This window comes from Cricetulus griseus, chromosome X, assembly GCF_003668045.3.
Source record: "Cricetulus griseus strain 17A/GY chromosome X, alternate assembly CriGri-PICRH-1.0, whole genome shotgun sequence".
Lineage (NCBI taxonomy): Eukaryota > Metazoa > Chordata > Mammalia > Rodentia > Cricetidae > Cricetulus > Cricetulus griseus.
The window spans coordinates 73,665,622-73,809,800 of NC_048604.1; the positions used below are offsets into that span (position 1 = coordinate 73,665,622).

The 144,179-nt window shown below is 38.2% G+C and overlaps 1 protein-coding gene and 1 pseudogene across 1 annotated transcript; both read right to left on the reverse strand.

Moving 5' to 3' along the window:
* Nucleotides 1-13,085: 13,085 nt before the first annotated feature.
* On the reverse strand, nt 13,086-13,917 carry LOC100753740 (annotated as a pseudogene).
* Nucleotides 13,918-19,595: 5,678 nt separating this feature from the next.
* On the reverse strand, nt 19,596-93,219 carry Heph (hephaestin). The gene is made up of 20 exons (XM_035450257.1): nt 93,053-93,219; nt 90,838-91,082; nt 87,894-88,106; nt 87,101-87,283; nt 85,662-85,916; nt 83,638-83,806; nt 75,267-75,403; nt 73,677-73,808; nt 68,937-69,148; nt 67,837-67,987; nt 64,708-64,920; nt 48,430-48,643; nt 46,887-47,026; nt 45,997-46,128; nt 33,919-34,025; nt 32,788-33,013; nt 30,238-30,377; nt 29,339-29,501; nt 24,701-24,745; nt 19,596-22,314 (listed from the first exon to the last, which is right to left on the reverse strand). The coding sequence occupies exons 1-20, from the start codon at nt 93,217-93,219 to the stop codon at nt 22,082-22,084; spliced, it is 3,477 nt and encodes a 1,158-aa protein (XP_035306148.1). The 3' UTR covers nt 19,596-22,081.
* Between the last annotated feature and the right edge of the window lie 50,960 nt (nt 93,220-144,179).

A 144,179-nucleotide genomic window follows, 5' to 3' on the forward strand; every position in this document is an offset into this window, starting at 1 on the left:
TCACTTTCATATCGTGTGCATATATGATTATGTACCTATCTACTTATGTAAGATCTATAATAACCACAAATAAGAGAAAACTTGATCATTGTCTTTATGAGTCTAACTTAATTCATTTAACATGATTATCTCCAGTTGCATCATTTTCCTGCAAGTGATAAACTTCAGTTCTTTTATGGCTGACAATTCCATTGCTCATATATGTCTCATTTTCTATATCCATTCCACTACTGATGGACAACTAGGTGGTCACACAACTTGGCTACTACTAATAGTGCTGCAAAAATATTGATGTCCAATTATCTCTGTGATATGTTGACCAGGAATCCTTTGAGCAAATACCCAGGGGTGAAATTGTTGAATCATATGATAGATTTGTTTTTAGTAGTTTTTTTTTTGTTCAGGAACCCCATACTGATTTTCATAATGACTGAACAAGGTTACATTCCATCAGAAGTGTATAATGGTTATTTTTTGTCCACATTCTTGTTGCTATTTATTTTCTTCAAGACTGCCATTCTGAGTAGACTGATACAGAATTTCAATATACTGAGAATTTGTATTTGTCTGATTGCTAGTAAGGTTGAACATGCATGTCTTTTGAGAACTATACATTTTATTAGCCTATTTATTACTTGGGTAGTTTTGTTTCTTGCTTAGTTTTTTGTTATTTTTAAAATTCTAAATGTCAATTAATCATCTGTCAAATTGTACAGCTATCAAATATTTAACAATCTGTAATTTTTGTCTTCAAATGATTATTTCCTATTAATTTCATGAGATCTCATATGACAATTTTTAGCATTGTATCTCAAGCAACTGTAATTCTATCCAGAAAGAAAATATCTGTGCCTATCATCTAGTGTATCCCCTGGTATTTCTTCTAACAGTTTCAGAACCTCAAGTCTTACAGTAAGGTCTTTTAATCAATTTGGAGTAAATTTTTGTTCAGGGTGAGACAGATTCTAGTTTGAATATTCTTGTGTATGTATCTTGTGAGATACCTGCAACATTTGTTTAAGACTGTCTTTTCTCCAATGTATTTTTGGTCACTTAAAAAAATTCATGTGGCTGTAACTTGGTGAGCTAATATCTGGGTCCTGTACTTGCGTCCATTGGCATACATGCATATTGTGCCAATACTACATTGCTTTGGCAACTATGTCTCTGGCTCTGTAGTATAACTTGAAAGTAGTTATGATAATATCTCCAGAATTATTCTTTATATGAAGGATTACATGGATTGATTTTACAAAGTCGTTTTGGGTTTCTATATGAATTTTATAATCTATTTCTGTTTGTAGTGTCATTGGAATGTGATTGCATCGAATTTGTAGACTTATTTTACTATATCATAATATTATTTTCCTTACAATCTATAAACACAGAATGTTTCCATATTCTAGTGTATTCTTCTATTTCTTCTCTGTTTTAAAATTTTCAACTGCAAAATCTTTTACTTATTTGATTAAGTTTATTATGGGGTATTTTGTAGGAAATTGTGTGTCAGTTGTTTCCCTTATTTTTTCTTCAGCATGTTGTTGTTGGTGTATAGGAAATCCATTGATCTTGTACATGAATTTTGTAACCTTCTACTTGGATAGAAAAGTACTCATTGAATCTAAAAGTTTTATGGTGCAGTCTTTGTTGTGTCTTATGTATAAAAATATCATCTGGTATTAAGAACACTTGAATATGTTTTTCTTTTTGTATCCCCTTTATTTCCTCTCTTGTCATATTTTTCTAGCTTTCTAGTATTATGTTGAGTAAGAGTGGAGAACGTGGACACCTTTTTCTTATTCCTTAAATCTCATGTGTTTTGGAATATTTCCTATTCATTATATTCTAAAACTTAAAAAAATAGAATGCTTTGATAATCCATTTGCCAATTAACAATGTATTTTCAAACCTAGTAAGTTTCTACATGCTTTATAATTTTTCTCCTTACTTTTATTCCATTGCTGTCATATCAGTATAAAGAAATTATTTAAATTTTCCTGTATTTGTCAAAAATTTCCATGAGCTGCTAAAATGAATGTGTATTCTGCAGTGTTTTGGTGGAGTGTTCTGTAGGTATCTCTTATGCCCACTTGTTCTATGAAGTCATTTAACTCAGACATTTCTGTGGTATTTTTTTCAGAATAATATGTCTATTGGTGAGAGTAGGGTATTGAAATAACCCATTATTATTGTTTGGGGTTAACTGTGCCCTTACCCACTAGTAATGTTAGTTTTCTGAAATTGAACACACCATTGTTTGGAGTATATGTTTAGAATTGTATTGTCCTCTTGATGAATTGTTTCCTTAATCAGTATTTCTTATAGAATCAAGTATTTCCAAGTAACTAGGCTGTGATGGATAGTATAATGCCAACTTAACACAAGCTAAAGTTATTTGAGAGGCAGGAACATCGATTAAGAAAATGCCTCCATGGCTGTCTTGCCAACTGGGTCCATGATGATGGCAGTGAAGAGTAGACTGAGGTGGGAGGTCTGCTTGCCACTGAGGACCATGGTGATGTCCACGTAAGGGTGCTGCCAAGGGCCATGTGTGAGTCTCTGGTCCTATAGTAGCCGGGCCTGTGTTAGTATCCATGGCTTCTGTTGCCATTGAGTGCCATGCTGACTCCAGTCAGCTGGTCTGCCTGGTGGGACTGTGTTCACATCCATAAGCCATGCTGCCACTGGGCCAGTACTGATCTGGGTGGCCTTTACTGTCACCTGAGCCCATGGTAGCAGCCAGGCTTACACGGCTGCCAAGGACAATGTCTGTGTCCATGTTCCTACTTCAGCTGATGTCTTAGCTGATGCCCATGTCTCCATGGTTCCACCAGAGGACACATGAAGCCTGGGGCCTGTTCTGCATCCTGCAGTTTTGTTGGTGTCCAGGGGCCATGCTGCCATCGGAGCCATCCTGATATGAGTGCCTAGAGCTACCACTTGGAGCAAGGATGTCTACCAGCCTGAGCTCTGCCTGAGGCCATGTCTAGGACTGTGGCCCACCTGCAGCTAGGGCCTGTGTTGCACAGGTTGCCACTGGAGCCCAGTAGAGGCCAGGGATCTGGGCCAGAGCCTGCAGCTTGGGAGGAGTCAGAAAGCCATACCACAGCAGGGGTAATACAGATATGGGTGGCCTGTGCTACCACCCAGGGCCAGGGTGACTTCTGGGCCCAGGCTGCTGCCAAGGGCCATGTTCCAGAATGACATATGTGGTTCTAGTTACCACGGAGTGCCATGAAGAAGCCCAGGGTCAGACCAGCCACCTGAATCCAGGTTGGTGTCAGAAGAACAGAATGCATCTAGACCTGAGTGGCCAGAACTGCCATGCAATAACATGATGATGTCTGGGCCTGAGCTGCAACTGAGGTCCATGTCAGGGTCCATGGCACTACTGCAGCCAGGGTCTGTGCTGATGCCTGATGCACCTGCTACCATTGAAGGCCATACAGCCACCCAAGATCAAGGGCCAAGTTAGTGTCTCAGGGCCTTTCTGCCGGTGGGGCAGTGGTGACATTCAGACTCAGCTGCTGCCAAGGCCCATGTTGGGGTCCATGGTCCTTGTGCTGCTGGATCTGAGCTGAAGTCTTGGTCCTGTATTGCCACCAATAACATAGAAGCCCAGGGTTGGGGCAGAAACCTGAGGCCTTAGTGGTGGCTGCCAGAACCATTCCCACCTGAGTGGCCATTCCTTCCACCCAGAGCCAGGATGTTATCTGGGCCCAACCTGCTGCCAAGGGCTATGTCTGGCTAAGTCTGTGGCCCAGCCGAAGCTGGGGTCTAGGTTAATGTTTGTGGCCAGGATCACCTGAGGAGGCCTTAGCAACCATGCAAGATGAAATCAGAGGGCTATGCTGAGACGGCCTGGCCCTTCGCTGCTCTGGGATAGCTGGCCTTATCTCTCACTAGTCACTACAGTAAGAGAGCTGGCCCCTGCACTGGGGAGAGAGGGGCCACCCAACCTTCACCACAGGCTAGGATGAACCTACCCTGAGGGCATGCATGTAGGGGAGCTGACTCCATCCCCATACCCGAGGTGGGTGGCTCCAGTGGCTCAATATAAACTGCCTGACTAACACCCAGGCCCACAACTGGGCCTTAGGTTGACCCACGAAAGCATATAAGCAATCTGGGTCCTGCTGGAGTTCAGGAAGGGACTGGTCCTCTGGAATGATACCCACAATATCTCTAAGACTCGGGACAGCCACAAGATGCCCCAGAGGAGCTCTTGTGAGGATCCAGTGAGTATGGTATAATGAATATTTGACTGGCAATGAACATTTGCCAGTCAAGCTGATGGGACAAAGGAGTATACTATATGACACACTGAAGTCTCAAATGCTGTCAGGGAGAATGAAGAAGTGATAAAGAGGCAGGAGAGAAGGGGAAACAGATTTTTCTGCTCCTGGTGTGGTTTTTGTTCTGCTTTGGTTACTTGGGGAGATTGTTCTTATTTTTGTTTGCTTGCTTGCCTGCCTGCCTACTTGCTTGCTTGCTTACATTGTTTTGTTTTCTTTCAGGGGACACAGCAGGGATGGGGGGTTGGGGGCCTAGGAAATGAGCAGAATTGAGGTACATGATACAAAACCTCCAAAGGTTCAATAAAGAAATTACAAAAATGCCTCCATAAGATAAGGTTGTAGGCAATCCTGTAGGTCAGTGGTTCTCAACCTTCTTAATGCTGTGACACCCAACCATAAAATTATTTCATTGCTACTTTGTAATTGTAATTTTGCTATTCTTATGTATCGTAACATAAATATCTTTTTTTTTTTTTGGTTTTTTGAGACAGGGTTTCTCTGTGTAGCTTTGGAGCCTATCCTGGCACTCCCTCTGGAGACCAGGCTGGCCTCGAACTCACAGAGATCCACCTGCCTCTGCCTCCCGAGTGCTGGGATTAAAGGTATGCACCACCAATGCCAGGGCGTAACATAAATATCTTATACATTATCCCTAGAGAGGTCATGATCCACAGGTTGAGAACTACTGCTATGGGGCATTTCCTTAATTAGTGATTGATGGGGAAGGGCACTGTCCACTGTGGGTGGGGCCACCCCTGGGCTAGTGGTCCAGGATTCTATAAGAAAACATACTCAGCAAGCCATGGAGAATAAACCAGTAAGCAGTACTCCTTCATGGCCTCTGCATCAGATCCTGCCCCTAGCTTCTTGCCCTGTTTAAGTTCCTTTTATTAATTCCTTCCGTGATGAATAGTGCTGTGTAAGTTCAAGCCAAATAAACTGTTTCCTCCCCAAGTTGCTCTGGTCATTGTGTTTCATCACAGCAATAGTAACCCTAACTAGGACACAGGTCTTCAGCCATGGTGGCTTAGATCAGGGCAGGAGCATTTTCGGGCCCCTATCCCTGTGAGCAATGTGGCAGCACACTAAGCTATTACCCAAGATCATAGACAGCATGACTATTGTCATGTCCTATGGGTTTCACAATAACCAGGTTTCACTTCTCTGTCACGTAGCATAAGTCATATGTGCCCTCATTCCCTACCTTGTTCACCTAGTACAGATCACATAGTAACTAAGCCTGTTTCCTTGTAGTGAAACATCTTTTTCTCCAAGAAACCTTGAAAGTACATAGTTCTTCTTCTACCTCAGGTCTGAAACTCTCTAATTTAAACATTTACTCTAGAGCCTGGCATTTTTGAAGGATGGCTGAACTCGGCAGCTATATCAAGCCCTACAACCTAACAATATCAAGTAATCTTGTTTATCACTCAAGATTAATTTTTGTCTGAGGTCATTTTTTTATGTATGAGAAGATGACTTACTAGCTTTCAGGGTTCATTTGTTTGGAACAACTTTTCCCATCCTTTTACCATATTACATTTATACTTAATGGTGAGGCATGTATGTTTCTTAGAGGCAAGAAATGGATTCATCCTCTTTAAAACTCCAATCTGTGTCCTTTTTGTCTTGTTTGCATGTGTATGTGGCGTATGTGTGCGCGTGGGTGAGTGCACAAGGTTAATATAGGAAATACACCCTATTTATTTTGTAGTGCGATCTCTCAGAAAACTCAGATTGCTGACATGGCAAGTCTTACTAGCCAGCTTGCTCTAGGACTTCTCTGTTTCTACCTTGCGAAACTGGCAAAGCAGATTTATTTAGTATTCATGTGGTTCCTGAGGATCTGAATTAGTGGTTGTTTATACAGGAAGTAATATAACAGATGAGCTATCTCCCCAGCCATATCTGTGTTATTTCATTGGGAGTTCAGTCCACCAATATTCAAAGTTGTCATTGAGTAGTATGTCATAATTCTCATTGTTTTGTTGATTTTGTAGTGTTTGGTGTTTCACTGTTGTTCGTTTGCTTAACTAACATGGTTTCTTCTTTCCTGTAGCCATATAGCTGTGTTTATCTTTCTCTTCTGAGTGTAGGATTCTTTCAAGTGGCTTCTGTAGTGCTATCTTAGTGATCATGAATATCATGAATTCCTTTAGCCTGTTTGTATCATAGAGAATTTTACTTTCTCCCTCAGTTACAACTGACAGTTTTGCCTAATATATAGTCTTCTGGGTTAGCAATTGTTGTCATTCAGTGGAGTTGGTAACATCATTCCAAGCTTTCCTGGCTGTTAGATATTTTTGAGAATCAGTTCTAATTTTAATGAGTTTACCTATAAATGTGACTTAGTACTTGTCTTTTGCAGCTTTCAGTATATTAATTTATGTTTAGTAGTTTAACTATAATATAGCAAGTTGAAATTCTTTTCTGGTCTTGTCTGTTTGGTGGCACAAATACTTCTTTTTCATTTTGCTTTTATTCACTTATTTATTTATTGAGACAGGATCTCACTATGTATCTCAGCTATCTTGGAACTTACTGTGTAAACTGCACTGGCCTTGAACTCACAGATATCTGCCTGCTTCTGCCTCCCAAGAACTGGGATTAAAGTAATAAATACTTCTTGAATATTGATGATCATCTCTTTCCTTATAGTGATTTTGAGTAATCTCATGCTATTATTTTATTGAGTATGTTATGTATGACCTTAGCCTGAGATTCTTCTATCACCATTGCCTGTAAATTTTGTCTTTTCATAATGTCTTATAGATCTTTTAGGTTTTGATCATATTTTATGATTATTTTCCCTTTGTCTATGTCCCAACGTTCTGATTCACCTACCTTGTATTCCATCCCTGTTATTCTTTCTTTCACTTGATGCTCAATTCCATTGGTGATACATTTTACTGAGATAAATTTTTTACTTGACTTCTGAACTTTTCATTTCTAGAATTATAATTTTTCAGTATTTATCACTTTACTGAATTCTAACTTCATATCTTATAGTGAAAAATTCATTCAGCTGTTTATCTGTATACTCTTTCCAGTCAGTTTAAAGTTTACTTGCAACTACTTTCACGTCATACAATATTCTTATAATTATTATATTGAAATCTTTGGAATGTCATTGAATTAATTCCAAATGGAGTCCCTTATTTTGAAATAGATATTTTCCACAGGGGTCATATTGCCTTGTGGTTCTTTTTTATGTTTTACAGTGAGATACTTGTGTATCTGATGTTGTTTAATTGATAGGATTTTTAAAATAGCTGTATGCTTTCAGTCGAAGTATTTTCAACATTCAAGTGTGTTCATAAGATGCAAATATTATCAGCTGAACACATTTCATTGGCTAAGCCACAAACACATGCTCAGGACCCAATCATATTATCCCTATTTGGATAAAGTTCCTGGCACAAATGCTCTGAGACTACCAGTGATTTTCACTCAGTGTTCCCTTCTAGTATCTAAACCTTTCTTGCATTCATCCAATTCCTCTCTGGTTAGAAAGTATTTCACCCATGGAGATGTGATTTTGTTTCCTGAGGACCTCAACAAGAGCTATGACAGAATAAATGCTTCAGGCTTACAGTATAACCAAAAACACTACCTCTTCCAGAACAAAAGGAAAGAAATTAAGAATGTGAATTTCTCTTTGTTTACTTTACCTCTTCAAATCACAAGCAGGTATCTCTGCCTGAAGTCACCTAAGAATGTTATTTCTTTCTGTAGAACTGATCTTTTAGAGAAGTGCTAGATTCACAACAAAATTCAGCACAAAGTAAAGATGGTGTTCGTGTTCTTCTATTTTCACACATGCAAAGTCTCCTCTATTATCAATATTCCATGGTGACAATGGTATATTTGTTAATTAATGAGCCTACATCCATAATAATTTTTACCTGAAGTCCATAACATTATTAGGGAACATCATTGAACTTATTCTATCTGTCGGTCTTCACATTTGGCATGTATCTATATCTACAGCATATTGCAGAATAGTTTTTAATGACTTAATATTTCCCTGTACTCTTCCTATTTCTCTTCTTCCCCAACAACCCTTGGTAAGCACTAATCTTTTCATCAACTCTATAGATTTAACTTTTATTAGAATAGCTATAAAGATATAATACATAGCATTTTCAGATAGGTTTCTGTCACTTAATACACATTTAAGATTTTTCACTTTTTATGGCTGTACTTATTTCTACTAATGTTGAATAATATTCCATTTCTGAACAGTGCTTCAAGTACACATTCACCTACTGAAAAAAACATTTTTGCTCCAATGTTTTAACAATTATGAATAAAGAGATAGCAAATATATGTGTATTTTAATAGAGATAAAATTTTCAGCGTATTCTTGGTAAATACCAAGAAGCATAGTTGATGTATCATATAGGGAGTGTGTGCCAAGACACATGGGAGAGGGCCTAGGCCCTATCCCAAAGGATATGATAGACTCTGATGATGTCGTATGGAAGGCCTCACCTTCCTTGGGGAGCAGAAAGGATATGTGATAAGTAGGATTTTAGTTGGTGTGGGTGGTAGGGGAGGCAGGGAGGGAGAGGGAACTGGGATTGATGTGTAAAACAATCTTGTTTCTAATTCAAATAAAAATCTGCAAAATAAAAGAAAGAAACGATGAAAGTGTCTAGTGGCTATTCCATTTTGCAGTGAGTATTTCTACTTCTCTACTTCCTTATAGCCCTTCCTAAACTTGGTGCTTTGGATTTGGGCCATTAAAAAGAGTGTATACTGCCACCATGTCAGAACATATTCCAAGACTAGAGTTGTATGAGAATTCTGAGTGCTTGTGAGAAAACTTCAAGAAAACATGACAAGAGTCTTGTGACCTCAGTTTCTTCAAAACAAAGATTTGTTCTTGGAATGTGTTTTTGTGCTCCTCCCAGGTGCAGCAGATAAGAGTGAATTTACTTCAGCTGTTGTTATTCATATACTTCTATGGAAAAACATGTTTTTGCCATGCCTGGATTATCCTTGTGGTTGTATACTTTACGATACTTTAAATAAGAGTAGAAACATACATATAGTATGCTATGACAAAAAATCTAAAATATGTATTAATATGCAAAATTCCTTTAACAGTATGCTGTAACAAAAAATAATCTTAATTTTGCATCAAAATACAAAAATCCATACCAATGTAAAATATTTAAGATTAATAGTTACTTTTTAGTTTAAATTAGATTCAGTAATCTACCCTTTTATTCTATCACTAATATAATGCCCTATTTATCTTCAGAAAAAGATCCTTGAACTTAACATCCTTTGCTTAGTTTCATTCCTTACCATGACCAAGAACAGTTTGCAATCAATCCCCCTAAATGATGACAAACATCCATAACCAACTGAATGACCAAATACCATTTACCCCACCTCTTGTGAATATGGATGTTGTGTTCTTAAAATTACTTCCTGTTGTCTGAGGGTGATGGTATGTTTAGGGAAGCCTAGGAGAATTTTAAGGACTGGTTGATTCTTCAATATATTGAGCATTTAACTTCTCTGGTACCAGTTGTTCTAGTGCCTGTGATTTTTTGATGTCAAAGGTTATTGTTTCACCCACACAGGTTTTTAAGTCAACTATTTTAAAGGTAAGGCTATTGGTATCATTGAAAGACCAATAGCTCTTGTGCCCTGCTCATGCACAATTTCAACAGTCTTTGACCATCCTCAATAATACCCTTTAATATTTCTCTCAGGAGCATTCCTTATTTTTAAGTTGTTTCTGAGATTTAAGGAATATTAATGTGTGTTTTCCATTGCTGCAATAAATCATGTCCCCATAAATTCATTGGTATGTTAACTACATATGGTTTTAATTTTCCTGTATTTCTGGCCCTACACAATTAACCCATCTTGCACTCTGTTTTACCTGAGATAAAGTTCCAATTCCCAGAAGCTGAATATTTACCTCCTGAAGAGGCCAACCTGGATGCCAAGATTTTGGTGAAATTATTGTTACCTCTGTACCTGTGTCTATAAACTCTCAATTTCTATGTCATTTATTCATGTTTTTAGGTTTGGTATTTGATCATTTATAGAAGTTTACCAAAATACTTGCTTTATCGTTTCTCCCCAAATACTGTTTTATCTATTGATTCTGTTCTGTCATCCATAGCAGTATGATTTTTATCAACAGGCAGGAAATCTTTTAATTGCTCTGTGGAGGGGCTTACCCAATCCTGGCAGGAAATGTTTGAACCAAATTTGATATTGGAGCCTGAAGGATGCCCTTCAGAGAGTTTCCTGATGGCAAAGCATTTCCTTGCCTGTCCCTTGTTCACCTGCATTCATTAATCCAATGCCAGGATTTGTCACACCTTCTGCATACTGCAGAAGGCTGGGGCCTTCTGTTCTGATTATTTCTAGAATAAATATTGTTTCTAGGAGCACCTTGCCAATAATCCCTTTTCAGATGACCTTATATACCACAATTAAAACACCTAACATTTTCATTTTTCTTGGTATTTTTAGAAATCAGTGCTCCTATCCTAGTATCATTAGAAATGAGGAGTCCAATACCAACATATTCCAGTCTTTTGGAATAGTTCTGTTTCTAGTTGCCCATGAATTTAATATCTTTTTTACAAAGGGTGAACACATATCATTTGAAATGAATGCTTCCTTAAATCACAAATTTCTACAGGATTCCAATTAATTTCTGTATATCCATGGGGGGGTCATTCTTGTATGGTAACTGTACATATAAATGTTGGTGGTCTAATAACCTTAGGTTGCTCCTCTCCTGTTTCATTATGCAATGGTGCAGTAGGTTCTACTCTAAATTCCTCTGTCTTCATGTGAATAGGCCTTTCTAAGGTTTGTATTTTATCAATAGTCAGTCTCTCTAAAGCTAGTATCTTATCAATCAAATTATAATATTTGGCACAGTTATCAAACCACTTTTTAAGGGGAAATATTAATTACCAAACCGATAACAATTACTACTGACATTGTGTTAATCTCAGATAGGTTATTATTTATCCCCTTATTTATATTTTCCATCAAACTATCCATAGAAACACTATACAGTGTCATCGTACCCTGCTATGTGTATTACCCCATTCTTGACCTAGGAAAAATATCTCCTAAAGGATTTCCCAGGGATATCACAAAATCTGCTTAACTATCCAGTTGGTGGTGGTGTCAGCAGCAAAGTTAAGCCCTCCTGTACTTTCCAAATGTGAGCCTACTTTTTGGAGTCCCAATAAGTGGCAGCCACCTACTGTGAATGCTCACACAGAGGCCCAGATGGCAACTGCAGCAAAGCCAGCTGGTATGACCATTTTATCCCTGTGGTCATGCCACACATTGGAGCATCAAAATGCTGTTTTACCTTTGTCACAGTACTTGCACTTTAAACTACTGTTAGCCAGGCTGCTCACCCCATAGCTTGGGGGAAAGTCTGTTACCCCAGACTGTAAAGATAACTCTTTCCACCAAGCTGCATGAGCCCCACAGCCACGTGGACACCCAAAATAACATACCGAGATTAATATTAGGTACAATGCTGATAGCCAATGACTAGGATTTCTTACTTGCTATCTCAGTCTTAATTATCAACCATAACTACTAATCTATATATTTTATAAGAACTTATCTTATCGGACACCAACAGCAGGCATCTTCTCTTGCTGGGATCACATGGCAGCTCCTCAAAGAAGAGAGGAGGAGGAAGAGAGCGATTTCCTGCTTGTCCCTGCTTATATTCTGAGTCTGCCTGCTATATCACTTCCTGCCTGGATCACAAGACTTCTCTTTACAACATTTCCCAGAATTCTGCTCGACTCCTAGTCCCACTTATCTTATTCCCCTATTGGCCAACAGTGCTTTATTCAACAACCAATAAAATAAACATACACAGAAGGACTTTCCCCATCACCAGATAATGACTCTGTTGCTGCCACTAGAGGTAGCTTTAATAAAATCTCTATAATTCTAACAAAACTTAAAATTCAAAGGCTATGGTAAAAAAAAAACTGTGAGCTCACAAAGTTAGAGTAGCAACTGGCTAACTTTCTCTCTTTGTTGGCACCCCTGGACACCTCTCTCCTTCCACACTTCCCCAACTAAAAAAAAGCACACCTTGCTCCTCCCTCCTGTTTCCTGTCAACTAGTTGCAAACCCTGCCTTTCTGAGCCTGGGGTTAATTTTATTTAATTAAGACAAATGGAACACATCTTTACATAGTTAAACAAATGCAGCATAAACAAATGCAACACATCTTTCCCTAGTTAAACAAATATTCCACAAGGTGCTTATTTAAGTCTTTTTGCTCACTTTCATATTTCTACCTTGTTGTGAATTTTTCAGAATTTTTTTTACATAATTTAGTGAGTTTTTCATGTCTACCTTTAACCTCTAATTCCTTGACTGTTCTTTATTTTGGGTGGAGGGTCAATGAACTTTATTGATGGTATTCAAGAGACTAGGGGTCCCTAAGCCCCTCCTATTCTTCTGGGGATCTGGAATGGAAACTGTGAAGGAGATGCTCAGTGTTGGGGGCTGAGTTGGATAAGAACTCCTCAGCAGGCTAGGGTCTCTCTCTTGCTATCATGTTCTTGATGGGGTGAGTGGTCCAGTGCTTCTTAATCCTTGGAGGCCATATACACTATAATGTCCACCAACCTGTTGCTGTAGCTATACTCATTGTCATGCCAAGAAATGAACTTTTCAAAGCTGTTATTAAGAGCAATGTCAGCCTTAGCATTAATGGCACAAGGATGGCTGTCACTGTTTAAAGTCACAGGAGACAACCTAGTCCTCAGTGTAGCCAAGGATGTCCTTCAGTGGGCCCTTGAATGCCTGCTTCACCACTTTCTTGATGCTATCATACTTAGCAGATTTCACCAGGCAACAAGTCAGATCCATGACAGACACATTGTTGGTAGGAACACAGAAGGCCATGCCAGTGAGCTTCCAGTTCAGCTCTGGGATGACCTTGCCCCCAGCCTTGGCAGCACCAATGGATGGAGAGACTATGTTCTGAGCAGCCCCACAGCCAACATGCCACAGCTTTCTGGAAGGGCCATCCACAGTCTTCTGGGTAGCAGTGATGGCATGAACAATGGTCATATGTCCTTCCACAATGCCAAAGTTGTCATGAATGACCTTGGCCTGGGCTAAGCAGGTGGTGGTACAGAAAACATCACTGACAACCTTGATTGAGTTGACATAATTCTCATGGTTCACACCAATCACAAACATGGGTTCATCAGCTCTGGGCAGAGATGATGACCCTTTTGGCCCCACCCTTCAAGTCGGCCTGAGCCTTCTCCATGGTGATGAAGACATCATTAGACTCCACAAAATACTTAGCATCAGCATCACCCCATTTGATGTTGGCAGGATCTCGCTCTTGGAGGATAGTGATGGCCTTCCCATTAATGACAAGTTTCACATTCTCAGGCTTGACTGTGCCATTCAGCAAATCATGGGTAGAGTCATATTGGAACAGGTAGTCCATGTAGTTGAGGTCAAGTAAAGGGTCATTGGCTGCAGCAATATCCACCTTGCCAGATTTGAAGGAAGCCCTGTTAATCAGGCACCCAATATGCACAAATCTGTTCACTCTGATCTTCACCAGCATGTCTTAGGGAGGAATCTGGTACTGCATAGTCAGATACTGTTGTCTCTAGAATAGGAAGAAGTAGAGTCAATTGTTCTTTTTTAACTACTTGAGAGTCAGTGTTTATTTCAGTAACAAATAGAAAACTTCAGAAATACATTAAAGTTCTTTTTGTCAAAGTATGCGAATCCCAGTTTTTTCTTTCCTTTTGACATTAATTTAAAAGAAAATACTTAGTCTCTAATTCTCTAGTCATATAAAATTCAAGGAGGACTTGGAAATTATTTTGTGAGATGTCCTTCAGTATCATGAACCTGAACAAATTGCTCAGGCAGTTACTCAGAGCTCCAAGGACTTACTTAGAGACTGGACATAGTTTCAAAAAAATGTAGCAACAACAGCCTCTGAAGTTGACATTTTTACGTATAACATTTGCAAGGACCATTTTTCTTACCCATAATAACAACTCTTTCTTTTACAAATTAGAGGCAGAAAAAAATATTTTCTACTTATCTTGAAGAGGCTTTTCCTAGCAACCAATTAAGACTTGGACTATTTCAAAGTTAAACTATGTAATTCTGCCAGCACTTAGTGTAAAAACAACTTGTGAACATCCAAATATACAGCGTGGGAAAAATAAGCCAAAGGTTCATTCCTTAGGCGGTGATTAAAATCATGCAACACTTTACTTCCTTAATCACCTGTACTTGACCCTTGACTTTAGATCTGAATACTCTGGAAAGCCTTATTCCTGATGGTAACATTCCTTCTTTGCTGGCTTTGTTTCTAATCAAAGAGTTTTTATGCAGCATTTAAGGCTACAATTGGACCTCATTCGATTTGTACATCTCCTGCCTTTGAACTAGAATACCCAGCATCCATGAAACTCTGGTACAAATGATTTAACTCTGAAATGCACAGAAAGATTCCAGCTTCTTGGTCAGGCACATGATCCCCAATTATTCTTTATTGGAACTAAGAAATAGTAGATGAACACCAGCCTAAGAGGATAAAGGTATTAGTACAATCTGTGAAATATCAAAAATATTTTCTTACAGTCACCAAGGTGAAATTTAAAGTCATGTGCTTCTGAAGTTCAAAGTCTTAATCAATCAACAATCTACAAACACAGTAGGGTTAATACTGACTTTTCCCAATGATAGGTAAACCTTAGATCTCCCAGGTTCCTGGGATATCTGAGGTCTTTACCCCAGTCTGTATGTACTTCATTTACTTTGAGGTCGTGGTGGAGTTTGAATCTTTCATAAAGGAATATTGAAAGAAGTAGCATGCATAAGGGTAGAGAATGGAAAGCCACCAAGACTGTAAATCAACAAGCATATCTTTGCCAATTAAATATTGAAATATTTCCAATTTGAGCAGTAAATAAGCACTGCCTCAAGAACAACAAAATAAACTCATTTGGATATCCTATGACTAAGTGCTTAATTCTTGGCTTGGTAGAGATTCTCCTTGTCCAGAATTTTAACACCATCCATTGAATATGGAGTATAAAGGCAAGAGCCAGTTGAACTTCACAGTGACTCTAAGTTATTTAATTCCTCCACAAGACTACAAATATTACACATAACTCTTCAATGGAGAATTTTCCCATGACGTTTAGGAGCCAGATCCTGAAAACCCTGTCAAAACATCCATGCATTTTTTATGAATGTCAAGCCTGTATTATTTGACTTTTGCCCAGTGAAAGAGCGATATGTCTGGTCTCTAGGCTAACCCTGAGACAAAAAGAAGACATGGGGGTCTTTTGGGTTTCTCCTGTGTGGACATGATATTTCTAAGACTAGACACAGCAGGTAGAAAAGTTATTAAGTTGTGTGTATATCAAGAAGGCAGAAAAAGAAGCACATAAATACATTCTTGTAATTCCCCTGAATAAGGCTGGAAGAGCAGAGGCACAGAAGAAATCTTCACTGTAACAAGGGCTCATCTTCCTCAGACTTTGGAAGGGAATCTCTCCCTCTTTTAAAGTTTTCTTTCTGTACTTTCAGATTTTTTAGATAACCACGCAAAGAGTGAAAGGAGTTTTATTTCTTATTTCCTGATCTGTATATTTTCCCTTTTCTGTTTTATTCCATTGCCTAGGAAGACCAGTATCAGGTAAAAGGGAGTAGTCAGGGGAGAAATACTTTCCTTATTGCTGCTCTTGCTGGAGAAACCTGGAGCTTCTTATCATTATTTTATTAGCTGTAAGATTTTGTAGATGATCTTTATTTAATAAAGTAAGAAAGAAGCCCTTTGTTTCTGGCTTGTTTATTTTTATATGAATGGGTATATAGATATTTCATGTAACTCTTCTGCAACGATTGACATTATCATGTGATTGTTTTTCCTTAGGCCATTAATGGACTAAATTACATTAATTGATTATAGAATGATGAGTCAGCCCTGTATATCTAGAATACAGCCCAATTGTACTTTGTGTAACTTAATATTTCCTAAGAAACATTTTTAATAAATCCTTTATTGTACCATTTTTTCACCTCAGTTTCTCCTGAGTAATTCTGTTGACTTAGAATAAACTGGGCAGTAGTTTCTCTAATGGAAGAGACTGTAAATGAACTGACACACTGCTTCCTTAAATGATTGCTGGAATTCACCAGGGCACCCATCTGTAGCCATTACTCTCTGTTTGGAACATTAATAACATTAAGCACCATTCCCACAAAAAAGAAGAAGGCCCTTACTAACAGCCAGCCATTAAGCCCTGATTCACATCTGCAAGGACATACCTCTAAAGGGCATCTCCTGGGGTGTAGCATAGGTCCACAACAATTGTTAAATTCTGGTCTACTAAGTCTCTTGTGTCCAAAGACCTCAACTTAAAAGTCATTATTTCAAATCATAATTCCAGGGGTCAGTGAGACTTTTTGTTTTATCCATGAAATACTTTAAATTATATTTTAAAGTTTTTAAGTGTTAAATGTGATTTCTTAATTTTTTCAGTTACTGATTTCTAGTTTGGGTCCACTGTGATAAAAAAAACACAAACTGTATTGTCTCTCTTTAATGATGTTTATTGTATGTTCCAGGATATCATCTGTTTTGTACATGAATGTTCAATGCAAATTTCTGTGATAAGCGTAACTAAAATGCCCACAATAAGTAAACTGAAAAAATAATCACATTATTTAATACAATAGAATATCTCATAAATTATTTTAAAAATTAAATGTCAATTTTATACAACAAATAAGATAGATCATATAGTACATACAGCACAAATTGTATTTATACACAATTTCAGAAATTGCAGACTCTTCACTAGATACAGAATTTTGAATAATAGGGTGAGTCAGTTTCTCCATATATAGCTCAGGCTAGCTTCAAACTTTCAGTGAAGTCTAAGCTGACCATGGACTTCAGTCTTCCCTAGTCTGTACACCAAGCATTAAAACTCTAGGTGTGTGTACCACAATAGTTGGCTTTGGCAAACTTTTTCTTTCTTCATTAGGAAAATATGATGCTATTTCCTTCCAGCTTCCGGGGTTTCTAAAAGGTACCTACTGTCACTCAATTTGCTATTGCTCTTTGGTTATTTCCATGATTATGTTTGTCTTAGTTAGGATTTCTACTGCTGTGAAGAGACTTCAAGACCATGACAACTCTTCTAAAGGAAGTCCTTTAATTGGGCTGGATTACAATTTCAGAGATTTAGTCTATTATCATCATGTCTGGAAGCATGGCAGTGTCCAGGTAGATGTGGTGCTAGAAAAAGAGCTGAGAGACTTACATCTTGATCTGCAGGCAGCAGAAGCAGCTGTGTGTCACAGTGGACATAGCTTGCATATAGGACCACAAAGCCCACCTCTATACTGACACACTTCCTCTAACAAGGTCACACCTCCTAATCTTGCCACACCCTTTGGGCATTCAAAAATATAAGTCTATGGGGGCCACATTCATTCAAACCACCACAATGCTGTACCTTGTTTTTCTGAGTGTCAATATTATGTGATTTTGCTGTTCTGGGTAGAGAGTCATATGATACAAAGCTAAAACATTATGTTTTCAGTCCTGCTGTCCCTATTTACTGATTTTCTCTTTCTTCTTCTGTTGTTGCCTCTTTAATTATCTCCAGGGTCTACTTATCTTCAGGGAGATCTAAATGTACAATATGTTGTTCAAACTAGAGGCTTAATTATATTTTTGAAACCTCACTTTTGTGTCTGGAAAATCAATTGTAAGTCTACAGAGAATCTGAGAAAAACAGCAGGAAAAGAATACAATAGTCCAGGAAACAAATGGTTGTGATTTTTTTGTTCTCTTTGTTTTGAGAAACTGTTTCATTCCATGCTGGTCTGGAACTCAGTATGCACTCTAGGCTGACCTTGACCTTGTGGCCCTTATGTCTCGATGCTGGTATTATACACATAAGCGAACATGCCCAACCTAACAATTGATTAAGCTTTTAACTGAAGTGGAAACCAACAAATATATAAACAAATGCAGATATTTTGGGTCCAGCAAGATGGCTCACTGAGTAAAGATGCTTGTCATACAAGCCTGATAATATGAGTTCAATCCCCAAAGCTCACAGTTGGGAAGAAAACCCATTTCTGAAAGTTGTTTTCTTACCACCACATACATGCTTTCATATGTGCTCCACAATAATAATAAACAAAATAGTTGAAAATAAAATATTTTAATGATGTCTTGGGGAGAAAGCAAATAAGACAATACTATTGTGTTGATGTTAGGAACTTCTGGCTTGAGAAATGAACAGGATGAGAGTACTGTTTAACTATTTTTGCATACCTTATATCCATAGTACCTGCTTATATCGATATTTGGAAGAACTTCAGGAAAAAAATCCTCTTCTAAAATACAAAGGTTCTAAGATTCCATTGTTTGAAAGACGAATTATGTATGGCTCCAGAAATGGCTCGTTGCTTAAGAGCAAGTACTGCTCATGTAGAGGACCTGAGTTTGGTTCCCAAGCCTACATTCAATGTCTTGCCACCATTTAATTCCAGCTGGTGGGTGGGGAGGGGGAATTAGGATCTGATGTCTCTGATCTTTCTCCAACCCACATACTCATAATTAAAAAATAATTTTAAAAATAAATCTTTTAAAAAACATCATGCCATACCTATATCTCCCAGTCTCACATATAAAAACTAAGGACTTCCCAGTTATATGTAACTTATCAACATTAATTGATTGGGTTCCTCAAAATATAGCCAATTTTCATTAATCTCCACATAAACAACAGGCCAAAGGGGAGTTGTCTGCTGCTGCTAAAGCTAATACTTGAACTGTGGAAAACGTAAAAGAAACCCAAAGTGATAAAAACTGACATTATACAGGATTTACTAATAGATTTGTTTAGGAGAGATTAAGTCACACAAATGAAACTTAGCCTAAGGAGTACTACCTATAAAATATATCAAAGATAATTAGCATCCTCACCAGGCCTGTTACAGATAAGTAAAATTAATGATGCTAGAATGTGAATGTTTATTCACCAGGACTGACACATCATTGGGCCCTGATTACTATACAAAAGATATATTTTTATGGGGCAGCTGGAGTTGGAGCAGCATAGGGTCATAGCCATAACTAAGCTCTGGTCTGCTACTAACTCTATGTTCCTATCAGGAAAAACAAATTATGTTGCAGGGAGTCCTACAGAAGACTACAGAAGACTACTCAGACACAGTTTATATCCAATTGAAAGTCTTTATTCCAGCCAGCTGGGACTACACTCAGGTATTCAGGACTCAAGTACAGCACTGCAAATTTAGAGTAAGGGGTTTTTAAAGGCAAAACCATATCCTGCTATCTTGTTCAGCAGCTGCAGTGAGAGGTTTCACACAAGCAAGCAGTTTAACAGAAGCTAAGATTATCAATTAGCTGGAGGGGCAGGCTTACACAAGCAGGCAGATGAAGAGAAGCCAAGATAAATTAGCTGGGGCATCTTGAATTCAGGTTTCTAGAACAGAGTTGGGTAATTTTCCACAGAGCTTTCCATCAAGGAGATCAAATTCTAAGCAAACCTAAAACAGCTTTGCCAAAGATATAAGATAGAGGAACTTCAGTACCATCTTGCTCTGTTACAATTTTGCCATGTAGTAACAACTATTAAAAAAAGAATAACACTGGTATACTTAAAAACAATTATGGCAATACCTTTGCTTTGTGAATCTCCTACCTGCTTAAGTGGCCAGACCTGTAGTCTCCTGACTGTTTAAATTGTTCAAAGTATAATCTTGGGCCAGGAGAGAACAAGATTTTAGGATGGCAGTGTTTGTGGGATGCATAACCCTGAGGTATATTTAAGTTAGTAAAATCTTCCATTCATTCTGACTCTTATTTGGGGATTAGCCACAGTCAGACTTGTGCACTTTGGTTAAGAGCCTTTATTTTATCTCTAAGTGTGCAGTGTGATTTCTCACTAAGAAGGCATATTATTTCTATAACAGGATAATGGGTAATTAATATGTTCCTCCACATCTATGTTCCCTATATTTTCAGAAAATTTTCAGAAAGCCACTGACCGTGGATGAATAAAATACATTATTTTAGCCTTTGTTAGCTTCTCTGGCCTCTGACCTGCAGCATTTTATGGCAACTGGAAACCAACTCTGTGGGTTGCTAACTAAGTAAACAAGTTGCTAGGCAACCTCACAATTTGAAATCAAGTGGGTAAGAAAGACAAAGAATAGAAGAAGTTTCCATGACAAAGGGAAAACAGAACCTTTTTGGAATCAAAGAGATGAAAATTTGAGTCTCCACTTAATTTGCAGCTGAGTCACCCTAAGCAAAATCATTGAATATACTCCACTATAATGAATCCAGGGGAGTCCAATCCAATCAGTAATTAGAATTATTTGCTATGTGTAAGAAGATCACTATGCACCTTTGTTATTACCTTATTTTCTGTGTGCTCTTTTTTTTTCCAACCCAGGGACTCTCTTTTATGAGGCAATCACTTAACCACTCAGCTGTATCCCCATCCCATTGCTATTATCATTACTGTCCATGATGCCCCGTCTGTTCTCCATTTGCCATGTGGAAACTGTAGTGGGAATGGACTGTCTTAGCCCATTCCTATTTTCACAATTGTGTGTGCTTTCTGATGAAAGTTTCTGAGAGGATTGAACATGCTGGCAACAAAGGTATATTGCTGTAAGGTATAGGAAGGAATGGATCTGTTCTATAAAGAGGTTTACAAATTGCAAACATGCTTCTCTTTCCTCCATAGGCACCCCCATCTACCAAATCACCATGCATGCACCTTCCTCTTTTTGTCCAGTGGACAGGTATGGGTAATGTCTCAGGACCTTCTCTAGCCACTTTTCTTGACATTCCAAAAATGATTAGTACTTATAGAACTCTAAGATGTTACCACTTGACATGGAGGCTTACTTTGCAAAAGCACACAAATCTCTAGGATCCACAAAGGGTATGGCGATCTATAATTTGCCCCCCAGTTGCCATGGGAATCACCAAAATCACCACACTCAGTATTCCAATCTTTTAATAAGTACATTAATGGACAAAATTTGCTACTTCGAACATGGAGAGAACATTCAAAATTCCCTTCAGTACCACTGAAGGACTGTTTTACAGGTGTTTCTGGTTCCATAGGTTGTAGATACTCAGGACAACCACAACCCTTTCATTTACTTCTCCTCAATAGTCCATTGCCAAATATAATTAAAGTGTAATTTGAATTCCCACTCCCCACTCTATCTCTCATTTTCCATCATGCCTATACTCTTGGTCCTTTATTTAGTTAGGGGTCATCTTTGTGGCTCATCATTTGCCCTCAATTATGCGTATACTCTTCTAGCTAGGTCCTGGAAATAGAAACCAAATTAGATACCTTTTTCTTGGTATATATTCTGTGAGAACAATTATGTTCTAGGAATTTCCTTACGTTCCAGGATTGAAGGGTGGCATAGCCTAGCTGCTGAAATCTGTATACAAAACAGTTTACCTAATCCTAACTGCCTCAGGTTGCAAGGAAAATAAAGAAAAAGTGAGAGCATATGATTACCATGTAAATAAATAAACAGCCAGATAATTTTGATTCCATCCTCTGCCCCTCCACTACCCCTACCCCTTGACAAAAGAGTTTGCTGCTAGTACATTGCTTCCTGGGAGCATGGGATACATTCCAGATATGTTTTCTGAAGACATCTTCTGGCTTCAGCTATTACTGCTTCAGAGACAGAAGCTTGAAGCTATCATCAAGAATGGACCTCCTGTTGCGCCGAAGCTTTCTTTGTCGATGCTGGTACCAGACTACACCACCAAGAGCCAGAGCAACAAGAAGCAGAATTACACATACGGCAATCAAAACAGAAGACAGAATTTCAGCATCCTTTATGGGGATCGTCATGCCCAGCATCTTCACATTGTCTCCGCCAATGTCTCTTAGGATCACTGCTGAAATGGAGGAAGAGGAAAGGGACACCCATCCATAAGATTACCTTTTGTAGACATCTCCTAGAAAAATAAGTCCATGAAAATAGGACAGACAACCTGTCCCCATTCTTCAAACCAGCTGACGAAGATTGATTTCAAATTTATGATCAGATAATTATAATATCATAGCTGGAAGCTCTCCTTGACAACCAGTGATGCACCTATTCTGTTTAGCCATGGGAAGACCTAAGAGTCACAGGAAAATACTTAAAACCTTATGCTATAGAAAAAAATAAATAATTAGACTTAGTCTGCCTGGACTCAGAGAGTAGAACTAGGAGAAATAAGTGAAACTTCATGAAGAACATTGAGTCAATCCAACTTATCAATGTTCATTTTAGCCATTAGTATGTGACAGCTCACCACCAGGTTGCCTGGACTCCCACCTTTGTAGAGCATGTTAATAGTATTTTCAGGGAGATCTTTTATGATGATTGTGACAGTTTCTGTCATATAAACATTCCACTGTCTTCAACTGATTTACAGGGCAGAGCTCAGAATTTTAAGTCACACACTCCAACCCTCTCAGTCAGGCTCTAAACTACCTTTTTAGTTGTATTTGCTATTATTCAACTACAGAAACTCAATCTTTATTTCCCATAAAATTTAGCATAGGTTCTGTCTTTGTTCATACTTCTTACTTTGCCTGAATACTTTCCTCCTTTTCCTCTCCTTTGTAGCTCCATGTTAAATATCACATGCCGTCTGCAATTCATTTAGACAATTAATGGAGCCTTCCTCTAGGGTTCCAAATTTATCTAATCTGTGACCTAGGACTAAGTGACTGCATCCCGAATGAATCTTAGTTTACTCCTTTTGTAAAATGTAGATAATGATGACCATGGCTAACAAAAGGGATTATTATCGGATTTAAATGCATTAATAATACGCATAGAATATTTAGCATGCCACCTGGCAAACAGAAAATATACAATAATTATAAGATACTATTGCTGTTTACCCTTTCTGTGCACAGCATCTAGCATTACAATTATTGTTTCTGTGTATCATTCCATTTTTAGGCAATGGAAAGTAGCAATTACGTCTTATTTGTTTTTGTGCCCCTGGTAATTGACAGTTGTTTGATGAATGCATAATTGGATGAATGAATGTTCTCACAGAACTGAAAGAAGATGCCAAATAATGAGTTCAAATATAAACTGAAGCACATTCTGGGTCTGAGTTTACATTCTGGCATTTATTCTTCTTGTGACCCTGAACAAACTTCTAATTTAGAAAATTAGTAAGTGTTATTAGACCAATAATTTTGACAGTTTTTCCTCAATTGAGGGTTTATGAATAATACACACACAATATTTATGTATATATAAATATGCACATATTACAATATATATATATATATATATATATATTTACTTGAGTTGAAGGAAGTGTGATCTGATGATTGACCTTTCAACCTTACCTTAACTTTCTCTAACCTGTCCAGGATACATCCTAATCCATGGTTAATAATTCATGGGACACTTAGGTAGATCATAGGGACTTTAGCAAGAGAAGTTGGTTTTCAGTAGAGCTGAAAATCTCCAGAGTAAATTCATATTCCTTAGTGTCCCTTTTATTGGGACTTTTAATCTTTTTGGACATGGTCTCACTATGAGTCTAAGTTTGTCTGGAACTTATGATTCTCCTACTCTACTTTCCAAGTGTGGGGATATAAGGCATGGGAGCACACATGGGTCTAATAGTTCTTGCACTTCACACAACTTTCTGAATCTTTCCTCACAAAAGGCACAAAATGGAGTAAAGAATGAAAGAATAATTTTGACCTAGGCATCATAGGAAAATAATTTTTATTTTCTCAAAGGGAAAAAAAGAATGGTCCCCAAGCTACAATTCCTTGTTATTCTATAGATAAAAGAGAAAAAGAATAAAAGTAGTTGTTAAAGGATGTCTGGTATTTTTCTAGTCTCATATTGTCCATGTAGGAATCCTTGTTTTTGCTGCAAATCTTTCATATCTAACCTAGTAGGATTTGGAATTTTATTCTCCCTCATAAATAGTTTTTGAGCTAAGAATAGAGCTTTATATGTGGCTGTTTCCCCAAATTCCAAAAGTTATGGGAAAGGTGAATAAACATGTTGAGGGTAACTAAATCCTAGTCAATTAAACATGTTGAGGGTAACTAAATCCTAGTCAATGGTTTCTGATATTTTACAAAACTCTTAAGGCATTATATTATGGTGCCCAAATTTAGTCATGCTAGAAGTATCACATATTACATACATACATACAAACACACACACACACACACACACACACACACACACACACACACACACACACATTCCACATTAACTTGTTAGTGTATATACATCATCCTACATACCTTTTCCAATCTCTTTGGTGATGGTAGTCATAGTACTTAAATGTTCTGTAGAAAAAGAAAAGAGGTTGATCCTATTATTCTTTGTATCAATCTGTGGGATTTCTATGGGAAATTTACAATATTTGAAGCAATTTCTTTATGGAATTTACTACTTTATTAAGGTCTCTTTGATTGGATTTGAGAACTTCTCTAAGAGAACAAGGACATCCATGCCTAGTACTTTAAACTAGTCAAAAACCCATGATAGGACAGAACATAGGTCTTGTATGGTGGGGGGTATGGAATACTGTTGTTTGGCAAATTAACATAGAATCAAGTCACCTCCTAAATAGTTACATCTATCCTTTTAGACATATGATACTCTCTCAGCTTTAATGAAAGAAGACTGTTTCCTGTGAATAATGATGAAAGCAGAGGCCTATTGCTGCACAGGTGCTCAGCCCTAAACAACACATTTATACTATCCACTGTAAACTTTGAGGAACACTGTGGAAGAAGTGTCACAAAGAATGTAAGAGCTGGAAGATACGGAGAAGCACTGCAAAATATCATCTCCTAAGCAAGACAAAGCCCCTGTAATCACAAACACAAAGCAGGTATGGATGCCTGTAGTGGATTTACACAAGAATGGCACTGTCAACAGTCAAGCACAGATGGAGGAGGGGCTCAGAGCACTCCTCCCCTCATGGCTGGACATTGCTAGAGATCAATTCAGGGAAAGTGATGACCATTGCCCTTAGTTAAGTACCCACTCATGATCTCACTAGGCTCCAACAAATAGTTCCAATCCAATGGTCATGCAGATGGCTGTGATTAAACTGAATGTCACAAAGCCAACCAAAATGTCATGAAATAGAAAGGGACTGGTTGAGGGAAAGGGGTCGTTAAAGGGAGAGAGAGTAAGCAGAATATATTAACAGACATGCATGAAATTGTCAGATAAGAAATGTCATCAGTAAAAATGAATATTAAAATGTTAATTTGATTTTGAGTGTTCATAGGAAACAAGGGCAAGTGCATAGACCTACAAAGCCAAAATATAGCTTACTCTTATGCCTTTATTTCTGTGTTTCTTGTCACTTTCTCTATCTCCATTGAATATTATACTATTTCTTTTCCACCATTTCCCACTATCCCCTCAGAAAGCCCATGCTCTCTGTCAAATGTATTTCTGTACACATGCAATGCTGTCTCAAAATAATTCTTCCTTTCTTTCTTCAGTGAAGCTGAACTATTTTCTGAGGTATGTGCTATTCAAATATTGATTCTCCCATTCTAGTAAAGATTGATTTATTTTGAAGATCACATTGACTATGTAGAAAAATTAAACATTTCTTGTTACTGTGATCTAGTATTTCTCTTTATCCATGGAAGTCGTTGATTGTTAGTGTAGTCTTTCTCAATTCCCCTTCCAGGAATAGACTGTTTCATTCAAGTTACATGTATGTTCACTCCAGGTTTACCACTCATGATCAATTATGGTCATATTGGATTGCTCCTCCAGGTCTTCAGCACCTCAGAAATCCCAAACCTAACAAAAAATCTCTCATTTTAATGCTTATTTTTTGTTAGCAAAAATCCTGTTATTCTCCCATCATTAAACATTTTATTCCTAAACCACAGGACTTCTGACCTACCAATTCATCCATGTCTTCTTTTCCACTAAGAACCACATTAGATTCCATGGTCTATAGCTTCAAACACTGACATACAGAATCACAGTAACTGTTCTTGCCTTGTATTTTACCCAATATGCTGAATGTCACCAGAAAAATATCATCCGCATGTAAAGACTTGATTCTCTGTGTCTAATTTTAACTAAGCCCTCAATGCTATAAGGCAACAGTGACTTTATTCTCCACCCCAAAGTATCTATCCTAACATTTCTCTCAATTTCCTCAAGTAGTTCCCCCTCAGCATATGATGCTATAAGCTACACCCCAGAAGAATCAAGAGAACAAAAGGCAAAAAGTTTGCTTGTCATGACCTTCCTTTAAACCTACACACTCATCCTCTTTTATTCTGTCTTCTCTCTGATCACAACAGAAGGATTATCTTCCTCCAGCATTGTATTAATCTTTCATCTTAGATGTGGTTCATATACCTCATAGCTTCATCAGGAACTTTATCCAAGAAATATTTTTTTTAGAAATTGGAGACAACCTAGAGGTCTCTCAACAGAATAATGGGTAAAGAAAATATAGTACATTCACAGAATGGAGTATTACTCATCTTTTTAAAAAATGACATCATGAAATTTGAAAGCAAATGAATGGAACTAGAAAAAAATCATCCTGAGTAAGGTAACCGAGACACAGCATGACGAACATGGCAAAATCCATTTATATGTGGATATTAGCTGTTAAGTCAATAGCTAAGTTACAATCCACAGACCCACATAGGGTAGGCATAAAAAGATAGATCTTATAAGGAAAGGAAAGTAGAACAGATAATTATCAATTGACAGAGATAGGGGGCTGGAACAGCAGGATCAAGTGGAGATGGGGTTGTAGGAGGGAATACAGGGGGAAACATAAAAGTAGTGACATTTAAGGGGTAGTATAAAAGCCTAATACAGTAGAAACTTCCTAAGTACATATATGAAGGTGATCTAAATGAAATATCTAAATGACAAGGGAGTAAGAGTCCCAACTGTAAATCTCTTGTCACCAATCAAAGTTTCCTGTACCAGGATTGGGGTATATCTATCTAATTGAGTTGTCGGCCAAAGTGGCCCAAACAACTCAGACTGTTGCTAAGCCAATAGGATGCTCTCTACAAACTGAGAGCAAGCCCCCAATGCTGAAGACAAAAACTACACAACTCATTGAACATGGAGAAATTAAGCTGGTGCCTACATAGAGCCTTTACCTTTAAGTTCTAGCTTCTTTTAGTACAAAAATGTACTCTGCATTCTCTCAAAAGAAAAATGTAAACACCAACCAGCCATAAACCCTTTGATCTACAATAGTGTCCTGTCTGCAAGGTGTGCTAGCACAATGGTGGCACAAAACTTGTGGGAGTAACCAACCAAAAACTGAGTTGACATAAGGCACACACCATGAGATAGAACCCATACCCAATGCTACCTGGGTGACAAAGAACCAAAGACAAGATAGCCCAGTGACCTAGGGAAAAACTAAATAATACTTGTCTAAAAGAGCAAAACAAAACAAAACAAAAAACATAGTGATTAAATAAATTCTAATAATATTCTGCTATATTCATCGATCAATGCCTACTCAGTCATTGTCAGAGAAATTTCTGCCTACAGCATGTGAACAAATATAGAGAACTACAGACAGACATTGTGCAAAGTGTGAGAGACTTTGGACCACTCAGCCCTAAGTGGAAAATCTCCATCAAATCCCTTCCTGCTCAGAGCTCAGGGAACCCCAAGGAAGAAGAAGCAGAAAGAGTATAAGCGCCAGAGGGGAAGGAGGACACCAAGACAACAAGACCATCTAAATCAATATGAGCAAAGCTTATATGAACTCCCAAAGACTAAGGCAACATGTACAGGTACTGCATGGGTCTGTAACATGTCCTCTAGTTTATTTATGGCTATTATGGCTTCTAGTTTAGTGATTTCATAGGATTCTTGATGGTATTAATGAGTCAGTTTCTAGTTCTTGTGCCTTCTCTTGAGTTCATTTCCTTCTGTTGCTTTTTCTTGCATGATTTTGTTGTGACAGTTTGTTTTATCTTATTAAATTTTATTTTGTTGTATCTTTTAAAAATGAATGAAGGAATGAATTATGAACCCAGCCACTAGGTTAAAGGTTAATAACTTAACACTCATGTCTGCTGGGAGAGGGAAAATCAATTTTCTCCAATGGAGTGGCACTGGGTATATCAATCAGTCCAGGGTAGGCCTCATGTTCAGGAGAAGCTGACCACCATGCAATGTACTTCACAGTGTGTGTGTGTGTGTGTGTGTGTGTGTGTGTGTGTGTGTGTGTGTGTGTGTGTGTGTGTGTGTGTGTGTATCAGAGAGAGAGAGAGAGAGAGAGAGAGAGAGAGAGAGGTGTTCTATATATGCTCACATGTGTTTGTTCAGGTATGTGTGCTTATGCCCCTTCAAAGGCTAGAGGAGGGCACTGGATGTCTTTCTCCACTGCTTTCCCCCTTTGTTTCAGTGACAGTCTTTCACTGAACCCAGAACTTGTGTTTGGCTTAGGTGACTATACTTTGGTCTTTAAAGTGGCTGCAAACTTAGGTTCACATGCTCATTTGTAAACATTGTTGCCCACTCTGTCATCTTCCCAGCCCTATGTATTTGTCTTTGACAATGAACACATCAAAGAAAGATTCACTAGCAATTTCCTTGAAACAGTACTTTTATTGGACTTTAAATGATGAATTTGTAAATTAATTTTTTGTCAAAGGGGAGTAAATCTACACTAGCAAAGAGCCCTCCCAGTTGCAGTCTAGGCAAACTCACCCATGTGAGCTTACTACATTTGCAAGGGAGGATGATAAATGCAGCTTGGGGAAATGTCTAAACAAGGGTCCTGATCTGTGATAAAACCTGGATCTTATGGGACAGTAAGGGAAGTTCAAGTGGTTCCTTACTATCACTTCGTTTCTACAGACTAAATATTAGAAAATAACATACTTGGGAGGTTTGAGTCTTACCTTCATGAGTCAAGACAGTAAAGATGGTCTCCATGCCAGCATGAACATGGTCAGTCACGTGGCAGTGCATCAGCCATGTCCCAGGGTTGCTGGCTACCATTTCTACAACCTCAAATGTCCCTGGGAAGAGATCCACAACATCTGCCCGGTAACTGTGCCCATTCTGCAAGAAAGTTGATGGGGAGAAAAACTGAAAATTATATGAACGGATTTATAGCTTATAGGAACTAAAAGTCTATGATGTCCATTTTAGATTCTTAATAGTCTAAAATAGATATAGCAATGAGAAACCTCAAAGGTCCATTTTATTTATCTCTCCTAGAATTCAATCATGCAAACTAAAACAACACAGCTCTTTTCTCCTCCTACTTTTTCATAAAGCGCCACAGATGAACGGTGATATCAGTTCTTGTAAAGGGTTCAAACCTAGTTTCTCTGAAATTTTCTATAAGCTAAAATCTGGAGAGTCTGGATTAAGTTCTGACCTCTAAGAAGGATCTACATGTTTTCTTTAGAAGTAAATGAATTCAGCTACGTTTCTCATTCTTGGCAAAACCCTGATCAAAATAGGTCTAGATCTCTAAGTCTACAATGTTGCTTCTAATTCCGTGCTATTCTCCTATAATTAAAACATTTTCAGAATACATATTGTTCTATGCAGCTCCTGAATTTAAATTCTTGCAATGATATATTAAAGACTTTCAAGGATGTTGAGTATATTTGAAATTCCTTGCTCTTCAAATCATTGCTCATTGAGTCTAAAGTCTTTGGCTCAGATACAGTGACACAGGTTCCTTCTGTCAACTTGCCTTTTCAATGAGACAAACACTTACTTATCAGGAAAAAAAGCTAAAGCATAGAAGTGACTACCTGTGGAGATCAATCATATTTTAGCTCACCTGATAGAGAAAACTCTCTGCATGGAAGTGCACAGTGTGAATGTCAGTATCTTGGCCCATGGCTAGCATGTACCAGGCTACCCGTTCTCCTTGGTATACAGTAAGACCCCTGAGATTAGCGTAGAGTTTCCCATTGATGGCTGTAAAAGAAGAAAATGCCTCATATATTTTCTTTTGTTTATGTCTTATCACTGCCCTGTGTCTATTTCCCATCATTTCTGATGATAGCAATAGGCTACTATTTTGCTACATCTCTCTCTTCAATGTATCTTCCACAATAATAATATCAGAGTTATCTCTAAGCAATTATTCTCACCATGTAATTCTGAAGTTAAAAAAAGTTAAGGGCTCCTCCCTTTCCCAAAGAAAAACTGCATGACTCTGTAGCTCAGCTAATAGGCTCATTTAAAATATATCTCCACACGAACCTTCCCAGATTCACCTCCAACTGCCAATAGCATTGATTCCAATGAGTGGGATGTTTTTTTCTTTCACCATCATCCACCCGGTCTGTATGTTATGTGATTCTTTACGTTTCTGAGTTTCCCTCTCATAAATACTGCTTCCTTATTTTTTCTCTTTAAAATTTCGCCTCCTTAAGAAATCTTTTCTGATTTCCTAAGCTCCTCTATGTAACCTCAATTTCTCATATCACCTTCCCTCTTTGAACTCCTCCAATACTCCTCAGCATGATTCATTAGAGCTCTCCAAAATCTGTCTTCTAAGTTTATTTATCTTTTAAGGTGTGAAAGCCAATGTTGCCAACTTGTCTTAGGTTACTAATAAGCAGGGAATAAATTTATATACTACAGTGCTATAGCTTTCTTGCACATTTGCAGAACCACAAGCAGATAACTCAGACTACAATGTACATTGTTTTAATTAACACATTCTCTTCCAAAGTCACATCTTATGCTACAACGACACTGAACTGTTCATTGTTACATTAACTCATATTGGTAGGATTTTACCCAAAATAATTTCCTCCCATATCTCATTTTCTCACAGATGAGAGGTAATTTCTACTCTCCTCTTCAAGAGGAAAAATAATGGAAGGAACAGGTACAGTATTTCTCTATGTCTACCAACATCAAATTGTGGATTTGGTAAAAAAGAACCAAAGTTGCTCAGCTCATCCACTTCTAGATATTTTATCTCTTTGATCATAGAAAAAAAGGTGCAAATTGGTTCACTAATTGGTTCTGGTAAGATCCTGCCTCTCCTAATACAGAGAAATTTTCTTGTCCATTGATGTCAATGACAATTTAGAAAACCTATCCATTGCAAGGAAAGTATCAGCAATCATATTTACTTATAAAATGACATCCAGTTTTCCAATTAGCATTCTCAGTAATAAGGCTCATATTTTATCTTAACCATTTATTTTTCTCAGTTTGTTCAGAAATGTAGAAGAGGAGTTAAAATACTATTTACTTGTCCTCATGGACTGCAACATTATTTTTCTTGGTATTTATAACACTAGTGCTCAGAATATGCTTAAAAATGCCTGCTATCTAGCTAGCTAGGTAGAGTGATATCTGAAGTTTGGAAAAATGGGCACCTGAGTAGATGAAAGCTGGTATTAGCCAAATCCTGAATTGGGAGGACCTAACCATGCCCTCATTTCCTCTTTGTTCTAGCCCATTTTATTTCCTTGATTTGACAGAAACTAAAAAAGTTCACTTTGTAAAGTTGTGAATCATCTGTTCTAGTGTGAATCACTCATCTTTCCATCAAGGGGAAATAGATAAAATCTGTAGGACAATGGGATACTACTTTTGAGTTCCATTAGAGTCATTATCAAAGCTGCACCTCACTCTCAGATCAAAGAAATCTTGGGTAAGAAGTGGTAGGGAGAGATCACTTCATACATTCCACTGCACTTAAGCCCTCCCTCTTATTCGTGACTTTCTCTTTTTTTGTGAAAAGCTACCAGACATATAGAGCAAAGGAAGGCTTTGATGATACAATTCTCCCACCCCAGATCCATTCAAGAATCAAAAAGTTTTTTATTGTATGGGACATAATCTCAGTGTGCTATTCTCTGTGGCTATCTTCTCCAACTACTCCATGTAAATTTAAATTTTGCTTTAAACATAGTAAAAAAAATGATAAGTTGTCCTTCATTTGTCTATATTGACAGAACAGATCCAGAATTAAAAATGGTGATTAAATATCATGCTTTTGAGAAGAAAACAAACTTAGAATTTTGAAACAGAGGGGCACTTACCAGGTGGCTAATTATGTATATAGAGGGCCATAAATGTCCATGTTCCCTTATCTAGCTTGTTAAAATTTGCTTGTGCCATCATAATAACTTTAAAGAGTTAGGTTCCTTCTTTTTGGGCTCCTCACCTAATCTGGGATATGTATCTGTTCTGCAAATATGTGTGGAATAATAAGAAAGTTTTTTTCTAAGTCATTCCCATTCCACTGTCCAATTTTCTCATCTTTTCCAGAATTATGTACCAATAGAGATGAACCTAGAAGATCATGGCATGAAAGTAGTGTGGACTACTATTAAATATGAGTAGCTTCTTTTCTACAGACCATGCATTTTATTGCTCTCCAAGAAGGTCTCATCCTGCAGGTTAACATGGTTTGTCTCTTGGGGCCCATAAATTGCAACATTCTCCTCCAGATACCAAGATTGGTTCTCATCAAAGATCAAAAACAACAAGGCAAATTCCCGGTCCATATCATTCCGACCTCCATGGGGTCCCAAGATGCCCTTTCGACAGATGACTAAGGGTCCCACCAGACCACTATACATATCCTGATGAAGGGGAGAAAAACATGAGGTTATTCCTGGATGGCAGTACTCTATAGAGAGTTGAGTTACAAATCAGCATACTAAGCCCCTTAGAATGTATGCTACTCTGATATCGAAATTCATTCTAACAACCATTTAATACATAGTTGAGAGATGATGTATAATTATGTATAATTTATGCTTTAGCTACATTGAACTATTCATCTATCAACCTAATACCTTTTTCCTTACAATGTACTCCTTATCTATGGCATATTCTCATTTAGATTTCAAAGTCCAGATTACAGGTAGACTCCCTTTCTGACAGCTTCTCTAATTCCCTTTTGCTCTATTGGACCATGCCCTTTGAAAGTGGGGCAGATACATTTGTATCATCCACAACACTAAGAAAAATACCCATAATAGAGTAGACACAATATGTTGCTGATGACTTTTCATGATTAACTGGCTAGATAGACAAAATTCATTTTCCAGATTAGGAAACAGAGGCAGTATGACTTAATGATAGTTATTCCAAAGTCACTCTAGTGCCAAATTTGTGACTAGGTCCCTAATTTCCTGACAACTATCTGCATTTTTAAAAAGTATTCAAACATACTGCTTTATAGGATCTAAAAAAGATGAGGAAAAAAAGAAAATCCTCATGACAAGTATCTTGTGTCACACACTACCTCCATTCTTCTTCCTGACAATTAAAATAAGGGAAGCATCTGTGGAAATTTCCTCAAACCCCAGGTATTACACAGCTGTTTTTTTGTTGGTTGGTTAGTTGGTTGGTTGGTTGGTCGGTTGCTTGGTTTATGAGTGTTTGTTTGTCTGTTTGTTTTAGCTCCACCCTTTGCCATAGTTTTGAGTGATAGTTTGACAATTTCTAGGATCCTCCTTTAAATACTCAATTTTTTCTTTACCTTGATGGGATCCACTGCAGAATAATAAATCCAGGAAACACAAGCAGAGTCACTGGGTCCAGGACCAGCTCTTTCTGGGATGTTCCACTGGTAAGTAAGTACTTCACCTAAGAAGGGTAGTAAGGGATGTCTCATTGGAGCAATTACAACATTTCTCTCAATTTCTAAAGGCTACAGTAGTTGAGTCTCAGCACCCTTAGGATCCCTTTCCATCATTCTCATACCAGGCACCATTTTATTTTTGTCACATTTTTCTCCCTTCTTGGAAATTACCCAGTATTGCACTTCTAGCCTCTCCATACACAAAAGCTCAGTCCTAATCCTGTGGCAATATAGTCCTGCTGCTATTTTCACTAGCTATGATATTGTATAATTTGGGTTCTGTGTTCATCTTGATTTCCTGCTGCTGCCCCCTTAATGAAACTGTTTCCATAAACTCTGTCCTCATCTCCCTCCTTTCTTTCAATACTCTATGGAAGATTTCAGTCTCATATTATGATCTATGTCTTGAAAAATCTTAACTACTTCAAGATAGACCTACTTTGTTACTAAGCTCTCACAACAAAAAGTAATGAAATATTAGGTATCATTTTAATATTGTCCTATTAGCAGATAAAAATAGAAATTTTCTATTGGGAGTTATATTTCAATAGCACAGCATCTTAGTATATATGAAGCCCTAGCTTCCGTCTTCAGGACCAAACACAACCTAAAATTGCTATCAATTTAATTCTCTCTTTTGAAAAAATAAGACTTTTTCTTCAAATTGTGCCCCTAATGTTTAGAAATAACATTCCTTATTTTCTAGTTACTTAGACTCAAAACTTGAGTTTTCTTTGCCACTTTGACATTCATCTATTCAACATCCAATGAAATACCAAGTCTTATGAGTCTATCTCTATGATATATCTTAGTTTTTTAAGATTTATTTTATTTCAAATTCATGTATATTGGGAATATGTCCACATAGTGGTGATGGCTATTTAGACAAGAAAGCACCATGATATCCTTTGGAGCTGGAGCCAGTGATGGTTGCAAGCTGCCTGGTATGCCTTTTGGGAACTGAATTCATGTCCTCTGGAAGAGCAATATTTTCTATTAACAATTGACTCATATCTCTACTCCAAATACTTTCAAGATTCACAAGTAGTTGCCATTAGAGATTATAACAACTGCTAAAAAAGAGGAATGTGCTGGAAGCTCCAAGAATGTAAATTTGATGAGTCAGCACCTATTATAGGGTGAGGTTTTCAATTATTTTTTGAATTATCCAAGTTCCTTTAAGTATCCCCTGAACCATTACTGCTGCTTTAAGTATCCCCAATAAATTCACCAGTTCATGAAGGTAGATTTGGATAGATTGCTTCACTCAACCAATTCTCACTGCTCTATCTGTGGAGAATAGGCTTCTGTTCCTATTTCTATAGGAAAAGTGATCTAACTTCTAAGAAGTCCCTCAGCTTCTAACCTTACCTTTTTCAAACAACTTCCAATTATTCTCATATTGACCTTCTATAGCAACTTTTTAAGATATGGGTTACAAGCCCTGCAATTCACTCATACCAAACTATCCCAGTTTGATCATTTTATACTTATATACATACCTAGGATTATCATATAGGTCATAAATATATTTAACTAAAATAACAGCAAACCAATAAAATATTGCACTCACAAATAATATAATTTCACATGGTTTTCTAACTACTACCATGATGTATTTTAGAACAATTCGTTACTAGAATCAACAAATCCTTATAATCTTGTCACCCTCTAATCTACCCACCACTCCAATGCAACCACAAATTTGTTTTCTATATCATTCTGAACATTTCACACAAATTGAATCATTTTATTGCCTTTCTCTTATTAATTTCATTTTTATAATATTGTAATGGTCTACACATGCTGCCACATAAACAGTTGCTTTTTATTGCCAAAGTACATGACATTTTATTCATCTACTCATCAATTAATAGATATTTGGTTATTTCTGCTTTGAGTGTAATATGAATGACACTGACATTAAGGACTACAGTTGTAGTTGAGTGGTAAAGTACTTTCCTAGCATGTGTGAAACCCTTGGTTTAATTCACAACACCATAAAATTGCCACTATTAATTATCATACAGGGTTTTGTATGAAGTTATGCTTTCATTCATCTTGGATATATAACTTGGGATGGACTTATTGAACTATACAGGGATGCCAATTTTTAACAATTGGAAGAATTGGCAAACTGATTTGTAAAGCCATGGAATCATCAAACATCACTATGTAGATCCTACTTCCTCAATATTCTCATAAAAACTAGTTATCTTTTTTCTTAATTTGCTTTAATGAAGGAGATAGGCTATTCTAATGAAATTCTGATATGTTGTTCTCTCAGTCTAATGGAGTTAAGAATTTTCTCTGGCATTTACTGTTATTTTAAATACTTTTTGAGAGAAATATTTATTTAAATAATTTGCTCATTTATTTTACAAAATAAAATAAACAATTTAACAAAAAGAAAAACAAGCTACCCAATTAAAATAAGCAAACCTTTGAACACACAATTCAATAAATATGATATGAAAATATAAATAAGAATATAAAAGACCTGGTGAAACCCACAGAAACAGCTGACCTGAACAAAGGGGAGCACATGGACCCCAGATTGCTGTCTAGGAAGCCAGTATGGACTGATCCAGACCCCTGAACCTGGATGTCAATGAGGAAGCCTCAGAATTCTATGGGACCCCTGATAGTGGATTAGTATTTTTCCCTGGTATAAGAAAGGACTTTCAGAGCCCATCCCACATGAAGGGATGCTGTCTCTACCTGGACACATGGGGGAGGGCCCAGGCCCAGCCCAGGATGATGTGGTGGACTTTGTGGAAACCCCATGGAGGGCTCTACCCTCCCTGGCGAGCAGAGGGGGTTGGGGGTCTGGTGGGGGTTGCGGAGAGGGTAGGGAGAGGGAGAAGTGATTGACATGTGAAGCAAGCTTTTTCCTAATTTGAACTAATAAAAAAAAGAATATAAAACATCATTAGCTATCCTGGGACTTTTGTTTCTCCATATTAAGTTGACAATTGTTCTTTCAAGGTCAGTGAAGAATTGTGTTGGGATTTTGATGGGGATTGCATTGAATCTGTAGATTGCTTTTGGCAAGATTGCCATTTTTACTATGTTGATCCTGCCTATCCAAGAGCATGGGAGATCTTTCCATTTTCTGGTACCCTCTTTAATTTCTTTAAAGGCTCAAAATTCTTATGGTACAGGACTTTCGCTTTTTTGGTTAGTGTTACCCCAAGGTATTTTATGTTGTTTGTGGCAATTATAAAGGGTAATGTTTTTCTGATTTCTTTCTCCACCAATATGTCATCCGTATATAGTAGGGCTACAGATTTTTTTGAGTTAATCTTGTATCCTGCCACTCTTCTGGAGGCATCGTCATCCCTGACTTCAAACTCTATTACAGAGCTATAGTCCTGAAAGCAGCTTGGTATTGGCACAAAAACAGACAGGTAGACCAATGGCATAGAGTTGAAAACCCTGATATTAACCCACACACCTACGAACACCTGATTTTTGATAAACAATCCAAATATATATGCTGGAACAAAGAGAATATCTTCAACAAATGGTGCTGGCATAACTGGATGCAAACATGTAGATGACTACAGATAGACCCAAGCCTTTCGCCCTGCACAAAACTTAAGTCAAAATGGATAAAAGACCTCAACATAAACCCAGCCATACTGTACCTATTAGAAGATAAAGTGGGAAATACCCTTGAATTAATTGGTACAGGAGACTGCTTCCTGAACATAACACCAGTAGCACAGACACTGAGATCAATAATTAATAAATGGGACCTCCTGAAACTGAGAAGCTTCTGTAAGGCAAAGGACACAGTCAGCAAGACAAAAATGGCAGCTCACAGACTGGGAAAAGATATTCACCAACCCCACACCTCACAGAGGGATGATCTCCAAAATATACAAAGAACTCAAGAAGCTAGTCTCCAAAACACCAAATAATCCAATTAAAAAGTGGGGTACAGAACTAAATAGACAATTCTCAATAGAGGAATCTAAAATGGCTGAAAGACACATAAGAAAGTGATCAACATCCTTAGCCATCAGGGAAATGCAAATCAAAACAACTCTGAGATACCATCTTACACTGTCAGAATGGCTAAAATAAAAAACACCAATGACAGTTTATGCTGGAGAGGATGTGGAGAAAGGGGAACACTTCTCCACTGCTGGTGGGAGTGCCAACTTGCACAGCCACTTTGGAAATCAGTATGGCAACTCCTCAAGAAAATGGGAATCAGTCTACAACAAGATCCAGCAATTCCACTCTTAGGCATATACCCTAAAGAAACACATTCATACAACAAAGACATCTGTTCAATGATGTTCATAGCAATACTATTTGTAATAGCCAGAAACTGGAAGCAGCCTACATGCCCCTCAACTGAAGAATGGATAGAGAAATTGTGGTACATTTACACAATGGAGTACTACTCAGCAGAAAATAACAATGGAATCTTGATATTTGCAGGAAAATGGAACTCGAAGAAACCATTCTGAGCGAGGTAACCCAATCACAAAGAGACAAACATGATATGTACTCACTCATATGTGGATTTTAAACATAGAGTAAGGGATTACCAGCCTACAATCCACACAGCCAGAGAAACTAGTAACCAAGGATGACCCTAAAAGAGACAAACTTTGTCCCCTGGAGAAGGGGAAAGGGTCACCATCCCCTGAGTAAGCTGAGAAAATGGGAAGGGGGGGGAGCTACGAGATTGAGAAGGGAAGAAAAGGAAGAATGCAGAGGTCATGAGGGAGCAGAAAGGTTGAGTCAGGTGTAGATTAGAAGAAAGGATATGTGATATGTAGGGTTTTAGTTGGGGGGTGTGGTAGGGGAGGAAGGGAGGGAGAAGGGAACTGGGATTGTCATGTAATTCAATCTTGCTTGTAATTCAAATAAAAAATATTTAAATAATGCAATTTTTTTAAAAAAAAAACATCATTAGCTCTCAGGAAAAGGAAAACAAAAATTGAAAATCTCAGTGATCTTGTTTTGCTTTAGCTTAATGGTTGAATTTTCTCTAACATGCACAAGGACATGGCTTTGCCTCCACCATTGCTAAGTAAGCCCAATATTATATCACTGGTCACATATGATTTAATAACTTCAAGTAATTCTCATGTTCACTAAAGCTAAATGCTTCTAAACTATATATAATCTTGGAATCCATGTCCTCTGGTATTAGACCAGCAGATGAAAGCTGCTTGGTCCTTTGTATTGTAGCTTTTAAAAATGGATTCAGTCTCAGTTATGACCCAAGTGCTATTTAATTTTGTAGCTCCATATCCTGTTCTCCTTGGTGATGCCAATGTTTACCACATTTTTTCAGGTCTCACCTGTTTTGTACCTCACTCTCCAAAACTCATTTTCACTCTGACTTTACATAATAATAATGACATTGCCAAATTCTTGTATAGCACCTTTAGCAAATTGAAATCCCGGATTTTCAAAAGAAACCTTTGTAGATAGGAAGAGAAGGTCACAGACAGATGTTAAAGTAGCTGTCTAAATGCCACACATAGGACTGAAATTTGAACGTATGAAACCTAACTCTAGAATTCTATTCCTACAATCTAGATTAATAACTTGTCTTGTCATTGTGACAAAATATCTAATATAAACACCTTAAAGAAAGAGTTATCATGAGTCACGTTTTTGGTACATCATGAGTAGCAGGGAATAGCAGAGCAAGCAGCTTCCAATAGAGTGGTGGGGAGTAGAGTGAGGGAATGCCTATACATTTGCCTCTTTACTCAGAACAGCAGTATATAGGATGTTGCTATCTATATACAGAATTGGCCGTCCTGCCTTAATTTTTTTCTGGAAATGCCATCACAGACACACCCAGATAAGTATTCTACAAATTCCTACCAACTCTGCAGTTCAATTAAAGTGAGAATCAAAATTAACCTTCAATATTATTCTGAAGACTCTCATCTCTTGTACTGTCATTACCAAGTCTAGTGCCATATTTGCATTTATATTCACTAGTCAAGTCACTCCAGTCTCAGACGAGGAAGTTCTCTTTTTATGACATAAGATTACTACTTTAATCAGAGTTCCCAATGCCATTTCTTCTTGTGTATTGTCAGATTTACATTCACCATCCCACCTGGATCTTTAACTTCTTTGCTCATCCTTCTTCCCATATACACCATGCTCAATTCTCTCCTTGCTTCTGTGGTTCCCCTACACTGCTGCTTCTCTCAACCTAATCATGCTTCCTTTATAATTAAGAATTTTACAGTTCTGCCAACATTTACTATCTCGATTTCCTCATTTCCTTTTCACTACTTAATCCTCTATCTGTTGTTGGTCCAAATGTGTCCCTTCCAAAATATTATATATTGAAGTCTTAACCCCTATTAGCTCAGAATCTGACCTCATTTAGAAACATGGTCAAATTAGAAACAAGAGGAAATCGGTTTTAAATGAGGTTAGTAGGGCAGGCCTCCAGTATTATCCAGTATCCTTATAAAATGGAGAATTTTAGGTGTAGAGCCACACATAAAAAGAAAATGACCAGAAAGTAGAGTGCTCTGGTTGGTTGGTTGGTTGGTTGGTTGTTTTTGTCAACTTGATACCAGCCAGAGTTATCTGGGGGGAACAGCAGTTGAGAAACTGCTTCCATCAGATATAGGCAAGTCTATAGGCATTTTCTTTCTTTTGTTTGTTTGTTTGTTTTTTTGAGACAGGGTTTCTCTGTGGCTTTGGAAGCTGTCCTGGAACTAGCTCTTGTAGACCAGGCTGGTCTCGAACTCACAGAGATCCACCTGCCTCTGCCTCCCAAGAGTGCTGGGATTAAAGGCATTGTGCCACCCTACCCACCCACCCCTGGTATAGGGAATTTTCTTAATGATTTGTACCACCCCTGGGCAGGTGGTCCTGGGTTCTATAAGAAAACATGCTAAGCAAGCCATGATGAGCAAGCCATAAGCAGCCTTCTTACATGGTCTCTACTTCAGTTCTTGCCTCCAGGTTCCTAACTTGAATTCCTGCCCTAACTTCCTTTGATGATAGAACGTGATATGGAACTGTAAGCCTTTGCTCCTCAAGTTTATTTGGCCATGGTCTTTATTAAGTCCATAGAAACCATAGAACAGACATTGGTATCAGGTTCATGAGATATTGCTGTGACAGACCTAATCATACTGTTTTGGAAGTGGAAGTACTTTGGAACTTTGATCTAGGAAAGTCATTGAGTGCCCAAAGCTTAATGGGAGCTTGAAAGGTAAAAATGCTGAAAGAGATGCAGATGATGGAAGAATGGCTTTGTGCAGTTTCAGAAGGAAACAAAGACTCTCCAAGGGCTATTTGTGTGATGTTTTGTATTAAGAATCCTTGATTCTGGTCAGCTAGAGCTGAAGACTCATACGTGGTTAACAAGAGACTAGCCCTACTAAAGTAAAACCTTTGCTATACTGAAGCAAATGATGCTGGTTCTGTTGGGCTGAGAAATAGGCTTCAGGTTAAGAAGAGACCAGCATCATTTAAGAGAAATCTCCTGGTACTATTTCCTCAGGATTAAAACATACAAACTGTGGTCCAGGTTGGCCAACACTGTATCTCATGCTGGCAGCCAAAATTGGTAATGAGCTAGAGTCAGGTGGTACTGGTTTTGAGGATCTGAAGAGGTAATGGGGAGCATCTGAGGGTTGGCAATATGCGGCAGGGATAGGAGTCCCTGAAGAGAAGACAGGAGAGACCACTGGTGAAGATTCATAGTTAGTTGCAGTGGAGACTCCAAAATTTTGGAGATACCAGTACTACGGGATGACCACCAAGGACGGCAGCAACTATTGCTTGGAGCTGGCCTGAGCTTATGAGACAAACTGATTATGCTGCAAAAGACAGAGATAGATAAGGAAAAGTGCACAGGCCTTTGGAGCCCAAAAGATTTTGATCCTGTCCCAGACATCAGGCACCGAACTATTTACAGTGTTGTATCGTGAATTGGTTTTGTTCTGATTGTTACTGTGCACTTGTTCTTCCCTCTTAGAGTACAAAAATATGCAACTCATATTTTATTTTTAGGAGCCCACAGTTGAGCAGTTTTAGACTTTTACCCTTAGGTAGGTAATCCTATATGTGAGCAAACCACAATGAGCAAGCCAGTACACAGTATTCCTGTATCAGTTGCTGCCTCTGTATTTCTGCCCCGATTTTATTCACTGGGGGTTGTGACTTGAGAGACCTGAGATGAAATACACCCCTTTATTCCCAGGTTGCTTTGGGCCATGGTGTTTAATACAGAAATGGAAAATTAAGGCAGAAAACAAGGGAAAGATGGCTATCTACAATTCAAAAAAGACTGAGGTCTGAAAAATGCCTTCCCTCACAGACATGAAAAAAATAGGCAATCTTTCCCTGTACCTTAGTGTAGACCTCTAGTCTCTAGCAATTTGAGACAATAAAATGCCTGTTGTTCATATCATTCAATTTGTAATATTTCCTTGGGCCACCCCTAGAAAATTAGCGCAACTTCCATATGACAAAAATCAGCAGTTAATTTGGATTCAGGTCTGTCCATCGCATGACCCACAGGCTGGAGAGGTTAGCAAGTAGAATCCTTCCACAATATCTTTTCCCCAGAAAGAAGATAGGGTAGCCTAAAAAGAATCATAGTTTTCAGGGCTTAGGACAAGGGTGTTTGATGTGGTGGTTTGAATGAGAATGGCCCCAGAGGCTCAAGTATTTGAATACTTGGACCGCAGGTGGTAGAATTGTTTGGGAAGATTAGGAGGTATGGCCTTGTTGGAGGAGGTGTGTCATCTGGAACTAGCTTTGAGGTTTCAAAAGCCTATACTGTACCCAGTTCTCTCTCTGTCTCTCTGTCTCTGTCTCTCTGTCTCTGTCTCTGTCTCTGTCTCTCTGTCTCTCTCTCTCTCTCTCTGTCTCTCTCTCTCTGTCTCTCTCTCTCTCTCTCTCTCTCTCTCTCTCTCTCTCTCTCTCTCTCTCTCTCTCTCTCTCTCTGCTTCCTACTTGCAGATGAGGATGTAAGCTCTCAGTTACTGATGCCTTAGAATCATGCCTGCCTCCCAACACTGGAGAAGAAGAAATAGGTGGGTCTCAAAGTTTGAAATCAACTTGCTTTACACGGCAAGTTCTAGGCAAGCCATGGTTACATAGTGAGACTCTCAAAAAAAAAAAAAAAAAAAAAACAGTCAAAATGAATACCTTGGAATACATCTAACCAAAGAAGTAAAAATTGTCTATATTAAAAACTTTGTAACACTAAAGGAATAAAGCAAGACAATACAAGATAAAAATGCCTCCCATAATTATGGACTGGAAAAAAATAATATTGTGAAAATGGTTGCAGTACTCAAGGCAATCTACAGACACAATGCAATCCCCATTTAATTCCAATGCTTTCTTCAAAATTTTTTTTTTAAAAATCTTAAAATTCATGTGGAGGCACACCCACAAAATACCAACAATAAATACTTTGGATAGCAAAGGAAATCTGAGCAAAAAAATAATTATCCTTGGTTGCATGTCAAACTGCACAGGTAAAATTAGAAAACATCATAGAGCTGTCACAAAGCAGAAACACAAATCAGCAGAATAGAGAAGCCAAATATAAGCCCATGTAACCATAGCCACCAGATACCTGACAATAATTTCAAAAACATACATTTTAGAAAAGTCTCTTCAAAAAATGTTGCTAGTAAAACAGAATAGCCACATGTAGAAGAATGAAATTGTATCCCTATCATCTCTTACCTAGCACAAAAACAACCAAATTAACCTAAGTCCTAAACCTAAACTGCTGGAACTGTCAGTTCGAATAGTATGGAAAACACCTGAAGGCATAGGTATATGGGAGGACTTTCTAAAATTAGATTGCGGTTGCTCAGTAAATAATACCAACAATTGGCAAATAAGACCTCATGAAATTCCAAAGCACTGAACAGAAAGGAAACAGTTGAATGAGTGAAACGACAGGGTACAGAATGGAAGAAGATTTCTATTAGTTGGATATCTGACAAGATTAAAGTTTAGAATATAAAAGAACTTATAAAAGAACTAAACCATGAGAAATCAAACAATTCAATTAATGAACGAATGAACAGTTCTCAACAAATGAAATATAGTTAATAAACAAATACAAACTCGCTAGTCATCAAAGAACTACAAATTAAAACTACATTGAGATTCCTTCTCATCCCAGTCCCAAAAGCAGTCATTAAGAAAACAGAAAAAGAACCAAAGAACCAGGAAATCTTGGTGCATGCCTTTAATTCCAGCACTCTGGATGGCAGAGGCAGCGAGGTATCTGTGAGTTCTAGGCCACTCTGGTCTACAGAGTGAGTTCCAGCACAGTAAGGGCCATTACACAGAGAAACCCTGTCTGAAAACAAAACCAGAAAGAGAGAGAGAGAGAGAGATGGAGAGAGAGAGAGACGGAGAGAGAGATGGAAGGAGGGAGGGAAGGAGGGCGGGAGGGAGGGAGGAAGGAAAGAAGGAAGGAAGGTAGGAAGGAAGGAAGGAAGGAAGGAAGGAAGGAAGGAAGGAAGGAAGGAAGGAAAAGTAAACAAAAAAAGAAAGAAACCCTTACACACTTCTGGTTAAAAAGTAAACTTGTCACTATGGAAATCAGTATGGGGGTTCTTCAAGAAAAACAATCCTGAGTATTTATTGAAACAACTCCAAGTCAACCTATTACAAACATTCCTCCATATCTATGTTTTATCACAGCATTACTCTTAGGAGCTAAGTTGTGGAACTAACCTGTGTTCAAGAGAGTGTTACATAAGGAAAACCTTATTTATATAAAGAAGGAATTCTTTTCTGCCATAAAGAAGAACAAGCTTGTGGCATTTGCAGGAAAATACATAAAACTGGAGATAATCACATTAATCAAACTAAGCCAGAAATGCAAATATCACACGCTTTCATCCATTTATCATTCTTAAATTTGTATAGAAATATATAAAATCGTGTGTGTGTGTGTGTGTGTGTGTGTGTGTGTGTGTGTGTGTGTGTGTGTATGTGTGTATGTGTGCATGTGTATGACCTGAAAATATAAGTAAAAGTGTCCTGGAGAATAAATGAGAAAGGCAGAATAAGAAAGAAGAGAGTAAGGGAATATGGGGCAAATATTCTCAATGTACAACAGTATATACTTACATGAAATCATCTTTACAAAATACTGTGCCACATGTAATGTATACATACAAGAATTTGAAAAAAATGAAAAATAAATTTTAAAAGGAAAAAACTTATAAAGACAACTAGAGAACACCCTAAAATGAATTTTAAAATATATTCAAATTGATGAGATGCTATAGACACATTTATCGCTATAGATATCCACATTAAGCTCAAAGAAAGATATAAAGGAATAGTTCAGGTCTGATTTGACTATCACCTAACACTTCATACATGCTTACTTATGAATTTACTTCATATTGTAAAGTAGTAAAATTATACAGATTTGATCCAGCTATATTTAGAGATATGGCTTTGAGGAAGTTATTAGGGTCGAACACTAGAAAAATGAGTCCTCTGGTTTTATGAGCATACACATACACACACACACACACACACACACACACACATTCATTTTCTGTCTGTGATGGTTTCTCAAAATTCAAAGTCCTTGCTGAATGGGGTTCTCAAATCTTATACTTGTAGAACTGTGAGCCAAACAAACCTCTCTTATTTATTAAAGTAGACTATCTCTGGTATTTCCTTATAGTAATCAAAAGTTACATATTGGTACACACAAACAACCTAACTTACACTCTAAGGTATTTGGAAAGTTACATTAGTCATGTTGTATACAAGGTATTTTTAACTGAACTACAGGAACTACTCAAAAGGAAAACCTGTCTTCCACTCCAATTCACCAGTTAATTCCCTCTACCTTTCATTGAACCACACTCCCAGACCAAGAATATAAGGTGTTTAAAGCAATAAACTAGAAGAGTAAAGTAGGACTGAAAAGCCTTTGTCCCTTCACTAAGTGTTCCAACTCACCAGGCTCAGCAGCCTGTGGCCAGCCAGTACTAGATTCTAGAACTCCATGGGCATGTATGGAATAAGGTCGACTGGCATTATTCTTGAACACCACAGTTAAGATATCACCAACCTCTCCTCTGATAAGTGGACCTGATAAATGAAAAAAAAAAACACGAGTTTCATTAGCAGGGGAGTGAAATGGGAGACATTAAAGAATAAGGCACAACTGCAAGATCCATAGAATTGGGAATTAATCTTCCCAAGACTAAAAGACATGCCAAGTACCATTTTCAGATTCAGAAGTCCTAAAATTGGTATTGTTGCTCACAACATGGGGGTTCCTCAAAAATGGAAATATGCTTCCTATTATCCCTACTTTCCTCATCCTGTTTTTCTCTACATAATAACCAAGAGCTCTAGACATACTGAATTTTGTAGACTCGTTGATAGGAAGGACTGAAATATTGCCATATATAGCACATAGAATAGCTGTATTCTCTTTAGAGGCCAGTGGGTTCTGTTTGGTCTAGGATGAGAATAAAGAAACCCATTATACAAAAATAGCATATAGCCTTGATTAAACTGAAGTATGGGGGTAATTGTGGCTTTGTGTATACTTTTTCTTTTTTCTTGCTAGAATCCCTAAATTCTCTTGCCTCTGGAGTCTTTTAAAATCTACTACCTTCAGAGGATCCATATCTCAAAGGTGTAGAAAATCGAAACAATTTGGTCCATGTTATTGCAGAATTCATGTTTCTGCTTTCCCTTAAGTGCTTATATTCATGTCTACTTCATAAAATAGGACCATACTTTTAATAGCCCACATGGAATATCTGAGAATGAGGGATGGGAAAGCAAGCCTCCCTGATACAATATGGCTGTCCAGGATGTAAGTAGAATTCCCTTACCCAGGATTCCCAAGTGCTCCTCCGGTCCAGACCTCGGCTGAGGAATCCTGAAAGTACCATCAGTGTATTCCCTGAATACAGCTTTCTTATATCTGGATCCCAGGAGCCCATCCTTGTTGCTCAGGAAAACATGACCATAACTAGAAGAATCCAAAGACTGTTATTAACACCTGACCTTCAACCTTTATTTTCAGGTATAAGGAAATTAATTTAGAACTATTCTCATGTCAAATATGAAAAATGTAGCTCTATCCATTATAATGTCAAATTGCATTACCATGATTGAAAATAGCAAGTTTGTGAAGCTACTTTAGTTATTTTCCTTCATCCAGATAGATATTTTCAGTATGCCTAACTGAGCTAAGAATAAAAAACCTGTGGCTTTGGTTCCAGCCTTAATAGAGACTTAGATTTGGAATTATATTAACAAAAGGGCAAGACACAACATGTCAGCTGAACACCCATAGTTGCTGTTGAAGACCAAAAGTGGGAACACATACTTCTCATTAAAGGATTCTTAACAGTTGACAGTGTTTATCATTCATTTTTACAGTGAACACTCCAAATAGGTGGGTCTCAAAGGTACAATCACTAGCCCAGAATTGACAGGATTATGGACAGAAAGACTATCACCCAGAAGGCAGCCAGGACTTAGAGTTAAATCCACTGTTCCTACCCTTATTCTCCAGTAATGTTGTTTCAGCTATGCATAATAGAAGAAATCAGGGTTAACAGGAAAAACTTCACATTTTCTCACTCCCACAAAATGTTTGCATGAAGACTTCAACCTAAACTTATATTGGTCAAGTACTGACAAAAGATACTGAAAGCACCACAAACTAGAGAAAACTACTATTAGTAATACTTTGTACCTCAGATTGTATTCACTCCTCCCTCTCTTTAGTAATAGAACCACCTAGGTTTTATTGGGACACATGGCTATTCACACAGATGTTACACGTAGTCATATGAATAAGCTTAGGAAATAGAACATGAGAAAAATCGATATATAAATTGTACAGGTCTACCCTTACAGGCAATGTTGTTTACCCTAATTTGAAAGCTGGGGATAGGCACAACTCAAATAAGCACCTGGGTCCCAGAGATGAAAGTACAAGATGAGGGCAGCTTGGCTCACCTACCAGCCCTGGACTGTTCATATGTAAATAACAGATAAAATTGTAGCCTATTTAAACTACTCTCTTTTGGAATTTTCCTGTTTCCCAGCTTGGTCTGTACCATAATAAATGACCTTGAGGCATTTCATTGTTTGAGTAAATGCCTAGGAACTTTAAATACCACTGTAGGTACGTTTTAGCTAATTAGAGGGGAAGCAAGGCTAAGAGGGCAAGAATGTAGGCAGGTCTTTCCTTCAGTTCAATGGCTAATGAATGGAGAAGAAACCTCAAGATCCCTCTCATTCTAGACTCATATTGGCATCATAATGGGTGGTTATAAAAAATGCCTCCTACTCGTAGTTTCAGCATCTTCACCTGTGAAATGATTTGCTAAAGCTGTTATCTTTCCTTTTCTGAAGCCTTACCTGTCCTTCTCAGATGTGTTGTGCCATTCCAGTTCCCAGCTTCTATCAGGGCAATAATCCCACTCCACCTCTTCGGCCATGATGTAGTAGACTCTTGAAGCCTGGTAGTGTTGTCGTGGGCTGTCTTGACGACCAGAACACTGGGAGACATTATAAACTGCCCTCATCCCTGCTTCTCTGTGTCTGCCTGCTTGGCAATAGATTTCAAATGTCCCTAAAAGACAATTGGAGAACAAAATCTGAGTGAGAATACCCATCGAAGCACGTGGGGATGTCTTCCCTTTTCCTAGTTATACTTCAGAGGAAAAATAGTTCATGAAAAAGCTCTTACACATATTCAAGTGCATTACAATTTGTTGAGACTACCTATGGGCATTGATGGCATATGCCTTTAATCCCAGCACTCAGGAGACAGAGACGGGTGTAACCCTGTGAGTTTGAGACCAGCCTGGTCTACAGAGCAAGTTCCAGGACAGGACAGGCTCCAAAACAATACATAGAAACCCTGTCTGGAAAAACAAAAAAAAAAATTGTTGATACTAAAGAGCACAGAAGAGGTCCAGTTCCAAAGCCACTGTGTTAATCATTAAAGTTTTGCAGGAGAATAAAGTACTCCTCCAGGGTTGCCATATCCTTGGAAGCCCTTGTTCTTAGATAGTTGGTAACCCTATTTGTTACTTACTAGCTATCTAAGCTTGTACCAGTTTCCAATACTCTGTATGTTTCAGTTCCCTCTTCAGTAAATTGAGAATCATTTTTGCTTACTTCATTTGGCTGTGTTACAAACAAATATTATATGGCTGGCAGGACTGCTTAGCAAGTCAAAGTATTTGCCCCAGGAGTCTGGCAATCTGAGCTCTATCCTTGAACCCACAGTGAGAGTAAAAACCCCACTTCTAAAAGTTGTACTCTAATTTCCATATGTGTCATATCATAAATACCACCACACTCACCCATTCCTATCATATGCATATACATGGCCAATAGTAAATAATCAAGAAGGAAATACAATATATATCACTATGTCTAACAAATGTTCAGTACGTGAAATTATAAGTAAGCAGTAAATAATACAGCTTAATAATTATCATTTGATAGAAACACTGATCTCTTTTTTTCCTATGAAATACCCCCCAAATAGAAAACCCTACTAACAACAACAAACAAACAAATCATATGGATTTAAATAGATGTTTAAAAGAAACTGTCTGATCACATGGATGCTTACATAATAGATCATCTTTTTCTCTTTATTCCTTCCTTCCTTTCTTTTTCTTTCTTTCCTTCTCTCTTTTTTGAGATAGGGTTTCCCTATGTAACCCCATGTAACCCTAGCTGTCCTAAAACTTGCTTTGTAGACCAAGCTGGCCTCAAACTCAGAGGTTCACCTGCCTCTGCTTCCCAAGTGCTGGGATCAACGGTGTGTGTCACCACACTTCGCATACATGATAGATCTTTTAAAGGTGATATTCTAGGTTTTATACTAGGAAATATTCAGACATCTATCTTGGATATCTGTCCATATCTACATGGACCTGTCTCCAGCCACAGGTTTCTGTGTCACAAACTCTAGCTCAGATTATGCTAATCAAATGGAGCTAACTATGTTACATTTATTGTTTCCATTCTTCCCTTACCTTGTGGCCTATTGCCTACCCTACCACTACAAACATTTCATCAATTTCAAAGCCTCTTATGAACTGTCCCTATACTATAATCCAGCCCTTTTCCCCACTCAATTATTTTGCCAACTAAATCTTTTTATCTGACTGCCTCCTTGCATATCTCATTCCTGCCTTGCATTTTTCACTCATGATGTTATTCCTGTCTGACATATATGTTCATCCAACTCTCAAACTCTATGAGAGCCCACTCCTTCTCCAAGACACAATTCATAGTTTAACTCCTTCAGAAATCCCTCCCAGATGGCTTGGGCCCTAATTGACACTATACTCTTGACCTTTCCATTATTATGTGTTCCATACTTAATGGCATGGTAAGAGACTGAAATGTTCTATATTTAAAACTAGCACCTTACATTTTTGATAGACATCTTGAAAGAAAGGGTCTTCTCATTTCTTTTCATATCTGCTTCCCAGATCTTCTATCTTCATCATTCTCTGTATCTAATCCATCAGTAAATCCTATCACGTCTTCCTTTAACAATCACTCTTTTACTCCATTCCTATGGGGGTCTACCTCTTGGTGCAAACCCAGCATAGCCCTTTCACACCGGCCTTCTCAGTCTATCTCTATTCATTTGTGTTACCCACTGGCCGAAAGAAGCACTCTTTTCCAGTGACCCCACAGCCTACTTCTGTTAGAAATAGAGAGGGCAACAGCAACCAAAGAAAAAAACACCCACCCCAAAAAGACAAGACCAGATATGGACTCCAAGAAACTCCTCAAACATCATAATTCTAGATGTCTCAATCCCAGTGCAAAATTTCAACACGAGGCCAGGCAGCTATGGTGCATGATTCTAATCCAAGCACTCAGAAGGCAGAGGTGGGCTGATCTCTGGAGTTTGAGGCCAGCGTGGTCTACAGAGTGAGTTCCAAGACAGTTAGAGCTATACAGAAAACCCTTGTCTTGGAAAAAGAAATTGAAAAAGGAACAGACAAGAAAATATGCCTCCACCAGAATCCAGTATCCTTACTGCAGAAAGCACTGTAGAATGTAATATAGCTGAAGCACAAGACAAGGACTTCAAAATAGCAATTATGAATATGTTCAAGGACATTAAAGAGGATATGAATGAATCATTTAATGAAGCCCATGGGGGAAAACCACTTGAAGGAAATAATAAAAGTGATACAAGAAATGGTAGTGGAATTTAACAAAATAGAATAATTAAAGGAAATTCAAACTGAAATAAAACTGGAAATGGAAAATTTAGGAGGACACACAAAAACCTCAGAAGACTCATCAATAGATTATATGACATGGGGAAGAGAATCTATAACCTTATAATCATATAAAACATACCTTAGCCTACTGCACTTCAATGCCTGTTTTCTCTCTATATATATCTTTCTTTTAAAATAGTCACCTTACATAGCCAAGGCTAGCTTTGAACTCACTATGTAGCAGAAGCTGAATTCAAATTTGTCATCCTTCTGTCTCCATCTCCACAGTTCTGAGAATATATGCATGAATCACCATGCTTAGCTATACTGAACTTTTATTGACTCTTGAACAAGTAATGTTTGTTCTCACTCTCTGCTCAGAAATCTTGACATTGTTCCTTTTCTCACCATTTAGGGTTCAGGTTATGGATCACATTTTTCAGAGAGTATTTCTCTTGGATACATTTATTTAAAATAACATTATCATCATTTTATCATATCACTGTCTTTTGCTTTCTAGCTTGTATCAGTATCTGAATTTATTTATGTATATTAAGAATATTCTGTGAGAAAACCTCCTATCTAGGACACATATGATGGTGCATGTCTGGAATTCTAGCACTTGCACAGCAGAGACTATTCAATGATTGTCTGGGATACACAGCAAGCTTCACACAGCTGTATAGCAACATCATGTATCAAAACACAAAAGTTTGCATACTCAAAAAGATGGTTATGTGTTGTTTGAAATTTTCCTCTGTCTTGCCCATTTTCACAGGACAAGTTTTTCTCCCGCCCAAGGGCCCCATAGCCAATTATGAAATCATTACACCAAAGCTAATATTAAGTGGTAATTGTTTGGTCAATGGCTCAGGCTATTTACTGTCTAGCTCTACCTATAAATTAATCCATTTGTATTTATTCTGTGTATTGCCATGAGACTATGGTTTACTGGTAATTCTCCAGCATGTTACTCCTTCAGCAGCTACATGGCATCTCTCTGACTCCGCCTTCCTTCTTTCTGCATCTTTCCTTGGATTTTCCCCCAGCTATATTTTTCCCGGCTGTTGGCTGAAACAGCTTTATTTATCAACCAATAAAAGCAAAACATAATCACAGCATACAGAAGACCATCCCATATCAGTTATGCATCTTATTTAATCCACTATCACAATCTTAACAGTAAAAAGTGTTCAACTAATAGGGGTTTAATGACTAAATTAATAAGCAAATGGAGTGATTGATGCACACTGCCCAAAAGCCAGGATAGTAAGGTGGTTTAGAAGGTCCTGGCACTTGCTGCCAAGCCTGACAGTCTGAGATTTCTTGTAGACCTCACCTGATGAAAGGAGAAAATCAACTCCACAAAGTTGTCATCTTGCCTCCAATCAAGTGCTCTGGCATGCACACCCCCATAAATTAATTAATTAAATTAAAATGGAAATATCAAAGTTATGTTATGGGTCAGAATCTAGTATTTTGTTTAAAAAAAAAGTCTGATAAACACTTGATGTTATGGAAGCAAATAGAAGGCATTTAGGAAGTGTCATATGATGTTGCATAAATTTTCTCGTATCAATGCTGTTTTTTAAACCACTTCTTTTTCAATACTCTTCTGTTTCAGGTTATTAATATTGAACATCACAATATTAACACTCCAAATCATTGTTACAACTACAACATCACCACAGGTATAAATACCTTTTACTACACCATATGCAGTAAAGGAACAAATCATTGGAGACAGCTTTCTCTAGTCAAGGTTTTGCTTCTCGATGTCTCTATAGTGATCTTTTCACCTCTGTCAGACTACAGGTATAAATCCTCAGTCAGGGTGTCTGCATTCTTAGAAAACCTTTACTGTGTAAGTTAGAAAAACTTCATCAAAGTTTCCTCCCTGCCATAGTTCTTGGCAGATAGTGCCATTATGAACTTGGCAATATCTACATACTTACTCCCTTTCCCCACTATCTTTAAACTGCCTGATTCACCCTCACATCTCCAGCACATAACACAAGAAGTGAAAGACAACAGATACTAACTGAAAAAGTTTAATAGAAAATACAAAATAAGGAATGGGAAATTAAAAAGAGGAAAAAGATAGAGGGAAGAAAAGCTACAGAATGGAAAGAGACAAATGGAAAGCAAGTAGGAAGAAAGCTAATGGAACAGAAATAAAGATAAATAGTAATAAAGATAGGCAGGTGAAACAGCTCAGTGTGTAAAATCACTTGTTGCCAAGTCTGAAGCTGCATCCCTGGGATACACATGGTAGAAGGACAGAATCAACTCCCACAAAATGCCTTCTGACCTGCACAGGCATACATGAGTGCACAAGCACGCATGCACATGCATGCGCGCGCGCGCGCGCGCGCACACACACACACACACACACACACACACACACACACACACAGAAAGAGAGAGAGAGAAAGAGAGAGAGCGAGACAGAGATGGAGACAGAGACGGAGAGAGACACAGAGAGAGACATACAGACAGACACAGACACACTAGGATACAAAGACAGAGAGACAGAGACACTGAGAGACAGACAAAATAAACAGACTATTTTGAAACTCACTAAAGAATAAAGAAGTAGGGAAAAGAAGAAAAATTAAAGAAATAGAAAAATCAAGGAAAATGGATAGGAAGAATGCAAAGAAAAACAAGAGCAAGACTCCAGCCAGGGAGGCAAGTAGGGTAACTGCAGATCTTCACATCTCCCTCCTGTCCTCCAAATCCAATATGCTATTCTCATCCCCAGCTCAAAGTATCTTTATTTGCAGATAATATGATAGTATATGTAAGCACACTGAAAAATTCCACCATGAAACCTCTACAGCTGTTAAACTTTTTCGGCTAAGTAGCTGGATACAAGATTAAGTCACAAAAAAATCTGTAGCCCTCCTATAAAAAAAATTACAGATTAAGAAAGGGAAACAATGCTGTTCACAATAGCCTCAAAAATACAAAAATACTTCAGAGTAACTCTAATGAAGCAAACAAACTACTTGTGTGATAAAAACTTTAAGATGGTGAAAGAAATTGAAGAAAATATCAGTAGATGGAAAGATCTCTCACATGCTCATGGATAGGTAGGATTAATATAGTCAAAATAGGCATCTTACTAAAAGCAATCTACAGATTCAATGCAATCCCCATCAACATTACAACACATTTCTTCACAGATCTTTGAAAAGACAATTTGCAGCTTCATATTGAAACACACACACACACACACACACACACACACACACACACACACACACACACACACCACGAGCACGCATGGGTGAAACTAGGGAAGCTAAAAAAACTCCTGGATAAGAAAAACAACTGCTGTAGGTATCACCATCCCCAATTTGAAGTTGTACTAAAGAGCTTTAATAATAAATACAGCATGGTGTTGCACAAAAACAGACATGTTGGCCAATGGAATGAATTGGTGTCCCAGACACAAATCCATACATCTATGAATACCTGATTTTGATAAAGAAGCCAGAAATAGACATAGGAAAAAGGGAGCATCTTCAATAAAGGCTGCTGGTCAAATTGGATATAGAAGAATGCAAATAGATCCATATTTATCACCCTGCATAAAACATAACTCCAAATGGATAAAAGAATCCAAGGTAAAACCAGAGATACTAAACCTGATAGAATAAAAAGTAGAGAATAGTGTTGAACTCATTGGCACAAGAAAAGACTTTCTGAACAGAACACCATTAATGCAGGCACTATTATCAACAATTAATAAATGGGACCTCATGAAACTGAAAAGCTTCTGCATGGCAAAGGATACCATCATTTGAAAAAAATGGCAGCCTACAGAATCAGAAAAGTTTTTACCAGCTCCACATCTGATAAATAGCTACTATCTAAAATGTATGAAGAACTAAAGAAAAAAAACTGGTCATCAAGTTATAACCCATTTAAAAATGAGGTATAGATCTCAACAAAGAATTCTCAAAAGTAGAAACTCAAATAGCTGAGAAACACTTGAAGAAATGTGCAACCTCTTTAGTCATCAGGGAAATACAAATCTGAAACACTTTGAGATTTTATCTTACTTCCATCAGAATGATTAAGACCAATAAAACAAATGCTTCTGCTGGCAAGGATGTGGTGGAAGGGGAACACTCACTCACACATTGCTGTTGGGAAGGCAAACTTGCACAGCCATTATAGAAATCAGTGTAGTGGTCTCCAGGAAGTTAGAAATTGATCTACCTCAAGATCCTGCTATACCACTCTTAGGCATATACCCAAAGACACTTCACTTTATCACAAGGCACTTGCTCAACCATGTTCATAGCTGCTGTATTCATAATAGCCAGAAACTGGAAACAAACTGTATGTCATTCACAGATGAATGGAAAAAGAAAATGTGGCACATTTACACATGGAATATTACTCAACCATTAATAAAATGAACTCATGGAATTCGCAGCTAAATGGACAGAACTAGAAAAAAATCATACTGAATAAAGTAACCCAGAAAGATAAATATGGACTATATTCACTTATATGTGGCTATTAGCTGTTAAGCCAATGACAACCAACCTATAATATATAGAACCACAGAGATTAGTTATAGAGTAAGGAAGGTACTAGGGTCTCAGATATTTCTACCTAGGAAAGAGAAATAAAATAGGTAATTATGGAAGGGTGGAGAGGACTGGAACAAGGGTATCAAATGGGGATATGAGTGATATATAAGAATGAGGGAGGGAATACATGAAGAGACAGCTAAAATTAAGGACATTTGAGGGGTAATATGGAAGCCTAATACATTAAAAGATTCCTAAAATATATACATGTATGAAAGTGATCTAAATGAAATTGCCAAATAATGGGGAGACAGAGCCCCAGTTGGACATCTCCTATCATTCAATAAAGTTTTCACTACTGGTAATGAGTTACATCTAACTGAATTACTGGCCAAGGAGTTCTCATGGAAACTCCCAAACACCCCAGGCTGTTCCCAAAACTATAGGTTGCTCTCCAAAAACTGACTGCAATACCCCATTGCTGAAGACAACATCTACACAATTCATTGCACACAGAGAAATTGAAATGGTCCCTCCATAGAGCCTTTACCTCTATGTACGAGTGTCTTTGGTACAGGGAGGTACACTTGCAGGCTACCAATGGAGGAATATAAACACCAACCCAGCTACAAACCTTTGGATATACAATTGTGTCCTGTCTGCATGATATCCTGGTTCAATAGTAGCACAAAGCTTGTAGGAATAACCAAGCAATATATGATTTGACTTAAGGCCCATTCCAAGAGATGGAACCCATACCCAGTACTGTTTGGGTGACCAAGAACCAGAGACTAGATAGTCCAGGGACCTAAGAAAAAACAAATAATGCAAGTCTACTAAAAGAACTAGGAATAAAATGACTCCTAATGATATTCTGCTAACTCAAGATCAGTGCCTTGCTCAGCCATCATCAGAGAAGCTTCCTCCAGCCAGCCAGTATGCAGAGAGACACCTAGGAACACAACCCCTAAGTGGGAAATTTCCATCAAATCCCTCTCCTTAGGCTTCAGGGAATCCTGTGAAAGAAGAGGAGGAAAAAGTGCTTTTTGCCAGTGAGAGGAGGGGGATGGAGGTCACCATAGAAACAAGGACTTCTAGATCAACATGTGATATCAGAGAGACTGTAGCAGTATACACAGGGCCTGCAAGGGTCTGAGCCAGATGGGGTCCTAGATCTGAAAGAAGTGGACATATGTATGCTCCCATTTCTAATCGAGAAGCTACCTCTAATTGACAGCCACTTGCAAATGAAAATTTAGCTTTTTCCCGAGAGAGTCTCACTGAGGAAGCAAAACACTCTTAAGGGTAAGCTGCATGCCCAGCAGTAAAAAAAAAAAATGCAATGGCTTCTTTGGAGATTTTTTGTTTCATAATGTCATGTCAGGACTCTTTAAAATTATTTTTATTTTATTTATATTTACACCCTTTGCGCACACACACACACACACACACACACACACACACACACACACACACACACACATATATATATATATATATATATATATATTGTTTTATGGGATTCCTGAGTTTGTATTTGAGTAGATCTGAGTCTATCTGTTTCTTATGCTTTTCTTGGGCTCTTTTTCCTTTTGTTTGTCTGTTTTGTTTTATCCCAATGTGTTAATTTCTGCTTTATCTTGAATTTTATTGTATTATTATCCCTTAGAAGTATGTTCACTTTCTAATGAGACAGGAAGTGTGTGGATCTGTTTGGAGTGGAGGTGGGGAGGAACTGGGAGAAATAAAGGGAGGGGACACTCTAATCAGGATATATTATATGAGAAAACAATCCATTTTCAATAAAATAAAAAAGACAACTTAGAGCAAAATTAAGAAGAGACAAGTGTAGAAGAAAATTGGTAAAGTTAAGGAATAGAAGAATGCAAATAAGAGCATAAAGATAAGGAAAAACAAACTGCAAGATGGAAGGTAAACAAGAAAAAGAGAAAACATAAGAAAAAGGACAACAAAGCAAGAGAACAAAACAGTACACAGGAATGACAGATGAAAGGAAAATGAGAAATTCAGACTCATACAACAGATGAACAGACAACAGCAGACAAAGGGAGAGCAAAGTAGAGAAATCAAATCTGTTCTCATCCTTGCTTACATGATAGCAGCTCTTGTTTAAATGATACCAAGAGGATGTGCTTTTGTGTTCCTAATGTAATACTGATGCATAATTAGTGACTCAGATTTTATTATTAATACTTTCAAAATGACAACATTTTGGTGCCCTGTATAAGGAATCTCTAATGTGTTTAATCCATACATTTTGGTGTTCTCTGTGAGATACTTTTAATGTATTAGTGAAACATTTTGGAGCACCCAGTGTGAGAGCAGGATAGACTTAATTTATATGAGTGCATGGGGAATTATCGCTTGTGGGTGACACCTAGCATGTTAGGGATTTGAATTTTGGGTGTCTCAGTAGCCTGTTACTCTCCCCCAACCTCCCTTTATATGTCTGCAGTGGGGAACAGCATCCCAAGGAAAAGGGAAATCTGGACGTCTCAGGTGGGAAGAAGCCACAGGTCACTCTTGGTAGCAGTGGTCCATGACCTGAAAGCTCTTCTCTAGCACTACATCTTTTATTTGCTTGTTCTCATTTTTAGTCAAGTCCTGTTTAATTCTATTTCCACTTCCACCACAAGAGATGGCTTTCTTTTAAGCACACCAATGCCCAGCCTGCCTTTCCACTTTGCCTTCTGAGCTCACTATGGAGAATGTCTTGATTCCTCTATGTCATATCCATGCACAGCAGTTAACAAATTTTCTTTAAAAAAATTAGATCTGAGACATCATTAAAACAAGCTTGTAAAGTTTCATGGAGCATACCATACATATACAATTCCTCTGGGGCCTCTTTGTCCCAGGCCCTATTTTAATCACACAATTTAGTAGCCTGGACACCTGCTGCTAGAGCAGCAAGCAAACCTCTGCCAGTTCTTCCCCTGAGGCTGCCTGGTCAGTCCAATCACAGCTTTCAGTTTGAAAACATTCTGGCTTTCTACTGTCTTGGCCAGACAAAGGATGGCCATGTTTCTTGCTGATAATACAAATCTGAGAGTTTGAAAAGAAAGTTCAATTACCTGAGTCTCTAAACTAAGAAAATTTCTAAACTGAGGCACAGTTGCCCTCCAGTCCTCAACTGGCTAAAAAAGAAGTCAGTAGAGACTCGAAACAGGCTCACAGCCTATGAAGCAAGGCCCTAAAGTAAGTCAGTAAATAAAAATGAACTCCCTGACATTCAGGGTCTTGTTCCAATATCAGACAAAAAAAAACCCACAGAACTTTATGGCCTTTGCTGGAAATAATAAAGAGGTTGCTAGCAGCTTATTTCTTTCATTGACTTGTGAAAATATAAATAGTGACTAGACCTCTTTAACTGTTTCAAATGTGAAAAGCAGGCTTTGCCTTCTCCTAGAGCCAATAGGCTTCCTACTGAGAGAAGTAAACTCACAGACAGGTTTCAACTCAAAACTACCATGCTGTTGCTATTGACTTAAAGATTGCTTTTTACTACATCTTTACAGCCTAATAATGAAAAAGATTTGCCTTTCCAATGACTACTCTCAATAATCAAGCACCCATATCTCATAATATTAAAAGGGGAAAGCAACACATAAAAATTCAAAGGATAAATGGCTGTAAAGAAAGAGTTTTAGTTAAAAATGGGGGGGGCTAAAATGGTCAGATGTTTCCATATGGAAAGGAAAGGTAGAAAATTTATGCAAGTTGTGAGTGTCTGAGTAGATGATTCAAAGTATGTGAAAGACAAGACTTACAGATGGTACATATGACATTAAAACTTCTATGATTAATTCATTGGTATTAAACCTCTACTTAAATCAATGGGTTTTCATAAGTTGTACATACTAGCCGCTAAAGATTTACAAAAACAAGGTAAAATTTTCACAGACATGGTCTAAAAACCTTAAATTTCTTTTGGATATTAAAACTGTTTTTCCTGTTTGTGCTGATAACTTTTAAGGTTTCTTTTTTGCAATAGTTCAGAAACTAATCAACTGCAAAAGTTTGCTGAGGGTTTCTCTGCTATGAGGATCTCAAGAGATCAAAATGGACAATGGTGCTTCTGATGATCTCGAACTTTATATCTTTTTGTCAACTTTGAAATGGCCGTGTCTCTCCTGGTTATGAGGAATGCCCTAAAACCCCAAGGACAAGTCAACAAGTTTATTTGTTACTCAAAATATACATAAATAAAAATATGGGGAGAATAAAGGAACTGACTGCTCAGTAGCAACTTGCCAAAGCAACATATACTTGCAACTTTAAAAATTGTTTCTCTCAGTCTTTTCCCTGACACTTACAAAAATTAACATCATAAAAAGCAAAGAGTTTTATCCAAACCCATGATTTTATATAAATTCTTTCAAGGTCCTAAACCTTGTTTGGGTACTATTCCCTTTATAACTTGGGGCTAAGGGTTCATATCTCTGCTTTCTCCTACATGCCTTCTCTTGATTACAACAGGACTGGTAAAGTCATACCATGAAGTGAAACCAGAAGACAACCTGGTAACAAAAGACGGACACTTGCCTGATTTTCAACCACACATAAACTGCATGGCACTTCTAATTGGTACTCTTTACCAAAGTTACTCTCACTACAATGATATTCTCTCTCCTGGTTTTAATTCTAAAGCAAGCCCATGCATGCCTGAATTCCGGTTAATCTGGCTTGCCCATGACATGCAGAATCTGCTTCAGAGCAACTTAATTATTCCCTTGAACATATATGTAGAAAAGATTCACTGCAATGATTATTGCAGCTGTTCCAGCTGCCACAGTTAAAGCTACAACTGCTAACATATCCTTAACTCAGTCCATCCAAACTAAGACATCTGTAAATTCCTATCTTCAAAACAAACAGCTTGAAATGATGTGTTATACTAACAGGCTCAACCTCTCTATTTGCTTTTCAGGATTAAATCTTAAAATGTGGTTTTTTGCAGGAAGAACCACTTCTTTTGTCTGCCTCTTTCCTGAAGTACTAGCATGCTCTTGTCTACTTTTCAAAAGGACCACCCTGAACAAAGTGATGCTGATTTAGGCTCCCCCTACCATACACCATACCATGACCAGCTCTTCACCAGAGACTACCTCCATCGATGTGTTACTTCTTCAATAAAACAAAAATGAAAGAAGTGTGGTGATGCAACCTGATGCAAATATTTCTTCAATTCTAAGAGCCTAGAACTTTGCTGGACTGCATAGCCACAGTTAATAATAAACCTTGAGGCCACTTAAGACTTCTAGCCTACTATGTACTTATCCTGTTTAATTAGCCTGCATTTAAGAGAACAATGTAACAACCAACCTTACTTCCCTTGGATTTGCCACATAATCAACATTCACCACCCATAGCCCTAATCTTAATTAATATAGTCTTCCATGTCCCTTACCTACAGTAATACATGTGTTCTAATAATCATTTGCTGAAAAGAGCAAAAATAGAAGTTGAGAGCATTGTTATAAAATGGACATCTACAATAAATGTTGGAAACAGCCTTCAGATATTGCTGGACAAACAATGATGTTTATAGTACTGCTTGCTAGCCAGGTCAGTTAGGGTGAATGACTTAACTCCTTATAAAATTCTGTTAAAGATTTCTGAAAAGGATCCTCATTCCTTTCCCATGTGATACTTTCTGTGCTGTTCAAAAATACAGAGCAAAGTCCTTTGTTGGGGACAGACAGCTAGAGATACAGGGGCAGATTCACAGGACAGCATTCAAGCAGGCACACAATCACACACATGCAACAGAAATACAGAGGACAGAAGATAATGGGAGGAATTCTAATCTGGGTTTGTTCTTAGTTAAATGACACTGAGAGAAAATGCTTTGATTTTTTTCCCTTAATGCAACAGTGACAAATTTTATTGGTGACTCGGAGTTTACTATTAATGTCCTCAAACTGACTACACAAAGGAAATGGGAAAGAGAAGGAAGGATGGAAATAACGAACAAAGAAAGAGCTCGGATGACAAAAAAAGGAACAGAGGAAAGAAACACTAATCAGGGTCTGAGTGGTAAAAAAAATTATCTATGCTATTGAATAACCAACATGAGTTTAATGGAGCATAATATATTCAGGCTTTAACCTTTTATCTGACACCTCCTTTGGTATTAAAGAGCTAGTAGTCTCAGTATTTCAGTCTGACTAGCTGAGACCCACTATTTAAGGTGCTATTTTTAAGTGCAAGATGATATTTTCAATTAAAGGTACTATAAGCCCATTAAAACCAAAAATACATAAATGAAAAATATTACAGCAAAGAAGAAATGATGACAATAGGCCTGCATATGGATTCTTTAAACATTTCTTTCTGTTTATTCTTTAATATCTGATTTTGTTGTTTAGCTTTTGTTTTTTTCAGACATAAGTATGAAAACATAGCATGGTGAATTTTCAACATGGAATTTTATGAGGAAGTCTTGTTATATTGCTTAGGGTGTTGTCAAGTTCTCTGGCTTAGGTCATTCATTTTCCTAATTTAGCCTTCTAAGGTATTTGGACATGTGCCACTGTGCCTGGCTACAGTGAGGTACATAAATCATCTGCAAAGCTGAACAAGCACAACTGTATATTTATTACTGCCCATCAATACTAGTCTCCGCAGAACTGTAAAGACAGATTCTGATCTAGATTGTTCATTTTATTACTTTGATTTGGGGGAACTACTCACAGTGGTCTCTCTCCCCCTTAATAACACAGCAAGTGTCTGGGGACAAATGGAAAGTTCAGATTCAAAATATCATTCACGAGTGAGAATTAATAGACTTTGATGGAGGAAGAACCAGAGGAAAAGCTAAAAATTTATAGTGTGTACTTCTTTTTGACATATTTTTTATTTTAAAACAATCTTTTCTCAGTCAGCACATCTAATGAGAAAGTCATTTATCCCTTTCAAGTAAGTATTCTTTGTATCAATTAGTAAAATAAGTGAACTTAAGTGATTTAAAAGCAGCCTTACTAATTCCAATATTCTATGACTTGACATTTCTTTGACAAAGAAGTTTTAAAAATAATTAATGTGCAAAGAAAGAAGAAAACAAAAGACTTGTTTTCACTAGTAACAAAATTCAAGAATCTTAGTCAATAGTGACATTTTAAGCCTTATACTTGAAAACCTACTGTTATATTTCCCTCCAGACTTCTCACCATTTTTGTGGGGGTTTTCCATTATATTTTCAGATGAGATCTTATCCTGTTGCTCAGGCTGGTCCCCAAATCCTGAGCTTAAGCAATCCCTGTCTCAGTCACTGAAGTTACCAGGACTATAAAGACATATCATTCTGTCTAACCAGAATGTTTTAAAGCTACCCTTTTGGTTCATTGCATGACAGCAAAAAACAAATAATAATTTCATTCATTTAAAGTTAGAGTGAAGCCTAACAAAGGATGCAGATGTTCCTGGGGACTCGGGCTGGGTTTTCAGAAAGGAGATTAAATTGGGAGTTTGGCTTTGGGATCACAGCTCAGTGCTATGATCTTTCTCATTCAGAGCTGGGCATGCCCCTCTGGCTTCTTTCAACTATATTAACTGATGTGGATAATTTGCTAACAACTCTTTCTGGACAAGAAAATGCTCTAGGTAGATGGGAAATAATAGGATATCTAAAGAGAAAAGCATTGTGTTGTGTTTGTAAAGTTCACATCCATGAAGAAATTTTTAAAATTGTTACAAAGAATTGTTCTTTTGAAGGAAGGAATTATGTTCCAAATATGAATAGAATTTACACACAATTAAAATAAAAGTTAAAGAAATAAAAATCAAAGTTTAGTAGAGACTGTGGTGATTCGGAAAGTTGCCTGGCTAGGAGGAGAAGACACCCTAGGGACTGAAGAAAATTCGGGTGCATTATGAAAGGCTTGAGGTTAATGGAATCTGAGAAAAACTGAAAAGCATTTGAGTCAAATTTCTTGACAAAAAAGGGGGAGAGAAGAGAGGAAGTGCAGAGAAGAAAGGAAATGAAGAAGAAAGAAGAGGGGAAGGAAGGAGGGAGGGAAAAAGAGGGAGGGACAGCTGATTCTGTACACATTAGGGAAGTGATTAGAACAAAGTGATTAAAAGGTCCTTCTGAGGTTTTGATTTCTGATCTAAAATGAATCCAAGTAAAAGCAGATTGCTTATGCCATGCTTTTTGGTAGTAGCAAAGCAGATTCTGCATTCCAGATCTTCAGATTTCTTGTCCCTCATTTTCATACACAAACAATGACTTCATTTCACATTGTTTATACTTCTGTTCCTTGTTACAGCCCAAAGGAAGGCCACAAGTCTTTCTCAATCTTAGTTATAACTGAGGCATGTAGTTGAACAAAACATAGCTTTCTCTAGTCTTTTGTTTTCATTACAAATACATTTGACTAAACACACACACACACACACACACACACACACACACACACACACACACACACACGAGAGCTTGGAGAAATCTTCACAGAATAGCAGAGTTCAAAACACAGGTCCATTCCATTGACCTCCTAAATATAAGGATTGATTGTATTATAATCTGTCTCTGTATGGCCAAAGAGCTGTGTAGCCAAGTGTACTGTCTGTAATATCAGCACTGCCTGAAGCTGAGCAGTGCCTAAATTTCCCTCCTCTTGCTCCAGAACAGAACTTTCTCAACCTCCTATTCACTCTGCAAATGACAAAAACATCAAATAATCAGAACATGGACAATGCATCGAAGAGATACAAGTGTTTTGAAAATCTCCCAAGGCCCTGAACACACCCCTTTCTTTTCACCAGCCCTTCCTCCTCCCATGTTATCGCTTGTCACTCTCAACACCCTACATAACAAACGCTGTGAGTTCTGTGCCTGCTGCTGAAGTACTTACCAAGATTGTCAGGCTGCATAACTGCCATCACAAAGGTGTGAGGAAAGAGCATGGCTGCACCTTTCCTCATGCCCTGAAGCTCTACAGTGTTGCCCTCGAAGGTGACCCCATGGACATCAGTTTCTGTGCCCAGGCCAAGCAGGTGCCAGGCCACCATATCACCTTTGCACATGTCCAGCGTGGGCAGGTTAGAGAACAGAAACCCATTAATAGCTGAAAAACAAAAACACAGACAAAATAGGAAGATGACATTAGATTGCTCAAATCATGGTCAGCAGCATATCAGTCCTATACTATGATTGCTCATAGCATGAAACTCCAGATCATCCTAAACTCCTCTGCTTTCTATTATGCTAGTAGGGTTGTATTCATAGAATGCCTTTGGGATGAGACCCACACTAGTTTTTTTGGTCTCACCTCTTTCCCCTCTTTTACCACACTCTGGAAACAATGAACTATTTTCTACTACTTCAACTCTTGCATGCACATACCCAAACATACACACACACACACACACACACACACACGCACACGCACACGCACACACACACTTAAACTCCCATTTACCATGTTCTCCAAATTTCTTTCATGCTATACTTTCTAGTTTTCTTGCAGTTTCTTTGATTTTTTTTCTTTCTCCTCACTGTTCTAATTCTACATCCCTCTCCAGAGTGTATTTTCCAGTTTCAAGTTCAAGATAAGTCCTTCTCTTTATCTTCACTGGTAATACAAAAAAAATTTTTTTTACTTACCTAGAGCTGTTATGAAAAAGCCTCTTTCCAAATACCCTTCCCTGAAGTCTTTACACAGGCATACCCCACACACACATACACACACACACTACTGTCTTAGCATACCTATTCATCTCTACATCTTAAATACCCAAAGAGTCTGGGATGTTATGGTGGAAATTCCACCCAAGCCTCCTTACCCCATCTCCCTCCAAACCCTGCTGCTATCTCAGAAAGCCTGGCAAAGGATGGTCCCTTCCCCAAAGATACTCAAGACCACTCCTACCGGGTATTTAAACAGCCTCCCAGAGACCAGACTCATGGTTCTTCTGGTCGCCCTTTCCTGTCTCCTCTCTGGGAACTGGAAGGCCACCCAGGAGTGTTGTATCCATTAAACATGAGTTTTTTCTAATTCGGTTTGATTTGTTCTAATTTGAATTGCTGCATAGGCGGAGAGGATTATCAGGATGTAGAAACTTTTCATAAAGTTTTAAATCTAGTTTATTTGCAGTGTATTTGTTGAGTTTGTAATGCTTTCTCCTCAGCCCTAGAATAGACTTCATTTCTTGTCTCGATGTAATCTACTAATCTTCTACTCATTCTTCATGTCCTAGCTCATTCATATATATATATATATATATATATATTATATATATATATATATATATATATATATCCCTGTCTTTCTACCTCTCCCTCTGAGGAAAATTTCTGTAATATAACTCATTCCAGGGTGTCCAAAATTTTTCTACACTAAGCATCTCATTTGTTTTGAATCCCTATTAATGTCTACTAAGAGTTTAATAAATTCAAAGTAGAATGATATGACTCATGAAAGGGTCTTACTTTTTCCATAATAATGCACTACCTTGGGAAGGAAAAAAAGATAGATACAAAAGACAACACATTCATTTTTATGTCCCCTTACTATCTACTTGCCCCCCCAATATAGGGAAACCTTTCTGTGTTCCCATCTCACTAGAGTCAGACTACAAGACTTATTTAACCAATCTGCTAGGATTCTGATGAGAACATTGCTATTCTTCAGTTCTTCGTCCCCTGCCTATAATGTCTTGATTGTAACCCTATTCAATCTTCAGCCTCCACTCAGGCATTCTGTTCTTCAATGAATCACATAAATTTGTTGTTCCTTATTAGTAGTTTTCTCCTTTGAACTTAAAAGGTTCTTCTACACATTTAGTAGTCTGCTTGGATCGTTCTAATAATTATTTTTGCGGGTGCTATTCACATCTCATTGAAAGCTGCTGGACTCTCATGGAAATTTGGGACTAGTTTTTCCCTCATTCTTTTATCCATCTACCCATTGATTTGTACTTCAGTAAATCAATTAACATGTACTTTGTGAGAACCTAATAATTAAAGAAAATGTGGAAGACAGAGATAATTAACAAACTCTAGAAGAAATGAAGCACCATGTAACAAATAATTACAATGTTGAATAATACATGGAGCATATGCTTTTAAAATTCCTAGCACTAGCACACAGTGGTACATAGAAATGAGAGTCACTAGCCTGGACTTGACTGATAAGAAGTGCACTTATTGGTGATGTAGCTTCTGAGTACAATCTTAGAAACTGGGCAGAATTTCCAAAGGCTGAAGGTAAATATGTGAATATGTATATTTCAACTTAAGGGCATAACAATGCAAAAAATGAAATAAGTAGAAGCTGTGATTGTGGGAAGAAAACTAACTGGTCACACGTTGATGAGGTAAGGGATATGGAGGAAGGGTAGAGGGAGACAGAACTAGATGGAAGCAGTAGGTGTAGCCTAATGGAAGAGCACTTGCCTAGCAAGCAAAAGGGCCTCGGATTCTGTTACCAGAACTACAAAGGAAAAGAATGAAAGAATATCACCCCTGCTTTATCTGCCATACCCCATAGAATATCACATGTACACAATTTTCATCTTCCAGTGCCTCCCATACTGTGTAATACAGATAGATCATGGCACAAGACATCAGTGTAAGAACAGCTGTTGTTGCAGGGTGGTCACATGGTTCAGTGGCTACAAGCTCTTGCTGCTCTTCAGAGGACCTGAGTTAAGCTCCTAGCACCCACATCTAGTGGCTCACAACCACTTCCAATTCAATAGGATTAGACGACCTCTTCTATACTCCATGTACTCCTACACCTACACACACACACACACACACACACACACACACACACACACACACACACACACACAAAGAGAGAGAGAATAATAGTAATAAGAAAACTGTTGTTTATGTTGTCTTCCTCCATCTAGCTTGTCCCTTGCATAAAGATTAGCAATGAAATAAACACTTTGAGGAATGGGTTATGAGTGTGAATACAATTACATTTTCCTTAAGATCCTAAAGTTATAGACAAAGGCAAAACTATTCCCCATACCATGCATTTGATTGGAGTCCTGGAAGCCCTCGACATCCTCTGAGAGCAGTCGGGAATCCAACATACCAGCTGCTTGATTGGCATTGCTGTACCAGCTCATGTTCTCATCAAACACAGTGAAGAGGAGAAAAAATTCTTTATCCATTCCTTTCTGTAGTCCCATTGGAAAAAATAGAGGGAGGAATGACAATGGTTTCAGCAGTTGAATATTGTGTAGTTGTAGACCCAAGGATTCCTGATTCTTTTTCATTTCCTTTTTCAGATTCAGAGCCAGGCCCATATCTCATGCTCAGAGCTGCAGTTGTTGCTAGGCAGGTTTTCCTCAGGAAAACTTCAAATTGTAGAGGAGATAAGGGCAGAGTAAGGAACAAGACTAGAGGCGAATAATGTATGACAGGAAGCAGGGAAGAAGCACAGGGTGAGGATTAAGGAAACACCACAGTATGTGACCAAAGACAGCATGAAGTCACCTGGGAAGAGGACTAAGGAGAAATAGCTAAGAAAGCAGGGAAGATCTATGGAAGAAAATTAGAAAATTAAAAAAAATAGAAATGCATTAACATTTATAATTTTTAAAGCTTATGTTTACTGGATGCTCACTGGATGCCAGACACTGTAGTCAGCATTTTATGTGTATTCATTCTATGAATCTTCAAAGAAATCAAAGACAATTTCCTTTGTTAACCCTTTCTTTACAGATGAAAAAGCTAAGTTAAAGAGATTTTAAATAGTGTGCTCAAAGTTACACAGAAATCATGGACTAGATGAAAAAAATGGCAAACAAATACTAAAGCAGGTTTATGGATTATGAACAATGATATGAACCACTGAGATGGGAGGGGTAAATAATGATTTGGGGAATATGGAAAAAGTAAGAAACACAAGCTAAGAAGACATGTATTTGCATGTAAAATAATATATATATATATATATATATATATGAATAGAAAGTCACCAACTACTAATTTCTGATATAATTTCTGGTTTATCTTTTTTCTATTCCCTTACCTCCAGGATGCAGACCCATTCCTGACACATACCCAGAAACTCAACGCTATTTCTCTCCAGCCAGACTTCCTACCCAGACTCCCCAGAAATACCTGCTTGCCATCTACACCCAAGGCGCCAGCCTTGCAAACCAGCAAAGGGCCCACCAGGCCAGAATTTGTATCTCTTGTAGGATCTGCAGCAGAGAAGTACATCCAGGTTAGACAGGCAGGATCCTGAGCAGTGGGCCCAGCATGGGGAGGAACTGTCCAGTTGTATGTTACTTTCTCAAAAGGCTTAGCTACCAAGCCAGGATGCGATGTACCTGCAGAGAAACATGAAGCCATTATTCACATTGGTTAGAGTAAGGATCATCAGCTCCAAAGAGTTTAATAAAAATGAAAACTACAAAGACATATTAAGGCAGCAATGATGGCAGTAACATTCAGTGATGGTTATTGCAATGCTTGAGAGCCTTTTTATGTAGGCATTTAGTGATAAACTTTCCTCTTAGGACTGCTTTCACTGTGTCCCATAGATTTTGAAATGTTGTGCTTTCATTTCCAATCAATTTTAAGAAGTTTTTAAATTTATTTTTAAAGATTCATCATAAAATTTTTAATTTTATGTATAGGAATGTTTTACCTATATCTATGCATGCACACCATGTGCATGCCTGGTGCACATAGAAGCCAGATCTGGAATAATGGGAACCGGGGCCATAGGCAGTTGTGAGATGCCATATGGATTCTAGGAAGCAAACCCAGGTCCTCTGAAAGAGTAGCAAGTACACATATCATTTGAGCCATCTCTTCAAACCTTCTAGGAAATTTTAAAATTTCCTTAATAAATTGACTTCATCCTTGGTCCAATTATTCAGTTGTGTGTTGTTTAATAATAAGAGAGACAATATAATAGACATTAAAGAAATTCAGAGAATCATGAGTACATACTATAAAAAATTTATATTTCGCCAAGTCATAAAAAATCTAACAAATGCATGAATTTATAGATACAAATGGCCTACCATATTAAAATATTCTGCTAGAAATCTCCTATACCTGATGAATACATTCAACAATGTAATAGACTAGAAAACTAACAGACAAAAACCAGTAGCCTTCATATAAATAGAGGGAAAACATACCAAGGAAGAAACCAGGGAAATAATTTCATTCACAAGTGCCCCCCCCACAATAAAATAGCTCATACTAAATCTAACAAAGGATTTGAAAGACTTGTACAATGCAAACTTTAAGACACAGGCATAGTACATTGAGTAAGATACCAGAAGACAGAAAGACCTCCCATATTTATAGACTGACAGCATTAATAATGTGAAAATGTTATCCTACCAAAGCAATTTACACATTCAGTAAAATTCCCATCAAAATCCCAGTGTAATTCTTCACAGAAATTGCAAAAAAAAATCCTAAATTTCATATGGAAACATAAATGACCTAGGATACACTGTCCAGATACACAAACATAGTCCAAAACAATGAAAGAACAGCTAGAAGTGTCACTATCCCAGATTCCCAGTTGTGTTAGAGTGCTATCATAATAAAATCGCATGGTACTGACAATAAAAGAGACATTTGTTCAATGAAATAGAATTGAGTTACAGATAAGCCCACATTCTGGCATCCATATGACTTTTGACAAAGTGGTAGTCAATAAACATTGGAGAAAAAAATAGCATCTTCAGCAAGCAGTGCTGATCAAACTGGATAACTATATGTATAATGAAAGTAGATCTTTATTTCTCCCGATGTACAAAACTCAACTCCAAATAGATCAAGGACCTCAACATAAGATCAGATAGCCTGAATCTGACAGAAGAGAACATGGCAAAAAGCCTTGAACTCACTGGCACAAGAAACAAAATTTCTGAACAGAACAGATAACACAGGCACTAAGACCAAAAATTAATAAATAGGACTTCATGAAACTGAAAAGCTTTTGTACAGCAAATAATACTGTCATTCAGGCAAAGTTTCAGCCTACATAATGGGAAATAATCTTTAACAAGTATTTATCTAACGGAAGGTTAGTACACAGAATATATAAAAAACAGAGATCTGATAAGGGAGGGGAAATACAATACAGTAATATTAAAGGGGAATAATGGACAGGAACGGTTAAATGGGAAAGAAAAGGGCATGACAGCACAGAGGAGGGAATAAAAAGAAATAACTAACATTAGGGACATTTTGAAAAAGTCATATAGGAAACATACTACTATAAAGTTTTCCTAAAATCTACTCAAGCATCATCAACAAAGAATTTACATAGAGTTACCCCATAGCAGCACAGCGTGTCCCTGTGAGATACCACAGGCCAACACATAAGGCCAATGACAGGAACAAGTTATCTATTTTGGAAATTTTGATAAGTAAAGTCCCATTGAGCCCTAAATACTAAAGGTTCTTGGAAATGCTTTTGGTTGCTACCCAGAACTAGATAGCAAAGCTCTGTTGCTGAAGCCACCATGCACTTGAGTCACAGGACATGGAGAAATCAAGCTGATACACCTGGAAATTTCACACCTACTTGTTAGCTGTCATGTTAGGTGGTGATAAGAATGCCAGATAAAGAGAAAAGAAACCAACCTAGCTTTGAACCTTACGATCTACATCAATAGCTGGCCTGGCAAAACATACCACTTGCACATTAATGCTATGGGAGTAACCAACCACTTTGTGATTGGATTTAAGGCCTGCCCCACAAGTTGAAAGCCATAGCTATAACTATTATTGGGGTCATGATCCTGAGAAGAGACAAGTGATAGGCCCTAGGGGAGACTCTATTAGCATCATTCTACTAAATTAGCATAATATGAAACTCACTTCTAATGGCTGATGTATTTTCTATGAAGAGATTAGTGCATCTCTCAACCTTCATCAGAGAAACTTCTTTTTGCAGTAGATAGCGACTAACACAGTAACTCACAACTGGCCAAGGTATAGAGAAAAAGAGAATGGATATTACTCAGCCTTAACACAACGTTTTTATCCAAGGCTCAGAAAAAATTACAGAAAGGGAACAGAAATATCCTAAGAGGCAGAGGTAGAGGATGGCCACAAGATCAACACAGCAGGGTAGCTGCACATGCGGATTCATAACAGCTGAGAGAGAGGATTACAAGGCCTGCACAATCTCAGGCCAGACAAAATTCCATCTTGGAGAATGGAATTGAATACAAAGTCTTACAGGTAGCTAAGAAGCTATTGCCTGCTTGGGTAGGGAGAGTTTGTTAAAATGTAGAGCCCCCGATGGGTTGAAGACCTTCCAGTGAAGGACACACATCCAAGAGTATATGTGCAACACAATGGGGAGTTGGATCTTTGTTGTTGTTGTTGTTTTTATTTTGTTATGTTTTCTTAATATACTAAGTTGTGTTAGTAGGGAAGTAGGGATGGATCTGAGAGTAATGGGTGGATGGGGTACATATGATCAAAATACATTGTATGAAACTCCTAAAGAATTAACAAAAATAGGAAAAAATAAATCTTAAAAAATTTCTTCTGTTTCATCAGAACAGCATAATCACAGCTAAGAAATTTCCTGACATCATTCAAGGACTAGTCTTTGCCCAAACTCCATAAGTTATCCCCCAAGTTTCTGCTTTGTTTAAGTTTTAAATTTTTCTTGTGACAAAATGTTACTAGGCAGCACAGGCTAGCCTGGAATCAAGTAGCAGCCCAGGGTAGCTTCACCCTTCCTGACAATCCTCTTCTGTTTCCCAACTGCTGTGATCATAGACATGAATCATCATACCAAACGTGTTTAATAGCACCAGGGTGGCTTCAAACTTGTAAACATCCTGACAGCCTCTGAAGTACTGGTATTACATGTGTGCCCTCACATCTGGATTCTGAGTGATTTTTAAGCTATTTTTATATCAAGGATCAGTAGAAGTTTGCAGGTTGCATTTGGTTGTTACCTGTGTAACTCTTTCCCCTCCTTCATAGTATTGACTACATAAAAGAACAAAATGTGACCGCCTTATTGAAAGTTCTTTTATATTTGTTTGCAACTTTCACATTTATGCATTCAGTTCTTTTTACATGTTTATCTTAGACTGAACATGTGAAAATATCATCAGAGAAAATAAGAAATTAGTTACAGTGTAATACCACTTATAGGATTCTGTCATGTGACATAAACCCACATGAAGTTAGGATATACACATTCATATGCTACTATTTAAATATTAGCAATCTTTAAAATTACTAAAAAAGGTATACACCTGAGCAATATAAGCTAAAGTAAAGAAACTATGGAAAATCCATGTCAAATAGTGTTACATGGCTATTAAAATGTTGTTTTATGATCATAGACAGATACAGTGTAATGTAGACAATAGTAGAATGAAAAACTGTTCAAATCATCTCGTTTCTTAAAAATATAATTACAGACAGAAAAATATTAAATGGCATATAAAATGCACTTGACACTTTGTCTATGAATGATGATTGTTTTATAATTTTATATATTTATGTTTTTCAAAAGTTCATGATGTATACACTTATAATAAGAATACATTTAAGTGTATTCTTATTTTGTTGCTGAGAATAGAACTCTGGACTTTGCCCATGCATGATATAAACTCCATTACTACTCTATACCTGTGCCTTCTGAAAGTACCTTTTATAAGACTATGTATATGTTCAGGGATTATTTCTGAACTTTTAAAAAGTTTTCTATTATTGATGAGGTAGGCTCTGCTTCAATATTCCACCATTCATTCATTCACATGACCACAAACTTTGCTCTTTCTCCCAACTCTTCATTTACTTTTCTTCTAGAGCCACCTGCAGCCTACATTGTTGGAAATCCTTCCTGCTTACCATCATTGTACACGGTACCCTCATAGTCTTTCTCATAAAAGACGCCATGGGGCTGCATGCTGAATGGCTGGGAGGCACGGTTATAGAAGACAACCTGAATGGTGTCACCCACTTCAGCCCTTATCACTGGTCCTGGAAAATAGAAAGTAGAGACCATGAGAATGAAAACAAAGATGAAGGATGGAAACAAAGGGGCAGGGAAAGAAAATGTAATGGAATACACACAAGATAGAGAATACTTCCCTTTAAAATAATCTACTTTAAGATTCATGCTGTTTATAATAAAAAAAAGCACTATTAAATCCATTATCTCTTGTGCTTCTCACATGTTACTTTAAGGTAAATTAGGAGGGGTTATTTTACAAATGAAATAACTTCAGGGAAGAAGTGTTGACCTACAAAAATTCAAACAGCAATTACAGAGTGAGAACCTAAGGTCATGTCTTTCTTCTACACCACAGTCAGATCCAATTCAATCAGTCCTGAATTTATTCTCTGTTCTCCCATAGTTATACTATCTAGCAAGTTCAATCTAAGATATGAGCTCAACAAAATCTTAGCCAAATTCTAAGAAAGAGGATACAGGCCTGGAACTATGTAGTCTGGGCAAAACTTCTGGACTTCTGTGTGTTTTGCTATTCATTATCACATCCACCCTTACTTGGCTCACTTTTAAGGCTCCCAAGACAGTAGCCTGACTGTTTATTCTAACTAGACTCCAAGGTCAGACCTTCTAACTTAGTTTCCTATCTCAGTTTCCACATGGTCTTCATAACTGAACAACTGGGTATACATATGGAACACTGGCCAACACAAATGCTTTTACATAAACCAATAACTCTTTTTTCTAGGGATGATATTTTCTCCTTACATTTATTTCCCTGTCCAACTAATGTAGTGCTTACTATTCTTTTTCAATTCAGCATCAACTGTACACAAATATCCCTGGAATAATATATTATTTTCAAAGTTTTCTCCCACCCAATCTATTTCATTTCTTGGTTCCATGAAGTGATTAGACCACATCTAACCTTCCCATATTATATTAATACTGTGCTTTGGACCTTTTAGATATAATCACCAAGATCATACAACAAGCCTAGTTCTTCTTCCCTAATAATAATGAGTCCATCTTTAGGTAGTAGGAATATACTTTTGGCTCTAGACTATCAGGATTCAGGATGGCCTTACTGCTTTTAAATAGTTCCTCAAGAGTACCTCTACCCAGGCAATTCACAGAATGTAATCTGCATCATAGTGGTACTAGAGACTGGTACCAAAACATTTTACTAGTGAATGTTTAAGAAATGATATATAATTTCCATTTACATCTTGAGCATTTATCATAAACAAAAACAACCTAAGGTTTGCAGAAGTCTTATAGAAAAACTCTATTTGACTATGCTTAAAACATACTGATTTTAAAACACTCTCAGATCTGGGACATTTTTTTACAAACACTCATTTCTTAGGATTCAACTTGGGAGATGCATTTACACGTCGCTTTTGTCACCACAAGGCTCAAGTTATTAATTCAGCTCACTTCTTTTGTCTCTAGTTCAAGAATTTTGAGAGCTAAAGATTCCTTACCCAGTATTCCAAGATGTGCTTCTTCCTCTTGATGTACCCTTTCCTGGAATGTCTCATCTTGGAAGGCTTCATATCGAACTTTCCAGTAAGTACCTCCAATTCGGCTAGAGCTCTTCTGGAAGTACTTATCTGGGCCACTGACATATAAGAGAGTAAATGTTAAATGAATCCACGGAGTATCAAATAGAGTTCCACCTCATCCATAGATGCTCAACTTCTAGATCTTTATAAACCACGTAGATTAGTTCATAACAATGAAAACATCGTCTCTGATGACAACACTAATAAGTGGGATACAGATTTTTCTTGAACATTACCAATGACAAAGATCTTATTTTCAGAGGAAGTACTATAATATATCTTAATATTTGGTTATTCTTTATAGAAAGGTGAACTATTATTACTTCTAATTTCTATGAACTGAGACTGGTGCAGTCCTCCAGAGTTACACGGCCTATATGTGTTCTTTTACCTTCCTTTACTTTTTTTTTCTTTTCATTTTTTTCCCTTTGGAGTCTATTGATCATCATGAAAATCCAAGAAATACAACAAAAAATAAAATAAATGTCCAAAGTCTAAGAACCCATAGCTACTGGGAGTATATGACATTTAACTGCTGGCTGTGCACGGGGTAAGGGCAGGAATTGTGATCTTCATGAGGCTGCTGGCCTGTGGGGAACACAGTGGGGGGTGAGACGGTGGGCAGAAAGATTATGTTAACTGCTGCATTTCTGCATGGTGACTGCATTGGACAGCTTGACTTCCTTCAAAGTCACTCCCATTTATTGAGAAGATAGTCGTGAGAACAAAGCTGAAAGCAACGTGGATGGCCAGGAAACTACAATGAAGATTTGGGCATTGTTGTTCCTATAGACATTGGTAAATTTCTACACCAGCCTCCCACAGTCAGTTAACCAAGTCTGGATATTCATGGTGAACTCTGACTCACTCATTAGTTTAGAAGTGTTCATTATGCCCTTATTTTCTGTCTGCTTCATTGGATGGCTGATAAGAAGTACTGAAGTGTAGGAGTTGATAGGGCTATGAAGTTCCTAAGGCACACCAGTGGAAACTCTGAAGACTATCTTGGCCTTCCAAAAGTCCTGTACCAACCAATAGTCTTCTGTGTCCAAGTTCACTTGCCTACTATAAAGAAGTTTCCAGAGCTCTACTGGCCCCTCCACTCTAGTTAGTCTCCAGAAACTGGGCATTGGATGGGTCCTTAACTTTGACCCCTTTAGTAATATCTGAGATCACTGTTTTTACATGGTGAGTAGATTTTATTTCAGAGCTTCAGCAGTACATAAACATCTTGGCTGGAAAATTAGTTCCTTTCTCTTTCAACACAGGTAAACTCTCTCTGGTGCTGCCCCAAGGGAATAAGCCACCCCCAGCAATTAATGTCCATTTACTGTTCTCTAGGGATCATGATCAGCTTGCTTCATTGTGACATGCCTGTGTTTCTTGGCATTTTTTAAGTGATCATCCACTAGCTCATTAGATCTTTCTTCCTAGGAAGTTCAAAATTTTGTTATCTGTTTCTCCCTGAACAGCTACCAAAAGAAAAAAACCCTGTTGTTCTTATCTTGTCATAAATAAAGTCTCTGAAAATGTCACCTTATTATCACTGGAACTTGTGCCTCTGGACAACTTACTTTGGTTTGCCAAAATTATGATCAAAATGTCTTTAGATCCTAGATGCTAAAACAAACAAACAAAAACCTCACTAACATAATCTGCAAGTCCTAGGCAGACAGCTGGAAGGAGCAGCAGCATCTAACCTCCTCAGCACCAGACAGCTTCAAGAACTTCCCTATGCCCTCACACATCCTGCCATCACAAGGCCAACTTTACCCTATATATACTCCAAATTTCTATAGAACTATGAAGGGACTGTCTCTCTATAATATAAATATTATTAGTAAGTTGCCACATGTTCTTTAAGCTCACTGAGAAACTGACTCTGGAGGTGGGGTCATCTCCGTACCTCCTGCTTCAGACCCAAGGTTATTTGTCACAGGCTGGCCTCCAGCCCTGTGAGAAAGTTGAATGAGAACAGCAAAACATGACAAGAGTAAAATTACCATGAAGGAGGGTAAATTGTTAGAGCCAAAACAATGTGTCCTTGAACACAGGAGAGAAACAAATCATTCCCAAGTACCTCCTCAAAGCAAAAGATTCAGCTACTGATTATCCTATGATATAAAAATATAACATGATATAACTAGGAACAACTAAGAGGAAGTCTCACTAAGGAGAAGACAGTGTATCTGGGACCCTATTTACTGGTCTGAGGCTCCAGCAGACAGTTTTGGTTCCCAAAGTTTGCCCAGTCAGTTTCTAGTAAATGACATACATGTCTGATCTGATGTTTTACCATCTCTATTCTGTTTGTTGTTTGTTTTATTCTTTTATTCCTAGTTGTATGCTTAATAAAAGTCATCCATTCAAAATCAATTGTACAACTGCCATGGTCCATTCTTCATATGGAACACTCTCCCTAGGCACTAGGCAGATGTTACACAATCTTGCAATCTGTTTGTTTTTTAAAACATACTGCTATTTAAAGAGAGGAACACTATCAAACTCTGTGTAGAAAATCTGCATTTCTCTAATACCAAAACCAGAAAAAGGCAAGGACACACAAAAAGAAAAATATATAGCATAGAGCAATCTTGCTGATAAGCATTGATGCCCTATTTCTTAATACTCATGAATGAAATTCAAGAATACATCAAATATGTCATTACTATGATCAACTTGACTTTATTCCAGGGATTCAGTGGTATTTCAACATATGCAAATTAACACATAGAAATCAGTAGTTTACCTATATGCCAACAGTAAACATGCTGAGAAAGAAATCAAACAACCAAGCCCATCAAAATTGCCCCTCAAGTTATTTTGAAATAAATGTAACAAAGGAAGCAAACAACCTCTACAATGAAAACTTTTAAGCAATCAAGAAAGAAATTAAACAGGGCTCCAGAACATGGAAAGAAATCACATGCTCATGAACAGGAAGAATTAATCATGTGAAAATGAGTATGCTATAGACTCAATGCAATGTCCATCAAAAATTTTGTCAACCTGCACAGAAACAGGGAAAACATCTTAAAATTCATATGGAAGCATGAAAGATCCCAGATCATCAAGGCAATGGGGAACACACAAAGAAAGTAATGCTAGAGGTATTCACCATAACTGATTTCAAATTACATCACAAACCTAAAATAGTAACAATAAAGAAAAAGAAAGGACAGGTATGTGGGAGGATTTAGAGGGAGGAAAGGGAAGGGGGAAATGATTCAACATTATTATAATCTCAAAAAATTAAAAATAGCCATCCAGCTATTTAAAAAAAACAGAAGCAGAATGGTGTTGCAACAAATACTGGCATGTAGATAAATGGGACACAATCAAAGATCCACTTGTAAGCCCACCTACTCAGTTAAAGCGCCCTGAAGTTTTACAAAAATACATGTTGGAGAAAGACTGACTTTTCAACAAATAGTGCTAGCAAAATTGGGTGCCCACATGTAGAAAATTGAAATTAGATTTCTATTTCTCACCCTGCACAAAAAACAAGTCCAAACGGATCAAAGATCTTAATGTAAGACTTGAGTTTCTAAACTGCTAGAGGGTAAAGAAAGAAAACCAATAAAACTATATAGCCATAGATAATGGCTTTTTGAGAACTACAGTCATTTAGAATATAAGGCTGACACTGAAAAATGGACACATATGGAATTAAAAAGAAAAATTTTGTACAACAACAGAAACCAAGTGAAGATAAGCACTGCATGATGGGAGAAAGTATTTGCTAGCTGATGTTTGACAGAGGAATGATAAATATAATAAATCCAAACACCCACAAAACGTTAAAAAGTCAAGCAACTGGAGTATGAGTTCTAATAGGTCTTAATACGAAAAGCCTGGAGTCAGATATAGGACTAAATGCTAAAGATCACAGAGAGATAAAGGAACAAACCACAGCCACCTTACCTACTAAACTTTCCACACAAAAGGAGACTGAGCTCCTGTCTCCTCCCACCTTATCACTTCCTCCATCTGCCCAGTCATATCACTTCCTGTCTGTCTGTACTAGCTTCAGACCTCTATGATTAACTAATGGCTAACTCCAACCTCTGATCTTCAGACAAGCTTTATTTGTTAAAGTATAACAAGATATCACTACATTTCCCTTTTGTCTAAAATAAAAAGGTTATAACTAATACAAGAAAAACCATGTAAGTACAATAACTACATACAATATATACAGGCAATAAATACATCAAAAATGTTTAATCCATTAACAAGTAATAAATTCAGAGAAAATAATCCATATGTATCCTGTCTTGGTGAGTCCAAAAGGTTGTACCTAATTCGCTTCTATTTTAACTTCTATTACCAAAACTATCTTTTTATGTATCTCAACCTTATACACTTTACATTTCTTTAGGGGATTTCTTTCCTGAATCTGGTATAAGGAAAAACTATAAAATCTTCAACTCCATCAGAATCCCAAGAAGGAAATATTATTATTTGAGTAAGCAGGAAGTATAAGCAGGCAAATTCCAAATAATGTGAGAAACATCTGGCTGCCTGTACAGTCACCCAAGGTTCCTCTGAAATGTTGGGGTATTCATCTTCAGCCTACAAGCCTAGCATATCTGAGAGATTTTTCTGTGAAGGAGGATATTCCGAAGGGCTGTCCTACCCTTCTCTTGGCAAAGATCAGCTTTCCTTTTTTGTGTGTCTTGATTGTCCAATTTGGACAGCATACTCTCCCAATCAAGACAAGAGCACTTTCTTGCCCAGTGGCTAACTTTTGCCACAAAGAAAGTAAATTCCATGTGGAGTTTCTTTGATGCCCATCATCTTCTCTGAAGTAGACTGGTGCTTCCAAGAAAAGACAAGTTTCATTGTCATAAAATGAGAAAAAAATCCTATGTTATTAAAACAACTTAATTGCCATATTCTGTTTATCTCTGAAGTGTTTGAAGACCACCTGTCTATCTAAAATACATCTCTGTTTGACCTTGAAAACATACCTAATATAACTACAAGTTCAGTTGTAATAGGTAGATTATTGCTATTACTGACAATAAGTTCTATAAATTCATACTGTGATCCCTTCTGGTATTCATTTTCCAGTAAACACGCAAAAATATTAGGAATGAGCCAATTTGGCTTTCTAATTAGCAACTATTAAATGCCTTGCTGCCTGAGCTGCCGTGGGAAAAAGGAGTATCAGTCTAATAGCCAGCCAGATGATACTTGTAGCAGCACAAACTATTGATGCCTTGAGACACGACGATTACAACTGATTGTCTTGGCTCCTAGAGGTACAGTTCTAGCCAAGACTGTCTGAAATAATTTGTGCCAGACTTTTTGCAATCAGAAGTCTTGATAAAACATTTCCACCTTACTCAAATAGGGAACCATTTCCATGGGTGGGGCAGTACTATGACTGATCTAAAACACAGCCTAATTGACTGGGATTGTGAAATGAATAGTTATGGTTGACAAATAACTATGACTTGATCCAAATTCCCCTTCTCAAAATATAGAATCAGGTAACGTAGGCTTACTCAGAAAGTCAGCAAGAAGACACTATACTGTGCTGTCTCTCCTATATTGCAGCAATGGCTCCAGTAAACATTTCTCTCAAGTAGTCTTTTACCTATTTTTTGGTATTGTTGTATGGTCTTAATGTGAAAAACTGGCAGTGGCAGTAGTCTAAACTAACAAGTTTGTATTCCTTAAGATAAACATCGATACCATAGGCCCCATACTAACCCATACACTGCCTAGTTGTTTGGTAGTTGAACAAGTCCCTGCCTTCAACAATAACTTGATCTCAGATCAGTGACTGACAGCTGAAGAATATATACAGGGAAAACTTGAATACAATACCATCCAGTGCCACACATGGGCACTGTACAAACCTAACATTGCCAAGCACCACCTTTACTTCCAGCATCGTTTCTGATCCCTGATACTGAGTTCCTGCTGACCAGTGCAGCATGCATTTCTGAGCCTCAAGCTTCCAAATACAAAGAGTTGCTGCTTTCATTGTTGTTTTATAGCTGAAGTGGAACGGGCAGCTTTGAAGACAGTCCCAAAAGCTAATGCTGTATATCTAGGAAGAATTCCAAACAGACCTGCTTGCAACCACTGCCTAGTTTGGGAGCCCAGGGCCAGGATTCCCAGTACAGAGTACTGGCAAATGCCATTTGATAGCTAAAGAAATGGCATTTATGAAGGCCTCACACCTGCACAGTAGCAGTGCCCAAAGGCCTGAATCCACCCAGGAGTGCCAACACAATAGCTGCAGAATATCTGATAATTCCACATGGAAACCCATATATCAGTGAGGATTCTGCTTTCAGTGAGAGGAGATACTCTATCCCTAAATGATCCCTACAATGTCCCATGCTCATTTTCTGAACAACACTGACTTCCGAGGAACAGCAGGCCCAGATGTACCATAGCTCCTGCATATAGAGATTGATACCCAAAGTTTTTGCAGAGAACAATGACGGCTGAAGAACAAACGAATGGTTTGAAAATAGCCAGTTCAGAAAGAAGACCCGGAGTGGAAAGACTGAGAGAGCAGACTGAAAGAAGCCAGAAGAAATAACCCGTAGACCCTGGTTACCAATAGAATTCCAAAGAGCTCCTAAATCTTCAGATTCCAGACTAAGAAACATAAAATTCAGCCGGGCCAGGCATTGGTGGCACACACATTTAATCCCAGCACTCGGGAGTCAGAGGCAGGCGGATCTCTGTGAGTTCGAGGCCAGCCTGGTCTCCAGAGCAAGTGCCAGGATAGGCTCCAAAGCTACACAGAGAAACCCTGTCTCGAAAAACCAAATAAAAAAAAAAGAATCTGCCAAAAAGTTCCTTAGGTATGATAAACACTTTTAGGAACATGGCAGGTTGCAAAAGTTAACAGAAAAATTAATAGCTTTCAGCCGGGTGTTGGTGGCACATGCCTTTAATCCCAGCACTTGGGAGGCAGAGGCAGGCGGATCTCTGTGAGTTCGAGGCCAGCCTGGTCTCCAGAGCGAGTGCCAGGATAGGCTCCAAAGCTACACAGAGAAACCCTGTCTGGAAAAAAACAAAGAAAGAAAGAAGCATAAAATTCACTCTTGCCAAAAGCCAAGAATTCATATACTATGGTGCAACTAAATGTCCCATTGTTAAATCCCACATAAGGGCTGAAATATTAGAGGGTGATGCTTCTGCTGCTTCTATCTGCCTGCAGCCATCACTTGCTGATGTCAAACACTGAAAAAAAAAAAACCAAAAGATGCTAGAAACCAACATCTGAAAACTTCTTGCCTGTCTGTGATTTTTTTCATCCTCCAGTCAACCAAGACCAATCTATTCAATACCCCTTGTTTATATTCTAAATTATCCTCCCATCTTTTATTCTCATTTATCAAGAATATCTTTAGATGGACACATTAGTGCATGCTTTCAGTCCCCAGATGCATATAGTTCTAGGTAGTTCAGAACCTGAGGCAGGATGATCACTTGAGTCCAGGAGTTAAAGGCCAGCCGTAGAAACATAATTAGATCCACTGTTATTAAAAGAGAAGGAAAATCATTCACTCTAACATGAAAACCTACTAACTAGGTAAGCCTAGATAGAGCTTTTAGAGGGTGTTTCAGAATGTCATTACCAACTTTGAAGGTTTCTCTATATTCATTGCATTTCTTACTGAGAGAATGATATCCAAGTATATTCCCTATGTCTTGCCCCTGTCATCTACCAAGTGCTACCTCTGTGAAAGAACTTGCACTGATAATGGCCTGATAAGCTAGAAACTTTAGGCCTGGCAACTCAGTGAAGAACTAACCTGCTCTAACCTTTGTAAACATGGCTCATATATAAAAGAAAGGAAACTGGAGAAGTTCCTACAAAAGGATGGACATGGGCTCACCATAAGCAGCCTCTTTTCCCCCATGTATTTCTCAAGGTGTTTTTTAATACCCATGCTCAGTTGTTCTCTTCAGAAAATGATAAGAAAGAAAGGTACAAGGAGACAAATAATTGATGAAAATAAAGAAAAGTCATTTTGATTGATGAGGAACTGGTCCCACCTGGGCTTTCCATTCTAAACATGGGCACATACTCAGCAGTAACAACATCAAATTATATTTGAAACATTAATTGAGTACATAATGTAACCTTGCAAAAGGCTTGCTACATACTGCAAACAAGAGAACCACAAAAAGTGGTATTACAATAACAATTCCATCTAGGCAAGGTTGTTACCCTCCAAGTAAAGAAGGATTTCAAGGAGGAGTATAACAGGTATTTGGATAGGAGTAGGTACAGGATCCCTCTCTCTCTTACCTTCCCGGCTCCCTCAGACTCTTCCCAGTTCTGCCATCATGCCCCGTTGGGCCATAGTCCCATTGAATCTCATGGGCCTCAATGAAGTATTGACGAACTTTGCCTGTGAGTTGGTCCACAGGTGGGTTCATGGAGCAAGAGTCGACCTTATAGAGGGCCTGCATGCCACCTGAAAAAAATCACATCTTTCCTTTTCTACTGTTAAAATTCCTACACAGGAGACACACTTTTCCTTGCTTTTATCTCCTCCCATCCTCTTCTAGTTTCTTCACCACTATCTCCAAATAAGCCACTTTTCCTGACTCAGGAGCCTGGCTAGTAGAGAGAGTCCAGGCAATTACTGATGCACTTACCGTATCTTCAGCCTATCCTCTGCAAAAGATCTATGTCTCAGCAACATCATAAAGACTCAAGTCAGGACATCCAAGTTTAAGCCACCTATGTGTCACCATCTGGAAGACCTTAGACAAGCCCTCAGTCTGAGCATACACCTTTTGTAAATGAAGAGAATAACAAAGTCTGCCTCAGAGGCATGGATGTGTGTTTGCAGGAATGTAGACATTGGGACTTTGGATTAGAAAAGCAGTTGAACTCTCTAAGTGGGGCTTAATGTGCCATTCTAATAAGAACATGGAGGACAGTGATGCTGAGGGTGATTTGAACTGTGAAGGCCTGGTTCAAGAGGTATCAGAGAAGAATATTAGTATGTGGATGAAAGACTGTTCTTATGATATTATGGCAACACAGAAATCTGGGGAGGATGTAATTGAACAAGGGGTCCATGTTCCAGCCCCAGACAGAAGCAGAACTTAGCAACTTTGGCAATATGGTTCTGCCTTTAGAGTTAAGGATAGAAAAAAGGGATTGTAGAATCTCTATCCATGACTAAGGAAAGCCACTCATGACTAAGGAAAGTCACTGAGGCCAGACATGTATCAGGGGTGTCCCTGCATGGAAGCCTAAAAATGTCATTGTGTGAAGCTGTAAAGGTGAAGCCTGGATTGCCTTAGAGACCCGCCAGAGCCATAGGATACCTACCGAGAAAAGTTGCTAACATGGAATGGAGCAGGCACAAGAGACAGAAGTGTGCTGCAGTCAACAAAGCTGAAAGTAGTTGGAGATCTGAAGAGCACTTTCACATCAGACATGGAGATGCAGAGTTTGAAGTTTGCCCTGCTGGTTTTTTGGTCTTGCTTTAGTCCAGTATTTCCTCACTATGTTCCCTTTCCTCCCTTTTGGAATGGTAACGGATATCCTGTGCCATTATGTATTGGAAGTAGGTGATCTGCTTTTTTATTTTTATGTTTATATGGGATTACAGTTAAGAAAGTGCCATGAGTCTCAGAAGAGACTTAGCACATTGGACTTTCACTGCATTAAAACTGTTACAGACTATGGGGACTTTTGAAGTTGTACTAATTGTGTTTTGCCTTATGATATAGCTATAAGCCTATTGGAGGCCAGGGAGTGGAATGTGATAGTTTGAATAAAAGTGGCCCCAATAGGTCCATAGGAAGTGACACTATTAGGAGGTATGGCCTTGCTGGAGTAGGTGTGACTTTTTTTGAGAACGTATGCCACTAAGGAGCTGGTTTTGGATGTCTCAAATACTCAATCCAGGTCTGGTGTGACTGTCACTTCGGGCTGCCTGCAGATACTGATGTAGAACATCCAGCTACCTTTCCAGAACCATGTCTGCCTGCATGCCAGCATGCTTCCTGAAATAATAATGGATTCAACCTCTGAACTGTAAGCCAGGCCCCAATGAAATGCTTTCCTATTGTTAGAGTTGCCATGCTCATGATGTTTCTTCATGGCAATAAAACCCTGAGACAGGAAGAGTAGACCCAAAAAAGGTTCTAAATTTACTCAGCACATTAACGGCAGAGTCAAGAAATAACATAAATATCTGACTTCATTCTATTTATTTACAACAAGAAGGCTTGCAGACCTATTATGTAGATGGCTCCAAGCTAGAAACACTATCCTCACATATTCCATGGGTGAAAAATGTTAGGCCTTACTTTTCCAGTGGCTGTTCACTCCACAGCTAATTAACCAGGTTCCAGATTTCTGGGGCACCATCTCAGCAGCCACAAAGGTGGCTGGAAAAAGGTGAGCAACATCAGTACGGTGTCCACGGGTAGTCAGCATCTGTCCATGGAAGAAAGCTGTGTGGACGTCTATTTCATTGCCCATGCCAAACAAGTGCCAGGCTACATGCTTCTGTGCACACATGCTCAGCTCTGGTAAGTTCCCAAAGACAAACCCGTTGATTGCTGCAGAAGAAAAATTCAGAAATTAGGAAAAGACAGATAAATGGGAAAATCTTTTACCATCTGACGAAAAGAGTAGATAGCATTGTTTCATTTAAATTTGAAAACTAATTAAAACAGACAAATATTATTAGTCTCAATCAAAAAATTGAGAAAACCAAGACGTAAATAAGTAAAGGTACTTCCATGTAAGAACTACAGATCTACCAAGTAATAAAATAAATATTCCAAATCCAGTGATTTAAGGAAATTCTGTAAGATATTTTTCCCAAGCCATTCTTTCTTTTCTGGCCAGTTTCCTTCTGAAATTTTCACAGTATGATAGTTGCATTACCTGACTATCATGGCCACTGGAATCTATCTTTATAAAACTCAAAATAAATTTAACTAGTCCATCCTTCCATCTTTCCACTAAAATTTCAGCTCCTTTATAGCTTTTATACAAAAGTACTAAATAACTTCCTTCACTAAAAAAACAAAATCAGGATATTTCTTTTCCTAAAGTCAGTTCTCTGTTCATGACTTGGGACTCTGTACTTTTATTTATCTTTAATTTAGTATAATTAATCTTTAATTTGATATAACCAATTCTTTTATAGACATTAGCCAATTATCCTTTGAACTGCAAACATATTGATCCCTGTGATTTCCCTAAATATAGTAAAATCAACTGCATAATTTGTGGGGAACTGCATTCGAGCTCCCCCTAATTAAAAAAATATAAGTCAAAAGTAGAATATAAAGAATGTGTCTTGAAAGTTGCCATTTTTTTTCCGCAAAGTAGATAATTTTGCCATCTTGCATCCTTTTAAAACCAAAGCAATACTAATTACTTATATCAGTGGGCAACACACTCAGGTGACTAAATCATATATAATTCAGAATCAATAATCCTGTCTATTCTACACAATGAAAAAGATAATCTTAATGGCAGGGGTACAGCCTACATAACTGGAGATATCTGAAGTGAGATTTGAGTTGTGTCATTTTTTGATCCATAATGATATGATCCTCAATATATTCAAAGACAAAAGAAAATCCACATGCCCTCCATCCTTCACCTCTCTTGATCTTTGTAGTAAAAGGACAACACAGATTAATTAATTAATCTGACAAATAGTAGGCCTAATGGAAACTGGACTTAAAAGTCTCCAATGTCACAATGCAGCCACTTCCTCCTAGCTCACCATGCATCCTGTTGCTCTCTTGAAAGGCTCCATCTTCTTTATCCACTGAGGTGGGGTCTGAGCAGTGAGTATCAATGTTGTCATCAAGGTGCCAGCTAAGGTTCTCATCTACCACACTGAAGAGGAGGAAGAAATTATGGTCCACATCCTTCCTCTGAGGTGGGGAGTTACCATTCAGGGTCCCTGGGCAAGCATAAAAATATTCTTAATAATAGGCTCCAAGGCAAGGTGTTCTCATAAGAAAATATAGGAAAAGAGTGGAAAGGACTTTATAGGTTTATCAACAACAGAAAATGTTTCTGATGCCAGTTTTTATTTCCAAACTTGCCAGATGAATCTATGTCAAAAAGGAGGAAAACACAGATCCTAGAATAATTCCCTCCAATCATCCTCAGTGCTTAATACAATTTCTCCAATGCCCTGGCCTTCAGACCAGACTACTCTTTGAGAATAACCCATTCCAAATCAAGCAGCTGAATCCTTGAATCCTCCATTTTCTATCTGATTCAACCTAAGCTTTTATTAGTTACCTTACTCAAATGTGAGTTGGCTGCCATCATCATTAATTTGAATTTTAAAAATGAAATAAGAAATAACAGAAAAGTAGTGGAGTTATTTGGAGTAGTGGTGTTTTTTAAAGGTAATGAAATAAACATAACAGTAGAAAGAGAGTTTGACAGGCTAATAAATGGGTACCACTCAGGTTGCTACTCAATATGATCTTGATTTAACTTTCTCACTGCTTCCCATAGTTGTCCCAAATTGCATGTTGTGTGATTGTCTGGATAAGTACCTCTTTTACAGGTGATAAGGGGTCCAATGAGACCAGTTGCAATGTCTCGTGGAGCATCTACATGAGAATGGTAAATCCAGGTGAGGCATGCCGGATCTGCAGCAGTGGGTGCATGGCCTTCTGGAATAGTCCAGTTGTAGACATGGATGCCTCCCGGGGGAACAGAATCATCCGCTTTCAGGTACCCAGAAGAACCATCTGGGTACAGTGAGCCTACAAAAGAAAAGTGTACATGTCTAGTACCAGGATAAGTAAGATTATAGCAGATACAGAATTAAAAAGAAGACATTCATTAGTGAGATCACCCATCAGATCAGGTAAAGGCACCTACTGAGCAAGCCTGGTGACCTAAGTTCAATCCCAAGAATCCATGTAAAACCAGAAGGAATAAACTAACTCCACAAAGTTGTTCTCAACATGTAGACTGTGGCATTCACATGCTCTCCCCACAACACACACCATACACACACACACAAAGATAATCAATTAAGGTGGAAAATACAAAAAAAAAATGTGGGATACTTAGGTTAAATCTAAGGTCCAGGAAGTACTACAGTGTTCCTTACCTCAGTCCTCACATCAACAATAGGCAAAAGGGAGAAGCTACTGTAAGACATGCACTACCTCTGGATCTTAAAATCTTGCTCATCCTCTTCCCTACTCATCCCTGACCCCTGGGAGAAGTGACTCAATATAGATATCCCAATTAGGGCTGAGCACCTCTCAGCTCCTAATTCTCTGCATATTGATAAGTTGTGGGTCTCTGTGTTAATAGCCATCCACTACAAAAAGAAGCCTCTTTGATGTTTTGAAAGTTTTTTTCTGGGTGTAAGAAGGTGGTTACACACATAGACTCACAAAGGTAAGAACTGCATGCACAAGACCTGCAAATGAGCAAGCCAAGCAAAATCCAAGCACTGATAGGGGAGTGAATCATGAAGTTTCACCCTTATTTGAAGAGATAATGGCAAATCATGACTGCTGGGAGAAGAAAGTCCATTTTCTTTGGGATGTGGTCCCTGAGAGGCTACTCATGCTCCAGTTAATGGCCCTCCACCCATTAAATTTTAACCATTAAAATTAAATAAAATAATTAAAAGAGCTCTCAGATAAATAGATATCACTTGGGAAGGGCTATATTCTGAAAAAAAAATCATGTTTAATTTAAATGGTGTGAAAGCAAGAAAAAAATCAGAACTTCCTTCCAAGCTCCCATGGCAGTACAGTTCTATTAACACTCAGGAGATGGAGGGTCTCCAGTTAAAATGCTAACCTGGGTTTTATAAGGAGAGCCAGCCTGAGGGTAAAGAAAGCCCTTGGTTTTAAGCACTTACTTTGAAATGCAAACAGCAAACAAATACAATTTAGCTTAAAGTCAATTTAATGACCAGTGGGCTTACTTTCTCACAGTAGAGAAAATAAAACTGCAAGTAATTTTATTTCTTTACATTAAAAGATCTCCTAACAGTTTTGATTTGGTGAAAAGGGGTGCTTGTTTGACAAGGGCTTCCCCAGACATCCCAAGGTAGCTTGGAACTCATTTTCCTCCTGCCTCTGCCTACTAAGTGTTGAAATCTTAGGTGTGTATCACCATAGTACTATTTACTACCTTATGATTTGCAAAGTGTTATTGTTACATATATCTTACCCCACCATGCCATAGAATACCAAAACTTATTCTTCCTATTGTGACATTGAACTTGGAATAATCTCTCCCCACTCTCATCCTTTCTTTGCCCCAGCCTCTGGGAACTGCTATTTTATTTTCAACTTCTATTACTTCAGATTCTATGCATGATGAAATCATAAGTATTTATCTTTCCATAGCGGTTTTAGTTCACTCAACATAGTGTCCTTCCAGGTTACTCCATTTTATATTAAAACAAAATATTTCTTTCTTTCTAAAGGTGAATAACATTCATATATACATATATATATATATATATGTGTGTGTGTGTGTTTGTAATTTTCATAGTCATACATTAATATATAATACTCATACATAATATATAACATTCATATACATAATTTGTTTTTGCAGCTCTGGGGATGGGACCCAGGACCTTGAAAATCTATCCCCCATATCCTCATTACTATATGCTATTCTAATTGTCCATTTATCTGTAGATGGACTTTAAGGATAATTATATAATCCGGTTATTGTGAATAGTGCTACAATAATCATGGGGGCATGTATCTCTTCAACATGCTGATATGATTTCCTTTGGATATATACCTAGTAATGGTGTTTCTGGGCAATAACACAGTTCTAATTTTAGAAACTGCATATTGGTACCTGATGACTATATTAATTTACCTTCCAATCAACAGTATAAAACCCAAACCAGAGATACTGACTTTCCACTTTAATTCGCTCACTAACTACAGTATCTGCCTTAGTCCATTGTGCCTTGAATGTTAAAAGATGCTAAAGAATAAGCTAAACATACTCTAAAAAAAAATCACAGATATTCTGGAAGATTCGGGAATCAGAATAGCACTCCATTACTTTCACAGAACTTTCCTCTCAAACGCATATTCGGATCCTAGGTAGAAATGGAATTCAAATAGTTCCTTGTAATACGAAAGGAACCATGTCTTCACATTCCTCATTTAAATCCGAAGCCCAGAGAAGTGCAATGTCTTGCCCAAGTTACACAATGTAAGTACTGGTACACAGCCATGTTTACTCTAAGCAAAATTTTGCTGTGGTAAATCAGTAAGAGAAAAGCTATTTGGGACTGGGCATGATAGCATCCAAGCACTCAGGAAGCTTAGGAAGAAGAATCATGAGTTCTAAACCATTCGGCCACAGACCAACATTCTACTCAAAAGACCAAGAAAATAGAGGAGTAATTCTTGTTCCAAATTCCTCTTTCTCAGTGGCAGTAAGGAAAAGTGATACTTTGTAGAAAAGGAAGAAAGGAAAGGTAGGCTGCTTTACCTTCTGAGTCCTTCTCATAGAAAACTCCATGAGGGTGAATAGTATAAGGCCGACTTGCAAAATTCTTCAGGTGGATAAGGATGACATCCCCCACCTCAGCCTGTAACAGTGGTCCTAGGAAGCCCAACCAGGCAGGCTTGGCTACTTCATCCGTGTATGTGCCATCACTGTATTCCTTATAGACAGTCTTCTTGTAACTACTCCCTATCCTGTTTTTGCCAGACTTTAGGAAACTGGAAGCCATTCTGAGAAAATGCAAGACAGAATTACAACTTTTCTACCATCTTCAAACAACTGGACATTTCTTTCCTAGAGAATGCTGACAAAATAAAGGAGGAATTGGATTGCACTTGTGAAAATACGATGTGAAGTAGAAAGTTGAGTCATATGAAATTGCTGAATTTTGACCAACATACAAAGAGTCACTTTTACGCTGTGCAAACAAATGTACAATGACAAGGAGATAACCATCTGTGTAATGACTCTTCTTAAATGATAATCCCTCATTCATGTAACCCTTAGCATCATGCTGCTATAGACAGAAAGCAGAAGATCATAGTGGCTATGATCACAGACTTTGGAACCAGACCACTTGTATTAAACACCAGCTGCTCCATTTTCAAATCTTTGGAACATTTGACAAGCTGGTTTAACTTCTATGTACATCATTTCATCATCTTCCAAATGAAGATTATTGTGGGATCTGACTTTAAAAGAGGTTATGGTGACAAAAAATTGTTTTATGTGTCTCGAGTCTTGAAATACAAGGTTAGTATCTATAAGACCTTGAAATTGATTCTCAGAACTGTGAGAAACAAAAAATTAAATGAAAATTTTAGGAATCTTTTGGATAGTAGCTAGAAAATTGCAAAAACTCAATGCTATTACTTTAAATTACTAAAGTGAGTGGCTAACTGTCACTCTTTAAAGAGCAATTTTAATACAAGTGTTCTGACTCCAAAGTTGGATGAATGGTTTGTGTCAAAAGACAGCTTATGCTGGCCATACATCTTGGTTGTAGAACACTTGCCTACAGTGTATGAGGTCCTAGGATGGATGGCAGCACTACAAAAACAGAAAGAGGAAAACACAGTTGTTACCACTTCAAGATGGAAAACTGTGAGCTACAGAGAAATAAAATCAACTACCATTGTAAAAGATGCTTCAACACACTTGTTTTCTTTACCTTTTGGTGAAGCACCAATCAGTATCTAAGATCAACAAAGGTAAACCTTCCCATTGTTTGGGAGGTTGAGGCAGGAGGATTGTCATGAGTTCAAACATAATAAGAGTTGCACAGTGAGTTCCAGAACAGCCTGTGGCAGAGTACAAGTAAGATCTTGTCTCTGAAAACAAAAAAGAGAGGGAGAGGGGGAAGAGAGGGAGAGAGAGGGTCAGAGGATGCAGAGTAGCAAAAAAAAGAGAGAGAAGAAAGGAAAGTTTGATCATGTGAGGGGTGCAATGGTAAAAACAGAATCAAGTACACACATCCACTTTACAGAGATTCAAATCCCAGCTCCACCACTTATTGGCTATAGGATTTGAATGAGTCAAATGACTTTCATGAGCATGTTTTCTCATCAATAAAGTCATGACAGCATGTAGTTACATGTTGCTCAGTGTTAGAGTTCATATTTGTCGTGTACAAGATCCTGGGTTCTGTCCTCATACCACAATATTGATAATATTCATACTTCCTAGAAATTTTACAGGAATTGAATGACATATTTGTAAGACTCCTTCCCTAGAGCTAGTGTCTAAGAGCTATTAGTTACTAGCATTTCCTTGCTTATAAGACTTTTTTTTACGTGTCTAGAATTAGGGCAGTTCCACCATACTACAAGAGCATAGTTTCACTACACATGTCTTACAAATGCTGCATAGAGTTCATCTTTTTAAAAAATAAATCAAAGAGCTGTTGATAGGTGGGCATTTTGAATCCCATCTCAGACAGAAAGGAATATGGACTTATCTTTTTGGAATCTAAAAATGCTTAAGTGCTTCATGCTTCATTGCTAAAAAGCAAACTTGAAACTGGATACTGAGTCCTAAAGCAACTTGCTTTCTAGGAAAATTGTTGTTGCATGAGTGGTCCAAAGAGATTGGAAACTGGCTGCTATGGTACCCCGAGAAGGTACCCTCAAAAGACTACCTCCTGTCTTCTAGAATATCCTCTTTTATCTCTATATCTAATAATGCATGAGATTAAACCTACATGTCATTACTCAGAGGCTGGTCTGTGATGACATTCCTTCCTTTGGGAGCATAGTTCCACTGCACATCCTGGATGCCCAGGTAGTAGTCTCGAATGGCCCCATCAGTTGGTAGAAGCCACAAGGAGTGCATAAACAGTAAAGCCCAGAGGAAATGGCCTGGCTTCATGTCCCACACTACCCTGAGGAACCGGGAATGGAGACTTCTGGCATGAAAAAAAAAAGATAAAGAGAACAAAGAAATGTTGCATGTATCTGGAAAACTGAAGAAGCAAGAAACAAATGAAATGGCTGAAAAAATGAAACCCAATTAATCCAGGTTGTTGTTAAACAAAAAAAAAAAAACTTCACTATATCCCTTTCAGTCCTACAAATATTCAGTGGCCTCTATACATAGGTTGTTAGGGAACAAAGTTAAAATTTTACCTATACTACTAATCATGCATTGTTTCCTTCAGAAGAGAAGCCTGAGTTCTGTTCTTTCAGCAGTGTGGAAGAAAGAATGTATGTACTCTGACCCTTGAAACAAGGAAACAGTCATCAGAATCATGATTAGACCATACTGACTGACTTGGTACCTTAATCAAGTCAGTAATTCTTCCTTTGCCTGTTTTCCCTTAAGCAAAAAAATGACTCATAGCTGTTACTTCTCATAATCAATAAATTATATTTAGAAACACATAAGAAATCATCAAAAGACATTTACTGGAATATTCATAGACCCAAAATGAGAACTGCCAAAATGCCAATCAATATTAAAATGGTTGAATAAATTGCATTTTACTTACACAATGGAAATCAGAATGACAGTAATAATAAACAAGCTAAGACTATGCACAAAACTATAGGTAGATGTGACAAGTACAACTCTAAAGAAAGAAACAAAACCCAAAAGCATACATTCTATATGATTTTACCAGGTAAAGGGAAAACTACAGAAAATGAATCTATTCTACTAGAAGTAAGGATAGAGGTGAGAAAAGAGCTCAGCTGTTTACTGCTTGCACACTTAGGAACATACATTAGTTCCTAAATTCCATCCTTAACACTATAAAAAATAAGTAGAGATAATGTTCACCCTTGAAGCAAACATCAGGGACTGGGAAGGGAAGAGGCATGTTCTCTTTCATTATCTGTATTCGATTCATATGGGTGTGTTCCATTTCTGAAAATATTCTGAGAAATATAGGATTTATAGACATTTTGCACATTTCATTTTTGGCTTTAAAAAGGTAAAAAGATGGAACAAAAATAAATGAAAGTATGTGAGGGAGGTAGTTTGAACAGCTTAGATTCTCAGCTGGTTCCCAATGCTGCACACAAATTCATTTCACAGGTTGCATCCTGATTCACTGCCATATTCAGCCTTCTAGCCTCTTATTTCAATGTTTTAAGCAAGAAGGTTAGAATTCTTGATCCTGGGTGGGAGGCACTAGTCATACTACACATAGTTCAAGACCATAAACATAAATGCACATTAACGTTTGCACACAGAATTTTACTTAAAAACACAGATGCACATGTTTGCATCCACATAAGCCATATTGTTAACATAGAGATACCATCACATTCAGAATAACAATAACAATAATAAATATGTATCTATTGTGTCTAATGTGTGGCTCATTCTAATCATCTAACATAAATTAAATACTTTAAGCCTGACAACCACCCTATGAAGTAGATATCATTATTCCCCTTGGTATATTGGAGGAATTGGAAAAAAGCAATGTAATTATTTGCCCAAGCCATCTTAGTTAACAAATGGAAATTAATTCCATGAAATATGACTCCAGTACCTATGATGCTGGCACAAAAACATACTTGCACGCTCACTCGTATGCATACTGAAAACATGCATATATTCACAGCCACAGCTGTATCTAGAAAAACTGCATGCATTCTAAAATATGCAATTGCATGTGGCTATGTTTACTTTAGAAACAAAGAGATAATCATACAAGGAGCTAATCATAATAATGATAATAACTGTGTTTCACTGAGATATGACTAAACACAAAACACCATGTTCAGTGTTTTAGACAAACTGTTTCATTAAATATTCAACTCAAAGCAAAAGTAATAGGGACTATTACCCCAAGTGAAAAATCCAGTCTCTACTGGGTGTGGTGGTGCATGACTAAGAGCACTCAGGAGATCGGGGCAGGAGGAGTATATGTTCAAACCCAGCCTGGGCTACATACAGAGAAGAAACTTTATAAAATTAATGAATTGCTTAATTAATTTATTCAAGCCCTAGTATCACAAAAATTAAAAGAGATAAACAGATTCACATACGGATAGGAAAGACACAGATATTTACGATAGGTAGGCCCAGATACTTACTCTGATTAAAATCAGACTTTTTTAAAATGAACACTCAGGCTTTCCAATATACAGTATTAATCACCCATCTCTATATTATGTCTGGCAGAAAGTCCTAGATGTAAAGACAGGCCTTTTTGGGGTGAGGACTTCTTGCAGAAACCTGGATGCCCCGCTGATTAGTTATATAACCTGATTATTATTTAACAGCTATGATCTTGCTTACTCATGTGTAAAGTAAATTTATTATCAGCCCTGGAAGAATAAATGGGAAAATTTACCTAAAAGAGCCCTAGTAATATCAGTGTCTGGCACACAAGAGAAGCTTTTCCTTCTCTCTCCTAGTTAGCTTGTTAATGCATCTTTGCCGTTTCATAAGAAATTGCCTTCATTTACCACATTAGATAATAAAATCCTTGAGAGTGGGTATCAAGTAATACATATGTCTGTGTATCTGTTGTCAGATGTGGTATAGTGGGCCTAGGAGGCAACCATAGAAGCTACTGCTAAAGTGAAAGAAAGAGGAATAGGCATGGCATGCGTGTTCCCATCTGTTTGCTCCAGTCAGGCTTCCAGTTTGAATAGTGACATCATGCAAGTTTCTTTACCTTAATGAGCCCAGTTTCTCACCTATAAAACAGTGAAACATACAGAGCTGAAGCATACAATACTTACATTGTAGAAGTTATGGAAATTTTATAATCTAATGGAAATACACATGTGGGTAACAATGAAAAATCTGGTATTTCAAAAGTTCTCAGACTCCTTTCTCTCACACAATACTCACTTCTGCTGATGAAATACAGGTATAGTCACATGTACCTACATACAATACTATTCATGGAAACACAGTTAGCCATTCCTTAAAGCCCTTCAACCTGGATGGGGCAGCCTTTGTGCAATGGACGTCTGAATGTCACCTGGACCTCGTTCAAACTTCCTTCTCGAGGAGTTACCAGCAAGGCAGCTGTGCCTTCAGCTTATTTACCTAGAGAGAAAATAGTCACAGGTAAGAGTTCCATGTTTGCAGTCTCACCTGAATAGTCTTGGAACTGTGTGGGCAGACAGTACAGACCTTTAGCACAGAGTGAACAAGCACTCAAAGTTTGAAAATGGTGACTAAAATCCCAAAGTCTAGATAATCTAGAACCTAGCAGTATTTACTTTACAATGTGCTTTTCATAGCTGCAACCTTATTTTTCACAGTCCTGTAAGATATGGATTGATTTCCATGTTTTACATGCAGCGCAGAGGCTTTGGACTCACACCTCTTAGACAAAGCCTGGATCCACCAGAGTCTTCATCTTTAATACTATCTGCTGCCTCATAGAGTTGGGAGGATTAAATAAACAACAATCTATACCTGTATAAAGCACACATAAGTGCTTATGTGTACAAGATAGTTGTGAGAAAGTAACAATGGCTATTAATATTAAAACTGAGGAAACAGACTTGAACATAAAACCAACCACTATCACAAAGCTTTGCCTGTTTTGTTTATTTGTCTCCTCTTTTTTTCTTTCTGGTTCTGGGAATGCAATCCAAGTTGTTGCACAAGCAAGGAAATTACTCCTAGCCCAAAGCTTATAATTTTATGGATAATGACAGACATGTATACATTGTACACATCAGTAATATATTCAATGTATAGAAGTACTCTGACAGTGCTATACAATGCACACATTCCAGGCTGACATTCTCTTCTTGGAAGAAACTTGGTTTAATGTGAACTGGACCTTGGGCCAGTTACGGTGACACACACCTATAATTCTAGTACCCATGGAGATGAAGGGTGAGGCAGGAAGGTCAAGAGCTCAAAAGCCAATCTGAGCTATATGGTAAGCTCCAGGTTAACCCACTGTCTCTGTCTTTCTGTCTCTGTCTCTGTCTCTGTCCCTGTCTCTGTCTCTGTCTCTGTCTCTGTGTGTGTGTGTTCTCTCTCAATATAATATATATATATATATATATATATATATATATATATATGGAGAGAGAGAGGGAGGGAGAGAGAGAGAGAGAGAGAGAGAGAGAGAGAGAGAGAGAGAGAGAACACTTAGCATCAGATAAACTTAGTTGTTAGGACTATCTGTTTTGTGTTTAAATAAGATAAATGGATATAGAATTAGAACTTATCAAGCATCTTTTAAGTACCAGTTTTTCTTCCTTTAAATTACTGACTTCCTATCTTTCTGCCTTGAGACTGAATTTGTCATTGGTGTTGTCATTTATGTTGTTTACTTTGGTTTTTATCATACACTTTAAGGGCAGAGGAAAGGAAGAACCCATAACTTCCTTTAGAACCACTTGGACATTTCATGATGAATGTGGAAAGTATCCAAGCAGCAATAAAAAAAAGAGAGAGCGAGGGAGTCCACTTTTGTATTCACTGTTTCTTTATTACATGACACTGAGCAAGTTATGTAGTTTCCTGAGCCTAAGCTCCTTGTTTTTTAAATAGTGAAAATCTATACCTTGGGCCTCTCAATGGTTCTTATGAAGACCAAATTAGATGAAAGGCATGACATCCCCGTGTAAACTTGTCATCAGAGCTATGACATGTTTCTTGCTGCTGGGCCTGCAGAGAAAAGCCAAACCAGTGTGGGAAAAGGCAAACAAGAAATGAGATAAGTAAGGTGAGCATGAATACTGGGTAAATGAGAAGAGGAAGTTGCTATAAGAAGTAAAAACGTAAGAGCCATTGGGAGAAAAGAAAAGCTAAGGGCACTTTCCGGGCTACTTGGGATGCAGTATAATTTAATTACTGTACACTGAACCTTGCTTCAACCTGAGTAGAAAGTCAAGCCTCTCCTTCCGGTTACTATGGTCCCCTGGCCTAGGCCTTATCAACCATGGCAATTTGCATCAAGGTTTTCCCTAGAATTTGCAAGTTGCTCCTTTAAGGTGATAATGCTTTCTTTTCTCTCCATTTAGTCTTGTCTTGGTTAACTACATTGGGTTTTAAAAGCTCATCCCAGATTTTAAAAGTCACTAAACTGAATAGGAATTTGGAGCTATCTTCAGTGAGCCCTGCCTCCAGCCTCTCAGCAACCTTAAGTGTCGCCTGTCAAGACTTGTCTTTTGGCTCCCTGCTTGCTTAACATTTTGTCACTCTGTTGATAGAAAAAATAGTGATGTTAATGACCCTCATTCAAATTCCGTCTCTTGCCTGTATGAGTTATCATTCAGTAAATTGTTTTCACTTCCATGAGCCTCTGCTTTCTCACGCTCAAAATGGGGATTCTGATTATTTCAACTGTTTCACAGGGCTGTTTTGAGACTCAAACAAATGATGAATATCACAGGCAATATACAAATTGTTTGTTTGTATATTACATAAAAATAGTATGGCAGATACTCAGTAATTCAATACTGAATAAACTGTATACTTGCATATTTACAAAACCTTTAGAGACCATTTTTATGTGTGTGTGTGTGTGTGTGTGTGTGTGTGTGTGTGTGTGTGTGTGTGTGTGGTTGTGAGACACTTAGAAAACTGAGACTACAGTGGTGAAATGGTTGGTTCAAAATCATGTAGCCAGTTATCAGCATGGCCAGAATTTGAATCCATGGCTGATAAATTTTGGTCATTAAACACTAAGTACTCTTTAAATGGTTCTTAAAATAATTCACAGTTTTAGTATGACTCAATTACCATTTACTGACTCTAACTGTGCCTATCTTGTCTGAAAACTATGAAAGCTAGCAAAGTCGTTTTTAAGGGTTGTGACCTCCTATTCCTGGAATTTACAGTTCCATGATCTCAGTAAAACTTCCCAACCTGAGATACAGAAGATGAATAGGCTGTTTGGAGAGCAAAGTGAATTATTCTCGATGACTTCAAGTTTGTCCCAGAAACAGTGGAACCAGTGAAATTCTGGTCATTTTGCTAGGAGAACAAAAGGAAGGCAGTCTATTGTCTCCTGTTACTTCCCTGTACACCTAAGCAAACTTCCTCCAACTCACAGTCCACCTACTTTATTTCCCAGTAGCCCTGGACTCTTCTAAAGCCAACTGAATAAGCATTTTGCATAGGAAGGCAAGTGAGGTTGTTTCAAAAGAGAAAGAAGCTTACCTTTGTTAAGGAAAACCCTTCCTTCCTTTCTTTCCTCCTTCCTTCCAAATTCATATCAGCGGCCCATCAATGCTGAACTGCAGACCCCAGCCTGAGCCTGCCAGCTCTGTTTACTTAGTAAACACGGTTACAAAGCTCTCCCCATGAATTAAATCTAGGGCTCCTGTCTGGCGAGGATTTCTGGGGTGAGTGAAAGGGGGAGGGGACAGTGCTGGGTGCCCTCTTTTCCACAAACTAAACTACTGGAATGTCCTGTTCCCGCCGGTTTGGTACAAAACCCGGGGTGGTTCTTTGACAACATCCGGGTGTTTTCCAAATCCTGGTGAGGATCTCCGGAGGAATTACAAGGAGGTGGGCTGTTATGTAGCTTGCTAGTTGGCTTTGCTGAGTTGGGATCAAAATGCATCTTCAGAGTGGCCAGCCAAAGCCCGCAGGCAGATTCCAACTGCCTGGGTTAAGAAATAGGAGGACAAGGGGTATAGCTCAGTGTTAGAACTGCTGCTAATGGTGGTGACAATAGTAATGCCACAATGATCTCTTTAAAAAACTATAGTCTGGATTTTTTTTTTTTTTTAGCCAAATACCATTTCTGTGCCCTCTGCAAAGAAAGGGCAGTGAAAAGTCACTGGACTAAATAGAACTTACATCCTAGCTCTTCTGGCTTTGGCAATAGCTAGCTGAGTGAAATTGGCCTAAGTCCTTGCTTCACTGGGCCTCTTTCTATTTGTATAATAAGAGCCTTAAAGTAGATAGGAACACATTCATCTCTGTGAAATCACAAATCTAGGATTCTATGCAGGTGCATTCTATGTAATAAGAGCAATTGAGAAAGAAATATAAGAAAAGAATGAGTGAAGGGTCAGCCACGCAGATACAGCTGAACACCCCCTGTCTTGTTGGGAAGGACTACTTGGAACCCCCAGACCCTCCAGACCCAGGAAGGGTATAGATAGGATGGCAGTCTACTACCTGGTGTTCTTACTTGAGATTGTCTTCTTCACTCAGGCTGTATACACGTCCTTGCTCAGAACCCGAAGCACTTGGAGTAGGGGCCACGAAAGAGGACTTTCATAAGACTGAAGGTCCCACTGAGCTAGTAGGGCAAAGTCTGAATCATAAACAACTAGAGGTTTTAAGGATCCTCAGCCACTGAGGAGCTGCCTTGTGAATTGCAGCCTAGGCCAAAGGAAGTGGAAGTATGAGTAAAGAGAAGGGAGGAGCCACCAGACTCAGCTACCTCAGAAACACACAGTGGCCAACAGCAACTGGATTGGTTCACAGCAGCACCTGGGATTACCTGCCTGACATACATGTGGACCTTGAAGCCAGAGGGGGAAGGTGGTGACCAAACCCATTAAGCTGGGATCCAAGTCCAGGCTCTAAGGCATTTATGACAGGGAAGGGAGGGGAAAGGATAAGGTCTGCGCTCTGACTCATGAAACACAAGAAGCAGGTCATTATAGATGCTCTTGAGTCAACACAGTAAAGACTACAGAAGGCAATTGAGGCAAGATTTTCAGACTTGTATTATTTAGTCGCAGATTTCACTGGGTTTAAGTGGTGAACACCTCTCACACAAATCCTGCACATTCCTGGTGCTTTCTCTTGGGAGTCCTTTGAAATATAGTTTTAAGCAGCTGCCTATAGACTACAGGTTGGCAAGTTTCAATGTAAAATGTTTCTTAGTATATATTTTGCTTTTCTAGGGTTGCTTCTTGGTGCTATAACTTTTCAAACTATAGTTATAGCTTGCTTGATTTAGCTACATTTGACCACTAAAAAGTTATAAAATCAAAGCAACAGACAAGATTTGGACTATGAGCTATGGAACTTTATTCTCTTCTTTGTTCTATTTTTTAATACATGAGCATTAACATTTGAACTACATTGCAAGGAATATGGAATGTGATTCTGGTGTTCTTGATTGAAATCACAATTTTGCCATTTCCAGATAATGCAAACTTGGAAAAGTATTTTAATCTTCCCAAACATAAGTTTTACCCTTTGTGAAACTGTTTTGTGGGACTATTGTGAGGAGTGAAATACAATTTTATAAGGGAACATGGTGACTCTTATATAGTAAAATAACAGAAATGATAACTGCTTTAATTTATTTTTTCATCCTATGTTTGGTTTATTTTTTATTTTCTATTTTATTTATTATTTTCTTTTTACATATCAGTCCCTCCATTCCTTTGGCCTCCCATCTTTCCTTGCTCCCCACAGCTCACTCAACTCTATCTTCTTGTTTTAGTAAACCCACCAAGTCCAATTTGTACTGCCCATATATGCTTGGATGTATGGCCTTCCACTGAATGGTAATCAACACTAGGGACTGAACCTCTCCTTGCAGCTATCAATTGGCTATAGCGCCTTAGCTATGGTGGAACTTCACATCCACATCCTTTCTCCATGTGGAATTTGTTTCCTTGATGCCATACAAGTCTTGTGCAAGCTATCTTGGCTTCTGTGAATTCATTCGTGTAACTGTCTTTCACTGTCCAGAAAACCGCTTTCTTGTAGTCATCTTCCACCTCTGCTTCTTACAATCTTTCAGCCCCACTTCCACAATGATACCTGAGCCTTTGGAGCAGGGAATGTGATAAAAATGTTCTGTTTAGGGATAAATATTCCACGGTTTCTTATTTTCTGTACCTTGACTAGTTGTGGGTCTCTATATTAATCACCATCTATTACCAATGGAAGCTTCTCTGTTGAGGGTTGTGAAGATGTATTAATTCATGGTATAATGTTAAGTCCTTACAAGTCAGTTTAATACTATGTCCATTTGGCAAAGTAATAGCAGTAAGCTCTCCCCTTGGGCGTTATGACCCATTTAGCCATACTACTTGGCCCCCAAAATTTTGCCAAGTTTATGTTTCATGCTGTAGAATTGAATTTAAATAAAATCATAAATAGTTGGTTAATCCCATGACATTAGTTTTACTAGTGCACCAGTGGGTACATCTTGTCAGGCTGGTCACAGTTGTAACTGTCAGGGTTCACATGTGGGTAAAGTTGGTGATATCTTCTGTCCTCTGTAGGTTTCCTAGTTAAAATTTAATTTTGACCACTGAATACCTTCTACAAACAGAATCACAGTAAGCACCCCTTATCTGTGGAAAACAAACGTCAAGCTGTTCTAGGTAACTTGGAGAGGAAAAGAGATAATAGGCATAGCAAAGGATATGATGGGACAATACAAACTAGGAAAAAAACTGCCTCAAGATTATCATATATGTAGCCATTTGATTAAAAGGATTGGAAGACTTTTCACACCTTGGCTTCCTACAACATATGGGGCATGCTCAAGAATATCCTGTGATGTATACTAGTGTGGAAGGGGAAGTTGCTGTGAAAGGGGCTTACGGTCCATGGAGTTTTGAGCTTTTCCCTTTGCTGCTACCATTGTTAGGAGTGCTTTTCTTTAATAAACTGTTTCTATTTTTAGTCGTGTGTATCTGCTATAAATTTTTGTTGTGAGTTATAAACCTGGATAATTTCATAGGTATCCCTATATTCAAATTTGTGCCTGCAACAAGGGATTCAGTAACCTATTCAGGGAATATGCTTACCGTCTTAGGCAATATGGCTAACCTTGGTATACAGTAAGAAAACTTTAGGACATCTAAAGCAGGTATGAAAAGCACAAAACCAAAATGTCCTTAATGGGTCTTCAAGCTTTAAGATCTGTCACTAATTTATCCCTTCCTTACATTTTATTTATCGACTTGATCAATGTACCCGGATTTCTTGTTTAGAGACTTTCACAGGGGTATAACCCTGAAGTAGTCCCAAAGAAGAGAGGGTTACAAAGACACTAAAAATAGGTATAGTATTGTATAGTAGGGAAAACAAGTGATTTAGAGCTAGAAAGACTAAGGATCACAAAAGAACAGTGTTCAGAAGTGGTCACTAGAAACAGAGATATGTAAGTGGGGAATGGAACAGAAACAAGTCATCCTAAGGGTACCACAGCACACATATGAGGAATTAGTTATGGCTTTATTTTTTATTACATTTCTTTCTGTGTGTTTGGCGGTGCAGGTGTATATGCACATATGACATTTCATAGGTTTAGAAGTCAGAGGTTCTTTCCTTCCACTATGTTGATCCCAGGGATCAAACTCAGGTCATCAAGGACTCTAACTGTGGTTTTCTGTAGCAACATTTGGTAGCTTGATTACAGCAATCTACAATAAATTTACAGATAGCTCAAAGAGTAAAAGTTCACAAAACATACAAATTATTAACATTTGAAGAGCTGGAAATGCTTATTATCTCATTTTGATTGTTTCTTGTACAAATGCATTAGATTACTGTCATGTAGCTTACAAAGGTGTAAAATTTTATGCCTAACAAAGGAAAATAAACTAGAGTGCTTACCATAATTCCTTGAAGAATTATTAAAACTCCAAACTTCTGGGTCAGGATTTCTGCTCCTCTTGTCTGTGGGTGGCCAGGACTAAAATGTATTTCCTTCATGTATCTCATTTATGTGGCATTTCCCCAAGAATCATCCACACATTTCTTTTCCCACTCCCTTTGCTGCTTGAATGAATGTCTTTCTCCATTCTCTTCTTGACCAGCTAGAAAGGCTTTCTTCCCAGATAACCTACCTGACTCTGGGGCTCTCGAAATGGCACCAGCTGACCCAATCCACCCGCTGAACTTCCTCTGCTGTCAAGATTTTCTTTCTGATGTTGCTTTCTGGGCATAGGCAAGCCTGGCTTGAATTTTAACTCTTCTCCCTGAAATGGGTGATTTTAGTAAAGTCACTGAATTTTCCAAGTATCTGTTTTGTCATCTGCAACAACAGGTTTTGGAAATGAAATGGAAAACAAGGAATAAAAGTACAAAAAAGCAGGGTGAGTGCTTAAATAAAGGTAGCCATATATGTATGTGTATATACATGCATCATGTAGGATTCTAAGAAATTTCCATTCTATAAATATTATAACCAAAAGACTCTCAGGAGTGCTTTACTCTTGGCATTGTGACCTGGCTCCAGGAAGAGTGGCTTTCACTTTGCATTTTGAATTATTGAGATTTTTCAGCCCTCATAAATCCATTTCTGTATTTTTACTTTTAAAAAAGAATATCTGGAAAATGAATGTGAGCTTCCTTTTCTTCCCTTCTCTATTTCTATCTGTGAGAAAGAAACTGTTGGAATAAGGAAGATGGATTAGTAGGTAAAACATTTGCTGCAAATGTGTGAGGGCATGGGTTTGGATCCCCACAACAACATAAAACCGGATGTGTTAGGTCATATACGCTTATTGCTGCTCTGAGAAGATGAGATCATAGCCAGAGATGAGAGGATCTTCAGAAGTTTGCAGGTCAGTTTGCCTGGCATGTGCACCAGTGATAAAGACACCCCACCTCAAACAAGGTGAAAGGTGAGGACCCTACATCAGAAACTGTCCTCTGTCCCCCACACATGTGCCCCCCCACAAACACTAGTATGTACATATGCCCAATATTTAGAATAAATACAAACAACCTTCCAAGATATTAAACACAACAAAATCTCAGCTTATAGTCTATGCAATAGAAACTGGGTGTCTTTTCAACTATCCTTTTCAAATCAGTCAATTTTATCTTCATTACTCCTCCGACAAATGGGTACTCTTTTCATGGAAAGGAACATACAAGGAACGGTGCCTCCCCCAAAAGATTTTGCGTCTCATTCCCTGAAATTTATAAATAATAATATTACTTGACAAAGGTCAATTAAAATCAAAGATGAAATTAATCACCTAATCACCTGGTTGTTAATCACTTGGCCTTAAAACAAACAAGGAGGTGATCCTGAATTATGGGGGGAGGGCAAATGATATCTGACAGATCTATTAACATAGAAGTGAAATCAGAAAAGATCAAAATGAGGAATGTAAGAAATCAGTCGACTACTGCAAGCTTTCAAGATGGAGGAATTGTCTCTAGCCCTCAGAAGACCGAGAGCCCTCACTCTTACCCTTAGCCAAAGGTATGACCTGATTAAGTGTTAAGACTCTGGAGAAAGACAACCTAGAATTCAACGCTTCAATTCTCCTCTATAGTGTTTCACTCCCTAGTGTAGACTTTAGGCTGGTTCTTTCAAATTTATTTTAGTACAGTTTTCTCCTCTATAAAATTGAGATAATGCTAGTGACTGTCACAGAAGGTTGTTGTAATGATTATGTGAGCAAATACTTGATGGCTATGTGGAACACCTCTTTCTTTCTTTCCTTCATCCTTCCTTCCTTTTTTTCTCATTTTTATTTAAATTAGAAACAAGATTGTTTTACATGTCAATCCCAGTTGCCTCTCCCTCCCCTCCTCCCCTGCTCCCCACTAACACCCTACCTATCCTATACCATGTCTGCTCCCCAGGGAGGGTGAGGCCTTCCATGGGGAGGTCTTCAGAGTCTATCATATCTTTGAGGATAGAGCCTAGCCCTTCCTCCCCCGCCCCAGTCGAGAGTGAGGGAGTATCCCTCTATGTGGAATGGGCTCCCAAAGTCCATTTCTATACTAGGGATAAGTACTGATCTACTACAAGAGGCCCCATAGATTTCTGAGGTCTCTTCATTGACACCCACATTCATGGGGGTCTAGGTCAGTCCCATGCTGGTTTCCCAGCTATCAATCTGGGAACCAAGAGCTCCCCGTTGTTCAGGTCAGCTGTTTCTGTGGGTTTTACCAGCCTGGTCGTGACCCCTTTGCTCATCACTTCTCCTTCTCTGCAACTTGATTCCATTTCAGTTCAGTGTTTAGCTGTGGGTATCTGCTTCTACTTCCATCAGGTGCTGGATGAAGGCTCTAGGATGGCATATAATTTAGTCATCAATCTCATTATCAGGGGAGGGCATTTAAATTAGCCTCTGCACTATTGCTTAGATGGTTAGTTGGTGTCACCCTTGTAGATCTCTGGACATTTCCCTAGTGCTTGATTTCTCTTTAAACCTATAATGGCTCCCTCTCTTGTGGTATCTCCTATTTTTCTCTCCTCTCTTTCTTTTTCTTTCTTTCTTTCACAGCCTGACCGCAGCTCCTACCCCCGAGTACCCCCTACCATCTCCCCATCTGTTCCCACCCTACCTCCCAATCCACTTCTCTGTTTCTGCTTAGGAAAGGCAAGTCTTTATGAGCATCAACAAAGCAGTGGAGACAGACTTATCTTTCTGAGCCGCCAGCTCACAAAAAAATGACACAGAGACTTACTTTTAATTATGAAAGCTGTGCCTTAGCTTAGGCTTGTTCTAACTAGCTCTTATAACTTAAATTAACCCATATTTTTAAATCATGTTTTTTTCTGTGCTTCTGCCTGGTGACTCTGACTTTCTTCTTCCCAGATCTCTGGATATCCAGAAGCCCCACTTATACCTCCTGCCTAGCTATTCCTTGTTTGGCTTTTTATTAAACCAATAACAGTGACACATATTCACACAGTGTAAAGAATATTCCACAAAAAACTACCTCCCCATCTATCAAGGCTGGGAAACATTCCCCCGAATGAGGAGTAGGCTCTCAAAAACTTGGAAAAGAGTTGGAGACAGCTCCAATTCCCATGTTAGGAGTCCCACAAGATGACCAAACCACACAACTAGCCTAGGTAAGTCCCATTCAGGCTTCCCAGCTATTGGCTCTGTCTCCATGAGATTCCATGAGCACAAGCTAGATGACTCTACAAGCTTTCCTCTAGTATCCTGGATGCCTCTGGCTCCCACAATCTCCTCTCCTCCTCTGCAGGATTCTCCAAACTCCACCTAATGTTTTGCTGTGGGTCCACATCTGTCTCCATCGGTTGCTGGATGATGTCTCTCTGATGAAAACTGAGGTAGGCACCAATCTGGTCACAAGAGATGGTCAGTTCAGGCTACTTATCTGCTACTGCTAGGAGTCTAAACTGGGATCATCATTGTAGCCTCCTGGGAGATTTCTTTGGACAGGTTTTTACATGACCCCACAGTTCCCCACCTCCAGTAGTATTTCACACTATTCTCCTCCTCCACCACAGAACCTGATCACTCATCTTCCAGTGCACCCACAAAATCTCCTCCACTTCTCCTTCCCAGAGCTATCTTGGTGTCCCCCCATGAACCCTCCCTGTTATCCAGTTTCTGTGGGTCTGTGGATTGTAGTATAGTTATCATTTATTTTGTATCCACTTAAGGGTGAGTACATCCATATTTGCCTGCCTCGATCTGGGTTACCTCACTCAGGATGATTTTTTTTTCTAGTTCCATTCATTTGCCTTCAAATTTCCTGATGTCTTTGTTTTTAACAGCTGAGTAATACTCCATTGTGTAAAGGTACTACATTTTCTTTATCTATTCTTCAGTTGAGGGGCATCTAGGTTGTTTCCAGTTTCTGGTATTTGCAAATTAACATAGTTGAGCAAGTGTCCTTGTGGTATATTGAGCATCCTTTGGGCACAGGCCTAAGAGCAGTATAGCTGGGTCTTGAGGTAGGTTGATTCCCAATTTTCTGAAAAACTGCCATACTGACTTATTCGTTTGCACTCTCAAGCATTGGAGAACTGTCCTGCTTGTTCCACATCCTCTCCATCATGACCTGTCACTTGTGTTTTTGATCTTAGCTATTCTGACAAATGTAAGATGGAATATTGGAGTCGTTTTCATTTGCATTTCCCTGATGGCTTAGGATGTTGAACATCTCCTTGTGTGTTCTGAGCCTTTGAGATTCCTCTTTTGAGAATTCTCTGATTAGATCTGTACCAACACTATTAATTGGATTATTTGGTTGGTTGCTTTCTAGTTTCTTGATATGTGTACACACACACACACACACACACACACACACACACACACACACACACACACTTGAGGTCCCATTTATCAATTGTCAATCTTGGTGCCTGTGCTATTTGTATTCTGTTCAGTATGCTGTCTACTGGGAGCACCTCTTAATACCTAGAGACATTCTAGTGACTACAATTATAGGTTCACACATTATAGGTAAAATCTGCATAGCTTGACTAATAGTTCTTTTATATAATACTTGTATTGCTGTGGATCAAATTTATGTTCTTCTACATGTTATGCTAATACTAATGTGATAATGGCTGCACCAGTTTTTCTCCATGCATAGTGTATAAGGGCCCTGTGTCCTTAAATATTCATCAGAATTTGTGGTCCTTTTATTTATCATTTCTTTTTACTGAAAATAATTTTTCAAACAACATCTTCTTACCACTGTTTCCTCTCCCTTATGTCTTCTCAGATCCTCCCCACTTTTCCCCCACCTTTCCAACTTCAAATCTTCTTTTTCTCTTAAGAAAACTAACAGGCAAAATCCAAAACAAGAATGAAGCAAAATAAACAAACAAAACCAAAAATGAAGCAATTACACACACATGAGCACAGATACAAAGTAATATAATATAAAAGTTTCCAAAAAATAATTTTGAATTCATTTCATGATGGGCTTTCTATTGTTTGGCATGGGGCATGCCCTTAAGTATGGTTTGTACACCCAACGAGACTTCCTTGAAGAAACTAATTTTTCCTTTTTCAGCAGTTGTCAATTGAAGATAATGTCTTAGTTAAGAATGGGGAATTGAGTCTACTTTCCCACCTCAGCCTTTGATTCCTGTCTTGTCTGCACTGGTGCAGGTCCTATGTATACTGGCACAGTCTGTGAGTTCATATATGTGTCTGTCTTGTTGTAAACTAGAAGATACCGTTTCCTTGGTATCATCCATCCCCACTGGCTCTTACAGTCTTTCTACTTCCTCTTCTGCAGAGATCCTTAAGCTGCAAGGGAATGGAATTAGTAGACATATCCCATTTAGGAGTGACTATTCCAAGGCATCTCACTCTCTGTACATTCTCTAGCTAGGAATCTCTGTATGTGTTCCCTTCTACTGTAGGAGAAAGGTGCTCTGATGATGGCTAAGAGAGAGATTAATTTATAGGGTTAGTAGTTCTACTATAGTAGGGGTAATTTTGATGTTATGATCCTTTAGCAGATTTGATTTTCTCCTAGGTCCCTGACATATGCAGTCTAAGATTTTTGACCACCCAGGCAATGCCATTTCATGGAGTAGGTCTTAAATCCAATAAGATGGTGCTTGAATATTCCCACTATTGCATTTGTCCATCTTTCAGTTACTTTGTAGATCAAAGAATTATAGCTGGGTTGGTGTTAACCTTTCTCCTTTGGTAGCATGCCATAAACACTAGTCAGCAGAGATGATGGCTCTAGTTATGAATCAGCTCAACTTAACCATACTCAGTGAATTATGTAGGTGTTGTCTTCAGCCAGGGGGCATTACTATCAGTTTGTGGAGAAAAACCAATTTGATAGTAGCCAATTTGACTTGGATCCGGTGGAATTTCAAAGGAGTTTTAATTCTTGGTTTTCCAATAGTTGAGAATGCTGAGAACTTCTTTCAAATATTTATTTGGCTCATTACAAAATTTATTTATTGATTGGATTTTTATCTTAAATTTAAGTAATTCCTCATATGTATTCTAGGTTCTAATTCCTTCTCTAATGTATGGGTAGCAAAGGGTTTTTCTGGTTTGGTAGGCTGCCTCCTGACTTGGGTGATTATTTCATTTTGTATGCATAAGCTTTTTTTAAACTCATGTTTTCCTCTAGGTGTTTCAATGTTTCAAGTGCTACATTAAAGTCTTTAGTGCATTTTGAATTGATATTGAGGATTTTATATATATAGCCAAGTGTCATCTGTACTTTCTTTTGTTATCATCATAGTCTTTGCATCAAGGTATACATCAATGATAGCATGTTTCTTTTTAAAGCTTAGTATTAAATATTAAATATCGTCCTCATTTTAATTTTTATTTTCACACTACTCTGGCAAGAAAAAAAAGATTTTAAAAACCAAGTTACTTGAAACCTGGATACACTTCCATGATTAGGTGAACTACATCAAAGTAGATTTAGGCCCTAGGAAGATGGGACAAGGTTATTATTGTTTTTGAAAAGTGTGGTAAAAAACCAGATGGCCTGTTATTAGCCAAGTTTCAAAGTAAAGATGTAAGGATAGGGTAAAGTAGGGATATTTTTTCAAGAAAAAAACAAAACAATTTCTGAAAACTTCTAGTTCATAAATTTTCCCCCAAACGGCTGGAGGAATGGGTGAAATCTCAGCATGAGCTTAGAAAGCCTATTCTTGAACAACCAGTAGTCCCTGGCACACCAGCCAGGGAATGGAAATGAAAAGTTTTTTGCTTTCTTTCATTTCCAAAGGTTGTGACAGTGAGCTGAAACTTCACTTGAATGGACTTCTCTAAGAGGTTTTTTTTTTTTTCTAGAAACAGACAACTCAGACACTTCTCCTTGCTAAAGCAAAGAAGTTATTTTACAAGGCACTTGGGAAGTTCCTCCTCGCAGGTGCAAAGGCTGAGAGAAAATGGCATCTTCTGTACTTCTACCTTCTAAGCAATGGTAGAATCCCTAAAGTTTGGAGTCCCCATAGAAATTGGATGAGAGCTGCTGCCAACACCAGAATGTGGAAAATTTGAGGAGATTTGGATCATGTATCAGATTTTCCAGGAAAGAAGCACTCAAGGATCTGAGCAGCATCAGCCTTTCAGAAGAACCAACTCATGTAGTCTGCTATGCTAGCCTTGACATCAAGGGATTTTGATTTCATATAGAATTGAAATTTTAGGTGGCTGTTGGTAATATGTTCATTATTACAATGCTAATTTTGCTGATTCATGAAGACTGAAAGCCTTTCCATATTACAGAAAGCATCAGGGAAGACCAAATCACAATAATCCAGGAGAGAGTAAGGATATGGGAGAAAATTTACTGTAAAGAATGGCAATATAGAAATAATAATTCTTGTGCAAAAATATTTTCAAATAAAGTTTTAAAAATAACAATAAACCAGGCTTACAACCTGAAAGTTTATGACCTTGAGTACGGCCTTACTTTTCTTCTGGATAATTTATCATCCTTCTTGAGGAATGCAGACTGAGAAAGACAAACATGGTATATGTATTCACTTATAAGTGGATATTAGCCGTAAACTAAGGAATAACCATGCTACAATCCACAGACCCAAAGATGCTAAGTAACAAGGAGGGCTCAAGGGGTCACACATGAATCTCACTGAAGGGGGAATAGAATAGACATCATGGTTGGCAGAGGGAAGGTTCTGGATAGGGGTGGACATGGGAACTGGAAGGATTAGTTGAGGATAGGATGAAGGGAGAGAATATTGGGAAAGACAACTGAAATCAGGAACATCTCCAGGGTGAGCTAGAAACCTAAGACAATGGAAACTCCCAAGAATCTATGAGGGTGACCCTAGCTGAGACTTACATCGGAGGAATTGGGACCCCAACCCAGACACTTAACCTTTGACTTATAATCTTACCTGCCTTCAAGATATGCTGGGGTATGGTGATGTAGAAATTATAGGAATGGCCAACCAATGACTGCTCCAGATTTAGGCCCAAACCATGAAAGGGAGCTCACCCTTACCACTCTCAGAAGGGCCAGGATCCAGAGGCTGGACAGCCTTGAGACTTAGGATAGAACCAAACATGACTAGCAAGAATAAATTATTATGATATTCTGCTATACTCATACATTGATGCCTAGCCTAATTGCCATTAGAAAGGCTTTACCAAGAAAACATTAGGCCAAGCTCAGGGAATCCTGTGGAAGTAGGGGTGTTGTGAGAGGCAGAGGAGCCAAGGACACCACAGGAAAACCTACAGAATCAACTAACAGGCTCATAAGGGTTCACAGAGACTGAACTGCCATCCAGAGAGCTTGAATGGTACTGACATAGGCCCTCTGCATGTATGCTATAGTTGTGTAGCTTGTTCTTCTTGTGTGACTCCTAACAGTGACAGTGGGTGCTGTCTCTGACTCTGTGACCTGCTTTTTGGACCCTCTCCTCCTACAGGGTTGCCTTGTTCAGCCTTAATAAGAGAGGAGATGCCTAGTCTCACCGAAACTTAATTGCCCTGGCTGGCTGATTTATAGAGGAGTCCTGCCCTTTTCTACAGAGAAAGGAGGAGTAATGGATTGGGGGAAGGGGAGAGGTTGGGAGGAAAGGAGGGAGGAAGGGGAAACAGTGATTGGATTGGGAAATAGTTAATAAAAATAAATTTGGAAAAGTGTAGCCACTTCCACATTTCTATATTCTGTCTTGATTCTGTTTTTCCAACTTTAACTACTGAAGCTGACAGCCTCAGATTCAAGTATGAGTGAATCCTGCTGGCCTGTTCTTCAATGCTATGCTGTTTTGCTAGCTTCTTTTCATCTCTGTCCAACTCCGATTTCACATCTTCTTTTTGTTTTGATTCCCACCAGATAATATCTGTTTATTTAATTTTTATTTTAAAAGATTTTATTTTTGAGTTATGCATGTATCTGAGTTTGGATTTGTGCCAAGTCAGTACAGTGCCCACAGTGGCCAGAAGGTGACACAGCTGGAACTGAAGTTCCAGGTGGTATAAGCTGTCTGTTGTAGGTGCTGGGAATGAACCATGGGTTCTCCTCAAGAACACTATGTTGTGCTCTAAATCACTCAGCTATCACCCAAGCCCCCACCGGATGATGCTTTGATGAAGGGGTTTCATAACTACTTAAAGCCAAAATAAGTATATTTAGAATCCAGTTGTTATGTATATCTGTCTTTAGACTGTTATGAGGACATGTCATAAATTGTACTAAGAGGCAGTCTCTAGAGATGCTTAAAAGGCCAGTGCCAGATTAATCACTATATTTGATGTCTGATCCAGGAAATATGACACAAGCCAGTGATGTCTATGCAAGGTGAGGAACTCAGAAATTTAATGACTATGCTAAGTCAATACTATTCATTTTCTTTTTTCTTTTCCTTTTTCCTTTTAAGCACACAGGCAAACACTGCGAATATAGTTTAGCCCATTAAAAGCTAAAGAGTAAAACAACAATAAAACAACTTTGGCCTAAAATGAAGAAAAAATATCCATCTTCAAGGATATCTCACATTCTGCTTTTTAGCCTTAAAATCGGAAAAGATATTATCTTAATTCTGCATACAAGCTTAAACTTTTATCTTTACATCATGGAGCTTTCCTTAAATATCACTTAAAGGGAAATAAGAGTTTCCTCCTTAATTTTATTAGAGAAGATGCACTTTGATTCAATGTTATTGTGTTATATATTCTGAATAATCATTTTCATAATTGTTTTATGTGCTCTTTTATATGTAGAACAACATGGAACAAAATTCATTTTGCCCCTAGTATTCCTAAAACTAGTGATCTCTAAGCAATCTTTGACCATGTGGTCTTTGCCGCATCCACTTTGGTGAGACTTTGTGAATGTAGCTTCTGACATTACTAGAAGACAGTCTCGTAGCAAGTTCCCTGATCTTCTGGCCACTGAAATTTTATGCTTTTAGTTTAAATGGTATTCCAGAATTACATTTTTTCATATGTTTAATTTAGAGAGAATGGATGTGTGCAAGCACACACAATATGTGCATTAATATCTGAATGTGTTTGGAGGCCAAGTTTTGTGAGATGTTACCTCTGTAGTTTTTTCTCTTTGAAAAAGTTGATAGCTAAGATGAAGGAATTTAATTTCAAACACTGCTATCAGCATGCATGACAGTCAGTCCAGGGATGACAATGAGTAATAGGAAGAAAATGTCATTTGGGAAGAGAAAGCCTAAAAGAATGCCAACAAGCATCCACTAGATGAGATTTTGACCATATACTGGCAGGATTGTCATGAGGAAGTGTATATTGAAGAGAAATCTATCACTTCAAGTTTGATAATTCATATTTTTTGTGGAGGCTGAAGTCAGTCTACTAGAAAATCTTTTATATTAGATAAAAAATGTTACAGGATATATAGTTTAGGTTTGGACAGATGATGGCATTTAATTTATTTTGATTTTAGTGGAACATTGAAGGCAATTCTTTTCCTGCCGATTTTTGTCTGATGGTTTGTGACTCTTGCTAGGAATCAGGGTTCCCATGAGATACTATAGCATTAATGGTTTGGTAATTAAATCAATTACTCAGACTGATTTACTCAGAGTGTTGACAAGCAGAGTCATTAGTAGATGCTGAAGTTCCATGTCAAATATTCAGTCTTTAAAAAAAGTCCCAGCACTGGCCCAACCTTGTTGGTGCATTGCTGCCTGTTCTGTGGGTTCAACCAGAAGCCACAGTTCTAGCAACTTCTAAATGAAAAATGTTATGTCTATGATCTACATTTGATGCAGTTGGCTTTGGCTTAAGTTTAACATTTTAGATTGAGCTTATTCTGAATGATCCAGATTGATATTGCTTTGAGTGAAATGTATACTTCAGAGTTAAAGTGTTCTGATATTCTTTTGTTATGAATAGTCAACATTACCAAAGCAACTCTTATAAAGGAAAACATTTAATTGGGGCTGGCTTGTAGTTTCAGAGGTTTATTCCGTTATGTTCATGGTGGGAAACACTGCAGTGTGCAGGCCTATATGATACTGAAGAGGTAGCTGAGAGTTTTAGATCTTGATTCTCAGGTAACAGGAAGTGAGCTGTGACATTGGATGTAGCTTGAGCATAGGAGACATCAAAGCCTGCTTCCACAGTGACACATTTCCTCTAACAAGACCACAACTACTCCAAGAATGCCTCACCTCTTATTACTGCCACTCTGTAGGGAGGCAATATGTCTATAAACCCCAATAGGTAATTGAAATAGCAAAATGCACTGAATTTCCAAGTAATTAATCCCCAACTCATACTCATATAAGAAAACTTAATTAAAATCACATACACACACTATCACAAACATGAAATTAGAAGCAGGATTTGTCGAGGAGAAATATTCATCAGTTCAAAAGGAAACAGGACAATGAAATAGCATAGTGAGGGAATGACAAATTTTCATTATATGCATATATGAAATTGTAAAAAGGAAAAGATGTGTTAGACACCTTATACTTCTTATTAGTTAGGTCTCTTCAAACTCTCAGGCCTTTTCATCAGACCCCCATACTACTAGTAATAAAAGTAGCCAATTTTGCTTTTGTATAGCTTTAGGAAACTCTCAAATTGAAACTTCTGCAAAAAGCATACAGTTAGGAGGTTTATAATTAGAAATGGCACCTACTTAATTAAAATGTACAAAATAATCTAAATATGATACAGTATTTACAAAGAAATATTGCGCTAATAGGAAATCATAGCCAGAGACAATATTCTTTAGGGAACAAATCCTATATAATCCAACTTTAGAATTACTCATTAGATAAAGCTGAAAATTCACATGACCATGCTTAAATGTTACAGTGTTAATCTGTTTTCAGTTTTACCGATGGTCAAAGATATGGCTTTGTTTTTGTTACTGAAGCAAATATGGCTTAACTGCTTCAGATACATGTTAGTGGTGGGTCAAGAGCATTGGTTCTCAACCTGTAATTAGTGACCCCTTTGGGAATCCCATATCAGATATTGTGCATATCAGATACTTATATTATGACTCATAACAGTAAAACATTTCAGTTGTGAAATAGCAGCAAAAATAATGTTGGGAGTCACCAAAACATGAGGAATTGTATTAAAGGATCACAGCATTAGGAAGGTTGAGAACCACTGGTCTAGATGTTTTTATATTTAAAAGAGAGGAGGGTATAGATAGAAAGTGACAGACCTGTAATATGTACTTATGTACTTAGTGTTTTTATGCTGCTTCTGAAAATTTCATTTAAAAGTTTTACATCACAAATCACAGAAGAGGAATTATATTAATTAACTGGACTGACTGTCATGCATGTTGACAGCAATGTGGTCCTCTACTTCAAGTTCCTGTCACCATGACTTACCCACTCTGATGGGCTGTGCTCTTAAATTGTGAGCCAAAATAAACCTTTCCATCTTTAAGTTACTTTTGTCAAGTATTTCATCACAGCAACAAGAATAGTAAATAATATATTGCACATATGGAAATTATTTGCAAATGGCACATATTAACCTCCCAGAATTCTATACTGAGGCCAATCTGGACAGTGCTCCTTTACACAATAAGAATCATTAAGCCAGGAAACTGCAAAGAACCTCATTCTGATTATAAAGGTATGTCTTCAAAATCAAAGCCCTTACAATTGCCCTACATTGTATTCAATACTCTAGTTATTGCCCCACCAGCTGACTACTTGTAGTGTAACTAGTAAACTATTTTTATAGTGGTTTATTGGGTGAATTCGTTTTTACCCAAAATCCCTTTCTGACTATTATCCTGACTAACCAACCAGTCCAATAACAAAAGGTGCAAAGTTCTTCTGAACTTTGACAACTCATCCAACTGAGAAAAGATCTAGGATAATTCCCTTAAAAGTTAATGTTTGATATTATTGAGATTAAATGAGAGGATCCTGAAATGGAAACAATGATAAACTTTGAGCTCTGTATATTTCAAGACTAAATCCATACCAGGTCTGGAAAGCTGGAACTTCCCTAGAAATTTTGACATATTAGATAAGACTAGCAAATTAAAAATGAAAAGTAGGACACATAGTTGGATGGGAAGGGAAGGCAATCAATCAGTTAAGAGTGGAGGAAGTGAGGGGTGAATATGGTCAAAACACATTGTGCATAATTTCCAAAGAATTAATAAAAATTTCTTTAAAAAGTTTGTCTTTGCTTTTTTCTTCCTTTCTGTGGAATGTACATTATCTTTATCAAAAACCACATCAAGCCTTGTACAAATGTAAACATACTCTTATATATTGAATAGAGAAGTTCAATATTTGAAAAATGTAGATGAGAGAGATAGAGAATATTAGTAAAAAGGACTAAAAATTCATGTGCCTCACTTCTAGTCCCAGTGCAACTAACTTGGCAAGAGCAAAGATACTTGTACTCATCGAGTATCTTTGACTTTTAAATTGCTGAGGTAATAAATTGGCCAAGAAAAGATTTGAGATGAAGTAAGACTTGGAGAGACAGATTAAGGATTCTGAAAAGTTAAATGAAAGGCAGAATAGAAGGGAGAACACAAAACTAAAATAATAGTAGTAGTAATGAAAACCCGACTGGAATTTCTCTAGAGAAAACTGAACTGCAAGTTAGAATGCTAAAGATGGGGTGGGAAATCACAGGAGCTGTTTTTTGTTCATTTCCACGATGTGGCCATATTAAATAAATTTCCTTTCTCTACTTTTCACTATTACTTGCCTGTTAAATTAGACATATCGAGGATGGGTGGCCAGGCATAAATTGTAAGAGATATCAAGGTATAGGCTCTGAACCTAACAAACTGGTAATATTAATACCATTTGTGATCAGCTGCTTGATTTCAACCAGTTATGTTTTTTAATTTTTATTTTATGTGTATGAATGTTTTACCTAAATGTATGTATGTGTACCAAGAATATGCAGTGCCTGTTAAGGACAGAAGAGTGTATGAGAACTTCTAGAACTGGAGTTACAGATGGTTTTGAGCTGCCAGGTAGGCCATGGGGAACTGTTGACTTTTGAACTTTTTTCCAGCTACAGACCAGTTTTTATTATCTTTATGAACATCGTTATTCATTGTGAAAGACAGTAGACTAGATTCTGTAAGAGCTGCTTTTATCTTGGAAGTTCTGAAAGTTGAGATATTTGAGCTTTTGAGTTAAAATGTTTTTGTTTGTTTTTGCTTTTCCTTTCATGTCCTTATGTCTGCTAATGGTTATTATATAATGAAAACTTTTGCCTGAAAATGGCACACATAACTTTGAAGATGAAGTGACTGCCTTTATCCAAGTCTATATACTTACATTTTTGATTGAAAAACACCTTTTCACACAAAATATTTTGAACATGCTTTTCCCCTCCCTCAAACTCCTTCCAGATGCTCCCTATCATCCCATCCCCTTAACTGTACTGTATTTCTCTCTCTCTCCCTCTCTCTCTCTCTCTCTCTCTCTCTCTCTCTCTCTCTCTCTCTCTCTTAAAAGAAAGAACATATGCAACCCACAAAACCACAAAATGGAAACCAAAACATTCAAGCAAAAGACCAATAAGACAAAACTGCCCAGAGAAATATTAAACAAAAATCTACAAAATACCATTGAGTTGGTTTTGTGTTGACCAACTACTTCTGGGCATGGTGCCTACCCTAACATGTGGTTAATATATCCAGTCAGATTCCATTGGTAAAACTAATTTTCCTTTAAAAGCAGATGTTGATTGCAGATAGCTTCTTACTTAGGGATGGGGGGCATTGTCCAATTCCTCCTTTCAGTGCTAGGACCCCCATCTGGATTGAACTTGGCAGGCCCTGTTCATGCTGCCACAGTCTCTGTGAGTTCATGTGTGTATAACTCTGTGAGTTCTTGTGTCTATAGTACATTTTTTCCTTGGTATCACAATCCCCTCTGGCCCTTCCAATCTTGCTGCCTCCTCTTTGACATAGTTCCCTGAGCCCTGAGAAGTGGAGGTTGATGAAAACAATCCACTTAGGACTGAGTGTTCCATTGTCTGTCATGTTCTTCACATGTTCTCCTTGTATCTATGTTAGTTCCCATCTACTGTAAGAAGAAGCTTCTCTAATGATAATAGCTATAGTATATGTGTTCATGGTATAATGCCATTAGGAGTTATTTGATTGTTATGTTCCTTTAGCAGAACAATTGTATTTGGTTTTCTTCTAGGCCCACGGTCTATCTAGTGTCAGGTTCTTGGTCACCCTAGCAGTACCAGACATCTTATGGATTGGTCTTTAAATCAAATAAGACAGTGGTTGGTTATTCCCACAACATTTGTGCTACTATTGCATCAGCATATCTCATAATCACCTTTGTAGGTTACAGGGTTTGTAACTGAGTTGGTGGTTACCTTTCTCCTCTGGTTGCATGTAGTGTACCTTCCAGTACCATGAACACTAGTCTGTAGAGGTGAAGCCTCTAGTCAGTCACCAATTCAACTTCTTTGTGTTCAATGGCATATGTAAGTGTTGCTTTCAGCAATGTGGCTTTAACCATTAGTTTGTAGAGACCAACCAACAGCCTTGGCAATAGTTGGAAATGTTTGGAGTTTCCCATGGCTTCTATGGCCAACTACTCAACTATTGGCCAATTTCTTGTATTGGAGGTTTTACTTGGTAGCACTGCCACTTAGCACTGCTGACTTGAAGAATTAAATTTAAATATGAGTTTTAGTGGAGATTTACCATATTCAATCAATAGCATGTGTGCCGGATAGTTTTTATGTCAACTTGACACAAAATAGAGTCATTTTGATAGAGGGCACCTCAGCTGAGAAATTACCCCCACAAGATTGGCTTGTGAAGTATTTATTTCATTAATGATTGGTGTGGGTGGGACCATTCAACAGGGATCTTATATCCTCTGGGTGGGTAAGCCTGGACAATATAGAAAGCAGGTTAAGCAAGCCAGTAAGCAGCACTCCTCCAGACCTTCTGCTTCAGTTCCTGCCGAGAGGGTCTTGGCTTGAGTTCCTGCCCTGAATTTCTTTGATGATGGACTATGATGTGGAAGTGTTAAGTAAAATAATCTCTTTCCTCTCCAAGTTGCCATTAGTCATGGTGTGTCACAGCAACAGAAGCCTTAACTAAAATACCATGTAAATATTTGCTCCTCATTTCCTTGTCACTACCACCACTCTCCGTGTTTTGTATCTTTTCCCTCTACCTTTCATTTCATTTTACAGAAACATTAAACCTGTTTCTTGTGTCAAATCATCTCATGTGTGGTGGTCTAACCAGAATATTACAGTTTGTGATGGCTGTCATTACAAACACCAAAGAGCAAGCATTTTGAAAGGCCAGGGGAGTATCACACATTATAGGGCATCAGAGCAAAAGTAGAGAATCATTCCAAAATTCATTCTCATTCTCTGATCACATAGTTATCTTGTCTCTGATATTCATGGTATTGGTTTTTAGTTTCTTAGTATCTTCTGAACCTTTCCCTTATTGCCATCTCCTTCTGTGTTTTGAAGATTTACGGACTCCCAAGGTCACTCTCATGCTTCTCAAGCACAATGTAGGTCAAAGATCAACTAAGAACAATTAAACTGTTATCAGTATGTACATACAGATTGTTTTTCCACTACGAGGTAGAAATGTCCTCCAATAATGTAAAATAAAAATGTTTCTATCTGTCTCTCCTGTCCCCTACCAATGATATATACTCATCATTCTGGCACTCGAGAAACAAAGGTGGGAATACAATGAGTTTAAGGCAAGTTGGGTTATAAAGTAAGACTTTGTCTCAGACAGTTAATAAATAACCAAACAGGCAAACAACTAAATAACCAAAAGTGGTGGTTTAAATAGAATGCTCCACATAGGCTCATGTATGACAATACTTAACAATTTTGATAAAATTAGTAGGACTAGAAGGTGTGGTCTTGTTGAAGGAAGTGTGCTACTGGGGGTGTGCTTTGAAAAGGCCATGCCAGACCCATTCTCTCTCACTTCCTGTGAATCAGGTTGTAGTTCTCAGCTGCTTCTCTAGCACCACAACTGGCAGTCACTAGCATTGATGCTTGTTACCATGCTCCCTTTTGCCATACTCCCTATTATGATAATAAAGGGCTAAGCCCCTTAAAGTGTCAGCAAGCCCCAAACTAAATGCTTTCTTTTATAAGAATTGCCTTAGTCATGGTGTATTTTCACAACAATAGGATAGTAACTAGGAAATCAAACAACAATAAAACATTTACTTAGGACAAAATGTGTTAAAATTCATTCACACCATTATATAAAGGCCTCCTTTTCAGGAATATGTGTTTGTGGTCTCTTATTCTGAAAAAAAATGAAAATGTGATATCCCTAGATAAGGTCATTTATCTTAGTTGTTTCTCTACTGTTGTCATAAGACATCATGACCAAGGCAACTTAGAGAAGAAAGCATTTAGTATGGGGCTTATAGTTTCAGAGGGTTAGAGTCCATGTACATCTTTGGGAGCATGACAACAGGCAGACAGGTATATCACAGGAACATAGCTGAGAGCTTACATTTGAGACACTATCAAGAGCCAGGCAGAGTTAATTGGAAATGACAAGGGTTTTTGAAATCTCAAAGCCCACCCTCAGTAACTTACCTCCTCGAACTAGGCCACATCTCCTAATCCTTCCCAAACAGTCCTACTACCTGGGCACCAAGAATTCAAATATATGAACCTATGGGGGGCTTCCCCATTCAGAACACCACAGTCTTATCCAGAAGTATAAATGTGTGGTTTGATACTAGGAAGTTGGGCCTATTATGAAACAAAGATATATCTATCTTTCCTCTATGAAGTGATATAACATCTCTTTATAATACTACTACTTTTCAAATAGGTTAGAGCTCCCTATATTATTATTTCCCAAACTAAGAGCAAATTGAAGGACTTGACAGTAGACGAATCCCTGATAGGCACACAGACAGAGAGGTGGGGTCAATTTAGGTAATAAATATAATAAACTGATAAAGAAAATAAAAACAACACACTTCCAAGATGGCAAGTTTCTTGACAGAAAAGCTAGTGACTTAAAACAAAAGTCTGACCAGTTTTTTTCTCTCTCTTACCAGTAGCTCCTACTCCCTGGCTGATTCTCTTTACTGTGTTTGATATTTTCCCTGATGGCCCCTGCTGCATTTGAGATTTTTTCCTGTCTTTTAATTCTTTAATTGGCAGAAATAAACCAACTCAATCAAGATCCCCAGATGGTAACAAAATTTACAATATTTTTCAAATATTTTTAGGTTGCCCAAATTCAAAGTTCACTCCAGAATCATGAAAACATTACCAATTCTTGGTAAGTTCTAGGAGACCCATGTGAGACATCCAGGCTGATTTTCCTAGTATCTATATGTTTTCCTTCTACCTAACTTAACTCCATGATATTCCAGAATCCCTATGTTATTCAGCAGTGTTTCCTTAGTGAAAAGCACATTTCTTATCTCAAAATGAATAAAAGTTCATTTATTCTGGGCCAAATATGAATGACTATGACCTGGGAAACAGATCCAGGTTGTCTCAAACAGCATGTACCAACAGAAATGGTTCTGTAAACCATTACATTTAATGGACAAAAGAAAGACAAATATCAAGACATTTACCAAATACATTGGAGGGAGCATTGTATAGGCAGGCTGCATCAAAACCAGAAACATGCTCCATGGGTTTCAAGTGCTATATACTCACATTCTAAGCTTTTGAATTGCTAGAATCTCATGGTCTGTCAAGTAAATGCATCCCAACAGTTTGACTGTCAGAGACAAAAAAAAAAAAAAGGTTAGCTCTAAATGCCTATTACAGGCACTAGAGACAGATTAAGAAAATTCTGGCTTTGAGTCTGCAACATCCTAATTCTCCACAACTGAGAAATTTGAATCAGCTGGTTAGTGTTTTATACTCTTCGACATAGATACAGATTTTTTTCTGAGAACTTTAGTTTAAAGCTCCTATGAGTTCACATCTGCCCCAAACCTATAAGTGTGCCTTTATTAGAAAAACAGAATCTTTGCAGTAGTAATCAACTCAAATTCCTGCTTTGTTAGAGTAGATAGACCTTAGTCCAGTGAATGGTATTCTCATCAGAAGAAGAAAATATGAATATACAGATAAAGGAGAATAAAATGTGAAGACAGAAGAAAAGACTGAAGTCATTGAGGCTCAAGATGCAGCTTGCAATGTCAGAGCGCTTTTCTTGCATACTCGGGGTCCTTTATTCTATCTCCAGTACTTCCAAAATGATGAAATAATTAAGGGGATGATGCATCCACAGCCAAGAAATACCAAGGACTAGCAGCACACTAAACACTAGAAATTAAAAGAGGCAAAAATATCCTAGAGCCTTCAGAAATTATGGCCCCGATGATAGCTTGATTGCAGAATTTAAACTCACAAAATGTTAACAAATGTTTTCTTTTTAATTTTATTTCACCTAGTACAGTAGTTACTTTTTACAGTGCTCTAACAAAGTACCTGAAGAAAGCAATTTAGGGAAGGAGGGATTTATTTTGACACACAGTTTGGGAGTATTTCCAGTAGCATGACTGACTCACAGCAGCAGGAATATGCAGTGACTGGTCACATTTGTGTGTCTAGTCAGGAGACAAAGCACATGAGATATGGGTGCTCAGCTCATTTTCTTTTTTATGCAGTTTTGAATCTCAACCCACAAAATGGTGATACCTACATATAGGGAGGGTTAATTGAGGTGTCATTTAACCTAATCTAGATAACCATTCAGAGACAGGCCCAAAATATAACTTAATGTATATAGTTTCTCACATACGTGCCTAGAGACTCTCATATTTTAAAAATCCCTCCTAGATATGTACAGAGACTTATCTACATCTTATCAAGTTGACAATCAATATTAAGCACCACAATTCTACTCTACCAATTTGCTACCCAAACACATCAATTTTAAACCACAGCCGGAATTCCTTATAAGCTCAAAACCATCATATAAAAAATGCATTCAGTCGAACATTAAAAGTGCCTTTGACAGTTACAACACACTTTATACATCCAAAGTCCAAGTGTCATCTAAGTCTTGAGGCTTTTAACTGTGAGCAAGTATAAAAAACAAACAAACAAACAAACAAACAAACAAAGCTGAGTATCTCCAAAATAAAATAGCACAAAAGAAAGATTCCCATTCCTAAAGAGAAGAATGGGGACATAGTAAAGACTGACATGGCCAAAGCAAGATCAAAACCCAGGAGGACAAACACCAAATCCTACATTTCTATGTCAGGCATCTGCAACTTGTGATAGAATCATCTGGGCTTGAAAGTGCTTGAGTAGCCCAATGTCTCCAGCTATCCTAGTGGAAAAACACACGCTGTCTCTTTGCCTAAAAAGTTCTATTCCAGTGCCTCCAGATCAATGTACTATGGTTCTAGCATCTTCAGCTTCTTGGGATCTCTATTTCAAGTCAGGCCCTTATCTTCATAACTTCATACACTGGTCTTTCAGAGCCTCTTGCCAGGACTGAGATACTGAATCGCATTGTCTGAACATCAGTGGCTCTCTGCAACCATGATGCAAGATTCTACAAACCTTTCAACCTTGCATATTTTATGTCCACAGACTCAGTAACATGTGGAAAATGCTATCAGTTTCAGCTATCAAGTGGAAAACCAGGCAGAACATCTTCAACTGCTTTTATAGTAGTCTTCCTGTGTTATCCTGGAAACATTCTCTGGGCTATTGCTTTCAAGGAACAAGGAATCTCTTCATCATGATTCCTAGTTTAGACTCTCTCCTTTCAAATGAATTTGCATTTTCACAAATTGGAATTTATGTGTTTGGTGTTATATTTAGGGCCCCTTTCTCTTTGTTCCAGTGCAGAGAAGGTGGTTTCTTTCAAATAACTACTGCCTCTTTTTCAGCAAATACCTTGATTGCAATTTAAAACTTGCTCAAGCCCCTTTCCTCAACAAACTTATCACTGTTTATTTCTTTCTGTCCCACTTGTTCTTTTTCACTTAGACATGAACAAGAGCACTGAGAAGTTGCCATGTCATAGACAGAATACTAGCCTGCCTTGAAATGTTCCCTGCTGAACATTAATCTATTTCTTTTCAATTCAGCTTCACTCAAATTCTCAGAAATTGTGCCAGCAAAATGGCTCTGTGGGTGAGCATAACTACTGCTGACCTGATGACCTGAGTTCTATCCATGGTGGAGAGAACTGACTCCCAAAAGTTCTCTTCCATTCACACATCTGAATAAATGTAAACAAAAAGGTTTATTGGAGCTGGAGAGACAGCTCAACACTGTCTAATATCCCAGAGAACCTGGGTTCGTTTCCTAGTACCCATATGGCAGCTCACAACTATCTGTAACTCCAATTCCAGGTAAATTTGGCTCTATTCTGGCCTCCCCAGGTCCTACACATATGTGACACAAAGTTATGCATGCAGGTAAACACTCATACACAAAAATTATTCATAAAATGTTTTTAATATTCATAATGCAGTCTCTGCGGAATATTACTTAAAAAACCTCTAGCAGGTTTTTTATAAACTCCCTGTTTCCTTGAGCTGGGCCTGCACCATCTGCATTTTTTTAACCAGTTTTGGTATACCAAATTCCCAGGTCAACATCCTGTTACAATATGCTTACAACATTCAAGGAATTTTCTAGCTGAGTGTTCTGAACTGCCCCACATTCCTACTGCAAACCAGTTCCAAAGGTCTAAGTGTAAGAATATGTAAGAATAGAACTTGTAGAAAAAAATGATGGGAATTTAGAGCACATCAGCAGCTACAGTAAGCTTTACTTAATGCCAGAGTAGTGACATCTACAGATCTGGCTACACTGTGATCAGCACATAACAACCTAAGTTCAGGAGAACACAGATTACATGATTCAAGCTGGCGTTTTTGTAGATAAGGATAGGGAAGGGGAAAAGAAGGTTTCTTTAGGGCCAGAGTTGTGGAAGTTTGCTGTTTTCCTTAGTTAAGCTAAAAAAAAAACAAACCTTTAGTCTGTGTTGTCTCTTTATGCAGCCACTGGGTGTCTGGGGTAGTGGCCAGCTGCTTTTCTTCTGCAATCTCTGGAAGGAGGATCAGGGTCAGCTGCTTTTCTTATGCAACCCACAAACAGCCAGCTTCCTGGAACTCTGACCTCAGTTTAAGGCCTTGGTTTTTTGGTTTTTTTGTTGGATTTTTGTGGGGGGGTTCCTTTATTAAAGACCTTTTAGATCTAAAGAATAGTGAGTCTTTTTACTGTCAGTCTACTTGCTGCTGGTGGAATGGGCATAGATCTAGTGTCTAGAGTGACACCAAAAGATTTTTTTTTTTACTTTGTCTTGTGTGGTGGACAAGCAGTGACAGCAGTGAGGCTATCCAAGAGGAATTTCTGTAGTAAGTTTAAAAGGCAAAGTAAAAACTTAAAAATGAAGTTGACAAGGGGAAAAGGATTAAGTAGGGAGAGGATCTGGGATGGAAGGGTCTGTCTGGAATATGAGACTGTTAGCATTTTAATGCCTGGTGTCTTAGCTTTATCCTAAACCAGTTTTATTTTGCTGGTGTAAAGGCCACATTGTTCTTTAAGTAGGCATCTGGGGATGAAAGAGTTCATTTTGTTAGAGAAATAAATAACTGATTGATCCCGGTTTGCTTTTTTGACACATCCAGAGCAATCCAGAACCCTTCTTGTAGTATAGCTCAAAGTCAAGAATGCCATCATTGACTTCTGGTATGTATGTTATTTTGGAGGTGTCAGTACAAGTGAAGTAAAAACTCAATGGCGGGCCTGTCCACTGCACGCAAGCAAGTAAGTGGTGTTGAAAAGGCAGAGATAAAGAAGTGGAGTACTACATGCAATTCTCCCCTGAAAGAGGGAGAACTGGAATTGAGATTGCCGTGAGGACCAGGCTGATGTGAGTGGCCTACCATGCAATCTGAGCCCATGGTGATATCTATATCCATACTGCTGCTGAAGGCCATGCCTGGGGCTGAGGTCTTGCTGCAACCTGGGTCTCTCTCAGTGTCAATGGACCATTTTGCCACTGAAGGTCAGTGGATGTCCATGATCTGAGCTACTGCCTGGAGCTCATATTGATGTTCATGGACTCTCCTGAAACCAAGGGCCATACTTATCTGAGTGGCCTGTGCTGGTCCCTGAGGCTATGGTGATGTCCAAATCCATGCTGGCTCCGAGGGTCAGGTCTGAGTCTAAGGTTCTACTTCAGCTGGGATCTGTGTCCATAGTTGATGTCCATGGCCCATGTTACTACTGAAAGCCATGTTGATGTGCATGGTCTGGGCTGCCACTTGAATCCATGTTGATGTCCATAGGCCATTCTGTCCCTGGGTGCCATGCTGATGTGAGTGGCCTGTGCTGCCACCTGGGTCCAGATTGGTATCTGTGGTCCAGGCCACCTCTTTGGGCCTTGTCTGGGTCAGTGGTCCTACTGCATCCAGGGGCCATGTTTGTGGTCTGTGCTGTCACTAGAAAACATGTGGAAGTTCATGGTTGGTCTGTGTTTCTGCTGACTGTAAAGAGCCAGGAAGCTACTTTTTCAGTGACATTGATTATTGCGAATGTAGGTCAGAAAGAGGGACATGGAAAGCTTCTGTGACAACCTCTTCCCTTATCCTCCTCCAGGGGATAAGTAATGGCCTAGAGAGGAAGCCATTGAGAAAAATGCTTAAAAGGTGTAATAAGAATGCTGAAGTTAGCTCTCCACCATCGATGACTTCTGTTGGGGATGTGGGATGGAAACAACTCAGTTCTGTTTGAAGGGCAGGCCATTGAGAGTTTGATCATGTTCCAATGAAAACATGATTAACACAGGTTGGACTTGGTTTTGTTGTTGTTTTAATTTTCATGTTGGGGGAGGACTTATGGGGAAGGTCACAAAGGTGAGGGGGCAGATATGGAAGGACATGGAAATGAATGTGATTGAGAAGAAGAAAGATAAACCGGATGGGGAAATGAGTCTAGTTTTTTTTTTTTTAAGTATGGGAAATGCCTTGTTGGCTGTCTGAGAGAGGTAGAGGAATCCCCAACAAGGAGGAGATAAAGTAAAATCATGTTTCTTTTTAAAAGCTGTGTTGTCAGAGAAATAGGTAGATTCGGTAGTTTTGAAAAGCATGAATCTGTTGATGTAAGTGACTAGGGAAGAGAATGAGGTAAGGCAGGTTGCCCAGCACCTGTGGTCAGAACAATGAATAAACCATCAGAGAAAAGAGTAAGTTCCCAGACAGAGGATAGCTAGGATAATTCTTTGAGTTATAGTCCATCTTCTTGGAACTGTATTTGCTAACATCAAAGAAAGCATTGGGATTATTATTACTATGAGTCAGTGAAGAGGACATTATGAACCCCCATCTACAAATGGCATGGGTTTAATTAATATTATTTGACGACTAGTTAGTTTCCTGGTTTGTTTGATTTTTGTATTGTTTTGAATGAAAATCGAGTTTGGCAAGAGGAGAGGACAATGAAAGAGTGAATGAATGTTAGTTTTCCAATGTGAAGTAGAGTGGCAGAGTAATTTTTGATTTTCTGTAGTTTTCTCTGTGACTATGTTGGATGTGAGGAGGCCTCCTAAAAAGTCAGGGATCAAGGAGACAGAAGCTCCAGTATCAATAAAAAGGAGATAGATTGGACAGACACCGTCTTGATTATATTGGGTTCATGGGACTTGCCAAGAGTGGTAGGTGGCTGATGATCCCAAGCTTCCAGATGTAGCATCTCTCCCGGAGACAGTGCATTTTTCCTGTTTCTATTGTTGGCAGTTGGCAAAGGACTTGGAAATAGGCCTGGGATTGTGGCATGTTCTTGCCTAATAGGCCACTGCACCACAACAAAAACAGTCCCCAGGAAACATTTGAGGATACTGGTGACCTGGTCTTATAGGTTGACTTGTCTTTTGTTGGGCATTGATGACAGGTGCCAGTAACTGGTATTTAAGTTGAAGATGTTTTCAACTTTTCCATTTGGATTCCTTCTTCTTGTTATTAAAAACTTTGAAGACCAGGTTGATAAAGTCTTTGGTGGAGTATAGGAGACTAGTTTGAGGTTTTGAAGCTTTTACATATATCAGGGGCTGATTGGAAGATAATTTGAATATGAACAAAGACCTGGCCCTTGAAAGATATAGGGTCCAGAGCAGTATATTTAGTAATTTCCTCTGTAAGGTAAGTCATGGAAGAGAGGGGTTTTAAGTGATCTCCTGGATAGTTCCCTAATCTTGTCATAATATTTATTTCTTAAACATTCCCATTAGGAGGCAGGAAAACATATGATCCTTCTTATGTATATCATTAGGTTAGATTATTTGGTATTTCCAATTGGGATGCTAGGAGATAGCATCTACTCCAAAGAGATTATTACTTTGTTGATAAAAGTTATTATCATGTTGAATAACTGCCAGATATGGTGTTTTTTATCCATTTTGATGGTGGATGTCATAATACAGTAAATATCCGATCAGCTTAAGTGACAATCTTATATTAGTCCTTGTCTTACTGTTTCTATTGCTGGAAAAAAAAAAACACTATGACCACAGCAACTCTTATAAAGGAAAACATTTAATTGGGGACTAGGTTACAGTTTCAGAGCTTCAGTCCATTATCATCATGACGGGAAGCATGGTAGTGTGCAGACAGACATGGGGCTGGAGAAGGAGCTGAGAGCTCTACACCATGATCTGTAGCCAACAGAAGCAACTGCATGTCATACTAGGTGTAGCCTGAGCATAGGAGACCTACTGCCCACAGTGACACAATTTTTCCAATAAGGCCACAGCTCCTAATAATGCCACTTTCTGTGGGTACATTTTTATTTCTAACCAACACAGACTTAGAAATTTTTTTTCTAAATTTGGAGTTTTCAGAAAGAAACCGCACAATTATTCCTCTACTTGAGATACATCAACCATCAAAAAGGTAACATGAACCCAGAGGAAACTGTTAATCCCTTGCAAGGAAATGCAATGGAAGCATATAAATGTGAGGGTGGGTTATGTGGTCACATCAGGGCAAAAGAAGGGGAGGGGGAGAAAGATGATTGTGGTGGATAGACTGTAGGGACAGGAGCAAGAAGAAGAGGAGTTGTATACAGAGAGGCAGTGGCTGGGGTTGAGAATTGGGGATAAGGGATGAGGTTGGGTGGGGTGGTTTGAGGCTCAAATTGAGGGATCAGGTGAGGGTAGAGGCAGAGAAGGAGAACAGTGGTGGATAGATGGAAGTCATGAAGGAATTGGGATAGGGAAAGTGGGGATAGGGGATGGGAGTTAGTGAAATATTTGGGGGTGGAGAATGGTAGTTAGGTGGGCAAGGAGAAGTACACAACTGCTTGGAGGAGAATCCGGTGACACAGAGACTCAGTCAACACTGAAAGGGGGGGACCTCAGGTGAGGATTGATATGGGGGGAGAGCTCATGTGACAGATCAGGATCTAAGGGAATTAGGTTAAGAAATTTAAACTCGAAGGACCTGACAATCAGAGTCTGGCAAACAAAGGGAAGGACAGGAGCAGAGATAAAAGGTCTAAAGTTAGAAAATCTTTGACTCTGACAATTGCCAGTTTGTTCAAGGAAACTGTTGAAGTCCTGAAAGATAGGTGGATCAAATATGCCAAATTCAGGCCAACAGTTTTGGTAGTCAATGCCATTTTGAAGCCAGATCTGAATTGAAGATCACATGAGGTGTGAAATTTTAAAATCTAATTTGAGACCCAGTTATTTGAATATTTTTTTCAGAAAGAAAACCAAGGTGTACTGTCTAGTTATTGAACAGTGTGACCCTCATGTTGTGGTGACCCCCAACCACAAAAGTCTTTCTTTGCTACTTCATAATTCTAATTTTGTTACTGATATGCAGGAAATCTGATATGTGACCCCCAGTAGAAGGGTAGATCGACCTGCCAGAAGGGTCACGACTCACAGATTGAAAACCACTGGAATATAGGTAAGAATACCCATGCTTTTAAGTCTAAGAAAAAGTTGATACTACTTTCCTACTCTGGAGCAGTCTCCAGGGACTGAAGTGTAATGAGAATAATGTTCTTGATTGTTTCTAAGGTGCCCCGGAGGAAACTGTTGAGAAGAACAAAAGACCCCTGTGATCTGAAATGTAGTTGAAGTCCCAATTCCTAACTGACAATCAATGGGGCCCTTACCTATTTACATGCTGAGTAGGTCAGTGAGCATGTTGAGAGTGTAGCTCCAGAAATGACAAAGATGACCTCTCAGGTGCTGGAGTTTGCATTAGATAAGCACTCACTGCTACACTCACATGCCCACATGCCCATATGCCCACATGCCAATGAGACTGCTGGAATCCACGGCCCCCATTATAGTTTCTGTTCTATTGCTGTGAAGAGACACCAGGAAACAAAATGCATTTAATTAGGGGCTTGCTTACAGTCTCAAAGGCTTAGTCCATGGTGGGGAGCATGATGGCAGGCATGATAGCATGCTGCTAGAGAAAAAGATAAGAGCTACATCCTTATCCACAGTCAGAGAGAGACAGACAGACACACAGAGAGAGCAAGGCACGCGCGCACGCGCGCGTGCGCGCGCGCACACACACACACACACACACACACACACACACACACACACCACATGAGAGAAGAGAGACAGGAGAAAGGAGAGAGAGAGAGAGAGAGAGAGAGAGAGAGAGAGAGAGAGAGAGAGAGAGAGAGAGAGAGAGAGAGAGTTTGCTTAGCTTGGGCTTCTAATACCTCAAAGTGTACCCCCAGAGACATGCCTCCTCCAACAAGGTCAAACCTCTTAATCTGAGCCGGGCGGTGGTGGCTCACGCCTTTAATCCCAGCACTCGGGAGGCAGAGGCAGGAGAATCTCTGTGAGTTCTAGGACAGCCTGGTCTAGTTCCAGGACAGCCTCCAAAGCCACAGAGAAACCCTGTCTCAAAAAAAAAAAAAGCCTCTTAATCCTTCTCAAAGAGTCACTCACTGGTGACTAAACATTCGAATATATGAGGCTATGGGGAGCATTCTTACTCAAACCACCACAGCACCAGATGGAGTGAGGTCTCCAGATTGCATAAGGGCCACAATTTAGTCATAGTAAGCTCAGAAAATGGAGTGACTCTTGTAACATGTAGGAAGGATGAAAAAATGGCAAATAGGCGATAGGATAAAAGCCTAGTAAAGAAGGGGCCCAGTGCGGTTGTAATGCCAATATGTGAGAATTAAGGTTGTAGGACTAAATAATAAGAATTTAGGTAGCCTCAACAGCTAGAAAAGGCATTATTTAATGCTAGAGATATACTTCTCCAGATCGGTCTATTCTCTTGTCAAGGTCCAGGACTCAAAAAGAAACAAAATAACCAGAGTTCAAAAACACAGTTTATATGCTTCAAGCTGGGGGTTTTGTGGCTATGGATAGGGAAAGGAGGAGATCTCCTAAGAGACAGAATGGGAAAGTTATTTGTTTTCTTTAGATAAGCTTTTTTTTCTGTTTTTAACTGCATGGTACATTGGTTCTTTAAAACCACTGGGTGTCTGGAGTAGGGGACAGATGCTTTTTTTTCTAAAAAGCTGGCTTCCTGGAACTTTGAACTCAGTTTAGGGCTTTTTCTTGGGCAGACCTTTATTAAAGGCACATTTTACATAAAGGGTAGAAGGCATTGTGGTCTGCCTAAGTATTTGCTGCTGGTAGAAGGGGCATCTTTCTAAGGTTTTGTGTTCTGGAGTAACTCTAAAAGAAGTATTGTTCTTGCTTTACCTTGTGTGATGAACTGTCTGATGGCAGTGAAGCAATCAGATTTATTACAACAACAGATTAACTTTACAATATCAATATTCTGTATCTAATTTAGATAATCACTCTTAGATATACCCAGAGGCTAACCTAACTTATATAATTTCTCACAAACATGCCAAGTTGGCAATATTAACTATCACATCTAGTTTCTGTTACTTTATTATAACATCCTTAAAATAGGTACATACTTTCCCTTTTCCATAGTTAACAATATTATAGATGCACTTGGCTGTGTCATTGGGAATCTGAGTTTTCAAATTTTCTTGCCCTGGAAACCCAATATGTATGTGAAAGAGAGGGTGTAGTGGACTGTTACATCAATTACTGCTCAGGAGAAACACTGCCAAAGTCATGTTGATCCAGTACCCAGATAACATTCAAAATATTCTAAAAGTGATTTTGTGTGATTAATGTGTAAGATAGGTAGACATTCATTGACCTACCCATCCAAATTAGAAGTAAAACCATTTGATATAAATATAAATTGATGATGTCCCTCCCTAAAGACCAAACACTAGGCTGTTATTACTTCTGGAAAGAAAAGTGTTTATTTAGCTTGAGATTATCTTTCTGAGACCTAAATACCAACAGAATTTTTTAAATGACAGTTACCAAAGTTGAGAGCTTATATTTTGATTCACAAGCAGAAAGCAGAGAGAATTAATGGGAATGGTGTGAGCTTTTGAAACTTCAAAGTCCAACCCAGGGACATACCTGCTTGCAAGAGTGCTATAAAATAATCCTTCCGTACACTGTATGAATATATGTCACTATGATTTATTTAATAAACAAGCCAACAGTCCAATAGCTGAACAGGATGAAGTTAGGCAGGAAAGCCAAACTGAGAATGATGGGATGAGAAAGGCTGAGGCAGAGGAGTCATCAGCCAGATGCAGAGTGAGCAGGAGATAAATGTGCCATGCTAATAAAGATACCACCAAGTAAGGGATATGGGTTAACTTCGAATGTAAGAGCTAGTTACTAATAAGCCTGAGCTATTGGCCCAAACCTTAGAGTGACTATTTGAAAGCTGCTGCAGGACAGGAAAACCCAGCCTAAATATGGCACCCAACGTTTGACAAGTACGTCCACATAAAACCTGAGAGAGCTTGGAAAAAGATTCTAAACACACAATAACAGAGTCAAACATGGCTTATTGGCCTTTTCTCAAGTGGGCTCTGTTTGCTGGCAGATAGTGGAGGCATGGCTCCTTTAGAAGATGGCTTCCTGGCTCAGTGCTAGTAGAAAAAAATGGACAGCTCTTTTCAGAAGCCCTGCTACCAAACACTTAAATGAGGTTTATAAGTAGTGGGTGGCATGCTACTAGAAGGCAGTGTAGACCTAAAACTCCTCAGAGTTGGGGCAATAAATGTGTAACTCTGCCATGAAGCTAGGATCTTGGGGGAACCAAAGAGTGGTACAGAGCCAGCAGCTTTGGTCCTAGCCAAGCCATTTTGCAGTTTAAAGGCTCATGTGGTCAGGCAAAGATAGAGATATGCAGAAGAAAAAAAAACCTCTAAACAGTTTACAGTGTGTCAAAAAACACATAGGCTTGGGAGAGAGAAAAGAAAGAGCATATATAGTCATAGATTAAAAATATAGTTTAGAAATAATAAAATGAAGTCCTTAAAAGGGGAGTAAAGTAATAGAAAAAAAAGCCTTGGAAAGATGAAAAATACACAAAGAGTCTGGATATGTGTTTCAATTTTTTGGCTACTGAGAAAGGAACAATAGATGTTAAGAGAAAGTTGATTATAAATGCTGCTGTATTAAACCAGCCTATATATTATGAAAATATCTTAACTTCAAAATGGAGGTAAAAATATGTTACTTTAGAAAAGTTCTGCTTTTATTTACATATTAAATAAAAGACTGTGGATTCATTCAAAGTTAAAGGTTTGATTGAGGAAGACTCCCTGGGAATTCTGGCTACAAATACAAATAAGCCTAGAAGAACTACAAGACATGTGACATACATTTATCTGCTCAAACATAAAACAAAAATGACTGACTCATGTATAATACACAGTCTATACTTGTACTAATGAGGGTATGTATGTTACCTTTAAAAGTTTATGTATTTTCAGAATGAGGGGACTAGACACCAATGAAAAAAATGGCCCAGGTGATCCAGCCTCTCAAAATCCCAGTTGCAGTTTCCTTAGAGTTCTTCATCCAGAACAGCTTCAAGGCTTCTGGCTGAGATGGTCCAGCTTCACAAACTACTCCACCCAAAAATTAACCATAATCATAAATTTTCTGAGGGTTCCCCCAAAGATTACCTTTGACTTCAATCAGCAGGAAGCAGTATAGAGAATCTTGTTCACATTTTCTTACTTTTTTTTTTGTTTTTTCGAGACAGGGTTTCTCTGTGTAGCTTTGGAGCCTATCTTCGCACTCGCTTTGGAGACCAGGCTGGCCTCGAACTCACAGAGATCCACCTGCCTCTGCCTCCTGAGTGGTGGGATTAAAGGCGTGGGCCACCAACGCCCGGCTCTTTGTCCACATTTTCAAGAGATGGATTATAGATATTTATTATCATTTAAGGGGGAATTGGTTACAGGTTGTTATTGGTAATGGTCAAGAAAAAAACTGAAAAAAGTAGTTTGGATTCAGGGATCTCATCCTAAAAAGAAAAGGGGGAATATAGAGATGATAGGATTAAAAGGTAGATTATTGAATCTGCTTTAACTTAAAAACAACTATTAATGTTAAATACTTTATATTGGTATGGATTTTGGTTTATTGATACAAATTTATAGTTAATTTTGTCATATTGTATGTATATTTCTGATCTTGTTTAAAGGATTATGTTTATGCTGCTCATTTAAAATGTATTGTATAATTAGTTAAGAAATACAGATTAAGAATCTAACTTATAACTATGTTAGGTATGTTTTCAAGGTCACACACAGATATATTTATATTGATAGATGGTCTTCAAACACTTCAAAGACCTATAGAATATGGAATTTAATATGTTTAATAACTTAAGGCTTGACAGTGGGTAAAAAACTTCCCTTGCTCAACTGCTGATAATATACTGTCCAAACTGGACCAGCAGGACACAACAAAGGTGACTTCCAAACTTTACCAAGACATAGGTAGGACAGTCCTTCAGAATTCCCTGCTTCACAGGAAAGTCTCACAGTTATGCTAGGCCTGTTGGCCAGAGTTGGATGCCCCAACATTACAGAAGAACTTTGGGTGACTGTCCAGGTAGCCTGGTAGTCCTGTCATGTAATATTACAACCTTCTGGTGTCTTTGATGGAGTTAAGCTTACAGATTTCCTTAATTAGGATAGAAAGCAAATCAAGCATAAAACTTAAGGCTCACCAAGATAAGATAAACAATAGAGTATTTTTTCTAATTTTCACAAATACATATAGACTAGATATTGTAACTGTAATTCTTGATAACTCTTTTGTTGTATATAATTTTACTGTGTAAAAGTTTAAAAACAACCCCTTCTAATTAGACAAAAAGGTTGAAATGCTGTGGAATAATCCTCTGTACAGTGTGTGAATATATGTCACTATGATGAGTTTAATAAACAAGCTGACTGGCTAACAACTTAACAGGACAAAGTTAGGCAGGAAAACCAAACTGAGAATGATGGCATGAGTAAGGGCAGAGTCAGAGGAAGTGCCAACAAGATCTAGAGTGAGTAAGAGATGAACAAGCCATTCTAATAAAGGTACTGCCATGTGACAGAGGGTATAAAAGGAATATAGCTTAACTTCAAATGCAAGAACTAGGTAGTAATAAGCCTGAGCTATTGGCTGAACATTTATAATTTATAATAAGCCTCAGTGTGATTATTTGAGAGCTGCTCTGTAGCAGAAAAACTCCACTTACACATGAGACCATACCTTCTAATCCTTCTCAAACAGTTCTGCCACATGGGGACCAAATTTTCAAACATATAAGCCTATAGAAGTCATTCCCATCCAATTCCGTTACCTGATCAACCTAAGCTTATAGCCATATCATGACTTAAAAACGATTTAGTTCAACTTGAAAAGTGCCCATAGTCTTTCACCATCTCAACACAGCTTAAAAGTCTAATTCCAAATTCTCTTACAAGACTCAGATAATCTCTTAATTGTAACCCCTATACAATCAAAACTCAAATTATATGCTTCCAACATACAATGGCACAGAATATGCACTACTATTTCAGAAACTAAGAATGGGGGGATAATGAAGAAATATTGTACTAAACTGAGACAAAAGCCTAGTGACAAACACCAAAACTCATAGCACCATGTCTAAGCCTCAGGACTTAGATCAGTAATTCTCAACCTGTGGGGAGTGACCCCTTTTAAGGTTACACAGTCCTTCCACTGGAGTTGCCTAAGCCTATTGGAAAATATAGAAACTTACACTACAATTCATAAGAGTAGCAAAATTACATTTCTGAAATATCAGCAAAAAATAATTTTATGATTGGTATCACCACAACATGAGGAACTATATTAAGGCAAAATCATTAGGAAGATTGAGAACTACTGGCTTAAACAAATCCATCTTACTGTTTTGCTGATGGAAACATACTTTTCTCTTGGGCTGGTTCCACACTCTGCATGCACCTTTCCTTGGTAAATGTCCCTGGTTCCCGCAACTTCAACATCCTGAGGTCTCCAACACAATGCAGACTACGTTCACAGCTTCAGGCAATGGCCTGTCAGGGCCTCCCTTGCCACATACTTGCCTTTAGCTTCTCTCTTTTACCGAAGAGAAAGATTCTACAACCTCTTTATTCTTGCATCCTTCATGACTATAAAGCCAGAACCATCTAGCTGATATTCATAAGTTTGGCTGTCTGCTTGGGATCGAGTCTGGCCCCCTCTGTGAATACATGTGTTGCTTTTTAGGAATAGAAAAGTCCTGAAACCTTTTATGTTCACAAGTTCTAGGATTCACTAGGTAGGGTCTTGCCCTAAAAATACCACTCTCTTTAGTCCATTTTCCATCAGGTCTTTCTTTATCTCTCCAGCACAAACAAGACTTGGCTCCAGCTTTACATTTCCTGGTGCTTATTTTCTTCTCAAACTGTATGCCTTGTATTGCTTTTTTGCCTTGCTTACATTTTCTCATTGTAGGCTTGCATGAGAATGATTGCTAACAGCCATGAGGCAGAGTCAATATTAGACTGTCTTGAAATCTCCTCTGTAAACAAAATTAGTCCAACACTTTTTAATTTAGCCTCAGGCAGATTTTTAAAACAAGATTTGGACTATTTTCCTAGTTCAAAGTTACAAAGCCTTCCATATTCCTACAAAATAAATGACAGGGTCAGGCTTGTTTCAGCAATACCGTACACCTGGTGGTAACAAATTCTGTCTTGGTTTCTATTCTATTGATGTCATTAAACATTATGATAAAGGTGATTCATAGAAAAAAATAGTTTATTTGGGGCTTACAATTTCAGAGGGTGAGTCTATGACCATCATTTCAGGGAGCATGGCAGGACACAGACACACATGGTTCTGGAGTAGCTGAGAACTTATTTCTTGACCCTTAAGTAGGAGACATAGAGAAATAACTGAGAATGGTTTAGGCTTCTGAAACCTCAAAGTCTGACCCCAGTGACGCGCCACCTTTCACAAGTCCATACTTCCTAATCCTTTCCAAAGATTTCTAAAACCAGGGGACAAGTATTTAAATATATGAGCTTATGGGGTAATTCTCATTCAGACAACCACAGGCAGGTTCAGAGTCACTCAAGAGATCCCAGTAGAAGCTATTTGTGATGGTGTAGCCCAGTTTCAGCAGAGATCCCTGCATTTTGGAGATTGCCAGTATTGTAGAATAACCACTCATAATAGCAGCAGGCATAGATTGGAGTTGGTCTGAACCTATGATCCAAGCTGTATGTTATATGTATGGCATCCAAGCCCTATGGAGCCTAAAATATATTTAGTGAATCCCAGATATTGGACATTGAGTTATTTATTCTGTTGGGAGTTCGGTTTTGTTTTATTCAGACTGTGACTGTATCCTGGTGCTTCATTCTTAAAGTAAGAAAGAATACAACTTGTTTTGTGTTTATTTACAGGAGCCCACAATTAACAGACAGGAATTTTACAGAGATACTGGGATTTTACATTGACTGTAGAATTTTAGACAGATTCTTGGATGCTAGACAGACTTTAGATGTTTGAGGGAGGCTTTGAAATTTGAAAGAGACTTTGAATGTTTTAAAGTGAAGAAACTTAAAATGTTTGAGTTTTTAAATACTGTGGAACTTGTAAAAGTTTGAATATTTTATATTGTGGTATTAATTAATTAATAACATCATCTTGGAAACAAATGACAAAGGAAAAGTTCCAGTTCAAAATGACATGTCTGTGTATGAAGTTGGCAAGGGGTCAATTTTACTGGTTAGTTTTATATAAATTTGACATAAGCTTGAGTGATTTGGGAAGAGAAACCCTCAAGTGAGGAAACATCCATGCCAGAAAGGCTTGTAGGCAAGTCTATGGTGTATTTTATTGATTGATGATTGATGTTGGAGGGTCTAGCTCATTGTAGACAATGCCACACCTTGGTTGGTGGTCCTGTGCAGTATAAGTAAGCAGCACTCCTCTATTGTATTAGCATCAGTTCCTGCCTCTGGGTTCCTGTATTGAGTTCCAGCCCTGACTATCCTGAATGATAGATGAAAATTATAAAGCAAAATAAATCATTTCTTCCTTAATTTGTTTTCAGCCATGGTATTTTGTCATAGCAATAGAAACTCTAACAGCAATAGGGTAATCCTAAGGATATTAAAAAATCTGGAGGGATTACAATTCCATATCTCAGGACAGACCACATAGCTATATAATAATAAATAACATCATATGGAGCAAGGAAGACATGTAGACCAAGGGAACAAAACATGTGGGTATATAACTATATTCATCTGATATTTGACAAAGATGTCAAAAATACACATCAGAGAAAAAACAGCATCTTAAACAAATGGTTCTGGGAATACTGAGTGTCCATATGCATAAGGACAAAATCAGAGTCATATTTATCACACTGTAAAAAAATAACTCCAAATGAATCAAGGTCCTCAATATGAACCCTTAAATAGTAAAACTCATCAAAGAAAATATATCCAGTACCCTGAAAGATATAGGAGTAGGAAATTACTTTCTGAATAAGACTCCATTTGCCTAGTAATTAAGGTAAAAAATTGGCAAATGCTACCTCACAATATCAAAAAGCTTATGTATAGCAAAAGCATCGATCAACCAAATTTAAAAAAAAATCACAAAGTAGGAGGGAATCTTGCTAGCTAAATATCTGACAGACACTTAATATTCAGAATATATAAAGAAGTAAGAAAACAAAAGACCCAAGATATCCAAAACAACACTGTAAAAATGAAGGAACTTCCAGAGGCATCACTATCCCTGACTTCAAGCTCTATTATAGAGCTATAGTCCTGAAAACAACTTGGTATTGGCACAAAAAAATAGACAGGTAGACCAATGGAATCTAATTGAAAACTGTGATATTAACCCACACACCTGCGAACACCTGATTTTTGACAAAGAAGCTAAAATTATACAATGGAAAAAAATGCATCTTCAACAAATGGTGCTGGCATAACTGGATGCTGGCATGTAGAAGACTGTAGATACATACATATCTATCACTAGGAACAAAACTTAAGTCAAAGTGGATCGAAGACCTCAACATAAATCCAGCCACACTGAACCTCTTAGAAGAGAAACTGGGAAGTACCCTTGAACAAATTGGTACAGGAGACTGCCTCCTGAACACAACACCAGTAGCACAGACACTGAGATCAACAATTAATAAATGGGACCTCCTGAAACTGAGCAGCTTCTGTAAGGCAAAGGACACAGTCAACAAGACAAAACAGCAGCCCAAGGAGTGGGAAAAGATATTCACCAACCCCACATCTGACAGAGGGCTGATTTCCAAAATTTATGAAGAACTAAAAAAGCAAAGAGTCTAGAAAACAACTCAGTTAATAATATGCTATAGATATAAGCAGAGATTTTTTTCAAAAGACGAAATGAAACAGCTAAGAGTATTTCAAAATATGTTCCTGGGATTATGTAAATGGCGTGTTCCAAAACAAAGAATAGTTAAGTGCTTTATTCATATATCATTCTAAAAACAGAGTGGATTACATCCAAAAATGGATTTAGAGAATATGAAACTAATAAGCAGATGTGTAAATAGCACAAGTCTCTGCAAATACTTATAGCTGCTATTAAGTGCTTTTCTATGGCTATGATAAAACACCATTAAAAGCAACTTGGAGAGGAAAGGGATCTTTACCACAGTCTATTACAGAAGGAAGCCAAGGCAGGAACCGGTATGTTGGAACTGAAGCAGAAACCATGAAGGGATGCTGCTTACAGACATGCTCTCTGTGGCTTGCTCATCCTGTTTTCTTATGCCACCCAGCACTACCTGTCCACAGGTAGTACCACCTACTAGGTGGTAGGCAGGAGCCTCCCACATCAATCATTAAATAAGAAAATACACAACAAACATGCCTACAGGATAACCTGACAGAGCATTTTTTCGACAGTTGTTCCATCTTCCCAGGTGACGTTTTCGACAAAAAAAAAAAAAAAAAAAAAAAAAAAAAAAAAAAAAAAAAAAAAAAAAAAAACCTAACCAGCAGGCCTGCAAATCAAAGACCTCTCTATGTATACTTAATCTACAAAAACTTTCTCATTAGACACCAGTCATTTATTTTGGTCACACAAAGGTTGTAATGGTGTCATTTACTATAGAGCTTTCTAGATAAGGTAAGAATAATTAAAGACTTTATGATATGAATCTTTTTTACATATTTTTAAATTTTTTTTATTAGTTCAAGTTAGAGAACAAGCTTGTTTCACATGTAAGTCCCTTCTCCCTCTCCCTCCCCTCACCCCATCCCTCTTCCCCCACCCCCGACCTACCGCCCACCCCATCCACCCTCCACTCCCCAGGCAGGGTAGGGCCCTCAACAGGGGCTCTGCAAAGTCCACCAAATCTTCTTTTGCTGGGCCTGGGACCTTCCCCATGTGTCCAGGACCAGAGTGTATCCCTTCACATGGGATGGTCTCTCAAAGTCCCTTCTTACACCAGGGAAAAATGCTAATCCACCACCAGAGGCTCCCTGGAGTGCACAGGCCTCCTTATTGACATCCATGTTCAGGGGGCTGGATCAGTCTTGTACTGGCCTCCCAGACAGCATCTGGGGTCGATGTGCTCCTCCTTGTTCAAGCCAACTGTTTCTGTGGGTTTCTCCAACCTGGTACAGACCCCTTCGTTCTTCATTCCTCCCTCTCTTCAGCTAAATTCCAGATTTCAGCTCAGTGTATATCTGTGGATGTCTGTCTCTGCTTCCATCAGCCACTGGATGAGGGCTCTAGGATGGTATAAAGAGTAGTCATTAGTCATCAATCTTATTTTAGGGGAAGGGCTTTTAGGTTATCCTCTCCATCATTGCCTGGATTGTCAGATCGTGTCATAGTTGTAGGTCTCTGGAGATCTCCCTAGTTCCAGATCTCTTCTCGGACCTATAGTGGCTCCCTCTAATATGGTATCTCTCATCCTGCTCTCTCTCCTCTGTTCTTCCCCAGACTCAATATTTCTGCTTCTCTATTTCCTCTCCTCTACTCCTCTTCTCCTGCAATTATTGTGGCAGCTCCCTCTCCCCTACCCTCATGCTCCAAAATTAGCTCAGGAGTTCGTGCCACTTCCCATTCCTGGGTCCATTTATCCCTTAGAGTCCTTCATGTTTCCGAGTTTCTTTGGTGAAGATGATTATAGGCTGGTAATCCTTTGCTCTATTTCTAAAATTCATATATGAGTGAGTACATACCATGTTTGTCTTTTGTGACTGGGTTACCTCACTCAGGATGGTTTCTTCTAGTTCCATCCATTTGCCTGCGAATTTCAAGATTCCATTGCTTTTTTTCTGCTGAGTAGTACTCCATTGTATAAATGTACCACATTGTCTCTATCCATTCTTCAGTTGAGGGGCATCTAGATTGTTTCCAGGTTCTGGCTATTACAAACAACGCTGCTATGAACATGGTTGAACATATGTCCTTGTTGTATGAACATGCATTATTTGAGTACATGCCCAAGAGAGGAATTGCTGGATCTTGAGGTAGAGTGATTCCCATTTTCTTGAGCAACCACCATACTGATTTCTAGAGTGGTCTTACAAGTTCGTACTCCCACCAGCAATGGAGGAGTGTTCCTTTTTCTCCACATCCTCTCCATCATAAATTGTCATTGGTATTTTTTATTTTACCCATTCTGACAAGTGTGAGGTGGTATCTCAGAGTTGTTTTGAGTTGCATTTCTCTGATGGCCAAGGATTTTTAGCACTTTCTTAAGTGTCTTTCAGCCATTTCAGATTCCTCTGTTGAGAATTCTCTATTTAGTTCTGCACTCCAGTTTTTTAATTTCATTGTTTGGTATTTTGGTGGCTAGCTTCTTGAGCTCCTTATATATTTTGGAAATCAGCCCTCTGTCAGATGTGGGATCGGTGAAGATCTTTTCCCATTCTGTGGGTGGTTGTTTTGTCTTACTGACTGTGTCCTTTGCCTTGCAGAAGCTTCTCAGTTTCAGGAGGTCCCATTTATTAATTGCAGACCTCAATGTCTGTGCTACTGGCGTAATGTTCAGGAAGAGGTCTCCTGTGTCAATTTGTTTAAGGGTAATTCCCACTTTCTCTTCTAGAAGATTCAGTGTGATTGGATTTATGTTGAGGTCTGTGATCCATTTGCACTTAAGTTTTGTGCATGGTGACAGGTATGGATCTATCTGCAATCTTCTGCATGTCTGAATCCAATTGTGCCAGCACCATTTGTTGAAGATGCTATCTTTTTTCCATTGTTTAGATTTAGCACCTTTGTCAAAAATAAGGTGTTTGTAGGTGCGTGGGTTAATATCAGGGTTTTCAATTCGATTCCATTGGTCTATCTGTGTATTTTTGTGCTGATAGCAAGCTGTTTTCAGAACTATGGCTCTATAGTAGAGCTTGAAGTCAGAGATGGTGATGCCTCCAGAAATCCTTTATCATAAAGAGTTGTTTTGGCTATCCTGGGTTTTTTTATTTTTCCATATAAAGTTGAGTATTGTTCTTTCAATGTCTGTGAAAAACTGTGTTGGGATTTTGATGGGGATTGCGTTGAATCTGTAGATTGCTTTTGGTAGGATTGCCATTTTTACTATGTTAATTCTACCTATCCAAGAGCATGGGAGATCTTTCCATTTTCTGGTATCTTCTTTAATTTCTTTCTTTAAAGACTCAAAGTTCTTGCTGTACAGGTCTTTCACTTTTTTGGTTAGTGTTACCCCAAGATATTTTATGTTGCTTGTGGATATTGTGAAAGGTGATGTTTCCCTGATTTCTTTCTCATTGGATTTATCATTTGTGTATAGTAGGGCTACTGAGTTAATTTTGTATCCTGCTACCTTGCTGAAGGTGTTTATTAGCTGTAGGAGTTCCCTGGTAGAGTTTTTCGGGTCACTAATGTAGACTATCATGTCGTCTGCAAATAGT

Coding starts and splice junctions, on each gene's coding strand:
- Heph (XM_035450257.1), bottom strand. CDS start 93,219: ATGAAGCCAGGCCATTTCCTCTGGGCTTTACTGTTTATGCACTCCTTG. Junction 85,917..87,100: donor AGAGAGCAACAGGATGCATG/GTGAGCTAGGAG, acceptor TTTCTTCTGCAG/CAATCAACGGGTTTGTCTTT. Junction 83,807..85,661: donor AGTGAACAGCCACTGGAAAA/GTAAGGCCTAAC, acceptor GATTTTTTTCAG/GTGGCATGCAGGCCCTCTAT.